The sequence below is a fragment of the Rhinatrema bivittatum genome, chromosome 1, assembly GCF_901001135.1.
Source record: "Rhinatrema bivittatum chromosome 1, aRhiBiv1.1, whole genome shotgun sequence".
Taxonomy (NCBI): Eukaryota; Metazoa; Chordata; class Amphibia; order Gymnophiona; family Rhinatrematidae; genus Rhinatrema; species Rhinatrema bivittatum.
Genome location: NC_042615.1, coordinates 822791568 through 822913463, shown reverse-complemented (window position 1 = coordinate 822913463; position 121896 = coordinate 822791568). Strand labels below are relative to the sequence as shown.

Sequence of the window (121896 nt, the reverse complement as noted above, 5' to 3'; positions counted from 1 at the left end):
TTACAAAGAACTCAGATGGGCGATACAAGTACACATTAGCCGATCATGATCAAAAAATAAATTAAATTAAGCCGTAGGGGGAATGTTGTTTCTTCTAGGGTATCCATGTTCTTATGTTCTTATTGTGCGTTGAGTGAAAAAGAATTTTCTATAATTAGTCTTAAATGTGCCACATGCTAACTTCATGGAGTGTCCCCTATTCCTTCTATTATTCGAAAGTGTAAATAACCGAGTCACATCTACTCGTTCAAGACCTCTCATGATCTTAAAGACCTCTATCATATCCCCCCTCAGCTGTCTCTTCTCCAAGCTGAACAGCCCTAACCTCCAGCCTTTCCTCATAGGGAAGCTGTTCCATCCCCTTTATCATTTTGGTTGTCCTTCTCTGTACCTTCTCCTTTGCAACTATATCTTTTTTGAGATGCGGTGACCAGAACTGTACAAAGTGTTATCCATCTATATTAACACAATGCTAAGTGAAATACAAACATATAAAACAACAGCAAAACAATAAAGCATTATCATCATACATTAAACATTATCTACCATAAAATCATCCATCAAATATTATCAGTCATAAAAGCTTCTAATAGGATCACTTTTAATTTTTTTTTGAAGACTCTAGGGTCAGAAATAATCCTAAATTCCATTGGTAGTGCATTCCATAATATTTATTTATTTATTTATTTATTTATTTATTTATTTAAATTCTTTTACTATACCGATACTCAAGACGCGATCTTATCGTACCGGTTTATAGGACCAATTGATGAAATACATTGATTAGGAACTTCATGTAAATGTATATCATGCATACTGGGAATCTCAAGCAAGCATTATGAGGCAGACGTCTGAAAGGGGATTGGTCTTTTCACTGACATGTGATTTTGAATAGACCAATCAGGAACAGCCCTACTAGAGGAGGGTCCCTGGCAGGGATCCCTGGATGGAGGGGGAGATTTGGAGTCTGGCAAAGGCTGTTTACCACAGCGACCTCACATGCACCATTTCAGGAAATCAGGAAATGGTGCATGTGACCAAGACTGCTTGGCCAATCGGGCCACACCTTGGGGATGCTGCTTTCTGTGGCTCCTCCTAGGAGAAATCACAGAAAGCAGGATTTTTTGTTTGTTACGGTGAACTCTTGAGCTTGGCATGCTTTAATACCAGCTCCCGGGCGGACGTTAAATCTGCCATGTAAAAATATGCGCCTTGGCTGCGCGGTAATTTTTAGCATTGAGGGGTAATAGCTAATAGCCTCATCTACATGGAATTTGCATGTGATGATCACTATTAGCTATATGCTCGATTGGATGCACGTTTTGGACGCATTAATCCTTGTATTGATTTGGCAGTTACTTTGGCACTTCCAAAACTCGCATCCAATAGGGTGTTACCCAGTGCGCTAGCCTGAGCGCACGATATTGCATTGGCCTAAATATTTGGATTTATTATGGCTCGCGTAGGTGTTGACAAGGATATAGATGCAAATGTCTGGCCAGGAAGGAAGAAGCCATTTTGTTAGGGGCATCAGTTGTTTGTAAATTCTTGCATGCATTATCTGTTGTGAGCTATGTGTTCTGTGAATTGTCTCAGTTGTGTGTCTTTTTTTTTTTTTTTTAAGAATCCTCTGGGAAACAAAGATTAGATGGTTTTGGAAGGGGCGGATATTAAAAGAATAGAATTGTAAAGTGGGTGCTACAGTTTTTGTTAGTTTTCTTTTTTCTTTTTGCATTGTTATTATTAGTTTTCAAGTTTCTTCACTTGGCTTCCTCCTTGCTGTGATTCCGCTCGTGGGACAAGGCAACAAGTGGCTCACTCACCTCCTGACTCCATGGATGCCGCTGACTTCCGATGCCTGTGGGCGCTGCTTCTGTCCTTTGCGGCCATGAGTTGCTGCCAGCATCGTTAATGCAGCCGTCCAGCAGGAGCAATGCCTTTGCACAACCCAATGCCACCTCTGCTTTCTTCGTGGCCTGAGGGCCGCCAACTTCTGCCTCACCATCTCTCTTGCCCCGGCGTTCTCTCTAGGTGCACACGCCTCTGCTGTTAATTTAAAGGGCCCGTGGCAGGAAAGGCCACAGTGCCTCCCAATGATGTCATCGCCAGTCATCCCTATAAAAGGGCTCTTCAGTCTTTGCTTCTGGCCTTCGCAAAAGTCTGCTAGCACTTTCAAGGTCTTCCATGTTATTTGTTCCATGGTCTCTCTTCGGTTCTTGCTTCCTGTCTTCAGCATTTTACCCCTGGTCCAAATCTTCATTCCTGCATTCCATGTCTTGGTCCTGGTTCCAAGTCTTCATTCTGTCCAGAATCTTCAGAGTCTTCATTTGCTGGTCCAAGTCTCCGGAAGTCCCTTGACTTTAAAGCCTTGTTTCAAGTTCCTGATTTCCAGGATTCCGTCCCTCATCCAGAGTTCCTGATTCAGAGTTCAAGTTGCTGAGTCTGAGTTCCAAGTTCCTGCATCTTGTCCAAATCTTCAGAGTTCTTGTTCCGTTTTCCGCCTTGTTCCTGAGCCTAGAGCCTGTACGGCTATTTTTGTGGTCTGTGACCAGCCCACAAATTGTGTAGGGTGGGCAGCAGTCCTGGACCTTCTCAGAGTCTTCATCATTTATTTATTTATTTATTTATAATTTTTATATACCGGAATTCCTGTATGCAATACAAATCAATCCGGTTTACAAGTAACGAAAAGGTTGCCCTGGTCTGGGAGGTTAGACCGGGGTTTTTTACATAGAACATTGAACAGTAACAATCAACCATTGAACATTATTACATTATTACAAGGAACATTGCAAGTAACTATAAATATTTAACAAATGACAAATAACCTTATTCGTGTTTTGAATAGTACGTGTGTGTTCACCTTTTTTACAAGGAACTTTAGTAGCGTTTATGGTCTGCAGTAAGTGGTTATATAAAGGTGCATGATGACTGTTAAATAGACATGTGATTAAGCAAGTACAGGTATGAAATTAAGTGTCAAGGTGTTAGTGACACCCTGCAATGGTTGGATCTGAAAGTCAGGAGGAGGTGCCTAGTTACACTCTGAGAGTTGGAACGCTTGCCTGAAGAGCCAGGTTTTTAACCTTTTTTTGGACTCTGTTAGATTTGATTCGAGTCGTAGGTCTGGTGGGAGCGCGTTCCATTGGTGAGGTCCCGCCGTGGAGAGTGCTCTTTTTCTTAGTGTTGATTTGGCAGGAGTTGCGACTAATGTGCCTTTGTAGGCGCTTCTGATGGGTCTGGAAGATAAGTGTGGACGAAGTTGAGTTTGTAGAGATATAGGTGCGACGTTATGAATTGCTTTATGAATGATGGTTAAGGTTTTATATAGGATTCTCTGTTTGATGGGTAGCCAGTGGAGGTAGCTCAAAATGGGGGTAATATGGTCTCTTCTATTAGTGTTGGTAAGGATTCTGGCTGCGGCATTTTGTACCATCTGTAGGGGTTTGATGCTGTTGGAGGGGAGGCCAAGTAAGATTGAGTTGCAGTAATCAAGTTTCGAAAAAATAATTGATTGAAGAACAAAGCGAAAGTCATTAAAGTGAAGAAGTGGCTTTAGTTTCTTTAGGACCAAGTTCTGATGCCATGTTCCAAGTTCTGATGCCAAGTCCTCATTAAGTTCCAAGCAGACTCTGTGCTGCCATCGGCATGGTCTGCAGCCAACCTATGGGCTGTGCAGGGCTCTCCAAGTGCTTCTCCATGTTTCCAAGTCTTCAGTGCCTTTATCTAGTTCCAATTCTTCAGAGTTTTCATCTTATCTAAGTCCTCAGAGACTTTGTCTTGTCCAAGTCTTCAGAGCCTTCATCTAGTTCCAATTCTTCAGGGCTTTTGTCTAGGTCCAAGACAAGTGTATTCCCAGTCCAGTTAGCCCATGCCCAGATGTGTTTGCCTGCCTGTGGCATGGACCATGACCATCTGAGGGATTTTGCAGCTCATGCCGTGGCACACAGCCCCAGTCTCCTTTCTCCAGTTCTCCATTACTCCAGTTCCATAACCTCAACTATTTATCCCTCACACTACTTAACTCACCTATAGCCATCTCTGGTAAACCCCAACTATGTTTCATTGGCACTTCAATTTGCTGCAACAGCTAATGCCTTTAACTGTCGTACAGTTGTGTAAATATATTATGTAATATAGTTTGCTATCGCAACAAAGTCTTAAGTTTTTTGTTCCTCTATGCTTCCTGCTAACACTTTGTCTTGGCCCCTTAGACCATTCCACCCTCTCTCCCAGTTCCTTATGATTCCCTGTTAATTGTAACTTTTTTACTCTTCCTTCCTCTCTTTTAGTTTTTGACTCCCCAGTTGTATGTGAACCGATGTGATAGTCATTTGAATGTCGGTATATAAAAGTTATAAATAAACAAATAAATAAATAAATACTCTTGAGCATCTGTCTGTACATGCAACAGATTACAAAGGATTTGAGCTTGGGGAATGTGTCCCTGTGATGGGCCTTCCGTGTTTCGAATCCTGTAATATCCTGAGGGTTTTCTTTTCCCTACAACCCAAAAGGTACCTGCGTTCAGATTTTTGCTCTAGTTCTTCAGCCTTGATTCAAGTCATGTCTCAATCCAAGAATTGCAGTATGTTTTTCTCCAGTTTGTCCTGTATGGTTCCTCACTTCATTTTCTGGAATCAGGTATCCCTGGATCCTGTGTCTGCCTCCCCACCTTAGCCAAAGAGAAGAGGCTGGAGGGAGGGGCTTTGAGAGGTGGTACTGTTGTGATTCCGCTCACAGACAGAGTTGCGATTGGCTCACTCACCTCTCAACTCCATGGACTCCACTTACCTCCGATGCTGGCGGGTACCACTTCTGTCCTGTGTGGCCTTGAGCGGCTGCCAGCACCACCGTCACAGCTGCTCTGGCAGGAGGAACACTGTTGCACCACCCGACCCACCTCTGCTTTCTTCACAGCCTGAGGGCTACTCACTTCTGCCACACCATCGCTCCTGTTCTGAAGTTCTCCCTAGGCACATGCACCTCTGCTGCTAATTTAAAGGGCCCGCAGCAGGAAATGCCGCAGCACTTCCTGATGATGTAATCTCCAATCAGCCCTAAAAAAAGGCTCTTCAGTCTTTGCTCCTGGCCTTCACAAACATCTGCTAGCACTTTCATGGTCTTCCATGTTGCCTGTTCCATAATCCTGGTCTCTCATCACTTCCTGGTTCCTGTCTTCACCGTTTTGTTCCTGAGTCCAAATCTTCATTCCTGCATTCCACTTATTGTTCCTGGTTCCGTCTTCATTCTGTCCAGAATCTTCAGAGACTTGATTTGCTGGGCCAAGTCTCTGGAAGTCCCTTGATTTTAAAGCCCTGTTCTGAGTTCCTGAATTCTGGAGTCCTGTCCCTGGTCCAGAGTTCCTGATTCTGAGTCTGAGATCCTGAGTTCCAAGTTCTTGAGTCCTGTCCTAGTCTTCAGAGTTCTTGATCCAGTTTCCGCCTTGTTCCTGAATCCATTGCCTGCACCGCTATTGTTGTGGTCCGCAACCAGCCCACTGGTTGTGTAGGGCATGCAGCCATGCTGGACTTCCTCAGAGCCTTTGTCATGTTCCAAGTTCTGATGCCAAGTCCTTGTTAAATTCCAAGTCAGTGTCTGTGCTGCCATCGGCATGGTCCATGGCCAGCCCATGGGCTGTGCAGGGCACACTGTGGTGCAGGGCTCTCCCAGAGTGTCTCCATGTTTCCAAGTCTTAAGTGTCTTTTTCTAGTTCCAAGTCTTCAGTGCCTTCATCTAGTTCCAAGTCTTCAGAGCTTTTCTCTTGTCCAAGACTTTGTTACATCTTGTCTTGAGTCTTCTGCCTCCATCTGACCCAACACACAAGTCGTGCCAAAGTTGAAAGTCTGAAAGGGCTTTTGAGTGGCTGGAGGCCTACCCCAGAGACCAGCATTGTGTTGCTGGGTCTCCCTTCCTGGTACGCGCTGGACATCCAAAAGTTCCTGGTTCCAAGTCCGAGTGTTCTGTTCCAAGCCAAGTGCATTCCTAGGTCCAAGACAAGCGTATTCCCAGTCTATTCAACCCATGTCCAATGCGTTCACCCATCAGCGGCATGGATCATGGCCAGTTCCAAGGTTCTTCAGGTCATCCTGTCCAGAGTCTTCAGAGTCTTCATTTACTGGTCTAAGTCTCTGGAAGTCCCTTTATTTTAAAGCCTTGTTCTAAGTTCTTGAATTTTGGGATCCCATCCCTGGTCCTGAATTCCTGAGTCTGAGTATGAGTTACTGAGTCTGAGTTCCTGAGTCCTGCCCCAGTCTTCAGAGTTCTTATTTCAGCTTCTGCCTTCTTCTTGAGTTCAGTGCCTACATCGCTATTGTCATGGCACATGACTAGCACACATCATGTTCCAAGTACTGATGCCAAGCCCTCGTTAATTTCCAAGCCCAGAGTCTTCCACCATCAGTGTTATCCACGGCCAGCCTATGAAATATGCAGGGCATGCTGTGGCACAGGAATCTCCCAGAAGTTCTCCATGTTTCCAAGTCTTCAGTGTTTTTGTCTAGTTCCAAGTCTTCAGTGCCTTTGTCTAGTTCCACGTCTTTAGAGCTTATGTCTTGTCCAAGTCTTCAGAGCCTTTGTGTGGTCCAAGTCTTCAGTGCCTTCATCTTGTCCAAGCCTTTGTCATGTCTTGTCTTGAGTTCTCCGTCTCCATCTATCCCGATGCACAAGTCATCCCCAAGTGACAAGTTCAAAAGGGCTTTCAAATGGCCAGAGGGCTATCCTAGAGACCAGCATTGTGTTGCTGGGTCTCCCTTCCTGGTGCATGCCGGGCATCCAAGAATTCCTGGTTCTAAGTCCGAGTGTTCTGTTCCAAGCCAAGTCCATTCCTAGTTCCAAGACAAGCGTATTCCCGGTCCAGTCAGCCCATGCCTGGATGCGTTCACCCACCAGTGGCAAGGACAATGGCCAGCCCTGGCTTTGTGCAGGGCATGCCACAGCACAGGGGCTCATGCTCTCAAGCATCCATCCATGCTCACAACACTCCTTCCTTCTAGTGTACTTATATTGAAGTACATATTAATTTTGTCCAAGATGTGACAAACTTGTTGCATTCAGCAGTCCACAGGCCAACCCAGAGAACTGCCACTCTTACCTCCAGGCCAGGGCCAGCCACGCTGCTTCCCAATGTGGCAAAATGCCACCAACTCAGAAGACCATTTCCTAATGCAGCGAAAATGTTGCTAGCTCTCCATGCAGCAGGACACCTCCAGCAGCAACTCACTGCAGCTCTCCTACACGCCCATGTGCACTAGTCCCTTTGGTCCCTAGTGATGACATCACTCCTACTGCCCTATATAAGGGCAGCTCCCCAGAAGCAACTCGCCAGAGAAACAGATCCACCTACTTTGAGTAGTGTGTTTTGCTTCTCTGCCTGATACTGCTTTGACCCAGCTTGTTCCAGTCTTCCTGCCTTTGATCCATTTTGTTCCATTCTTTGTTTCAGCCTGATTCTTCCCTTGACCCAGTTTGCTCCAGTCTTCATCTCAGCCTGTTCCTGCCTCCTTGCCCAGCTGTTCTAGTCCTCTCCTGTGCCACCTGCCTATCCTGCCTGCCTCAGCCTGTCCATCCCTCCTCCTCTTCCTCAGATAGAGACCTTGCTTAACCTCTGCCTGGACCTTTAATATGCCTGGCTGTCACCTGCCTTGCCCTTCACCTGGACTCTGGATATGCCTGATTGCTGTCTGCCCTTGAACTTTGCCTGGACCTTCAACTTGTCTATTCGCTGCCAGCCTATGACCCTAGCTAGGCCTTGGACCACCTCTACAGTCATCAGCTAAGTCCTGCCGGCTCTGGTACCCACATGCTCAATCCATGGGGAATGTGGGCTGGTAAAGGTGAAATTCCTGACCGATCTCTGCTTCAACTGGGTCTGGCTGCTGACAGTGAGAACCTGCAGGGCTCCACCCTGCAGGTAGCGTCAATCTTGCCTCAACTCAAGGGTCCACGAACACAAGAATACATATTCTATAGTTGTGTACATTACTTTTTCTTTCAAGTTATATTTGATGTGTTTGTACATTGATAAAGCTTAATTTAAAAGAAAATTAAAAATAAATAATCTGGAAATTCATTGTTGCTATGTTGCAGGCACTTGGAAAACCAAATGGATCACAACTGAAAAAAGGTGGCCTGCCAGTAGCAGAATCTACTACAGAATCCCGTTGATAGGCAGAGGGATTTAAACTGGAATGAGTGAGTACTCCAGTCATGTCGGGAAAGGAGGCCTGGAAAATCATAGTAAAGATGAACTGGCTGAGATCTGGGTGGTGGCTGGTCATGACTGCACTGAAGACAAGGGTCATTTTTGGCACCCCCTTGCTCCATTCCTTCCCTTTCAGGTTCACATGCTTGCAGGATCACAAGACTCAACAGGACAGCATGGTGCCCCCTTCCCCCATGGCCTGGCATCCAGGACCGTGTGACATGCTTGCCCACCACTTGCAAGGGCTCCTGGCTAAGATGGACCCTCCAGAAGATCTTGAATCACTTATGTCCTCTGCATTTGAATTCATCACCACCCTCAATGAACGTTACTAAGACAAGAATTTAGAATGTGGATGCGGGTTCCTATAGGACCAGAAACTGAACCCATGTCAGTAGGTAAGCCCGGGAGTCATGCTCAGCAAAGGCTGTTTTCATAGGCATTTCTGCAGGTAAAAACAGTAATGTGCATTCATTTTAAACAAATGTCTTGTTAGGAACAAGAAATGTCCATTTTTGGTTCATTCTGAATGGAAAAAAACGAAAATAGGCTTCCCCAAAATATCCCAAATTTTTCAGATATGTTCATTTCATTGCCTTATAAAGGGGGGGGGCCTCCCTGAAATGCCTACACTCCCTTGGTTCTTTTCACTAGCCAAAGCCACCCAGAAGTTAAGCTAAAGGTGAAACTGGACCGCTCCTGCAGAAACCAAAGATCCTTCAGCGGCCGCGCCAGAACCTCTCTCAGCTCCTGGCAGGGTCGAGCCCCCAGGCAGCCAGGCCTTCCTGCTATGAATTGTCCTGCCTCTATGAGCAGAGAAGGAGGAGCTCATTGTCCCTAGTAAGGGGGGGCGGGTTTCAATGTGGTGAGCAATCATGGCAAGGTTTCTAAAGTGTCAGTTCTCATCCTCTTGGGCCTGAGAGGGGCAGCATTGCACATGCACACAAGACAAGAGTCGTGGCAGGGCTTACATTTTTTTTTTTAATTGATTTTCCTCTCCAAGAAAAAACCTCAGTACATTTTGCAATGATTTACACAGGGTTAAAATTATCAACCAATGACAGAACCTTTGAATTTTTTATTAACCAGCTTTAGAAGGATTTCCTGAAGAGTTCACAGATTTCATTAGAAAGGAAAACTCCAATTGTCCCTCCCAGCGTTCCGATGAAACTTAACCCTGCGTAGTCACTTTTATTGCAGACATCCTTCCTCGCCGCCAGCCTGGGATGCTCTTGATATCTTCAGTAACTGATTCTGACCTTTGCGGAAAGTTCATCCCTGTCACTTTGAGGAAGCCACGTAACCGTCCTCTGCTTAAACATTAATTTCTATGAGCTGAGGCAGCACCGTGTGGAATATCATGCAGAGCACGGAATAAAAGGATGCGTCCCTAACAGAACGAAATACTAAGATGTTTTATTAATCATAAAAGCACTCTCTGTGGGATATATTGACAAGATTGTCTCCAATTTAGAGTTGGCAACTTATAGTGTAAAGAAAATAGAACATGAATACATGTAATAAAAAAGGATTCATTAACACTACAAATGCAACAGCAAGATGGAGTGGAATGTTGTACTGTAAAATTTCATATTATGATACTTTGCATTTCCTGCTTCAGAAGAATAGACGTCCATTCCCCAGTTGAAGGCAGCTAGCTACCCTTCATTGATGTGACTGGCTTCTTGCAGAGAAACAATTTAGAGACTGGCTGCCCTCAATCCTGACTCATGCGTTTATTTCAAACTCTCATGATGTTTTCAAAGGGATGCTGAGTGAATTTCACCAAGCTGACAGCAAGGTGATGTGCTGCTCTGGGTTATATGGAAGGCTCGCCTGATGCAGACAGCTGTCGAAACGTGGTCCACATTGGGTGTTGATTGGTGGCTAATTTTCTTGGCCACGGGAGTGTCCAGTCACTGAGCCAGCTGGGAAGTATACGCTGTCATATGAATTCCAATTTGGCACTGTTTGACATATATTTTTCAATAAACAGATTTTGTTAATTGTTTGAATCGATGCTTTGCACATCATCATTTTTTAAACTTTTTGGAATATATGCTAATTATTTATGAAATAATTACTGATAGCGCATTCCTTTTCAACATTTATTGATTTGAATTGCATTGTATAGTCCTTCTCTTTTGACATGCATAGGCTGATTGTTTTGATTATATAAAAATGATCCAATGTCATATGATCCTTATTATTCTTGATACAATTCCTGCTTTATGCTAATTAAACAAATATTTTCTTCTACATCGAAGATTCATCTTTGCTCAACTCTCCACTTTTTTTTCCTTCCTCATGTCCTAAAAGAAAAAATAATGATTTGTTGGTTATTTTTTAATTTAAATCTTTTTATGCTGCTCATCCATATGTTCCAACAAAGAAAATCTTGACACTCATAGAATATACTAGTAAAAATATGCACCATTTTGCTGCTTTAATTAGGTTACATTGACAATGTTCTAAAACTTCTCCCCAGCCCTTTTATAATGCACTAAAGCATATGTAACATTAATTCCTAAAAAGGGAACAAAGACATCTACCGGGACATTTCAGTAACAATGAACAGATGAAGAATATAACTAATGTAGAATTAGAAAGGATCTCATTTATAGGGATGCGCATTTGTTTTGAACGAATGCGCAATCCGCAATGTATAGGTCCCTATTCGTTGCATTTGTGGGTCCGCGAAATGTATTGCGATCCCCCACGAATGCAACATATCATACGTTTCCATTCTTTTGGTTCGCGCCGCGGTGTTTGAGAAATAGAAGGCCATGTGATAATGTAAGGGCAGATTGCCCTATCGGGGGATCGGGCTTCCCCCAGTGGGCTGGACTAGCTGATCACGTGGCCTCCTCTGCTCCGGGCCATTGAGGACGCCGGGTCAAAGAAATGAAGAGACCAGGCCGGCGGAGCCCAAGAAAAGAAGATGGCCGCTGCCAGCCACCGCCGGAGAAATGAAGACCGGCGCAGTAGGCTGCCAATGGAGAGCAGGCCGGCGGGGCCAAAGAAAACAAGATCGGCGCAGCTCGAGACCAGGCCGAAGAAAATAAGATGGCCGCTGCCAGCCGCCGCTGGAGAAATGAAGACCAGCGCAGCCCGAGACTAGGCTGAAGAAATGAAGATGGCCGCTGCCAGCCGCCGCAAGAGATGAGCTGTTCAGCTGGGGGCCTTTGTGTGTATATGTATTTGAGATTGGAAGTGTGCTTCTGTGTATGTGTATGTTAGAAAGGAATGGTGCTTCTGTGTGTGTGTATATGTGAGAAAGGAATGGTGCTTCTGGTGTGAGATAGGGAGGGGCTTCTGTGTGTGTATATGTGGTGTGTATGTGAGAAAGGAATGGTGCTTCTGTGTGTGAGACAGGGAAGGTGCTTTATGTATGTGAAATAGGGAGGGTGCTTCTGTATGTGTGTAGTATATATGTGAGTCAGGTGCTTGTGTGTCAATGTGTGTGTGCGAGAGAGAGATGGAGCATGTTTTTGGCTGGCTTGTGGCTGTGAGAAAGGGCATGTGTGTGATTGGGCCTGTTTATAAGTGAGATAGAACATGTGTGTGATTGACAGCTTGTGTGTAAGAGAGAGCGAGAACATTGTGTGATTGTAAACTGTTGTGATCTTAATATGAACGACAGCATGCCTAAATAAGTAAATAAACCCCAAGACGGGGAAGAGCTAACCATAGGGAGGGTGCCATAAAATGCAAAAATCCCAAAAGATGTTACTAGGGAAATTTTAGTGAGGGTATGGAGCGACCGTCACATGGAAATGCTAGCCCAATGAGATCCTTTCTAATCCTACCATGGTTATTCTCTTCATCTGCTCATTGTTAGTGAAATGACTCAGTAGATGTCTTTGTTCCCTATTTAGGAATTAATGTTGCATATGCTTTAGTGGATTACAAAGGTGGTGGGGAAAAGTTTTAGAACATTCTCAATGTATCCTAATTAATGCAGAAAACAGGCGAAAGAGGAGAATTTACTCACCCATTAAGGGGAGGGCATACTGGACATTGATTCAGACCAGAGGAGGTGCACTGTGGGCAAAGAAACTTCATCCTTGGAAATTGTTGTTTTACTGTTTATGTGGGTGATATTTTTCTATATCGGCATGGATCCTTTTCTTTTAAGTTAACGTAAACCATTTTTTTCTGTTGAACATCACAACTGGACTGTGGCTGTGTTTTTTCCAAGTGAGTCCACTCATTGATATTGATCGTCCTATGTGCATACCCTCTTGAGCTAAGATTGGAAGAGGTTGACAGTGTGGATCCCACCACTACCTCCTCCCCGCTAGTGGAACCCCGGAGCCCAGGGCTGGAAGTCTGACATATGAAGGGCAATAAGAGGTCCGGGATGGTGAATTGAAGCCCTTGGACTTTGCTGTGACTCTTCGATTAGATGGTCTGAAACCAAGAAGGGGGAGGAGTCACATTCATAAATCAAGGCTTTAAGTAATTGGAAATATATTTCCTAGTTTTTGGCTGTAGGGAACAAATACATGAATCTTATATTAGATGACACAATCCAGTAGTCACATTTTCCTTCTCTTTAGCTGAAGTCTTTTTCAAAACCACCTGGGTGCATCTAGATTTCCCACAATTTTTATCGGGCAGCAAGGTTTCCAACCAATTGATCGATATGAATTTTCTGATCATGGGACACATCTTCTGAAGAAACAAAGCCGATGTGCACCAACCAGGAGAGAGACCTCTTTTGATGGTCTCAAGTAGTGAAACAGTGTGATAAGATGGTGGCCAGTGCCTGAGGGATCTCAGAGATACATAGGGTTAGGCATAACCAGTAGGGAAAGAAAGAGGTGATACTTCTGTACTGGTCATTAGGAAGATCTCACCTAGCATACTGTGTTCAGGTCTGGACAGGCCTGGATTTAAGATAATGTTGCCCATGGGCAGAGGACCTGGTGTTTGGGTGCTTTCAGAACTTGGCATCCTAGGAAAATGTCCAAAATAGTATGGGATCTATACCAAAAGTCTTAAGAACATAATTATACCTTACAAGAGAATTATGAAACATTTAAATAACTAAGCAGGATTAATAACACAAAATAATCCCCTCTACCTTATCACTAGGCATTGTGCCAGGCCTGAGCAGTTTGCTTTTTGTGTGAATGTGTGACTTGAATGCAGAGGGGAAGTTTATGACTCTGGTCAAGGAACATACAGGAAAAATAGGAGTCACCTTGGAATTTTGTTCATGTTTTATGAAACTTTTTTCCAATGTTATTCTTTTGTACAAACATTGTTACACTTGTAGGTCTGTTGTTGATGTTGTCCACGGTTATTCTAATAAAGAGAATTTAAAAAATTAAAAACTGCACACAAAACCAATCCTTGTTGAATGGAAAAGACATTGTAGAACTTTGGGTCATGACAGGAAGTGCCAAGGAGGTAGACTCAGGAAAATTGCCATGGAAAAACTGCTGGATGCCTGGAATGCCCTCCCTGAGAAGGTGGTGAAGACAAAAATCGTAAAGGAATTAAAACCGTGGGATAAAAACACAGGATCCCTAATGGCAAAAGAGAAGAGTAATGAAGCACTGGGATAGCCTACAAGGAGCAGCAGTTACAACCCTAAAGAACAATAGTGCTAAGGCACTGAGCTTCCAAGAAGGTTGGCGTGCCCTGCACGGAGGGACCATGGTTAAAATGCAAACTTGAGCGAGCAGAGGGAGGCTTGCTCCTTTGTTTTATAGCAGCCTCACTAACCTTAGTGACTGTGGGGATTATTACAACTTGGTAATAAGACATAGACAAGGGCCTAGGTGTTGGCTTAAGAATTGGTCATGTAAGAAGCAAAGCTGAAGATGGCAAGATCTGAAAACGCTTACTAAGGATGTGGAGGCCATTACTGTAAGAGATTCGGGGCATGCTTGGGACAGATATGGAGGGCAGTGAGTGGAAAACGAGTGAGAGATCAGGTGGAAGACATGTTCCTGAGATACATATGGGAATTTGTAAGTGCGAGTCCCTACAGTGCACGTAGCATAGTTGGATGGACTAGATGGGCCATTTTGATCTTAACCTCTTCTCATTTAGGGAATTTTGAGAAAACCTGTGGTGCTTGCCGGTTCAAGGGGTCATTATCACTAAGGGCCTGCAAGTCCATTTTTCAAAGAGAAAATCCACATGAGGTTTCCCTGTGAAAATCAGTCCAGCTGCAGGAACGGAGCGCCTTTCCCAGCATTGCACGTTTGCACCTGCTTTGCAGAGGCTGCAGATATCCTGAACGAAATTACATATAGGGTTTCCAAACTGAAAATCCTGTGCATACTCATCCTCCCTTGAGCTAACAGTGATCATAGGTAAAACGTTTCTCTGCACCGAAGAGGGGAGGGGATTTTCAGCGGCTCTTTTTTCCATGGGTAGACACTCAGCTGTTTACCAGAAGGGGAAAGCTTTGAAGCTTCCCTCGTTACTCTACGCTCCATATTCAAAGGAGTTTCACCGGCTAAGTCGGGACTTACCCCAGGGCTTTTAATTTCCTGCCAGTCTGAAGGCCACTTGTTTATCCAGTTACCGGACTGGCTGGATAAAGTAGGCATTCCTGGGCATACCAAACTTATCCAGACGTTAACTGGATATATTCAACTAAGTTTAGAACTACCTCAGTACGTCTACCTGGATAACTTTACCCTTTATTGGCTATGTTTAGCATACAGCTGGTAAGGTAAAAATAAGGGTGATCCCCCACCCCAAAATGAGTTCAACAATGTTCTGGCTAGTGCCCGATCCTTCTGCAAACGCCCAACACATGGAGCAGCCTGAGGCACTCCCTCAGCCCCGAGATACTTAGATTCCAAACAGGATGTGGGCCCCCTCCTCCCAAAACCTATCCACCCCTACCTCCCCCCTCCGAAGGCCAGCTAGAGCAGAGCTTAGTCAGGGTCTATGCAGGGAATCTGTACGCATTTACATGCATACATGCCCGCTGACGGCTTCACCACTGGGAGATGTACTAACTCCAGTTCTATCAGTAATCCTGTTTCAGGTTGACTTATTTTTCCTTGCAGAAATATTTATCAGTCTTTGTTTATATTTTATTATTTTTATTGTCTTTTTTTTAAATAATTTTATAGGTATTATTTACTTATTTGATCTTTTTATGTTCCAAAGGATGATCACAACAGTGTACAAAGGCAATGATCATATTAAGGATCAACATTGCGCTATGTATCTACGTATTGCTTTCTGCCGAGATCATGAGATCATGTGGTGTAAACATTTTTTTTTAATAAATAAACTTTGACCACTGTTCTTGTCTAGGACTGGTCCATATGGGATTATATTTCTTCTGCAGAAAAGAAAGCAAGATCTCTTACCAGAGCAGACGACTCCAGCATCCTGGCTGTGCTCACATGGATAATGTTCTGTCATCACCGATCCACATTGAGAAAAATTAGTTTCATTTCCTCTGCAGAAAACTGCCTTCAGCCAAACCGGACCAGAGCCAGAATTGAAATGAGCACCACGTGGTGCCTCCACAGCATATCCACACCCCAGCTCTCTACAAACCACTGCAGCATCTTCCATGTCCCATCTGTAGTCACAGACAGTGCCCCAGGTGTTCCTGTAATTAACCTCTACTCTGCCAGCACAGGAGCTGCCTCCATCCACCAGCCTCACTCCGGAAATACCTGAAAAAGACAAGACATAACAAGAAGTCTGATATCCTACTCATCACAATTCATTGTAACTGCAGTATTGCCAGCCTCACTCCGATAATACCTGATAAAGACATGACATGACAAGAAGTCTGATATCCTACTCATCACAATTCATTGTAACTGCAGTATTGCCAGCCTCACTCCGGAAACACCTGAAAAAGAGAAGACATGACAAGACGTCTGATATCCTACTCATCACAATTCATTGTAACTGCAGTATTGCCAGCCTCACTCCGGAAACACCTGATAAAGACAAGACATGACAAGGTCTGATATCCTACTCATCACAATTCATTGTAACTGCAGTATTGCCAGCCTCACTCTGGAAATACCTGAAAAAGACAAGACATGACAAGAAGTCTGATATCCTACTCATCACAATTCATTGTAACTGCAGTATTGCCAGCCTCACTCATATAATACCTGAAAAAGACAAGACATAACAAGAAGTCTGATATTCTACTCATTATAATTCATTGTAACTGCAGTATTGCCAGCCTCACTCCAGAAACACCTGAAAAAGAGAAGACATGACAAGAAGTCTGATATCCTACTCATCACAATTCATTGTAACTGCAGAATTGCCAGCCTCACTCCGGAAACACCTGAAAAAGAGAAGACATGACAAGACGTCTGATATCCTACTCATCACAATTCATTGTAACTGCAGTATTGCCAGCCTCACTCCGGAAATACCTGATAAAGACAAGACATGACAAGAAGTCTGATATCCTACTCATCACAATTCATTGTAACTGCAGTATTGCCAGCCTCACTCCGGAAACACCTGATAAGGACAAGACATGACAAGGTCTGATATCCTACTCATCACAATTCATTGTAACTGCAGTATTGCCAGCCTCACTCTGGAAATACCTGAAAAAGATAAGACATCACAAGAAGTCTGATATCCTACTCATCACAATTCATTGTAACTGCAGTATTGCCAGCCTCACTCATATAACACCTGATAAAGACAAGACATGACAAGGTCTGATATCCTACTCATCACAATTCATTGTAACTGCAGTATTGTCAGCCTCACTCCGATAACACCTGATAAAGACAAGACATGACAAGAAGTCTGATATCCTACTCATCACAATTCATTGTAACTGCAGTATTGCCAGCCTCACTCCGATAATACCTGATAAAGACAAGACATGACAAGAAGTCTGATATCCTACTCATCACAATTCATTGTAACTGCAGTATTGCCAGCCTTACTCCGATAACACCTGATAAAGACAAGACATGACGAGAAGTCTGATATCCTACTCATCACAATTAATTGTAACTGCAGTATTGCCAGCCTCACTCTGATAACACCTGATAAAGACAAGACATGACAAGAAGTCTGATATCCTACTCATCACAATTCATTGTAACTGCAGTATTGCCAGCCTCACTCCGATAACACTTGATAAAGACAAGACATGACAAGAAGTCTGATATCCTACTCATCACAATTCATTGTCACTATACTTTCAGTACTGAAGCAACAAAGCTGCATGACGCAAAAGGACACAGACCTTTGATCCTGTATTGACCTAATGCCTCAGGATGGTGTTGGAAGAGACTCTCCCCTCTGAGCCAGTACTGATTCAATGTCCTTGCATGGTAAAAGAGGGTGCTCTGCCTGCTTAGCCTCTATTCAGATAATACTTATCCATGTCCCAGCATGTTGTTATTGGGCAAACTGAATCAAAGCCTCATCATAAGGGAACAACCTTCTCTCTGACCTCACATGATGCTATCAGATAATCTTCTTAGTGAGCTAATTTTGTCCAAATATCCCATTTTTATCTCAACCTGATTTCAGCTGCTCACGATTCATACTGCTGAGGGAGCTGTGTAACACAGTCACCCTGCATAGTGCTACAGGGCCTGTGCTGCTGAGGGAACTGTATAACCCCGACACCCTGCATAGTGGTATAGGGCCTGTGCTGCTGAGGGAGCTGTATAACTTCAGCTATAGGGCCTGTGCTGCTGAGGGAACTGTATAACTTCAGCTACTCCAAAACGCCGCAGCCAGATCCCTCACAAACACCAACCGAGCATCACACATCACCCCCACTCTAAAAGCCTTACACTGGCTCCCCATCCCACACAGATCCCAATACAAAACCCTCACCATATTACACAAAACCATCAACAACCAAAAAACCAAATGGACAAAAAACCCTCCCCAACTTCATCATAGCCAGAAATGCCTACGTTCCCAAAACACAGGTCTCCTGGCCATCCCACACACAAAACTTGCTCACCTTACTTCCACTAGACAATGCTCCTTCTCAGTAGCCGGTCCAACCCTTTGGAACCAGCCACCCTCTCACCTCAGACTGGAACCCTCTCCCCAAACTTTCAAAAAAAACCCCTGAAAACATGGCTATTCCAGAAAGCCTACCAACTAGCGACCTAGCACCTCTCCCCCCCTTCCCCTCCCCGCTCTCCCTCCCACCGTAATCCCCCCCGTACTTAATCTTAAATCACTGTCTTCAACTTACCTTTTAAAGGTTGCGATGTATATAAGCAAGGCATAACTAGCCACCATATATATGGTTACGATGTATATAAGCAAGGCATAACTAGCCACCATATATAAGGTTACGATGTATATAAGCAAGGCATAACTAGCCACCATATATAAGGTTACGATGTATATAAGCAAGGCATAACTAGCCACCATATATAAGGTTGCGATGTATATAAGCAAGGCATAACTAGCCACCATATATAAGGTTACGATGTATATAAGCAAGGCATAACTAGCCACCATATATAAGGTTGCGATGTATATAAGCAAGGCATAACTAGCCACCATATATAAGGTTGCGATGTATATAAGCAAGGCATAACTAGCCACCATATATAAGGTTGCGATGTATATAAGCAAGGCATAACTAGCCACCATATATAAGGTTGCGATGTATATAAGCAAGGCATAACTAGCCACCATATATAAGGTTACGATGTATATAAGCAAGGCATAACTAGCCACCATATATAAGGTTACGATGTATATAAGCAAGGCATAACTAGCCACCATATATATGGTTACGATGTATATAAGCAAGGCATAACTAGCCACCATATATAAGGTTACGATGTATATAAGCAAGGCATAACTAGCCACCATATATAAGGTTGCGATGTATATAAGCAAGGCATAACTAGCCACCATATATAGGTTGCGATGTATATAAGCAAGGCATAACTAGCCACCATATATAAGGTTGCGATGTATATAAGCAAGGCATAACTAGCCACCATATATAAGGTTGCGATGTATATAAGACAGGCGTAATAAGCCACAATATATAAGTTCCAATCAATTTGATTCCTTACTGCTACTATATATTATTTCTGCCTCTATGTTTCACTGTATTTCCCTGCTAATCTGTTCCTACGCATATATTCATGTTTCCATGCTTTATGTTTTAATGTTTCTATGTTCTTAATGTTACAATGTAAAATAGCTTGACCTTTCACGCTATTATCCTGTTATAATGCGAACCAATGTGATGTACCCAAACGAATGTCGGTATATAAAAGCAAATAAATAAAATAAAATAAAATATAACCCCGACATCCTGCATAGTGGTATAGGGCATGTGCTGCTGAGGGAGCTGTATAACCCTGACACCCTGCATATTACTATAGAGCATGTGCTGCTGAGGGAGCTGTATAACTCAGTCCCCCTGCATAGTGCTATAGTGACTGTGCTGCTGACAAACTGTATAACCCAGTCACCCTGCATAGTGCTATAATGCATGTGGTGCTGAGGGAGTTCTCCAATTCAGTCCCCCTGCATAGTGCTACAGGGCATGTGCTGCTGAGGGAGCTGTATAACCCAGACACCCTGCATAGTGCTATAGGGCATGTGCTGCTGAGGGACTGTAAAACCCAGTCTCCCTGCATAGTGCTATAATGCATTTGGTGCTGAGGGAGTTCTCCAATTCAGTCCCCCTGCATAGTGCTACAGGGCATGTGCTGCTGAGGGAGCTGTATAACCCAGACACCCTGCATAGTGCTATAGGGCCTATGCTGCTGAGGGAGCTGTATAACCCAGTCTCCCTGCATAGTGCTACAGGGCCTATGCTGCTGAGGATGAGATGTGTATAACCCAGACACCCTGCATAGTGCTTTGGGCATGTGCTGCTGAGGGACTGTAAAACCCAGTCTCCCTGCATAGTGCTATAAGACATGTGCTGCTGAGGGACTGTATAACCCAGACACCCTGCATAGTGCTATAAGGCATGTGCTGCTGCAGTGCGGTCTTTTTGAATGAGACTTTGGACTGAGATCTATTCTCTGCTACGTACATTAACAATATACAAGGTGCATGTGATGGAAGAGTGTGTGTGTGTGTGTGTGTGTGTGTGTGTGTGTGTGTGTTAATCTGTTGGAAGAACGATTCTGATATAGTCCCCCAGAGCAGGCAGCCAGGGTGTTCACGTTTCCTTGTTGTGTCCCCTGCCTCTGATTGTGAAGGGGTGGGACTGTAAGATTTACCTACATAGCAGGTAACCTGTACTAGTGACTGCAGTCTCCATCTTCCTGGATGCCTGTGTGCAGGTCCCGCCAGCACAGTCCCCATGGAGTGACCCATTTGACCTTACAGGTAATGTTCATTATTCTTCTGGCCCCGTTTCTCTGCTCGCTGCCTGAGAAGAGCCCTGACTCTTCTGCTCCACAGTAACTCTTTCTCCCACAGGTGAATGGGGTCCCTGCTGCACACACCCGCTTTCCACCCTGAAAGAGCTGCATGAGCCAGACTGGTGCAAAAAAAAACAAAACAAGAAATAAGTCTGTCAAATCTCACTGATGGGACTAAATTCAGAACTTTCCTAAAATTCCCACCGTACAAGGAAAGTGACCAACCCAGGGCTGAAATCCTGCTTCTCCCACGGACCCTCCTCGTGACCTTGGAAAGTCACTCTACCCAGCACTGCACCAGGTACCAACGGAGCGCCCTGCTTACTAATCATTTTTCCCAGAGACCCAATGTCACAGGTCAGCGGGCCGGAGTCAGGGAGCAGCCCCGCAGGAGTGGTACAGGACAGAGCTTGCCTCCTTCCTAACCAGCACCCCCCCCCCCCCCCACAGGTTCAGCCCTTGGATTCTGGGGGCTGGTAGGACTCGTCTTCTGGGGAACCTCATGGCGCTTCAGCTCCTGCCTGGAAGCTGGAGACACAGCAAGCTGGAATGGAGCAGGACTCAGGCTGGGAGCTGGGTCTAGGTACAGACTGGGAGCTGGGACTAGGTACAGACTGGGAGCTGGGTCTAGGTACAGACTGGGTGCTGGGACTAGGTACAGACTGGGAGCTGGGTCTAGGTACAGGCGGGGAGCTGGGTCTAGGTACAGACTGGGAGCTGGGACTAGGTACAGACTGGGAGCTGGGTCTAGGTACAGACTGGGAGCTGGGACTAGGTACAGACTGGATGCTGGGACTAGGTACAGACTGGGAGCTGGGTCTAGGTACAGACGGGGAGCTGGGACTAGGTACAGACTGGGAGCTGGGTCTAGGTACAGACTGGGAGCTGGGACTAGGTACAGACTGGGTGCTGGGACTAGGTACAGACTGGGAGCTGGGTCTAGGTACAGACGGGGAGCTGGGACTAGGTACAGACTGGGAGCTGGGTCTAGGTACAGACGGGGAGCTGGGTCTAGGTACAGACTGGGAGCTGGGTCTAGGTACAGACTGGGTGCTGGGACTAGGTACAGACTGGGTGCTGGGACTAGGTAAAGACTGGGAGCTGGGTCTAGGTACAGACTGGGTGCTGGGACTAGGTACAGGCTGGGAGCTGGGTCTAGGTACAGACTGGGTGCTGGGACTAGGTACAGACTGGGAGCTGGGTCTAGGTACAGACGGGGAGCTGGGTCTAGGTACAGACTGGGAGCTGGGTCTAGGTAGAGACGGGGAGCTGGGTCTAGGTACAGACTGGGTGATGGGACTAGGTACAGACTGGGAGCTGGGACTAGGTACAGACTGGGAGCTGGGTCTAGGTACAGACGGGGAGCTGGGTCTAGGTACAGACTGGGAGCTGGGTCTAGGTACAGACTGGGTGCTGGGACTAGGTACAGACTGGGAGCTGGGTCTAGGTACAGACTGGGAGCTGGGACTAGGTACAGACTGGGAGCTGGGTCTAGGTACAGACTGGGAGCTGGGACTAGGTACAGGCGGGGAGCTGGGTCTAGGTACAGACTGGGAGCTGGGACTAGGTACAGACAGGGAGCTGGGACTAGGTACAGACTGGGAGCTGGGACTAGGTACAGGCGGGGAGCTGGGACTAGGTACAGACTGGGAGCTGGGTCTAGGTACAGTGGGAGCTGGGACTAGGTACAGGCTGGGAGCTGGGACTAGGTACAGACTGGGAGCTGGGACTAGGTACAGGCGGGGAGCTGGGTCTAGGTACAGACTGGGAGCTGGGACTAGGTACAGACTGGGAGCTGGGTCTAGGTACAGACTGGGAGCTGGGACTAGGTACAGACGGGGAGCTGGGACTAGGTACAGGCGGGGAGCTGGGACTAGGTACATGCGGGGAGCTGGGTCTAGGTACAGGCTGGGAGCTGGGACTAGGTACAGACGGGGAGCTGGGACTAGGTACAGACTGGGAGCTGGGACTAGGTACAGACTGGGTGCTGGGACTAGGTACAGACAGGGAGCTGGGACTAGGTACAGACTGGGTGCTGGGACTAGGTACAGACGGGGAGCTGGGACTAGGTACAGGTGGGGAGCTGGGACTAGGTACAGACTGGGAGCTGGGTCTAGGTACAGACTGGGAGCTGGGACTAGGTACAGACTGGGAGCTGGATCTAGGTACAGACTGGGTGCTGGGACTAGGTACAGACAGGGACCTGGGACTAGGTACAGACTGGGAGCTGGGTCTAGGTACAGACTGGGAGCTGGGACTAGGTACAGGCGGGGAGCTGGGACTAGGTACGGACTGGGAGCTGGGACTAGGTACAGGCGGGGAGCTGGGACTAGGTACAGACTGGGAGCTGGGACTAGGTACAGACTGGGAGCTGGGTCTAGGTACAGACTGGGAGCTGGGACTAGGTACAGACTGGGAGCTGGGACTAGGTACAGGCGGGGAGCTGGGACTAGGTACAGACTGGGAGCTGGGACTAGGTACAGACTGGGAGCTGGGTCTAGGTACAGACTGGGAGCTAGGACTAGGCACAGGCGGGGAGCTGGGACTAGGCACAGGCGGGGAGCTGGGACTAGGTACAGACAGGGAGCTGGGACTAGGTACAGACTGGGAGCTGGGACTAGGTACAGGCGGGGAGCTGGGACTAGGTACAGACTGGGAGCTGGGTCTAGGTACAGACTGGGAGCTGGGACTAGGTACAGACTGGGTGCTGGGACTAGGTACAGGCGGGGAGCTGGGACAAGGTACAGACTGGGAGCTGGGTCTAGGTACAGACTGGGAGCTGGGACTAGGTACAGGCGGGGAGCTGGGACTAGGTACAGACTGGTAGCTGGGTCTAGGTACAGACTGAGAGCTGGGACTAGGTACAGGCGGGGAGCTGGGACTAGTTACAGACTGGGAGCTGGGTCTAGGTACAGACTGGGAGCTGGGACTAGGTACAGACTGGGTGCTGGGACTAGGTACAGGCGGGGAGCTGGGACTAGGTACAGACTGGGAGCTGGGACTAGGTACAGACTGGGAGCTGGGACTAGGTACAGGCGGGGAGCTGGGACTAGGTACAGACTGGGAGCTGGGTCTAGGTACAGGCTGGGAGCTGGGACTAGGTACAGACTGGGAGCTGGGACTAGGTACAGGCAGGGAGCTGGGTCTAGGTACAGACTGGGAGCTGGGACTAGGTACAGGCGGGGAGCTGGGTCTAGGTACAGACCGGGAGCTGGGACTAGGTACAGGCGGGGAGCTGGGACTAGGTACAGACTGGGAGCTGGGACTAGGTACAGACTGGGAGCTGGGACTGGGTACAGGCGGGGAGCTGGGACTAGGTACAGACAGGGAGCTGGGACTAGGTACAGACTGGGAGCTGGGACTAGGTACAGACTGGGAGCTGGGACTAGGTACAGGCGGGGAGCTGGGACTAGGTACAGACTGGGAGCTGGGACTAGGTACAGGCGGGGAGCTGGGACTAGGTACAGACTGGGAGCTGGGACTAGGTACAGACTGGGAGCTGGGTCTAGGTACAGACTGGGAGCTGGGACTAGGCACAGGCGGGGAGCTGGGACTAGGTACAGACGGGGAGCTGGGACTAGGTACAGACTGGGAGCTGGGTCTACGTACAGACTGGGAGCTGGGACTAGGTACAGGCGGGGAGCTGGGACTAGGTAGAGACTGGGAGCTGGGTCTAGGTACAGACTGGGAGCTGGGACTAGGTACAGACTGGGAGCTGGGTCTAGGTACAGACTGGGAGCTGGGACTAGGTACAGGCGGGGAGCTGGGACTAGGTACAGACTGGGAGCTGGGACTAGGTACAGACTGGGTGCTGGGACTAGTTACAGGCGGGGAGCTGGGACTAGGTACAGACAGGGAGCTGGGACTAGGTACAGACTGGAAGCTGGGACTAGGTACAGACTGGGAGCTGGGACTAGGTACAGACTGGGTGCTGGGACTAGGTACAGGCGGGGAGCTGGGACTAGGTACAGACTGGGAGCTGGGTCTAGGTACATGCTGGGAGCTGGGACTAGGTACAGACTGGGAGCTGGGACTAGGTACAGGCGGGGAGCTGGGTCTAGGTACAGACTGGGAGCTGGGACTAGGTACAGACTGGGAGCTGGGTCTACGTACAGACTGGGAGCTGGGACTAGGTACAGGCGGGGAGCTGGGACTAGGTACAGGCGGGGAGCTGGGTCTAGGTACAGGCTGGGAGCTGGGACTAGGTACAGACGGGGAGCTGGGACTAGGTACAGACTGGGAGCTGCGACTAGGTACAGACTGGGTGCTGGGACTAGGTACAGACTGGGAGCTGGGACTAGGTACAGACGGGGAGCTGGGACTAGGTACAGACTGGGAGCTGGGACTAGGTACAGGCGAGGAGCTGGGACTAGGTACAGACTGGGAGCTGGGACTAGGTACAGACTGGGAGCTGGGTCTAGGTACAGACTGGGTGCTGGGACTAGGTACAGACAGGGAGCTGGGACTAGGTACAGACTGGGAGCTGGGACTAGGTACAGGCGGGGAGCTGGGACTAGGTACAGACTGGGAGCTGGGACTAGGTACAGGCGGGGAGCTGGGACTAGGTACAGACTGGGAGCTGGGACTAGGTACAGGCGGGGAGCTGGGACTAGGTACAGACTGGGAGCTGGGACTACGTACAGGCGGGGAGCTGGGACTAGGTACAGACTGGGAGCTGGGACTAGCTACAGACTGGGAGCTGGGTCTAGGTACAGACTGGGAGCTGGGACTAGGTACAGACTGGGAGCTGGGACTAGGTACAGGTGGGGAGCTGGGACTAGGTACAGACGGGGAGCTGGGACTAGGTACAGACTGGGAGCTGGGTCTAGGTACAGACTGGGAGCTGGGACTAGGTACAGGCGGGGAGCTGGGACTAGGTACAGACTGGGAGCTGGGACTAGGTACAGACTGGGAGCTGGGACTAGGTACAGGCGGGGAGCTGGGACTAGGTACAGACTGGGAGCTGGGACTAGGTACAGACTGGGTGCTGGGACTAGTTACAGGCGGGGAGCTGGGACTAGGTACAGACTGGGAGCTGGGACTAGGTACAGGCGGGGAGCTGGGACTAGGTACAGACTGGGAGCTGGGACTAGGTACAGCCGAGGAGCTGGGACTAGGTACAGACTGGGAGCTGGGTCTAGGTACAGACTGGGAGCTGGGACTAGGTACAGACTGGGAGCTGGGACTAGGTACAGGCGGGGAGCTGGGACTAGGTACAGACTGGGAGCTGGGTCTAGGTACAGACTGGGAGCTGGGACTAGGTACAGGCGGGGAGCTGGGACTAGGTACAGACTGGGAGCTGGGTCTAGGTACAGACTGAGAGCTGGGACTAGGTACAGGCAGGGAGCTGGGACTAGGTACAGACTGGGAGCTGGGTCTAGGTACAGACTGGGAGCTGGGACTAGGTACAGACTGGGTGCTGGGACTAGGTACAGGCGGGGAGCTGGGACTAGGTACAGACTGGGAGCTGGGTCTAGGTACAGACTGGGAGCTGGGACTAGGTACAGGCGGGGAGCTGGGACTAGGTACAGACTGGGAGCTGGGTCTAGGTACAGACTGGGAGCTGGGACTAGGTACAGACGGGGAGCTGGGACTAGGTACAGACTGGGAGCTGGGTCTAGGTACAGACTGGGAGCTGGGACTAAGTACAGGCTGGGAGCTGGGACTAGGTACAGACTGGGAGCTGGGTCTAGGTACAGACTGGGAGCTGGGACTAGGTACAGACTGGGAGCGGGGACTAGGTACAGGCGGGGAGCTGGGACTAGGTACAGACTGGGAGCTGGGACTAGGTACAGGCGGGGAGCTGGGACTAGGTACAGACTGGGTGCTGGGTCTAGGTACAGACTGGGAGCTGGGACTAGGTACAGGCGGGGAGCTGGGACTAGGTACAGACTGGGTGCTGGGACTAGGTACAGACTGGGAGCTGGGACTAGGTACAGGCGGGGAGCTGGGACTAGGTACAGACTGGGAGCTGGGACTAGGTACAGGCGGGGAGCTGGGACTAGGTACAGACTGGGTGCTGGGACTAGGTACAGGCGGGGAGCTGGACTAGGTACAGACTGGGAGCTGGGTCTAGGTACAGACTGGGAGCTGGGACTAGGTACAGGCGGGGAGCTGGGACTAGGTACAGACTGGGAGCTGGGTCTAGGTACAGACTGGGAGCTGGGACTAGGTACAGACGGGGAGCTGGGACTAGGTACAGACTGGGAGCTGGGTCTAGGTACAGACTGGGAGCTGGGACTAAGTACAGGCTGGGAGCTGGGACTAGGTACAGACTGGGAGCTGGGTCTAGGTACAGACTGGGAGCTGGGACTAGGTACAGACTGGGAGCGGGGACTAGGTACAGGCGGGGAGCTGGGACTAGGTACAGACTGGGAGCTGGGACTAGGTACAGGCGGGGAGCTGGGACTAGGTACAGACTGGGTGCTGGGTCTAGGTACAGACTGGGAGCTGGGACTAGGTACAGACTGGGAGCTGGGACTAGGTACAGGCGGGGAGCTGGGACTAGGTACAGACAGGGAGCTGGGACTAGGTACAGACTGGGAGCTGGGTCTAGGTACAGACTGTGAGCTGGGACTAGGTACAGACTGGGAGCTGGGACTAGGTACAGGCGGGGAGCTGGGACTAGGTACAGGCGGGGAGCTGGGACTAGGTACAGACTGGGAGCTGGGACTAGGTACAGGCGGGGACCTGGGACTAGGTACAGACTGGGAGCTGGGACTAGGTACAGACTGGGTGCTGGGACTAGGTACAGACTGGGAGCTGGGTCTAGGTACAGACTGGGAGCTGGGACTAGGTACAGACTGGGAGCTGGGACTAGGTACAGGCGGGGAGCTGGGACTAGGTACAGACTGGGAGCTGGGTCTAGGTACAGACTGGGAGCTGGGACTAGGTACAGGCGGGGAGCTGGGACTAGGTACAGACTGGGAGCTGGGTCTAGGTACAGACTGAGAGCTGGGACTAGGTACAGGCAGGGAGCTGGGACTAGGTACAGACTGGGAGCTGGGTCTAGGTACAGACTGGGAGCTGGGACTAGGTACAGACTGGGTGCTGGGACTAGGTACAGGCGGGGAGCTGGGACTAGGTACAGACTGGGAGCTGGGTCTAGGTACAGACTGGGAGCTGGGACTAGGTACAGGCGGGGAGCTGGGACTAGGTACAGACTGGGAGCTGGGTCTAGGTACAGACTGGGAGCTGGGACTAGGTACAGACTGGGAGCTGGGTCTAGGTACAGACTGGGAGCTGGGACTAAGTACAGGCTGGGAGCTGGGACTAGGTACAGACTGGGAGCTGGGTCTAGGTACAGACTGGGAGCTGGGACTAGGTACAGACTGGGAGCTGGGACTAGGTACAGGCGGGGAGCTGGGACTAGGTACAGACTGGGTGCTGGGTCTAGGTACAGACTGGGAGCTGGGACTAGGTACAGACTGGGAGCTGGGACTAGGTACAGGCGGGGAGCTGGGACTAGGTACAGACAGGGAGCTGGGACTAGGTACAGACTGGGAGCTGGGTCTAGGTACAGACTGTGAGCTGGGACTAGGTACAGACTGGGAGCTGGGACTAGGTACAGGCGGGGAGCTGGGACTAGGTACAGACTGGGAGCTGGGACTAGGTACAGGCGGGGACCTGGGACTAGGTACAGACTGGGAGCTGGGACTAGGTACAGACTGGGTGCTGGGACTAGGTACAGACTGGGAGCTGGGTCTAGGTACAGACTGGGAGCTGGGACTAGGTACAGACTGGGAGCTGGGACTAGGTACAGGCGGGGCTGGAGTTGAGGGCAAGGTCTGGACCAGAGGCAAGGCCTGGGAAGGCACACAAAGGGACTGGGCAGGACAAGGACAGGACTAGACAGGCAACAGGAAACAGGAAACAAGAAAGCTCATAAGGGTGCAAGGCTGGCTAGGCTACCCTAAAATGCCCTAAGGCTGCAAGGTAAGACAGGAAACCCAAAGAGGGCACTGAGCGTGGCAGAGAGGCCTGAGAGGCTGTGGAACATGGTCAGAAGCCTGGAAAGGCCCAGAGCAAGGCAGGTAGGCCACAAGGAAAGGGAGAAGACTTGGATAGGCCACAAGGCAAGGTAGAAGGCCGAGGTAGGTCAATAGGTAAAGTAGAATAGCAAGGCATGGCTGGCCAGGTCGGAGAGCATTGAGGGACTGGACAGGCTGGTTTAAGTAGGGCAGGGCTGAGGAGGTAACTTGCACAGCTGGGAGCAGGGCTCGCTGAGGACCCCTGGTGGCAGAACCGTAACACACAAAAATGGGATACATCCTTCAGTAACTAGGCCCCTTGAACATACGGTGGCTGAGAAAGTAAGGGGCGAAAGGATTAGCACCGAAAAGGTGGGAAGGATCTGAGAAAGGGGAGGACTGCAATATAGTAACACAGCAGATAAGGGAGGGGGAAAGAAGGGATGGCTGGCAAAGGCCAGCACTGCAAATCTATGTCCCAGGTGCCAGCGGTGGAAATGTGACCACACATGGGAGACCTCAGCTCTTACCCGAGGAAGCTTTTGCTTTCATCCTCATTTGCTCTCTAATCGCTACAAGATTCCAGACTTAATGAAGTATCCGCTGCCCTCCACCCCACCTCACCCCACCCCACCATAGTATCTCACCACTAAAGCTCTGCAATAATCTAAACAGCTAGCGAACCAAGAGGCCCTCCTTACTAAGCTGCGATAGGAGGGGGGGGGGGGGGGGGGGAGAGCGCACGTTAATATCCCCATTACCGTGCGATGTCGGCAACGCTCACATGAGCGTCGCTGGTATCACCAAAAAAACGGTAGGCCCAATGCGAGGAAAATGTTAATGAGCTGCACTGCCTGTAACTAAATGCAAGCGGAGCAGCTCATTAATATTAAAATGCTACACGCATTCAGATCCGTGTTAATCGCTTTATAGCGCTCAGCTTGTTGCATCGGCCCCTTACCGAGCGGGCCCCAAAATATCTCGGCTGTGCATTTCTGTCCCCCGTGAGCATGGGCGCCGCTGAAACGTTACGTCCAGGGCTCTGGATGCAGAAAACGGTGAGAAGCGGGTGAACTCCTCTCTCAAGCACAGCCGTCTCTCCAGCAAGGGCTCCCTCCCTTCCCTCTCTCTTCTGCTCCCATTTTTTTGTCCCAGCTTCTGCTCGTAGGCTGATGGCTCGGAAATGCTTTGCCGCCACTTGAATTACCTTGCTCAGAGCACTTAAATGCTATTACAGGATCTTATTTCTAAAAGAGCAGAACTTATGAGCATTCGGGTACCTGGTTCTGAGCACTCAATATTGATGTGTTCATAAGGCTGAAGGGTCATCCTCTTGGTTCCACACTGGGAGACAGAGCTCTCTGTGCCGCTGCAGAAAACACCCCAAGGTGAATATATGTCTGCTTTTACAGGTGGCGGACTTTCTGCAAAGTGCATAGGTACAATGCTTTCTTCAAAATGCTTCAAGTTAAGGTTATTCTTTTCATGTGGATCTTGCTTTAGGCTCACTTCCAGAACAGGCCCACATCCCAGCTGTTTGCACACTACGGCAGCATCTGGAAGCTTCCATAGCTCTTGATCATACAGATCAGAATGTGCTCTCTCCCATGTGCTATTGGAATAAACCTCGAGTTTCCCATTACACCGGCTGCTTCCATCAACCAAACGCACATCGGCAATACCTACAGAGAAAAGAGCAAGAATGTGATACACAGACATACACTGCATTCACTTGACCTTCTCATCTTCCACATTTTCTCTCATTTATGTAGCCTCTCTCCTTTGCATCTGGCTCTCATCAGGAGGTGGAGACTGCTGCCTTTAGAGTTATTTTCGATTCTGTTTTTCAATTGGCTAATGGGTACATTCATAAGAACTGCTGCTGTTTAGCCACTAGAGATCACCATAGCACCTGCCTCACCATTATCTGATGTACACATGTCACCATGGGACCTGCCAAATCATCATCTGATGGACACATCACCATGGGATCTGCCAAACCATTATTTGATGGACACATCACCATGGGATCTGCCGCACCATTATCTGGTGGACACGTCACCATGGGATCTGCCACACCATTATCTGATGGACACATGTCACCATGGGACCTGCCAAACCATCATCTGATGGACACGTCACCATGGGACCTGCCAAACCATTATCTGATGGACACATGTCACCATGGGATCTGCCACACCATTATATGATGGACACGTCACCATGCGACCTGCCACACCATTATCTAATGGACACATCACCATGGGATCTGCCACACCATTATATGATGGACACATGTCACCATGGGATCTGCCACACCATTATCTGATGGACACATCACCATGGGACCTGCCAAACCATCATCTGATGGACACATGTCACCATGGGATCTTCCGCACCATTATCTGATGGACACGTCACCATGGGTTCTGCCGTACCATTATCTGATGGACACATGTCACCATGGGACCTGCCAAACCATTATTTGATGGACATATGTCACCATGCTGGCAAGGTTTGGATCTTAAATATTTAGGAGCTATGTCTCTGACATGACACTCATTGCTTGCCCCCTACTGAGCTCATGTAGGGCAGGGGTCCCCAAACTACAGCCCATGGACCACATACGGCCCGCAGAGCAACATTTTACTGCCTGCCATACTTTCTCTGCCTGTGCCTATATTGGTTCACTTTTTTTTTTTTTGCTCATGGCAGCGGTGGGAAAGGCTTCAAAGCTGCGGTGATTCCCAACCTTTACCATCAGAAGAAAAAGCCTTGGTGAGGTGAGGAGAAGAAGAGGGGAGTGAGAAGAGAGAAAAAGAAAGACGAGTGGACAGGAAGAGACTGTGAGTAGAGGGGGAAGGAGGCAATGTATCTGAGGCAGAGTAGGGAGGAGGATGAGAAGAAGAGAAGGGTGTATGAGGAAGGAAAGCCTGAGAGAAAGACACAGTGTGTGTTTGAGGAGGGGAGGGAGAGGAAAGAGAGTGGGAGGGTAAAGCTGGGCAGGAGGTGTGGATGGGCTGTATGGTCTGTAGCTGCCGTCGTGTTTCTATATTTTTAAACAGCACTGCAGGACCAGGCTTAACTGCTAGTCTACTCGAGCTTCCCCAGCTAATTCGTTTAAACAAAAACTGAAAGTCATTGCAAAATCACATTTTCAAGGCCCAAAAGCCAACACACAAAATTTACCAGCCAGCGCCTGAGTGTCCTTGTAAACAAATAGTTAAAAATAGAAAAAAAAACCCCTCCCTGCTACTCACTCCACAGCACTTCCTCTCTTAGGGCCCAATGCAATACAGTGTGTTCACACTAATCCATCTCTAATGCAGTAGGGGGATTAGCGCCTATTTAACCCGCATCCGACGCGGAGTGAATGGGATAGCGCTCAACACATGCAAATGCCTGTGAACGAGCCTATTACTCATTCACTCCGCACACAAAAAGATAAATATGCGTCTCGGATGCACATTTATCGCTCAGCTATTAACGCCTGCCTGGAGCAGGCGTTAATAGCTGAGCGCAGGTAAAAAGAAGTACAGAAAAGCCGAAAAAACTGCTTTTCTGTACTTCTTTTTTAAAGTAAAAAAACAAATAAATAAATAACTCGGCAGACCGCCGAGTTATGAAGACCGACGCCAGTAAACTCGGCCTCGATTTTCATAACCTGCCTGTTTGCCATTAATGAAAACGGCCGCCAAGTTTATCGGCAGCCGTTTTCATTACTGGCAGGCGGAATTGAAGGGAAGGGTACATGGGGGTAACCTGCATGGTGCGGCAGTTACTGCCCCTAACAGAAGGCATGAGGAGGATTATTACCTTTAACCAATAAGCCTTGATACTGTTGATTCAAACTGCAACATTGCTCTCTGCTTCAATGGTGGGGGCAGGGGTGGGGGAGGGGGGGAAGGGGAATTGGATTTGTACGACAACCAACGTGAGCCCCGACTTCTGTGGTCTGAGGTACTGATAGGCAGACATTAGGGAAAAAGCACAGCCCATAAGCAAAGCGTGTTCAAGCAGCATTGTTTGAATTTTCAAGAAGGATCCTCACCCATAAAATGTTGCTAGCAGTAATTTTTTATGGGTTTGACAGTTGCTTGGTTTTGATTGTAATATTACTTCCCTTATCATATGGCTCGGAGATAAGTACATGGAGTGGCAGTTACTACCCTTAAGGGAAACATGGGGATAACCTGCATAGCACGGCAGATACTACCATAAGAAGCTTGCAGGGCAGACTGGAGGACTATGTGGTCTTTTTCTGCCGTCATTACTGTGGTTCTATGTTATCATAATACACACACACACACACACACACACACACTCTCTCTAATTCACCTGAACACATATATACAACACTCTTCATTCATAAAATTCACACCTTTTACATACACACAACATCACTTATTCTGTCCATTACCCTCACACATACACCCTCTCAACACAATTCAACCCTTCCAAACCCTCTCACATAAATACAACCCTCGTCATTCTGACCATCACCCGCCACCCACACACATCTCATCCATATTTACTCACACATACAACCCTCTCTGTAACACACCCCAAGATGCTGCTGACCTGCCCAGATGCTATGCTTCTGTTGGAGCTATCAGATATTTCACTATTGTACGCAACCAAATATAAATATTGACTCTGCAAGAAGGATTCTGACTTTATATAAGGGACGCTGATACGTATGTTTCAACAGACAAACAAAATGAGGAACTTTTGACCAGAATAAAACTACTTGCTCAGGTTATCTGATTTGCCTGTTAACTTAAGGGCTATAGCTTCTTTCCAAAAATAATGAAGTAAGGTCAGAGATGCACAAACAACCCAAATCTACCCAGAGATGAAAGACAGCTTTTCCAAAGGGTGAGTTTATTCGAAGGTCAGCGCACAGAAAAGTGCTGACACAGCAGGGCAGTGCTGGTCAAAAGGTTTCAGCAGTGTTGACCAGACCCATGTTTGTTCTGGGTCACCATGCATCAGGAGCAGTGACACCCACCCCCCTATGAGAAAGGGGGGATCAGCAGTATAAAATGGAGAAATGATTCTGCAGCTTGACCATGCATGAACTTCTTACATATTCATGTTTTTCCTATTAAAATCAGCTGAGGGCTCAAAAGTGGGAGGGGCAGCTGGCAGAATAATTCCATACTCACCGGCAGAAGATGATGCCTAAGGCATCATCCTTTTCCCTCCCTGTGGCGAAGCAGAAGAGCTCCTGTGTCCTAGAAGTCTGCCCTTGAGAGAGTCCTGCCTGTTAGCTGGCTGCTCTTCTCCAAGTCTGAGACAAGCCTCCTTAACCCAACAAGCAACAGGAACCAAAAACGCAAGCTCTGAGACCTTCAGCTTGAGACTGCTCCAGGGTGAAACAGAAGGTAATGTCCTAAAGTTATGGGGGTAGTTAGCTAACTACATTCATTAATATACCCAATGCAAGTTTAAGTCTCTGATATGTTTATGTTTACTAAAGATGCAGAGCTTTACTCTATATAACCAAAACACTCCAGCAAGGACTTTAGAGATATTCAGTGGTCCATATTCAAAAGCATTTAGCCGGATAACTCAGAAGTTAGCCAGCTAAATGATGATTTGAGCACTTATCCGGTTAAATTCTAGCCAGCTAATAAGATAGAATTTAGCAGGCTAAGTTAGAGGCGTTCTAAGGGCATAACTGGGAGGAGTTGAGTTAGTTGGTTAAGTTAGTCAGCTAACTCCGATATTCAGAGTTAGCCAGATGACTTAGCAGGCTAAGTCTGGTCGGGCCAAAGAGCTGCCCTAAAGTTAGGAGGCTATAGTTAGCTGGCTAATTGTAACATAGCTGGCTATATTAATAGTGCACTTTCACTATTGAATACACCTCCAAAGTTAGCCGGATAAGTTTATCCAGCTAACATTTTTAGCTGGACTGTGTCTGAATATGGTCTTCGTAGAGTTTATTTTGTTCTAACTGCTAAACCTGAAAAGTCTGACAAATAAAAGTCTGATTCTGTGGAAAGATCCCGTGGACTTTTCTGAGCTGTTTGGGATGCATAGGTGTAGGAGGTGATAGAGGTGCCTGCAGCACCGCCCATCCTGATATGGGCGGGGGAGAGGGGAAAAAAGCGTGCGGCATCAGACAGGTTACAGAACACCCTTACATTGCTTAAACCTCTCGGCACGAATGCCGCCGCTCCAGTGTGTGTGCCTTCGCCAGCTTTAAGGAACCTGCAGTGGGTAAAGCCTCTCAGCGCCTCCTGATGACATCAGGCCCTCCGGGCTGCTTCCTGTTCCTCGTCTTGCTATTCCAATAATCGTCTTCATGTTCCTGCTGTCTTGCCTTGTCTTGTCCGTTCAGCCCTGTCTTACCCCTCAGTGGCTCGTCTCTGTTCATCTTGTCTATCTTGGCCTGATTCCCTCTGGATCTGACCTCTGCCTTGGATTCTGCCGCTGCCTGCCCTGACCCTTGGCCCGGACCCAGATATCATCTGCTCGCTGCCTGCCCTGACCACTGCACATACCAGGATTCTTTCTGACCATTCCTTAAGGCAGTGATTTTCAACCTTTTTTGAGCCGCGGCACACTTTTTACACTTAAAAAATCCCGGGGCACACCACCAACCAAAATGGCACAAAATGACACTAAAACAGTACATATTATACATATGTTTAAAAATATAGATTCTAAATGTATCTATACTCATTCAGTGTGAAACCTGGGCCTGTTTCGATGAACACAAAAGGGATATCCTGGCAGGAATGGTGGAAAGACACACACGAAGCTCTTCCTCAACAGTTCTCAGTCTCTCCCTGTTTTTAGTTTTTATGGCAGTCAAGCTTGAGAAGCCCAGCTCACATAGATATGTGCTTGAAAATGGGAGCAATGTCAAAATAGCTTTGTTGGCCAGAATGGGGAACTCCTTGGCAACAGATAACCAAAAACTGTCTAAAGGAAGATCAGCAAACTTTAGCTTTAAACCGCGATCTTGCTTCAGTTCAATGAGTTCCTCTTGCTCCTTTAAAGTCATGTCCTTTCCAGCAACGGATAATGAACTGTATGGGTCCCTAACCCAGTCAAGGCATTCTGTGAAGGCTGAAGAGAAATAAAACGACAATTTCTCCTCAAGAGTTTTCAAATGTCTGCCAATCACCTCGCACATTGCAGCAGTGTTGCCATCATGCAGTTTCTCGGTGAGCGGGAACATCTGAAGGTTGCCACCCTGAACATGTTGTTGCCAGAGCTGCACCTTTAAACGGAATCCGTTCATTTTATCAGTGCTTGTAAGCAGGTTTTCATTTCGGCCTTGCATCCGTGTGTTCAGTTCATTCAGATATTGAAATATATCAGCCAGGTATGCCAGCTTTGTACACCACTCATCACTTGCAAGCAGCTTTGAAAAATCGGACCTCTCGTTTGTCAGAAATATTTTAAGTTCCTCTCGCAACTCATACACACGGGCCAGCACTTTGCCGCGTGACAGCCACCGGACCTCCGTGTGGAGCAATAAGATTTTATGTTCCGCTTCCATTTCTGTACACAAAGACGCAAATAAGCGACATCGCAAAGGTCGCATCTTCACAAAGTTCACTATGCGCACAACATCATCCAACACAGGAACTAGATCTGCTGGTAAGGTCTTTGCAACGAGGGCCTCACGGTGCAAGAAACAGTGGGTAACAAGAACATCTGGGTTTCTTTCTTTAACCCTACTTACAAAGCCTTTGATGCGCCCGACCATGGCTGCGGCTCCATCAGTGCAGACACCTGTGCAGTTTTCCCATGTAAGCCCACTTTTATCAAGATATTCCGATGTGACCTGGAATATTACCTCTCCTGTTGATTTTTCTGGCAGTGCCTTGCAAAATAGGAAGTTTTCTCTAATGGCTTCTCCATCCACAAAACGCACATTGGCCAACAGCTGACAATGTCCACTGATATCCGTCGACTCATCAAGTTGCAAGGCAAATTTCTTACTGATGCGCACCTTTTCCAAAACAACTGTTTCAATGTCAGCAGACATGTCATCAATCCGTCTGGAAATTGTGTTATCAGAGAGAGGCACTTTAGCTATCTCTTTGGCTGCGTCAGGGCCAAGCATCTCATTTACAATAGCTTTACAAGCTGGTAGTATTAATGTTTCTGCCACAGTGTGAGACTTTTTTGATTTAGCTATGAGTTCAGCAACAAGGTAGCTAGCTTTGAGGGCTCTCTCATTTACCTGTGTGCTTTTTCTCAAAAAAGTTGCTTCTTTCTCATTGTTTGTACGTAAGCGTACAAAATACTCCATCGGCTTGTTTTGAATGGAAGAGTGTTTTGTTTGGAGATGGCGTTTAAGCTTGCTTGGCACCATGGCGCTATTGGATAGCTTCTCACCACACACCAAGCACAGTGGTGTTGGTGCTGTCGCATCCCCAGTGAAAGTAAATCCAAATGAAAGATAGCTTTCACTGTATTGCCTTGAGCTCACCGTCTTGTCTTTTTTCTTTTGTCGACCTCTCATACTAGGGCCTTCATCTAGGTCAGAATTGTGTCCAGGGTCCTGTTCGGCATTTGCCTTTTCCATTCTCAAATACTTCTCCATCACTGCTGAGATAGTGTGCGCAGCCACACACTAAAATAGAAGAGTATTACATTATCTGCCACACTTAAAGGACCTCTGCCAAGCATATACTGCAATATAAAGGGGTACAATGAGAAATACTATGGTCATGAGGCCAGAGTACAAGTACCAGCTCGGTGATGTCATTAAGTCGCGCGAGCGTTCAAAGCTCGCGCATGTGTTATTGTACACGGCTCCTACACTGTAGGAAGCGTGACTGCGCATCGTAGGGCAGGGGTCAGGAACCTTTTTGGCTGAGAGAGCCATAAACGCCACATATTTTAAAATGTAATTCCATGAGAGCCATATAATATGTTTAAAACTAAATATAAGTAAATGTGTGCATTTTATGTAAGATCACACTTTTAAAGTACAATAAGTCTCTGAAAATATTACACCAGGCCTTAAGACACCAATACATCTCCTATTAGGAAAACGGACCAAGTCAGGCTGCTATAGAGTCCTACACAGAAACTACACGCCAGCAGAAAACCTCACCTGAATCCCATGTGCTGACCCTCACCTAACATAGAATAAAGAGACCAAAACGCATAACAAGAAGCATGCAGACAAAAACTGAATTGGAAACTGCAACAAGCCAGAGTCTCTGTATGCAGTGTAACAAAGGAAAAAAGAAACATCACACATCCTTATAAAACAAATCAAGAAATATAAAATCATCAGCAGTAAAACTGTACTAACAAAAAGAACATATTTCGAAACAGCTGATGAGTGGAATATCCAATAATTAAAAACTCATATAAAACATTTCCAGATACCAACAAAATATTTCAAAATAGCAGACACAAAGACCCAGTAATGAAAAATAATAAGGATACAAAAATTTTTTTGCTCTGCATACCTGGGAACGTTTGATATCCAGGTGTCCTGAGATTGTTCTGAATTAGCAGGAGGTGGGGTGGTTTGCTTGGAACTTTCTCCTCTCTCAGTCACATACCAGCGCTCTCTCTCACACTGGCTCTCAATGACACACCTATACACACATGCTCTCAGTACTCACATATACACATGTTTTTTCTCACTCACTTATATAGGCTCTTAATTACACATTTACACACATGCTGTCTATCTTTTCACGCTTACACACACACACAGGCTTTCAATCACATATTTATGTGATTGAAAGCCTGTGTGTGAAGAGGTGAGCGTTGGGAGGAGGCTGCTGCTGAGGGAGAGGCTGCTGCTGAGGGAGAGAGAGAGTGAATGAGCGAGTTCACTCTCTCTCTCCCTCACCCCGGAAACTCGCGAGCAGCAGCAGCAGCCTCCTCCCAACGCTCACCTCTTCATTTTCAGCCCTCGCGGAGGCGGAGTCCCATCGGCCGCGGTTGAACCTCTTCATTTTCCTCCGAGCCGCGCTGCAGTCTTCTTTTCTTCGGGCCGATGCCGAGCGCACTAGCGTGGCCTCTTCTTGCCGCGCAGGCACCCGATACTCTTCACTTCCTCTTCCGGGCCGGGAGGGGGGGGCGAAGAGAGCACGCCGGTGCCGCTGACTCCAGCTGTCCTGCCGCGTTCCGCCCAGGCTGACAGCATTTTAAGCCCGGGCGGAGGAGGACCGGGGAGCAGCTGGGTCAGTGGGAAAGTGTGACGACTGTCTGCGAGCCAGATGCAGCCCTCAAAAGAGCCATGGGTTCCCGACCCCTGTCGTAGGGGAACAAAACACAGGGGGCACTATAGTTTGGGGAACTTTCCCCGCGGCACACCCGACCATGTGTCGCGGCACACTAGTGTACCGCGGCACACTGGTTGAAAATCACTGCCTTAAGGGACACTCGCCTAAGCCCCACTGGCCCCTAGAACCCAAAGGCTCGACCCGCAGGGAACGGGGCTGATATAGGTGACGCTCTAGCTCCAGTCCCTGTAAGGGCGGCCTAGTCGATTCACCTACCACTAGGGCTGCGTCAACGATGCCACAGCCTAAGGGCTCAGATCTGTGACAATTTAATTCACACAACACCCTCCCACACACATTGTGAACCCCCTTAACACTCCCCCCCCCCCCAGGAAGTGCTGTTGTTTGATCTGAAGACTGATTTTATGAGGGGAGGGAGTTATCTTCTAGTTTTCTTTCTCTCCGAGTTAGACGGGGCTCCCAGCTCCCTAAGGGATGGAGAGGAAGACTCATTCAGTACCGATTCCTCCAGCAGCGTCACTATCTTATTGCTGCCGTTTACCTTGTAGAGGCAGCGATCCTCCTCCTTATCCCACACGAAGCAGCATCACCCGAGCGATGTTCCTACTCCGTACTGGCTCCTACCGAGGAGAGACTGAGGCCCAGGACTGACCTGCACTTTCTCTTCCCCGTGGTGCAATTTTCAAACTGCTGCAAGGGATCGCCGTGCTTACTTATTGAGCTGCCCACAGACTCATGCATCTGCGTTCTGCGAGGGGAGGAGTTTTGTGCATAGGTGTGAAGGTGCAATCCTAACCTCCGCGCGTACACGTCCGCCCACAGGAACGCCGTCGCCCAGCGAGGGTAAAAGCACTCAGGTCATGGGAAGGCCACGCGCGCTTTTGGACAGGCCGGGCAATTACCAAGCAAGCGTCCCTTTCACCCCGGGAAATCGGCATTTGCAAATCGTCGACTATAAAACCCGATCTAGAGGTGCCTCGCAAAATCAGCATCATGGGGGCAACTTGAGCCCATAAGGGCCGCATCGGGGGTCAGGGATGCTGCTCAGTGCCGGAAAGAGATTTTGCTCCCCCTGGAAAAGCGGTCTCTGCAGTTTCGTCTTTTCGAGAAGCTCGGTTAAAGGATATCCATGCAAAAAACGTTTCCATCGCTGGGCCTGCGTGGTGGAATTCCCTCTTGCATGATTGATTGAGTTTTAGGGAGAAAATCCAAAGGTTATTGTTTCCCTAGGGCTTTCAGCTGGAGCCTTGCTTTTTTCCTTTGCTCGTTTGGAGTTCTTTGGACTTTATTTATTTATTTTATTTATTAAAGGCTTTTATATACCGAATTTCTTGATACAAATCAAATCAACTCGGTTTACATCGAACAAGTAGAAACTATAACCAACCAAACAGTAGAGACGATTTGAAGGAGAATAAAGTTACATTATAACAAGGATGTGTAAACTTGGAGTAGCAAATAAGAAGATCTTTGGAGTTTTTCTTTTGGGTTTGTGGTCCTTTAAAACGTCTTTGTCCTTTTGATGGTGCACCTTCCATTGCAAAGAGCTATGAACGGGACACTGGACAAAGCAAGCCGTAAGGACCTTGTAAATAAAGGTGGAAAGAAAACGTTCGACATGCCACATGTTACATACTGTAACGATCCTTCTGTTCAGTTATCTCCCCCTTTCTAGATCCAAGTTAACTCTCCCTGTTTTATTGTAACTTTCCCACATACATACTATTGTTTTCGATGTTTAAACTTTGTATAGTGTTACTTGTTATTCTCTGCCTTACCCACATTGTTAATTGTAAACCGGGTTGATGTGATTATTATCATGAAAGTCGGTATAACAAAATAATAAATAAATAAATAAAATAAATGCGACAGCAGCTTTGCATACGTTTTGCAGCACGTTTCAATTTCCCTTAGAAATGAGCTGTAAGTGCGCAGGCGCTAAAAGTGTGCATGTCCCTTATTTTACTATATTTCTCTTCCAGCTTTCGGCGCTTCACAGTGGATCGCATTCAGGTCCTGGTGGTACTGTGCACCTGGTGGTACCGTGCAGGAGGCCAGCGAGGGTTAAATAGCACCCACACATGTGACAATCAAGTGCATGGGCACTGTTTTACTCCCCCACCCCTGATATCATCAAGCCCCGCCCCCAGGAACACCTCTTTTCAATCTATAAATGATTTTCCTGCTGTGTTGAAAGCTGAAAAAAACCTTCTCCTTAGATTCGCTGATACCCACCAATGTCTGTTCCTGAGCAGGTGACTCCAACATCGTGGCTGTGACTGCAGGCAAACTGCTGTGACACCCAGGATCCACACTGGGAGAGGTGCGACTCCGACCCACCGCAGAAAACTCTTTTCAACGACACCGGACCAGAACCAGGGCCAAAAGGATTTTGCTGTGTGCTTTCGATGGCAGATCCACATCCCAACTGCTTGCACACCACGGCGGCATCTCGGGCATCCCAGTCATCATCGCACACCGTGCCCCAGGTGTCTTTATAATGAACTTCCAGCCGCCCAGCACAGCGACTGCCTCCATTCACCAGCCGCACATCAGAGATACCTGGGAGATAAAAGGGAAGCAGAGGGTGAGACACAATCACCTTCAGCATTTCTCCTTTCTAGCAGAGCCGTACACCCTGAGCATGGGACCTTCTTACAGTGATCCCACTGAGCTGTGACCTCTGTCCTGCCCTGACCCATCATCTGCCCTCTCTCATTCACATCTGGCTTTCTTCAGAGTGCCAGCATGCATAGTCTCTCTCTTTACTCCTTCCGACCCACCTCCAGTACTTATTAATGGATTATTTATTTCTTTAAAATATTTTAAATAAGACAAATCCCTGGTGGCACCGAAAAACCCAAGAATGTTTGAGATATTCATTTCGGCAAATAGAACACTCTATTCCTGGATAGTGCGCTACTAGGAAAATAGCATGCACTATTCAGAATTAATATGTCCTGTTTTCCCATAATGAATAAAAGCTATAAATCTAAACTAAACAAAACTCTACGCCAACAAAATAAAATTTGGCTGAAACCATTCCTCCACCCCACCCCCATGGAACAATAATGCACACACCCGTGCCAAACACTTTCACTGTAAGCACAATTTTCCCTTTACACACAGAGCTGCAAGGTCCACGTATTCTTTTCTCCCGCAGGCTCCGCGCCATTTCTCCCAGGGAAAGCAGCCGCATGCTTTCACTTTCAAAACTGTCCAAGGGGGAAAAACGAGGCTGCAGAGATCTGCACCTGCTGTTTCGCTTGATAACTTCTTCTGACCGAAACGATGGCCGCGCTTTTGGGAGTCCAGAACTGTGTGTAGTGCTGCCGCCCCTGACCTATCACCACCCCGGAAACGCCTCCACTAGACGGAGCGTAAAAGCAAGCACCTCCTGTACTTTTACCTGCATTCAGGGCGCGCAATTTTAAGGAAGCTTAATTTCATGGGTAAAACGCTAGGGATGTGCATTCGTTTTGAACGAATGCGCAATCCACAACGTATAGGTCCCTATTTGTTGCATTCGTGGGGTTCTGAAACGTATGGCGAACCCCCACGAATGCAACATATCATTAACGAATAAACCCCCCACCCTCCTGACCCCCCCAAGACTTGCCAAAAGCCCCTGGTGGTCCAGTGGGGGTCCTGGAGCATTCTCCTGCACTTAGGCCATCGGCTGCCGGAATTCAAAATGGCACTGATAGCCTTTGCCCTTACTATGTCACAGGGGCTACCGGTGCCATTGGTTGGCCCCTGTCACATGGTAGGAGCAATGGACGGCCGGCACCATCTTGTGCTCCTACCATGTGACAGGGGCTGACCATTAGCACCGGTAGCCCCTGTGACATAGTAAGGGCAAAGGCTATCGGCACCATTTTGAATACTGGCAGTCGATGGCCCAATTGGAAGAGATCGCGCCAGGACCCCCGCTGGACCACCAGGGACTTTTGGCAAGTCCTGGTGGGGGGTTAGGAGGATGGGGGGTTGTAGTTAATTAAATTTAAGGGGTTGGGATGGGTTTTTTTTTTTTAACTTTAATGGGAAACGAATACCATATGTAACTAATGAATGAATCGGGGTCCCCCAAAAACGGATGTAATGGATTTGGGTCCTGACAAATATGAATTCCGAATCGAACACATCCGTCCCTGTTGCACATCCCTATAAAACGCTGCATTTCCCATGGAAACAGATTTTAAAATCGCCCTCCCCTTCTACACTTGGTGAGGATCTTTCTGTTTCGCAGGTGTTAAATGAGGTGAGGGATTTGGCTCATGTGTAGGTTCCGTGCAAGGATCAATAAGTAGTCCAGGCTGCTCTGTCCTGAAATCTGTACCTCCCAATAGGAGGGATATTGGGGTTCTAGGACATAGGGTAATTTTTGCAGTGTCACCTTTTCAGTCTAGTAACAAAACAAAAAAAACCTAAGGTGCCATCCAACTAATGATTTATCAACAATCTAACTGAAACATAAATCAGAAAATTAGACTCAACAAGCATGTGGCCCAGGTGCTAATTGGAGCCAGGCCTCTCTGGTAATTTTTCTGGATGGTGTGCAGCTGCCCTCTGCCTGCAGGTGCTACAGGGAGTGAATTCTGCAGCGCAGGGACCGCAGCTCTGTAACCTTTCCATTAAGATGGAAGCGGAAACCTGGAATGGTGACCTGACCCTGAGTTTCCCCGGGGAAGGCGTTCTGAAGTGTTCCTGGTCCAGGTCCCAGCTTCATGGGTAGGGGCTGCAGGGGCAGACGTCTTCCCGCAGAGAGAGCTGTTGCTCTGAGCAGGGGGGGGCTCCCGTGCGGAAGGGCTGAACCCAGGGAATTGTCAAAGCAGAGCTACGCGCACGGGTCCACTTGGAAAATCTGGGCTGAAGAAAGTCTGTGGGAGGAAAGCAAACGCAGACGTTAGCCCCACACACAGACTGCTTGAAAAACGACCCTTTCTGAGGGGGAACTTTCAATAGCCAAGGGCAGGGGTAAAGAGGTTCCCTGAAATTCTCCCACCCTTCGTCAGGGTAAAAGTGCATGCAGGGATCACCAATGTGCATACGTTTCCCCCCTCCCTGGAAAAAGGAGGCAGGGGGAGGGAGGTAAACAACGGGGGTAGTTTTGCAGGTAAAATAAGTTGCTGCAGAAAATGCAGGCGCGGACCTCTGCAGGTGCAGTTCCTGGGCAATTTTGAAAGGGAAAGTGTGCCTGCAGAACGGGAGCCCATGGACCTTTATGGCTCCCCATGAGATTGGCTTCCAAAGGGATTTAGCCAGGGAAACTCCTACAGCAGGAAACTGCCACCCTGGGTGGACAAATCGAGCCACCGAATTTCACCAGGCAGCTCGATTTAGCAGCAGGAAAGAGAAGGGGAGCTTGGGAGGAGGAAACGTTTGATTTTCTAATCCCCAAACATACTTTGCCACATGGAGCTGCTCGGCGTGTAATGCAGGTAGAAAGTTTGCCGGTGCTCGTGGACTCGTGGACCTTGCTGCCCCACAGAGAGGTGGCCTTCAAAAACCAGCTTGGAGGTCCCCCAGGGACAAACGTGGACCAAAAGTGAAGCATTACAGACTGCGACGGTTTACCTGAGGATGAGCACCTGACTCCTGCCCTTTGACCTGAGCTGCACTGATTCTTCAACATCTTGGACCCACAGAGAGAGAGATCCGACTCGGTGCCAGAACAGAAAACACCGTCCAGCCAAACTGGTCCTGAATCAGGGCTGTCACCGGCTTCAGCTGTGGCTTCCAAGGCAGGTCCACATCCCGCCTGCCTGCAGACCACGGCAGCGTCACGTATGTCCCAGTCATGATCACAGACTGTGCCCCAGGTGTTATTGTAATAAACTTCCACTCTCCCCTCACAAGAATGTTGTCCATTCACCAGCCTCACCCGAGAAACAGAGGAGCCTGAAATAGAGACAGAATGAGACATGATTATCATCTCACACCACCAGCAGTATACCCAGAGACCTCAATATATCACCCTGCCTCACCCGAGAAACAGAGGAGTCTGAAATAGAGACAGAATGTGACATGATTATCATCTCACACCACCAGCAGTATACCCAGAGTCCTCAATATATCACCCTGCCTCACCCGAGAACCAGAGGAGTCTGAAATAGAGACAGAATGTGACATGATTATCATCTCACACCACCAGCAGTATACCCAGAGTCCTCAATATATCACCCTGCCTCACCCGAGAAACAGAGGAGCCTGAAATAGAGACAGAATGTGACATGATTATCATCTCACACCACCAGCAGTATACCCAGAGTCCTCAATATATCACCCTGCCTCACCCGAGAAACAGAGGAGCCTGAAATAGAGACAGAATGAGACATGATTATCATCTCTCACCACCAGCAGTATACCCAGAGTCCTCAATATATCACCCTGCCTCACCCGAGAAACACAGGAGCCTGAAATAGAGACAGAATGTGACATGATTATCATCTCACACCACCAGCAGTATACCCAGAGTCCTCAATATATCACCCTGCCTCACCCAAGAAACAGAGGAGCCTGAAATAGAGACAGAATGTGACATGATTATCATCTCACACCACCAGCAGTATACCCAGAGTCCTCAATATATCACCCTGCCTCACCCAAAAACAGAGGAGCCTGAAATAGAGACAGAATGTGACATGATTATCATCTCACACCACCAGCAGTATACCCAGTCCTCAATATATCACACTGCCTTTATTTAACCTTTTCTGATCTCTAGTGCTCTTATTCTGAAGTCTCCTTTCTTTTTGGCCACAGAGATGTTTGTATTTCTTTGGAATATATGTGTGCCTCCTTTATTAATGCCACATGCATTTTATATTGAAATCTTTCCTCAGGTCCCCTTCTTTTATTTACAGGACTGCAGTGGGAACCATGATTTTCTTAGATGTAATGAGCTCCCTCCAGTGGTGAGAGAAAACACTTTCAGGTGATGAAAAAGAATAATTTGTGCTGCTAGACTAGAAGGAGGCACTTTCCCTATGGCGGATGGGCATAAGAACATAAGAACACGCCATACTGGGTCAGACCAAGGGTCCATCAAGCCCAGCATCCTGTTTCCAACAGTGGCCAATCCAGGCCATAAGAACCTGGCAAGTACCCAAAAATTAAGTCTATTCCATGTTACCATTGCTAATGGCAGTGGCTATTCTCTAGGTGAACTTAATAGCAGGTAATTGACTTCTCCTCCAAGAACTTATCCAATCCTTTTTTAAACACAGCTATACTAACTGCACTAACCACATCCTCTGGCATCAAATTCCAGAGTTTAATTGTGCGTTGAGTAAAAAAGAACGTTCTCCGATTAGTTTTAAATGTGCCACATGCTTACTTCATGGAGTGCCCCCTAGCCTTTCTATTATCCAAAAGAGTAAATAACTGATTTACATCTACCCGTTCTAGACCTCTCATGATTTTAAACACCTCTATCATATCCCCCCTCAGTCGTCTCTTCTCCAAGCTGAAAAGGTCTAACCTCTTTAGTCTTTCCTCATAGGGGAGTTGTTCCATTCCCCTTATCATTTTGGTAGCCCTTCTCTGTACCTTCTCCATCGCAATTATATCTTTTTTGAGATGCGGCGACGAGAACTGCTTTCCCCTGCCTAGCAGAAGGCTGCTGCCTCTAGTCCCACCTGAGCAATGTTGCCTCACAGTTAGAGCACCCCTAAAGCTGCATGTCAAACAGAGGCTCCACTAGTCTCTGCATGCTTGGAAATTGAGTTCTGATTCTTCTAAAGATAAATGTAAAACAAATTACATTTCTATGTATGCACATATAGAATTACATGGTTGCCTAACTCACACTGGCACCCAAATGTATAATTTGAATTTCAAGCGCCTTCAGATTTATTTTTGTCTTATCAATTGTAATAAGTAAATAAAAGCAGATTTTGAATTGCCTTTCATTATGCTGTTTAGATGGAGCACTTGTTAAGGAAGGAGAAATAGGTAAAAAGCATCCTCTAGTCGTGAAAAGGAAAAATATTGCCACTTTCTTTAGAAATGATTGGTAAAGAGGCTAGAGACTTCTACTCCCAAGCTAAGCATTCTGGGATGTGTAGTTTTTTCATTCTGTATTGACAAAGCTGGAAGAGGTCCATATTCAGTCATTGTCCTGGTAGTAAATTACTTATCTGGCTAACTTTGGAAGTACATTTAATAGTGAATATAGCCAGCTATCTTAAAGTCAGCTGGCTAACTTTAGGACAGCTCTTTGGCCCAGTCATATTTAACTGGTTAACTTATCCATATAAATCTGAATATTGGAGTTAGCAGGATAACTTAAATGGCTAACTCAACTCCTCCCTGTTACGGCCCGAGAATGCCCTTAACTTATCCTACTAAAGCTAGCCTCCTAACTTATTAGTGAGTTAGCAATTAACCAGATAAGTTCCCAAATCTTCATTTAACCCGATAACTTCCGAGCTTTTTGGAGAAATGCTTTTGGATATGAACCCTGATGACAACCAAGACATTAAATTCCATAAAAGGATTAATTTGTCAAACCCATGAAACAGGTATAAAGGCCATTTTTACCCATTGTGCCAAGCCTTGGATTGAGTTTTGTCTCCCCGTTCTCTTTTCCCAGGTTTACATTGCTCTCAGTATTATTTTGGCTGTTCCCTCCCGGCTATCAATGCTAAGCCCCGCCCCTGCTCCACACGCCTAAGTCATGCATACGAAGGAGCACAACTAAGGAACCTGCTCTTTTGTGCATGCCTTCGTGTGCATGGTAATGCTCAGAAAAATTATACCGGGTTTATTACTGAGTTTTTTGTTAGGGTCTTGGTATTGGTTTTAGTTTGATTTTATAAGTTTGCAATGCTGTTTGTTATTTTAATAGACTATTCTAATTTGGTTTTCTTCTTTTTGTTTTTGTGTAGGCTGTTTGAGTTATTTTGGATTTTTATGGAGGATTTTTCTCTTCAAGGAAAGTTCCACTCCAATGATTGTAGGGAATGGATGTCATGGTTGCCATTCTAGGTACAAGTCCAACACATTAAGATCACATGACGGGTTCTCAACTTTAATACTGGTCAAACGTGACCCTCTAATTGCTTTGACAGGGCTTACATTCTGCAAGTTTTTTTCAATATCTGGTGAATCATCAAGTTATTCGCCATTAGATCCCTGTCTTAGTAGACCTACTTAAGGATCAAGCTCCAGATTTGTTATGTGTAACTGAATCATGGCTTTTACCATCAGATATTGCACTTATTAATCAACTGAGTCTGCCTGAATACATAGCTTTTTTCTCAATCTAGAGCCAAGAAATGTAGAGGAGACTTGTTGGCTGTGGCAAAAGCAAATCTCGATTTATCTTTAATTCAGGTGGAGGTTTTGCCTCCTATAGAATTAACATATTTGTTTTCTACTCTAAACTGGAGAATTTGTCTTACATATTGCCCTCCGGGCTATATATCTAATTATTCTGCCATATTCTTGGACTGTATAGTAGCAGCTAAGTTTGACAAAAAGAATGTTATTGTGCGTGGAGATTTTAACCTCTGTATTGATGCTGCTCTGTCTTCAAGCACAGACTGTTCTTTTATCATCTCTATGGGCTTTGGGTTGGTCCCAGTTAGTTTGTGGGCCAACCCACCAACTAGGGCACACTTTAGATCTTGTCATTGTGAATAAGAACATAAGAAATTGCCATGCTGGGTCATACCACGGGTCCATCAAGCCCAGCATCCTGTTTCCAACAGAGACCAAACCGGGCCACAAGAACCTGGCAATTACCCAAACACTAAGAAGATCCCATGCTACTGATGCAATTAATAGCAGTGGCTATTCCCTAAGTAAACTTGATTAATAGCCGTTAATGGACTTCTCCTCCAAGAACTTATCCAAACCTTTTTTGAACCCAGCTACACTAACTGCACTAACAACATCCTCTGGCAACAAATTCCAGAGCTTTATTGTGTGTTGAGTGAAAAAGATTTTTCTCCGATTAGTCTTAAATGTGCTACTTGCTAACTTCATGGAATGCCCCCTAGTCCTTCTATTTTTCGAAAGTGTAAATAACCAAGTCACATCTACTTGTTCAAGACCTCTCATGATCTTAAAGACCTCTAGTAATTGCTAAAGGAATATTCTTCTTCTCAATTGACTACCCCTGTTCCTTGGTCTGACCATTATTTCCTTCAGTGTAGCCTGAAGATCCCTAGTCAGATATTTCAGGCAGTAGTAGTGCCAGTTTGTGTTCAATGTAGGCTTCATGCCCTTTGACTGCCCAACCTTGTTCTTACTAATCTTGAAGTTCGAGGTCTTATAGACCATTGCCAGACTTCCCTTCATATAGCATTGGACATTCTAGCTCCTACTGTATGTCATTATTTCAGTTGCAGTACCAAAATTAAGTTCCTTGGTTTTCAGCAACTCTTAAGGCGGCATAAAGAGAAGTTCAGAAAACCAAACAACACTGGCGAAAGTATAGGACTAATGAGTTATATCGTTCTAAACCTTTGGCATATTCAAACTCATTAATTATGGCTGAGAGAATACTTTTCTAAACACAATACCACTGCTTCTTCGTGACTACATGTTTTATTTCATGTAATTCATTCTCTGGTGAAGATGACTCATGTTGTGTGATTGCCTTGTTCTGTATCAATCTGTGAACAATTTGCTAGTTCTTTTCATGCTAAGTTTAGTAAACTAACTGTGAATCTGAAGACTGATTTACCTTTGCATTTAATATTATGTTCCACAACTACTGTTTGGAGTGGGGTTATCCTCTGTTCTGTTCTTTCATAGACGAAGGACAATTTTTGTGCTTTCAATTTGTGCTCCAATGCCCTGATTAAAGTTATGCGCTCTGAGGTTGGGCACATTGTTACAGTTATAATTCATTCTTCACTAGTGAATGGTGTGTGTTGGGAAGCACTAGAAGAGCGGTTCCGCTTTCCAGGGGATTGTGTTTTCTTGGACCACAGCTCGACCCCAGAGGAACTCTGAAGAGGTGCCGTGGTAGGCGAGGCATGCCCAAGCTTGGGCTGGACAGGAGCAAGGCTGGACTGAAGCCATATGACTGAAGATACTGACCCTCCTCCCGACCTGCACGCTTCGGAAAGACCAGCAGTGCAATGGTGGTCTTATGAATAGTCCTCTGACCGTTCCAAGCCCTTTCGGACCTGCCACTGGGTTTGGCATGAAGCGGCAGGCTGGATGGAGGCCAGGGCAGCGAAGACCGGAACATGGAGATTCAGACGAAGACTCAGGAACGAGGTACTAGGATGCACAGGAACGAGGTACATGGAAGCACAGTCGAGGACTCAGTAATGAGGTACTTGGATGCACAGATGAGGACTCAGGAATGAGGTACTTGGATGCACAGATGAGGACTCAAACAAGGTTCAAGGTATTCAGAAGACTCAGGCAAGGTTCAAGGTATTCAGAAGAGTCAAGCAAAGTACTGGATTGAGACTGCGATGCAGCGCGCCCTACACAGCCCACCCGCAGGACTGGTTCCGGACCATGCTGGACTCGAAGTAGCCTCTAGACGAGATGTGGAGTAATGAAAAGACCATGTCTCAGAAGATGTAGATGCCTGCACTGTGGAGCGCCCTACACAGCCGCCAGTGGCTGGTCATGGACCACGCTGGAATGGCACAGGTACTAGCAGAGTCTTTGGCATGGATGGAGCAAGCACATGGGACTCCGTACACCAGGGACGACAGAAATGGAAGTCTCCTGGAGGCTAGTGTTGCAGGAGTGAGGAAGGCATTGCACCACGAGGTGCCCTACACAGCCCGCCCATGGGGCTGGTCACAGACCACGATGTGGCACACCAGGAAGGGTGGCAACGAGGAACCAGGAGTTCAGGACATCTAGACTGGATCATGGACATGAGGAACAGCAGGCGGACATCTGGACTGGAACACGGAGTACAGGATCAGGAGACAGACCTCAGGACTGGATCACGGACATCAGGAACAGCAGGCGGACATCTGGACTGGAACATGGACAACAGGAACTGGATCACGAACATCTGGAACAGCAGGCGGACATCTGGACTGGAACACGGACATCAGGGCAAGACGAGGAGCTCCAACGAAGAACAGGAAACACAGGACCTTGAAGAAGAGCTGGAACAGTGAGACAACTCCTGGAGCGAAGGACAAAAGGATCCCAGGAGTGTCTAACTCCTTTCGAAGGCAAAGCTGGAATGAACACTGGGCCCTTTTGTAGGGGACAACACCCAGGGAGGATCTAGTAGAGTGCCACACCTGGCTGGCCCTTGAAAAGCAGGAAAGAGGTGCATGCCCACGCCTTAGGAAGCTGGAGGAGAAGAACAGGAAGCTGGTGGCGTCCTCAGCCACGTGGAAGGCCCGAGGAAGCAAGGTAGGCAACGGGGCAGCCCTGCCATGAAGGTGGAGAGATGACAGGCTGCAGGAAGAGCAGGAAGCTGCAGGCACCAGCAGGGAAGCTGTCCCTGCTGGGCAAGGACACAGGCAGCAGCAGGCACTGGCAGGGACAGCTTCCCTGATGGCTGAAGACCCTGGCATGGCAAGGATGGCTCCCCACCATGCTTGGACCCCGGGAGCAGCAGCGGCAATCCAGCCATGTTGGAGCCAGGCTCCCGGCATTGAGCCCTGCCACGCAGGGCAGGGGAGACATGCGGCTTCTGGGCTGCTGAGGACGGCGTTTTTGGGCGCCGGGGAGACAGCGTCAGTGGCCCAACTGGCTGCGAAGAGGTAGGGAGCCTGCCTGCGCTCATCACGGGCAGGTTCACAACAGTGTGCTGCTGGATAGTTTAAAAACTGCAGTACTGAGACCTATTCTTAAGAAAGCTGACAGTAATCCCTGGGACCTTATAATTACTGCCCAATTTCATCCCTTCCTTTCCTTTCAAAGGTCATCGAAAAAGTTGTGTTGCAACAACTTCAGCATTTCTTTGGACAAGAATGCATGTATCCATGATTCTCAGTTTGGATTTTCTCCTCATCTCAATACAGAGGTATTGCTCCTTTTTTGCTTTGATCAGATCCATCTACAGTTTGATGGTGGGACTAGATATCTTCCTGTCTTTTTTGATCTATCTGTGGCTTTTGATACCCTCAACCATACTATTCTGTTAGGTCGTCTTCAATCTTTGGGCTTACTCCCTCGGTTCTAGTATGATTCTCATCCTTCTTAAGTGGATGTTCTTATAAGGTTGCCATGGGTGCTGCATTATCGGCAGCATTTCCATTGGGCATGGGTGTCCCACAGGGGACATATCTTCGACCCCTGTGTAACATTATTCTCAGCTGGATGTTTCATTAAAAAAAAAATACATACAGATGACCTACAGCTTTTTCCCTTTTTACCTCCTCTTTTCAGGGGGCATTAGATAAACTTACTGTATGTTTCTTTAAAATTTAAAATTGGTTAGTTGTGAACCATTTAATACTGAATGTCAAGAAAACTGAGGTTCTTGTTCTGTCTTGCTCTGTAAGTGTTGATGTTCCAACTTATTGGTCTTTTGAGAGGGCCTACTATGCCTATTATGCATCAAGTAAGCAACTCGGGAGTGGTGGTAGATTCTGCCCTTTCTCTGCACCCTCACATACAATATTTAGTGAGAGGTTGTTATTTTAAGATGCAGCTTTGGTGCTCAGTGAAAGCCTTCCGGCGTACTGAGGATTTTCATACCATTGTACAATCTCATATCTGCTCTTCATTAGATTATTGTAGTTCCTTATTACTTGGCTTCCCTCAGACCTCATTCCTATCGTTACAACTGATACAAAATTCTGCAGCTTGTCTAGTTTCCAGAAGTTCATTATCTGCCTACATGACTCCAGAGTTAGTTAAGTTGCATTAGTTACCCATCCCATGGTGCATTACTTTTAGAATCCTTATCTTTATCTTTAAATATTTTCATGGTTTTCTAACAAACAGTCTGACAGTTAATGTTCTTCCTGAGAATAGCCTGGATTAAATAATAAAATAAAAGAACAGCTCAGCACAACTCAGCAGAAGTAAAAGAAGGCATTTCTGTTAATATGAGCAAGTAACCTTGAGCAAGAAACTGAGACAGCTGGTGTAGAAAATTTGCCCACGTCTCAAGGCCTTAACTACTGAACAGAGGAGAAGGGAGTATACTAGATATGACACCTGGCAAGCCTTAGCTTTAGCCATAGTTTTAGAAAGTTTCAGTAACTTTCCATTCCAAATAAGGAATAGTCCCGGAAAAAAAAAAAAAAAAAAAAAGTAAATCATTGCCAGCAATACATGTATATAACAAAGCAATGTATTATATAGAAACTTGAGTAGACTTTGAAGCACGTCACTGTCTATTCTTTCTTGCATTCTTCTCTGACATTTATTTTCCTATTTTTCTTAATAAAGATTGTTGCTTAGAGATATAAGGCTGAGATATTTCTTTGGTTGCCAGCCATATAACCCGAGAGGTATGGTCTTCGGGATGTAAACATGGGAGATAAGGACCCTGGATGAACGTATACCTGGGAGATAAGGTCCCCAGCTGAACATTCCTCAAAGCAGTTGCTAGTTGTTCCTTCTTTTAAAAAGTCAGATTACGGAATCCCACATGAATTTTCAACATGGTTGATTCAGTACTCTGGAATGACCTCCTGGAATCCCTAAGAATGGAGGGGGGCTTGCTATGTTTCCACAAATCGTTAAAAGCACACTTATTTGCATCAGCTTTTCCTAGTAGTCATTTGTTTCCCTGAGTTTTGCTAGAGGTGTAGGATGTTTTTAGTGTATTGCAACAGTTTGTGAACAGATGCAGGATGGGTGGCTTTGCTGCCTTATTTTATTTTATTTGTACTTTTTTGTTGTATTTTGCATTTTATTTATTTATTTATTTAGGGTTTTTTTATACCGACATTCTCGATATACATATCAAATCAAGTCGGTTTCCATAGAACAAAACTGTCGCCGGTGAGGCGTTACATTAAACAATAAACAGAGTATTTAACAAAAAAACGTGCGGCGTTACATTAAACAATAATTAGAGTATTGAACAAAAGGACATAAATCAATAAATATTAAATGTTGAAAATAAAACTATAGAAATATAAAATATAAAAATATACAATAAAGTTTGTCAAATAACATGGGTAAATGATACGATTAATTGCAATTACTTGTTAGGTAAGGATGGGGTGTACAATATGGGCGGTCGTGGACTTTATATTGAACTATTTTGCTCTTTGACCGGTGTCAAAGTGATCCTGCAATTCCGGAAAGGCTTGCCGGAATAGCCACGTTTTTAGGTTTTTCTTGAAAGTTAGATGGCAGGTTTCTAGTCGAAGATCTGGCGGTAATGAGTTCCAAAGGGTGGGCCCAGCTGTGGAGAGTGCCCGTTTAGCTAGAGAGGTTTTAATCGGGGGAGCATATAAAGTACCTATGTAATTATATCTGATATGTCTTTTTGATGTGTGAAGGCGGAGTTGCGAGGTAAGATTTAGATGTGCGCTGCCCATAATATCCTTGTGGATCATTGATAATGTCTTGAAGGTGATTCTAGTTTTTATAGGAAGCCAATGGAGGTAGAGCAGAATTGGTGTGATGTGGGCTCTTTTGTTGGTGTTGGTGAGTAACCTCGCCGCAGCGTTTTGTACCATCTGTAAGGGTTTTGTGGATGAGATCGGAAGACCTAGCAGAAGAGAATTGCAGTAGTCTAACTTGGACAGAATTATAGACTGAACTACTAAACGGAAGTCACTGAAGTGAAGGAGTGGTTTCAGATTTTTGAGCACTTGAAGTTTGAAGTCACATTCTTTGGTTGTGTTGTGAATGAAGGATTTAAGGTTCAATTGATTGTCGAGGCGCACCCCTAAGTCTCTGACAGAAGGTGAGTGGTTGATGGGTGGTATTGTGGATTGTGTTGAGCTTTGGACGTTGAGGCGAGTGTGGTTTTTGTCTGGCGAGATGATGAGGATTTCTGTTTTGTTTGTGTTAAGTATAAGGTTGAGGCTGGATAACAGGGAATTGATGGATAGTATGATTTTAATGATTTTAATGATTTTATTGTGCTGTTTTTTATGTATTATGTTGACTTACTTTATCTTTGTTAATATTGTTATCCACTGAGATTTGTAGACCTGCAGAATACAAATTTGTATAAATAAATAAATAATAGGGCCGTTATAGGCAGAATCCACAGCAGTTGCCTGGTCTTTACGTGACAATTCCACACAAAACCTGCTCTGGATCTCAGTAGATCCTCAGATCACCATGACTTCATTGTGAATTTGCATATTTATTTATTTGAGATGCAAAAGATTTTTTTTGCACAGATCATGGGCACAGACTGAAATCTCAGAGGGTTATGGAATGGGAGTTTAAATAAAGAAGACTGGTTCCACTGGTCCATGAAGGACTGGGATTAGTTGAAGAACAGTTAGACTCAATGATCAGTTTTAAAATGGAGAAAGGTTGTTAGTGGAGTTGTATCACAGGGATCAGTAATGGGAGCTGTGATGTTTAGCATATTCATAAATGATCTGGAAAATGGGATGACGAGTGAGGTGATCAAACTTGCAGATGACACAAAATTATTCAAAGTTGTTAAAACCACAAAGGATTGTGAGGAACTGCAGAAGGATTTTGTAAGACTATGAGACTGGACAACTTAGAAACATAGAAACATAGAAATGACGGCTGAAGAAGACCAATCAGCCCATCCAGTCTGCCCAGCAAGCTTCACACTTCTTTCCTTACTCTTGGCTCTTAGCAACCCTTGGTTCTATTTCCCTTTCACCCCCACCCTTAATGCAGAGAGCAGTGATGGAGCTGCATCTAAGTGAAATATCAAGCTTGATTAGTTAGGGGTAGTAACCGCCGCAACAAGCAAGCTACACCCATACTTATTGTTTACCCAGACTATGTTATTCAGCCCTTATTGGTTATTTTTCTTCTCCCCTGCTGTTGAAGCAGAGAGCTATGCTGGATATGCATGAAGTATCAGTTTTCTTCTCCCTTGCCGTTGAAGCAATGCTGGATATGCGTGAAGTATTAGTTTTTCTTCTCCCCTGCCGTTGAAGCAGAGAGCTATGCTGGATATGTGTGAAGTATTAGTTTTTCTTCTCCCCTGCCGTTGAAGCAGAGAGCTATGCTGGATATGTGTGAAGTATCAGTTTTTCTTCTCCCCTGCTGTTGAAGCAGAGAGCTATGCTGGATATGTGTGAAGTATTAGTTTTTCTTCTCCCCTGCCGTTGAAGCAGAGAGCTATGCTGGATATGCGTGAAGTATTAGTTTTTCTTCTCCCCTGCTGTTGAAGCAGAGAGCTATGCTGGATATGCATTGAAAGTGAAGTATGCATTGAAAGCCACATTAACTAATCAACAAATATCGAATAAGCCTAATAATTGGTAATACCTATAGCCTATGAACTCTCTGTTAATTTTACATACTCTTACCCACCCATGTTTGTTTGTTTTTTAATTTGGAGATGGCAGCCCTCCATCCTTCCGCTCCGTGAAGGTGGAACACCAACCACTGGCATCCCACTCCGTGAATGCCTCTGTGGCTACTGCCGCTCTGTGCAGTGTTTTTCTGCCTCCTCTTTATACACTTCCTCTAGACCTGATGGATCCACAGTGTTTATCCCACGCCCCTTTGAAGTCCTTCACAGTTTTGGACTTCACCAACTGAATGGCAGATGAGATTTAATGTGGACAAGTGCAAAGTGATGCACTCAGAGAAAAGTCATTCCAACTACAGGTACACGATACTGGGTTCTGCATTAGGAGTTACCACCCAGGAAAGAACCTTGGAGTCATTGTGGACACAATACGCTCAGTGCATAGTGGTGAAAAAAATAAACAGAATGTAAGGAATGATCCAAAAAGGAATGGAGAATAAAACAGAGACTATCATATTGCCTCTATATTGACCTGAGGTGCCACTACACCTTGAGTATTGTTTGCAGTTCTGGTTGCCCCACCTCAAAAAAGACATAGTGGAACTAGAAAATGTGCAGAGGAGGGTGACAGAATGATAAAGGGGATGGACATCTCTCCTACGATGAGAGTCTATGCAGGCCAGGGCTCTTCAGCTTCAAAAAGAGACAGCTGAGAGGAGACAGTAAAGAAGTTCATAAAATCACAAGTGGCTTGGAGTACTTTCAAATAATAATAAAAGAAGGGGATGCTCCATGCAACTAACACCCAGCAGATTTAAAACAGATCATAGAAAGTGCACTGTCAAGCTGTGGAATCTGTTGCCAGAGGATGTGTTGAAGGCAAGTAGCATAGGGGATGTTAAAAGAGGTTTTGGACAATTCCTGGAGCAAAAGTCCATAACACAGTATTGGCCAGATAGACTAGAGAAAGCTATTGATATCCCTGGGAGTAATGTACGTAACAGGAATTAGATCTACTTTTTGGGATCTGTGGGGTATTTGTGACCTGGCTTGGTCACTGTTGGACAGGATGCTGGGCTCCCTGGATCTTGGTGTGACTCAGAATGGTGCTTCATATGTTCCTACGAGAGTCTTGGCAGATATATACACTCAGTCTGTCTTCAAAGTAAGGACACAGAAAGAAGCGGGAATCTGCCTCTTGTCAGACAAATCTGATCAATTTCTTTGATTCCATGACCAGAAAGTTGGATCAGGGTGAGTGTTAGATATAGTACATTTGGATTTCAGTAAGGCCTTTGACACAGTTCCACAGAGGTGACTTGTAGAAAAATAAACTGAGTTCCCTAGGCAGAAAAGCCTGTGATAAGACAGTAAAAAAATGCACGATGGCAACCCACTTCACCCAGGGCCGCCATCGCGTTAAAGGGCTATGCAACTCCAAACCCCCCACTTCACTGTTCAAAATCACGCCCTCCCCACATGGTCTTGTGAGACCCTGCCCGCCCTGACCCCCCTCTCTGCCTCTAGTTTTAAGAAAATAGATTTAATTTTGTGCAGTGAGGCCCCCGCCTCTTCCCAAACCCCACCTATTCCCAAGTAAATGACTCCAGATTCCAAAACCAAGCCCCCCTGGTTCAACCCTCCCCCCAAGGGCATTCAAATCCCCAATTATTAAGTCAAATTTGAAATAACTAGAAAAAATGTGGTACATGGAATTAGAAACTCACCTGAACATGTGACTCCAAACTTGTCCTTCTGTTCTTCACAGTAACGCCAATTTCGCCCATGTTGTGCACACTCGGATAATTGGGACTCATGACCTTGGCAGTCAATAGCCGTGTGCCACACTGGTCCTGATGTATTCCAGAGACTGGATCCTCTTATCACATCAAGAACAGGCCCATATCCCAGCTCTTTACACACCACGGCAGCTTGCTGGATATCATGACTTTCAGAACAAATCATCTTCCAGGCATCGTCTACAAAAACTTCCACCTTTCCTGCATAGGGATTCTCACCTTCCACAAGCCTGGTTTTAAAAGAGAGCGCTGAAAGAGACCAAAACAGCAGTGGGAAGGGGTGAAAGTGCGACAATCTGTTACCTAGCCTCTGAATACCTTATATATCTTAGATGTAGCACCTGCAATACATTGGTATGTCCCAGAGCGTGTGTGAGCGCCTGTGTTTTGAGCCCTAGTGTAGTGTCCATCAGAGATGTTGTGGACATGCTCTACAAGGAGTGCGTTGGACTTTAGTTGGAGCTCAGTGTGTGTTGAGCAGTATGTGTGAGCAGCTGCAGTGAAGGGAGACGAGAGAGAGAAGGTCTGCAGGAGTCATCATGGCTGGTGAGGGAATGCCGGTCTCTTGGTGAAGGCCTGAGTTTCCATGAGGAGTAGGAAGCTCCACCTCAAAAGAGCTTCTCATCAGTGAGAATGTGGAGCAGTGAGGAATAGGGGATTCTCCTAACACCAAAAGTTATCTGGTGTCTCTGTGTAGGGCTGGAGACCTCAGTGTACTTCAATGTTTAGGATGGCTCCTGCAAAGGGGAGGTCCAAGGAGTAAGTGGCTAGTTAGGAGTGGCAGGAGGATCTGTCCCCTGAAGGGTGGGTCAATATCATGGAAGTATAAATGGTGACTCCATAAGTCATTAGAGGAAGTAGGTTGTCTAGAGTTCTTTGTACTTTTAGACAAGCATTGCCCAAGGAGCAGCCAAGGGCTTGTGGCTCTCACTGGGCTCATGGTGGTGAGTGGGCTGGTTGCCTCTTTTTCCTTTTTCCAAGGTGACAAATGATTCGGTTCAAGACTGAAGGAAGTAAGAAGTGCCTGGTCAAGGAGCTCACAAATCCAACAGGAAGAGTCCAACAGCTCTCCTTCCTTGGGCTGAGAAGATGATTTTCCAAGTCTAAAGGTTTCAAAGGGAGAAGATACTTTTTGGGAGAATTGAGAGGGATCCCTCCATCCTACACCAGCGCTCAAATGGTTTGAGGAATTTTTTTATGTCTCTTGGGAATGTGCTGAATTAACCATGAGAGGAAGACTGATTTTCTATTATGTACGTGGCAGTTTTTTTCTATTTTTGCGTTTCAGTTTTCTTCAGTGAACTTTCTTTTTGTTTCAAACACAACACTTGGGCGTACATGTGCGCGTGCAAGTTGTAAAATCGGGGGTCGGCATGCGCAAGGAGGTGCACCTGCAGCCAGGTGTGTATCTCCTGGTACATGCCAAAGAATGGGTTTAGGAAAAAGGGGTGGGCAGGGGGCGGGGCAGCGCCATTAGCATTTTCCATTGCTTCCCCCAAAACTTGGAACACCCTACCCATAGAACTGAGGACCCAGCACATCCAAAAAACATTTTAAAAAGACCTAAAAAGATTTTTATTCCGCAAACTCTATTCTAACTATCTGACACCTGATCATCCCAGCACTCAACAGAACTCGCAAGCATAATCCTCCTCCTTCATGCTCTCCTGATGTACCCTCCTTTTCTACCCCTCCCTGCTCACTCCCTTGATCCGTTAAGTTCTTTGAAAATGTTCTCCGCAATATTCTGTTATTCAACGACTAAGAAAATATGTTGATTGTTCACAAAACCCTACTGTTCCCAACTACTATGTTAACTCCATTTGATTGTAAGATAATTGCATATGTTGGATGATAATTGCAGATTTGTAAACCGTTATGATGGCTCTACCGAATAACGGTATATAAAACCCTACAAATAAATAAAATAAATAAATACATTAGGCACTGTCCCAATCAAGTGTGCACCGGGAGCCAACCAGCCCACCCAAGTTACTGCTGCTCCAGAGAGCAGGTAAGTAATTCAACAAAATAGGAAGGGTAGTTAGCAGGGTTTTAGGGGTTGGGGCAGATAGGGGAAAAGGGAGGCAGGTTAGCTAGGGGGTTTTAAAACTTAAGCTTGTCCCCATCTCAGAAGCCATGTCCCCAGCCCTGCAACGAGAGGAGCAGCGTGGCCCCATTCGTTAACAGAAGGAGCCACTGGGCAGACCCCGATAGACGGAGGAGAATTCAGTAGGAAGACCATTTGAAGTTTGAAGGAGATGAATCAATGATTCTCCTATTGAATTGGAATCCATGATCCTAAAGCTGCAAGGCAAGTCACTAACAGGAGAAAGGCTGCAAGGAGGCGGCATTGGTAAGGGAAGGTTGACGTGGAGCCCACTCGCCTACTCAGATATCTAAACTGAGCCTGCAGAGCTGCTTGTAAACCTTCTCGTCTGTACATACGAGTCTCACAAGTTTGGAAGCACAGCTGCTGCGGTCATTACAGGGCTGAAATTTCAAAGCCACTTTACGTGCAGAAAACCCGGCTTTTATGAGCATAAAATAGCTGAATTAAAACAGGCCCGGGTTCGGTTCGTGTAAATGTAAGCGCATGACGCAGTTTTGTGCATAATTTTATGTACATTGCAGAGATGGCTTTCCAAGGTCCAGAGCTGGGATTTGCACGCATATTGTTTTTTTATTTTTAAAATATGCGTGCATAAAATTAGATCGCACGAGTCGCACCTTCCAAAGAGAGGAGCAGGTGTGCCTACTTGGCCAATTGCACAAGTGTTTTCAAAGCAAACTTATGTGTGCCAGTTTGCTTTGAAAATCCTTGGTAAAGTCTGCCCGTGCAATGTACCAAGCACCTCTGAAGCCCCTTCTGCTGTCCAGCTGTGATCAAATCACCCTCTGCATGTCTTGACCAGCACTAAGCAGGTCACAGCTTGCTATTGAGTGCCTCCATCCGCAGCCCACCACCACTGCAGCTAACTGACCCGGAGACCCCGGGACCAAACCCTCTCAGTGCCGATTGCTGGGTGACAGTGCCACAAGCTTTCCTTCACAACGACCCCAGGGATTTACCTTCTGCTCTATTTAGTTACCTTCCCCCCGCAGCTCAGCCCAGCCTTCGCAGTGAGAGTCCTCCGAGAGCCTGACTAACCTGGACCCTGAGTCCACAGCTTCCCCAGGCCCGGGAGGAAAAGCCTGGCCCTCTAATTGAACCCGGGGCATGACCCCCCCTGACCCCGTGCACCGCTGCCTCCCAACCACCAGGCCGGTATAAAACTCGCTGGGGTGCAAATAGTGGTAAGACAGGTACACGCTATTCTGTAAATGTAGGGATGACGCACGCATATGAGGGTTAAGGGGGTGATTTAGGGGCGTTCTGGGTCGGAGTTCAGATGTACCAGGACAGACAGGTTTAGTTTTGTGTAAGTGGTGTACGTATCACTTCCGCGCATGCGTGTACAAGGGCTGATTCCCTCGCGAGCGCCCTGCTTGGGACAGATGTAGTGAGGGCAGAAGTGGGAGCAGGGTGGAGGGCTTGGGTGAAAGACATTGCCGTTGTACGGGACCTGGTGTTGGTTTGGTTGTGGGAATGGTGGAGGGCTGGGAGGGAGGGGGAGAGGCAGGTAAACTGTATCTGCATTTTGGGTCTTTATCTGTCATGATTTGATTTGCTACTTCTCTATTGGTCTTTCTCGATGGCTGGCAGCTGGGAACAGCACCTGCAGTGTGGATAGGAATAACTGTGCAGACCCGATGGTCTTTCTCCTCCGTCATTTGCTGTACTGGTAAGTTACTAATTCACATTCATTCCCTGTGTATTCATCCTACAAGTAATAATGTTCTCACAAAAATTCTTGACGAGGTATTTGTCGAGATATAAACTGGTAAAAAGGAAGGCTCAAATACCTCTACTTTGCAATAATATTAACCCAGGACAAAACACATTTTTGTTGTTTAATGACCTCATACCGGGCTTAGAGGTGCATATTCGCACGGTCATTTGCCACTGTGTGCGGGATAAGCATATTTTAATCGCTTCCACCACGCTGTATTTAATCATTGGTCATTAAATGGTTTTCTTTCTCCTCGTTGTGTCAAAATTATTTAGTGACTTGTGACGTTAACACCATTCATGTGAATAAAGTCATTTGGTTATCATTTTGCATTTTACATTTTGCATTGATATTTACACATTTTCCAGCTACTTAGCTTTGAAATGGAGAAACACTTTTAGACCCAGTGTCTAGAGGTATTGACAAGCTGCCCGACCGGATGTCGGAGATAACGGACGCTGAACCCAGTCAATCAAGGCCCCATGAAGAAGGTTTCAGCCGAAACACGGACCGTGCCGGGCAGCTTGTCAATACCTCTAGACACTGGGTCTAAAAGTGTTTCTCCATTTCAAAGCTAAGTAGCTGGAAAATGTGTAAATAACAATGCAAAATGTAAAAGGGTAACCAAATAACTTTATTCACATGAATGGTGTTAACGTCACAAGTCACTAAATAATTTTGACACAACGAGCAGAAAGAAAACCATTTAATGACCAATGATTAAATACAGCGTGGTGGAAGCGATTAAAATATGCTTATCCCACACATAGTGGCGAATGACCGTGCGAATATGCACCTCTAAGCCCGGTATGAGCTCATTAAATAACAAAAATGTGTTTTGTCCTGGGTTAATATTATTGCAAAGTAGAGGTATTTGAGCCTTCCTTTTTACCAGTTCGTCCTACAAGTGCCATCGCCCTCCAGCTCCTCCCACTAGACCCCTCATCCTGATCTCTGATCATTAGCGCAGGCTGCTCTTATCTGTGCCCTTCTCCTCTGCCAACTGCTGACACTGCGCTTTCCGCCTTGCTGTGTCACGTCCCCCTCTCCAGCCATGTTCAAGCCGCAGCTAAAAATCCCACCTTTCTAAAAAGGATTAAAATCTTCAACCCTGCCTCTCTCTGAGGTTAGTCCTGTTGACTGTAAGGAATATATTTCCTGAAGCCTATTCTTTGTCTTTCCTGTTTGTCTTGACCAGATGGAAGCCTCCTCTGTCCCTCCTGTGTGTGTCTGACTGCACAGTGCTGCACAGGGCTAGCAGGGCTCTGGAAATAGGTAGGTGCAGTGTCATAGCAGTACAGCGATGCGTGACTGGGCAGGTCGCAGGGCTGGAGCACTCCTCATTGGCAATGCTATGCACAAGTTTCAGCTCCCTTGTTAGCATGTGCCCCATGTATTGTGTATACGTATTGTTCTGTGCAATACCTGGGGAGGAACATATCACTCCAGCAGGGTGAGATGTAGATTCGGACGAAGGTTCAGAAAAGGAGAGGCACTCAGACAGATACTCCTCCCCACCAGTGCATGCAATGGTCAGAGAAGGATGACTGTCAGAAGGTAAACGTAGCAGGCGTTGGTAATGACGACATCCAAGATGTCTGCATGCTACTTCAGTCTCTGTATAATCATATCTTGAAGACACTCTCTGCCACTGCTGATTGATGTAGACCTCCAAGACTCCGTCGCATGAGCTGTTTCCATCTACAAGTCTCACATCAGAGATGGCTGAGCAGAAGAGAGAGAGAAAGTGAATTAATGCAAAATAAATCTTTCCTTTCTTAGTGTACTGATAGGTGAATCCAGAACCAGTGGGTTATGCACCTCTACCAGCAGATGGAGTCAGAGTAAAGCTAACATCACGGTATATATATACCCCTGCAGTGACATCAGCCCACCAATATTCTTTGTTTCCAGCAGATGGTGAACGTGCATCTCCTTACTGGGTATTGCTTAAAAAAAAGAGGGATTTTTCAAAGTACAAGGGAAGGATTATTCACCCCACTCTCCTGTGGTGGTACCATATGGTCCCTCCCTCAGCTGAGAATTCCTAAGATGATTTTCTTGGTCCCTCAGACGAGTGCCTTGGTCAGGTAGCTAGTTTTTGCAACTGACATGGACTTAGGTATAAAAAAAATAAGATAGCTGAAAGGCTAGCAGGTACAGGACGCCGAGCGCCCTTTCCCCTCACAGCCAGTGACCGACCATGTACTCAGTCCGGGTGGGCTGAACTCAGGAAAAGGATGATTTAGAAAAAAAAAAGAGAGAGGTTCACCTCCTTCTGGTCTCCGTGCTTGGCACAGGATCCGATGGTCGTCCCATCTCTGGGGAAGTTCAGGGGTCTTGGGCAGTTTGGTGGGTTGAGCAGCTTTTTTGGCTAGGCCCCACTCTTAGGCTCATCTTGTTCACTGCATGGTATGTTAAGACATCGTTTTCACGCATGTTTGTGCACTCAAGACTGCAAGACTGCCCTCTTCAGTTCCATCGGATTGTACTTGCAGGCACAACCGTGCATCCCGTTGTGCGCTTAGTTGTGTGCCTGATTGGGCGCCTACCAGGGCACCCAGCTGTGCATGCACAGTGCTTTTTTGCACGCCCTATCTCAGCGTCCAGGGAAGCTCAGTTTTGTGGGCACTTATCAAGGCACAGTGTTGAGAGCCTAAGTTTTGGGTCCCTAAAATTTGAATGTAGTTTTCAAATGCCGGCTGGGCATATTGACAGACTGATGGCTCCCATAGCGAAGAAGCCTAAGTGCCTTGCTCTTTGTGTTGCTTGTCGTATTCAGGCATCTCAGCCTGGCATTCCCTCTCTTTATTTATGTATTTATTTATTGGTGTTTTATATACCATCGTTCCATGTGAGAAACACTAGATCACCACAATTTACAGGTTAAACTTTCATAATTGTGGGAAACATTACATAGAAAGACATACAAACATGGGAAAACATATCAGTAGGGGGTTGAGAGGGCAGAGCCAAGTTCATGACACCCTCTCCGGCTCCGCAAAAAAATGGCTCCCATGGATGCTCGCGTAGGCAGGAGTAATTTGCCACTAAAGGACAGTGAGGGAGACTCATTGGATGCCTCCCTAAGTCCTGGCACGGGACCTATGCCTCTACAGCCCCCAGGAGGAATATCAGGAGGAATCTCCATCGAAAGAGAAGCTGCAAACGTAAGTGGCTATGGAATTTTTTCCGAGTCACCGAAAATTTCCAACACCTCCCTGCTTGGAGCTAGAACAGCAGGAAGCAAGTGAAGGAACTCTGATTAAAATAGATAGTGCACGGGTTAATAGCGTGGACGAATCCAATGTAACCCTGGGTGATCTTTGGAGGATGCTGATAAAGTTAGATTCAAATATGTCACAGATGAACTCTCCCTTTAGTGCAATTGCAAATGGGAATAGGTCTGACATCCCATAGGCATTTTTAAACAGCCAAGTTTTCAATTCATTTTTAGATTTCCTGTTGTCTGTTATTGTTCGTAGTTCATCTGGCAGGGATTTCCTGACCGCTCGCTTCTTCCTCTTCCATGTTCGGGCATCTCAGCCTGGCGTTCCATCTTACTTGTGTCAGCGCTGCTTGGAGGCGCAGGGAGAATTGCCTTCATCTGATTTTACTAATCCCAGTTGTTCCCAGCCTGGTGCGGGACTGGAAAAAGAGCTGCCAGAAGGCTCGCCGGACCTTGGAGCTCCCCTAACTGGTTTGTCAGCGGGGGAAGGTAGTTCAGTGGGCACAGGACAGAGGCCGCCATTTCTTTTTGGCATGGATCCCTCTGCCTTTTCTTGGGTAGAATGTTTTCAGGGACTGCAGTATTTTCTTCAAATGCAGTCCTCGGCCTCAGCCAATCTTACCAGGTCAGAATCGCAGGCGGTGAAATCCTGCGGTGAGGGTTGAAGTATGCCTAGACCTGCTGCCGGTCTACTTGATAGAGACCCAGATGGCACAGATGATGAAGCCAATCTTTACTCCCTGCAGGATGAGGAAATTCCTCTGGGATTGGAGTCGAATAGAACTATGTTGTGGTTCTTTCATAGAGAAGAGTACCAGCTCTGATTTCCCAGACATTGAAGATGCTGGAAGTCCCTAGGACTGAATTCATGATTGAGCGAAAGAAAGATCACATTTTGATTTCTTTATGTAAAGCCTCATTCTTTTTCCCTATTATGGAGGCCATTCAAGAATGAATTGATCTTGAGTGGGGGGCTCCAGAAGCTAATTTCAAAGGGGGATGAGTCTTGGAAGGACTGTACCCCCTGAACCCAACTGCATGAGAGCAATTGTGTTTTCCAAAAGTGGATGCGCTTATGTGTGTTGTTACCAAGTGAACAACTATTCCCATAGAAGGGGGAGTGGCCTTGAAGATGTTGCATGTGCCGGCCGCGGAAGGCCCGCAGCCAGGCCCTCTTACTCTCTTTTGCCTGCTCCACCGTCTGGCTCCACTTCTCTCACAGCCATGGGCCGCCACCTGTGACTTCGGGCCAACCCGGTGCTCCTACCTCTGCGACGGACGTCTGTGCTCCGCGGCAGGCCTCCCCTTGTAGTCCACGGGGAGACGCCGCAGTCCCGCGCTGCGTTCCTCCCTAGGCGCGTGCACATCTCTTCTTTTAAAGGGGCCGCGGCGGGAAGCTAACCCGCGGCCCCGGATGATGACGTCACTGGGTTCCGGTATATAAGGCCGGGCCCAGGCCTTTGGAACAGGTCTCCATGCTGGTCGTGTACTTTGTTGCTTCCCCTGGTCACTCCTTTGTGTTCCAGGTTGCTGTCTTGTTTGTGTTCCTGATCCTAGTTTCCGTATTCTCCTTGTTGCTGTGTTCCTGTATTACTCTACTTGTTCTACGGACTGACTCCTGGACCCGACCTCTGCTTTGATCGACCACACTACTGATCATCTCCTGGACCCATCCTCTGCTTTGCCTGACTATGCTACTGATTATCTCCCGTACCTGACTCTGCTTTGTCTGACTACGCCATTGATTATTCCCCGGACTTGACTATTGCCTTGCCTCACCGCTTTACCTTGCCTGCCACCTGCCATGACTTCAGCTTGTTCAACGACGCCTCTGCTATACTCATCCTGGACTTGGCTTGTCAGGCTTCGGCCTGTTCTTACTCGGGTGCCCCCTGTCTACCTCCCATTCCACTTGGTGCCCGGGTCTCTGGGACTCCACCTCATCCAGATCATAACTGCTACTCTTACTACTGCTATTCCCTGGCTGACCTCCACCTCATCCGTCATAAGACCTTGGATGGAGGCCCACCTAACTCCATCCAGCCCCAGCATCCAAGGGCTCAACCTGCGGGGAATAAGGGCTGGTATTGGCAAAGCTCCATCTGGCCTCTGTCAGTCAGCCAGCTCCACCTACCGACGGTGGGAACCTGTAGGGTTTGCCCTGCGGGTAGTGCCAACACCACCTTGGCTCAAAGGTCCACCTCCTGCACAGCAGGGCGCAACAGAAGAATGCTCAGGATAGCAGAATTGAGGCCATCCTTAAGCAGGCTTTTGAAGTGGTGGCAATGAGTTTGTAGGTAGCTTCTTGTTCTTTCCTGGTAGCTCACTCTTGTTTGCTTCTTTCTCAGGAGGTCAATGAATCTGATGTGAATGCCAGGGCAGTGATGGAACCAGCAACCATCTTTTTGGCAGATGTGGGCTGAAATTTGGTCTGCACTTCAGCCAGAGGGATGGCTTTGGTAGTAGTAGTGGTCAGGCGTCAATTATGGTGAAAAATTGGTTGGCCGATGCAACCTCCAAATCTAGCCATACAAAGCTGCCCTTTAAAGGCTTACTCTTGTTTGAGAGCAAGCTGGAGAAAATGGCTAATAAATGGGGTAAGTCTCCGGTTCCTCACTTGCCAGAAGATAAGAAACAGATGCCGTGATCCTTCAACATGAGGGGTCATTCTAGGGGATCCAAATGTTTTCGACTCTACAGAGAAGTGTCCGTTCAGAGAACTCAACCTTTCAGTAGGTCTCAGTCCTTTTATCCCAGGCAACCCAGATGGGGCACAGGCTCAGGTAGTGGAGTTCCCCAAGCCTCCAATTAAGGTGTGCTGACCCACCCCGGGGAACAGGAGATACCAGGTCGCCTCTCTCTGTTTTATCGGAGTTGGGTCGAAATCACGTCAGATTAGTGGATTCTGGAGGTGATACGAGATGGCTTTGTGCTGAAGTTTTTTTGTGTTCCTTGGAATGTGTTCATGGTGTCTCCCTGCAACTCTCTGCAGAAGAGGAGTGAACCTTGTTAAGACCCCTCAGTTTGCGGATTGTGGTTCCAGTGCCCACATCTCAAGAATATACAGGCTGATATTTCATTTATTTTGTTGTGCCCAAAAAAAGAGGGCTCTTTTTGCCCCATCCTGGATCTCAAGTGGGTCAACCGTCATTTGCATGTGACTCATTTTCACATGGAAACCTTGTGTTCAGTGATCATGGCAGTCCAGTTGGGGGAGTTTCTGACAACCCTGGATTTGTCTGAGGCGTACCTACATATTTCCATCTGGTTAGAGCATCAACAGTGTCTGCATTTCGCGGATTTGTAATGCCATTATCATTTTCTAGCACTGCCTTGTGGATTGGCCACCATGCCCAGAACCTTTTCCAAGGTTATGGTATTGGTGGTAGCAAAACTGAGTAAGGATGAGATCCTAGTATACCCATACTTGGATGACTGGCTGATTTGGGCCAAGAATCAAGAAGAGAGCTCCAGGTGTCACGCAAGGTGATTTCTTGTTGCAGGAACTAGGTTAGAAACATATAGAAACATAGAAATGACAGCAGAAGAAGACCAAACGGCCCATCCAGTCTGCCCAGCAAGCTTCACATTTTTTTCTCATACTTATCTGTTTCTCTTAGCTCTTTGGTTCTATTTGTCTTCCACCCCCACCATGAATGTAGAGAGCAGTGATGGAGCTGCAACCAAGTGAAATATCAAGCTTGATTAGTTAGGGGTAGTAGGGGTAGTAACCGCCGCAATAAGCAAGCTACACCCATGTTTATTTGTTTTACCCAGACTGTGTTATTCAGCCCTTATTGGTTGTTTTTCTTCTCCCCTGCCGTTGAAGCAGGGAGCTATGCTGGATATGCGTGTAGTATCAGTTTTTCTTCTCCCCTGCCGTTGAAGCAGAGAGCTATGCTGGATATGCGTGAAGTATCAGTTTTTCTTCTCCCCTGCGGTTGAAGCAGGATATGCATTGAAAGTGAAGTATCAGGCTTATTTGGTTTGGGGTAGTAACCGCCGTAACAAGCCAGCTACTCCCCGCTTTGTGAGTGCGAATCCTTTTTTCTTCTCCCCTGCCGTTGAAGCAGAGAGCTATGCTGGATATGCGTGAAGTATCAGTTTTTCTTCTCCCCTGCCGTTGAAGCAGAGAGCTATGCGTGAAGTATCAGTTTTTCTTCTCCCCTACCGTTGAAGCAGAGAGCTATGCTGGATATGCATTGAAAGTGAAGTATCAGGCTTATTTGGTTTGGGGTAGTAACCGCCGTAACAAGCCAGCTACTCCCCACTTTGTGAGTGCGAATCCTTTTTTCCACATTTCCTCTTGCTGTTGTAGCTTAGAGTGATGTTGGAGTCACAGTAACCATGTGTATGTTTATTGAATAAGGGTATTATCTCCAGGCAGTAGCCGTCATTCTGGCGAGCCACCCACTCTTTATTGACGGCCTCTTGATTTTATGGATCCACAGTGTTTATCCCACGCCCCTTTGAAGTCCTTCACAGTTCTGGTCTTCACCACTTCCTTCGGAAGGGCATTCCAGGCATCCACCACCCTCTCCGTGAAGAAATACTTCCTGACATTGGTTCTGAATCTTCCTCCCTGGAGCTTCAAATCGTGACCCCTGGTTCTGCTGATTTTTTTCCTATGGAAAAGGTTTGTCGTTGTCATTGGATCATTAAAACCTTTCAAGTATCTGAAAGTCTGTATCATATCACCTCTGCTCCTCCTTTCCTCCAGGGTGTACATATTTAGATTCTTCAATCTCTCCTCATAAGTCATTTGATGAAGACCTTCCACCTTTTTGGTCACCCTTCTCTGGACCGCCTCCATCTTGTCTCTGTCTCTTCGGAGATACGGTCTCCAGAACTGAACACAATACTCCAGGTGAGGTCTCACCAAGGACCTGTACAAGGGGATAATCACTTCCCTTTTCTTACTCGATATTCCTCTCTCTATGCAGCCCAGCATTAGGTGATGAAACTGGCCAAGAGCAACCTTTAGCCATCTCAGACACTAAAGTATCTTGGTGTTTGGTTCAACATGAAGCAGGGCAGGTTGTTCCTGCTGGAGGAACGCATTCAGAAGCTGATGGTGCAGGTATGTCTGTTGACGAACACAGTATGTCCCACTGGCTTTACCTGCCAATGGAAATCTGAACTCACCTGCAGTGGTGGCTGTAAATGGATCATCTAAGAATGGGGGTTTCCCTAAAATCACCAGACTGGCTAGTATTCACCACAGATGTGAGCCTCCAGAGTTGGTGAGCTCACTGTCAGGAGCTATCAATGCAAGGGCACTGGAGTATAGAAGAGTCTTTCTGGAGCATCAATCGGCTGGAAGCCTGTGCCATCCAGTTGGCATGCTTGTGGTTCAGCAACTGATTGCAGGGTCAAGACGTTTGAATAATGTCAGACAATGTGACGACAGTGACTTACATCAATTGGCAGGGAGGAATCAAGAGCAAGCAAGTGTCACAGGGAATAGAATGGAATGAGTGGAAGTGCATCTTTATGAGATCTCAGCATCACACATTGCAGAAAAAGATAATGTAAGAGCAGACTTTCTCAGCAGACAGAGTTTGGATCCAGGAGAATTGGAATTGTCAAATGAGGTGTTTCACTGAATAGTGGATCACTGGAGCCTTCCATTCTGGTTCTTCTGGTGACCTCACAATGCAAAGGTTCCTCGATTCTTCAGTTGCAGGAGAGATCCAAAGTCCATGTGTATTGATGCCCTTGTGCAGGAGGGGCTGGAGGGCAAGCTGCTGTATGCTTTTTCCCTGTAGCCCATGTTGGGCAGAATGCTTCAGAAGATCGAGAGTCACAGGGGGATTGTGCGCCTGGTGGCACCAGATTGGCTCAGGAGACCATGGTATGCAGATCTGTGAAGGCTCCTGGTGGACTGTTCCCTCCGGTTTCTGTCACACAAGAATCTGCTGCGGCAGGGGCCAGTTCACAAAGATCGGACTCAATTTTGTCTTATGGTATGGTCCTTGAGAGGGCTTGGTTGCTAAAGTGTGGATATTCTACTGCGGTGATTGCTATCTTGTTGTAAGTGAGAAAGTTCTCCACTTTCTTACCCTATGTACGGGTTTGGCAAGAATGTGAGTCTTGGTGTGCAGATCAAGGAGTTCTTCCTTGTTCAGTTAAGATCCTGCTCATTTTGAAATTTTTGCAGGATGGATTGAGTAAAGGATTGCCCCGTAATTCCTTAAAGGTACAGGTAGTGGTTCTTGCCTGTTTCAGTGGTCAAGTGAATGGTGGAACCTTGTTGGCTCATCCAGTTGTGGCCCATTTCTTGAAAGGAGTGATGCATCTTTGGCTTCCCTTATGGTTACCGATGCCATTTTTTGATTTTTTAGTGGGCCCTACCTTTCGACCCATGTGTACTCTTTCCTTGAAGTTACTTTCCTTGAAAGTGGTGTTTCTTGTGACAATTTGTTCAGTGCATAGGGTCTCCAAACTGCAGGCCTTGTCTTGTCGGAAGCCATTTCTATGGGTGACTCCGAGGTCGATACAGTCTAATGCTGTTCCTTCTTTTCTGCCAAAAGTAGTCTCAGATTTTCACTTGAATCAGTCTATTTCTCTGCTATTTCCAGACAGGGAAGGAGATGTGGAGGAATATCACCTGTTATGGCCCTTGGATGTCAGAGGCATATATTGAGGTATACAGAGCTTTCTAAACCTCTCAGAAAGATGGATCGCCTGTTTGTTCTTCACAGTGGAAGTAAGCAAGGTGAACAGGCGTTGTGGGCTACAGTACCCCGTTGGATTAAGGAGGTGGTCATGGTCACATATGTGGATGCTGAGTGACCATTGCCTAGTCAAGTTAGGGTTCATTCCACTAGGGCTCAGGCAGTGTCAAGGGTGGAGGTTAGATTGTTGTCTCCTATCAACATTTGCCAAGCTGCAATGTGGTCCTCCTTACACACCTTTTCACGGTATTACCGCCTGGATTTGCAGGCCCGGAATGATGCAGCCTTCACACATGTGGTTTTCACTGGACTGCAGGTTGATAACAAACTGCCCCCCCCCCCCCATCTCCAGCCTTCCAGAGCAGGGCCCTGTTCGGAAGTAGGTTTGGTACATCCTACTGGTTCTGGATTCACCTATCTGAACTCTAAGAAAGGAGAAATTACTACTTGCTTGATAATTTCCTTTTCTTTAGTACAGACAGGTGGATCCACCTTCCCACCCTTGTCTGCCGAATGGTTGTGCTATGGTCCTCCTGCGTGGCTGCATGTTCCAGGGAGTACTGGTAAGCGTTACTCCAGTCCCTAGACTAGTTTTAATATATCCTTTGTCTGAACTCAGTGTTTTCCTGTTGGCTGAGTGCTGGAATGGTTATCTGTTAATAATCAAGTTATGTTAGTTTGTGCCCACACTTGGCTTTTGCAGAGAATACTGGCGGGCTGATGTCACTGACCATGACGTCAGTTTGCTCCGTCTCCATCCACTGGTAGAGGTGCATAACCCACTTGTTCTGGATTCATCTGACTGTCCTAAAGAAAAGGAAATTATCAGGTAAGTAGTAATTTCTCCTTATCTGACTTAGGTAACTTGAGTCAAAATAGAAGCATTAACAAGACTCGGGGAATCCAGCTGCATACAAAGGACTCAAAAGCCTTCAGATCCCCCTTTATACTCCTAGTTGCTCAACTCTTTATTTCCTTACTCAGAAAATATTAGCACGTAGAGGTTATGAGAGCTACTTCTGCTGAGTCAATCTAAAAATTATTTTTCTAAGTAAAGAGAGCAGAGGAGACTGATGTACTGATTGCCACCAGAGGTGCATCCAGGTGCCACACAAATACATGTAAAGCATGAACACAGCACAGACAGCTGAAGAGCAAATCTTCACAGCCCCATGAAGGCATTACACTGATACACATAAAGTATGAATACCCAACAGACAGCTGCAGAATGGCTCTTCATCAGAGCTCCATCCAGGTGGTACATAAAGCATGAATACAGCACAGACAGCTGAAGAGTGAATCTTCATCAGAACTCCATGCAGATTCACAGTGAAGTTCGTAAAGCATGAACACAGCACAGAGAGCTGAAGAGTGAATCTTCATCAGAACTCCATGCAGATTCACAGTGATGTATGTAAAGCATGAACACAGCACAGACAGCTGAAGCATGAATCTTCATCAAAGCCCCATGCAGATTAACAGTGATGTATGTAAATCATGAACACAGCACAGAGAGCTGGATTGGATCTTCATCAGAGCCTATTGCAGGTGTGACACTGAGATGTATAAAGTATGAATACAGCACTGACAACTGATAACTAGGACTCAAAAGCAATTTTAAAAAAACCTGTTCCTCTTCAATGTCATATTCTGTTATATAATAAGAAGCCCTCAAACCCTTAACAGCTTTATACTTAACCATATTATTATTACTATTAATATTACTAATATTATTGTTATTATTATTATTATTATTATTATTATTATTAAGAGTACCTGAACGTAACAGTGTGATTGTAACATATTTCATTGATTCACAGCTGTCTGAGGTTCTGATTTTGTGGTTACATCTCGTCCTGCCTGGTACTCCAGCACACGTCGTCTCGAATTCTATGAAAGTCAGTGGATTCTGTTTGGAGGGAACCTCAGGGATCACTTGCAGGACAGTTCCACAGCCCAGGCGCCTCAGATCTTCACCACTGATCGGGAGATCCAGATGCAGAGGACGATAACAAACTGCCCCCCAGGCGTTATTGTGATAAATCTCCAGCCTTCCGGAGCATGGCCCGTCTCCATCCATCAGTCTTATGCTGAGCGCACCTGGGAAAAGAGACTTGGAGAGTCAGCTGTAGGAGCACTCACATCCCCGAGATTTGCTTATATAGAGGGGAGATACCCAGAGCTCAAATAACAAGGCTAAGTAATAGCTAAAGTGGTTATTTTCAAGCTCAGAAAACATTCACAAAATTTTATGTTTGCAAAAACATCTGAGATTGGAAAAGTTCCAAAGGTTTAGTGATAATAGTGAATTGATTTTAAAAACATAAGAACATAAGAATTTGCCATGTTGGGTCAGACCAAGGGTCCATCAAGCCCAGCATCCTGTTTCCAACAGAGGCCAAAACCAGGCCACAAGAACCTGGCAATTACCCAAACACTAAGTAGATCCCATGCTACTGATGCACTCAATAGCAGTGGCTATTCCCTAAGTAAAATTGATTAATAGCCATTAATGGACTTCTCCTCCAAGAACTTATCCAAACCTTTTTTGAACCCAGCTACACTAACTGCACTAACCACATCCTCTGGCAACAAATTCCAGAGCCTTATTGTGCGTTGAGTGAAAAAGAATTTTCTCCGATTAGTCTTAAATGTGCCCCATGCTAACTTCATGGAATGCCCCCTAGTCCTTTTATTATTCGAAAGTGTAAATAACCGAGTCACATCTACTCGTTAAAGACCTCTATCATATCCCCCCTCAGCCGTCTCTTCTCCAAGCTGAACAGCCCTAACCTCTTCAGCCTTTCCTCATATTGGAAATTTTTTAATTTCCTATTTTTTTTAAATATGTGTTTTTCTTCATTGCAGCAGAGAGAGATATTCCTGAGTTTCATCTTTCGAATCTCGGCCGCGTCCTTTTATTAGAGTTCTAACATGCATGTGATATGCAGAGGAGCGTGCCTCCTTATGAAAACTGAGTCTCTCTGGCCAAGGTTTCTCTTCCACTTAAAGGAGGAGACGACAAGAACAATCACCAATAGGAGATCTCTTTTTTTGATTTTTAGGCCTTTTTGGGTGACGCGAGGCAATTCCCCGAGCCAGGAGCCAACACAAACCCATAAAAATGGGTAGGAAGTTGGGGGGCTGCAAACGGGTCTTGCATCCTGACAGAAACGATATCCCCACAGTAATGACCAGTGAACGTGTGGCTTGCCGGATCTCCGTGTCGGTTCGGCAGGTCTCTCCACGGACACGGCCTTTAGAATGGCAGCTGACGTGGCCACGTGTCTGTCTCACCTCAGACCCGCCATGCAATCAGCGACCCTCTGTGGGAGAATCGTGAAGAGCTGCCCTCTCAGACAGAATCGACAGGAAAACATCTTTCTTGAAGCTGAGCAAAACAGGGAGCTTGTAACTAAGAGAGGTGATGTCATTAATGAACAGACGGGAGGCTCTGAAACCTTTAGGAGGTGTTTTGAAAAGGGTCAGAGTTTTGTTTTGGTTTGCTTAGACATCTCTGCAGCATTTGATACTGTGAATCATGCCATTTTGCTATCTCACCTTAGAGAATTTGGTACTAGGGAGAGGGCACTGGATTGGTTTACCTCCTACTTGTCTGATCATAGCTTTAGAGAGTCCATTGTTGGGGAACACTCCAGTTTTCATCTGCTAGAGACCGGTGTTCTGCAGGGTTCAGCTCTTTCTGCTATTCATTTTAATCTGTATTTTGTGCCGGCTTGCAAATTACTGTTAAATGGCATCAGTTTTAACCAAGTACCAATTTGATGCTTGTAATTGATCTGTGCACTTCCTTGCCAGCCTCTTACGTTTCCTTTGATGCATACTGATGTCATGGTCACATGACTTAAAAAGTAAGAGCTGCTTAAAGAACGCTGTCATTTCCTTAAACAATCGGGATGGTGGAGTCCACAGTTCTAGGCATAGATCGGGCTGAAAGGTAACCTTTACTAATGCAGTATGCAGAGCTGTAATCTTTGTTTTGTGTTCTCTTATGTATCTGTTTTTTTAAAGTTTAATTTGTGAAAATGGTCACAGCAACTTTGGCCAGACACCTTTGAAGCAGCATCAAATGAAACATGGTGCTATGTTGGGCTGAGCTCATTGTTTCATAACACAAACTCAACATGAATATTTTGCACTAAAGATAACTGTTGTGGGAATGCTGGTAGCGGGCCCTTCTCTGGTGATTTACGTGTAACCTTAGGCCTTGACACTGCCACAGAGGAGCTCCGGCAAGTGCCAAGGCAGGTGAGTGGTGCCCCAGCATGGGCAGAAAATGAAGGAATGATGGCCCTCACCACAGCCACACTGTATGCAGCAGAGAGACCCAAACAACACAATGTTGGTCTCATGAATGGTTCTCCGACTACTCCAAGCCCTTTCAGACCTGCCGCATGGAAGCAGCAACTGTGACAGGGTGGACAGTGGTCAGAGGATGAAGACATCAAATGAAGACTTGAAGTGAGACAAGACTCGGGATATGTGGAGTGGGACAACTCTCTGGATGCATAAAATGAGACGAGACATCTGGTTATGTGAAGAGATGAGACACAGGATGATCCAACGAAGGGATGCAAAGTTGTAGGCTAAGACAAGTCTTGGATAAATGGAGGACTCAGATGGAGTCATAGGAAATGAAGTCCAACATGGAGTTCTGTAGTGGTACTGCCACATCATGTGCCCTACACTACCAGCAAGGCAGGTCACATACCACACAAGAGGTCTCCCCATACAGTTTCTTGACGAGGACATGAAGACTCCAACAAGGCCTGAACTTACAGACCAGTCAGTTAAGGCAAGACACAGCCGCCAAGGACAGGATAGGCAGAGTTCATATCAAGATGGTAGCAGGTGCAAGAGATTCCGAAGATCTGGACATGATTGGGAAGAGAAGATTAAAAACTGGGTTCTGGCTCAGGAAGCCCTCAGGATCCAGGGACTTGGAGTATGGACACTGATGCTAGGAGAAATAAAGTAAGGTTCTTCTTGGAGGCTTACTCTGCCCAGAGGACATCTGAAGTGGAGGTCCGAAGAACAGAACATCAGCAGATCTCACGAGACAAGGAATGGAGACATCAGGACAACTGGAAATGACGAGACCAGATGAGGAGGTCAAGACTAGAGACCAGAGGAAGACAAAGACATGGTGTGAGGACATCACGAAGACATGGAATTCCAATGAAGAACGGAGTGCCTTGAGATGCTTGCTTGCAGAGAAGTCCTAAGAAGAACTGGCTCCTTGCGAAGGCAATGAAGCAATGAAAACAGGACCTTTTTATACTGCTGGAAGAAGGCGGCTCCCTTGATGACATCAGAAGACACCTCTCCCTTGCTGGCCCTTTAAGAGCTGAAGAGTGACATGGCCTCGCCCCCTAAGAGAAAGCAGTGCAGGACCTTGGAGAGTGGTGTCCCTGCTGAACTGCAAATGGCTCTCTACCACCGGAGAGGCCCAGGATGCAGGCCTTCACCCATGGAGGGCCTAAGTTAGGGTCGGCGGCCTCCGGGCCGCATGGGAATATTGTTGGCAGCTTCCAGGCCGCATAAGATAAGATCTCGCAGTGCAGCTCCCAGCCACAAGGGGAAGTGCCAGCGGCCTCCGGGCTGCACGGAGAATCGAGGCGCAGCTCCAGCCATGGGAAAAGCAGGTTGATGGCCTCTGGGCCGCGTCAGGTTTTGCAGCGCGGCTCCGTGCCACGTGGGACTGCATAAAAGCGGCTCCTGCCACATATGGAGCATGACAGCGGCCTCCAGGCTGCGAGAGATGATGGCCGCTGTAAAAGCTGAAGTAGCGCGGCTCCAGTTGCGCTGAAGAACGTCGGCAGCCTCCGGACTGATGAGGAAGAAGGGGCAGGGAGGTGAAGAAGCTGCCCGTGCAGCTTAAACAGGGCAGGTTCGTAACAATAGCTCTTGTGCAGAGGGAAGTGATTTCTTTTTATTTGCAATTACTTAAAAAATTAAAAAAAAAATAAGGAGCACTGTGGTGGCAGGACTAAAAGGATTAAACGTGACCCAAAGCAAGTAAGTGCTTAGGGAATGAATTCCTGGGTGTTATGAATAGTCCTGCTCTGGAAGTAATTTATTTTGGCTTTAAGTTGTTTGTAGAAGTATTTTGTGAAAAAGCAGCACCATCCCAAGTTAAAAACATCCATTTTTATATTTTACTGTGCGATTACATCAGGACGCCGGGATCTGAAAGCTCTTGTAAAAGCTAAGTTTCTGTGCATTCCTTCTTAGTGCTCATGCTAATAGTTTTAAGGAGTTTATTTTCACATTTTGCATACCGTAAAACATAAAAATGAAGTTTTTGTTTAAATTCGTAATGGTTCTTTTCGATAAAAACCATTTCAAAGGTATTTATGGCTTAAGATTTGACGTCTGAATTTTGTCCTCCAATGCCTTTATTTTGCAATTCTAGATGCTTTCTCTGGTGGTTGTGATTTCCCAAGTCTCCCAGATTTTCATGAAGACTCCCGGGCTGTTTCCCCCGCCCCCTTCCCAACCTTCAGTTAAAGCACCAGGTCACCCAGCTGCACACAGACCTGGGTGAAGAATGAAGGAAGCCACCTGGATCTCCACGGCCATCCCCTCTCGGCTGCAGTAGCGTCCCCAGAGCTGCACTTACCCTACGCTGCAGACTTCCTCCAGAAACTGGATTTCATTCACAATCACAGAAGGGAAAGAGAAGAGAGAAGACAACAGGCATAATTGCACATCGTCCACAGATATTTTGGGTCTCGAGAACTGGAAAGGGGAACCATCCCTTACCTTGCTTGGAATCGCCCAATACATCCAGACTCAGCAAGCTGAGAGCCAGGAGCAATGAGATGATCTTCATTCTCCTGTGAGGTGAAACCCTGACATTAAATTGTGAACAAATTATTAAGCCATCTGTAATACTTTTCCAGAAAACAATTTATCAACTTGGCATATAACAATGAAAGACATGCAATTAATAAGTTGGTGGCACAATATATTGTTATGTTTATGGCTAATTTACTAATTACAGAATGATAAGATGAATTCTTCTTGATTTCCATCAGATTCCTGTGTCCTTATCTTCACCTGCAGTAACTAAAGTAACCCCTTTATCAAAGTCTTTAATCGGGACTGGGAGGGACAGATTGTGAAAAGCCACATACGTTTATAGCAAACAGTTTTATACAAGCTTGTGGTTGGTTTGTGGAACTTCACCATGGAAGTGGCAGAGAGAGCCAAACACATAGGGGTAGATTTTAAAACGGTTACGCGCATAATTTATGCGTGTAACTCTTTTAAAACCCCCCTGTGTGCGCCGAGCCAATCTTGCATAGGCTTCCAGCGTGCGCAAAGCCCCGGGATGCGCGTAAGTCCCAGGGCTTTCCTGGGGGGGGCATGTCGCGATTCGCGCATCATAGGGGCGTGTCGGGGGCGTGACGTGGCTGGCGCGTCATCCGGGGGTAGTGCCGCAGGCGTGGTTTCAGCCCAGGGGCGTTCCGGGGGCATGGCCGCAGCCTCCGGACCAACCCCCGGACCGGAACATGGCATGTGGCAGCCGGCCCGGCGCGCACAAAGTTACACCTGCGCGCCGACCCCAGATTTTAAAAGATACATGTGGCTATGCATGTATCTTTTAAAATCTGGCATACTTTTGTTTGCGCCGGTTGTATGAACACAAGTACGCACGTGCATATTTTTTTAAGATCTACCCCACAATGAGTAGAACAACATATAGGAGGCAATGCTCAGTGGTGAGGAATTTGTAGAACAAGAGGTCAATATATCAAACAGGAAGCAGTGCCGGTGCAAGACTATTAGGCATTCTAACTGAACCTTCAACCTTGCACCCATCCCCCATTAACGTTCAGGCCCTTAAGCCACCCCATTTCCCATCCACCCCCAACTCCATGATTTTGATAATTAAACTCAAAATTCATGATGACCCCAATACTGCTCCTCCTGTATAATACAATCATTAGACATAGGGAGGACAATTTCCCAGAAATATTTATGTGAGTAAATGCTGAAATACCCGTGCAAAAGAACTTTTAGAAAATTGGGCACCTTAAAACTGGCTAAAACTGTGGATCGTTGAAAGGGAAAGTGCGCTTGGAATTTCCCTCCAAGAAGCGAGTGCGGAATTTGCATCAAAACATACAGTTTTGCAAATTGCCTCATGCTTTTAAGTAGTAAACTCTCTTTTATATATGTATATATATATATAATAGAAATCCAAAAAAAGGCAATGTAATACCGAACTCGTGCTTATTGTATTACACAAAACTACCCCCAAAAAAATATTTTTGGAGAATGGAAAAAAGCACTTTAATTTATCTAAACAAAACACCATAAGTCAAAAGTTTTATAGTTGTATGTAAAAATAATTTATTTATTTCAAAAGTGTTTTTTAAAACAATTTATTTTTTTCAAATTTAGATTTTTTATAAGACCATTTATGCCCAATATCTGGCTATAAATATATTGCACTTATTCCCTCAATTACAGCTCTTCCACAAGCATCAAATCTTGTGCAAACCTGCATATGATATTTTACATAGCCCTCACCTCTATGCTATTGCTAAACTCAATCTCACCCTCAAGAATAATACATTTCCTATTTAACATGCAATATTAATCACTGCTGACAAAGGACACTAGATTATGTCCTTTGTCAGTCAATTTAACATTCATCATCCTATCCACATGGCAACACTGTTACTGACATTCATCATCTATTGAAAAGAGTTTATTTTAACTTTTTTAACCCTCTTTTTATAGTCTATAACGTAGCATGTGAATATTTGAGATGTAACAAAATTCAACTCTCATCTGTAGTGTTCCCAATTGTATTGTATTCTTTCCCGACAAGGCCCTTGTTTCACCTTCCTGGCTTCTTCAGGGGAATAATTCAAAAAGGAACGATCAACAGTAAGTAAGTCACCTCAACCACTCGATTCTTGCCATCAAGGAGTGAGACAGAAAAGTCACTGGGTTCAATGGTTGCCACAGTCAACCGGGTTCACTGTGAAATAGAATATGAGCTGAAAATATTGAGCCAGAGCAGACCGGGATGGCTTATGAATAGAGCATCAGTTGCAAATATTAAGTCTCAATACTTTTCAAAAAAATTTTTTTGAAAGTTTGTCTACCCAGCATTGAGGTGTACACATGGGTTTGGGAAATATGAATACTGTTTATAATCAAAACGGAAGGATTTAGCCTTGAGGCAACCATTGAACCCAGTGACATTTCTGTCTCACTCCTTGTTGGCAAGAATCGAGTGGTTGAGGTGACAATTGGGAACACTACAGATGAGAGTTGAATTTTGTTATATCTCAAATATTCACATGCTACGTTATAGACTGTAAAAAGAGGGTTAAAAATTAAAATAAACTTTTTCAATAGATGTTGAATGTCAGTAACAGTGTTGCCATGTGGATAGGATGATGAATGTTAAATTGACTGACAAAGGACATAATCTAGTGTCCTTTGTCAGCAGTGATTAATATTGCATGTTAAATAGGAAATGTATCATTCTTGAGGGTGAGATTGAGTTTAGCAATAGCATAGAGGTGAGGGCTATGTAAAATATTATATGCAGGTTTGCACAAGATTTGATGCATGTAGAAGAGCTGTAATTGAGGGAATAAGTGCAATATATGTATAGCCAGATATTGGGCATAAATAGTCTTATAAAAAAAATCTAAATTTGAAAAAAATTAATTGTTTTAAAAAAACATTTGAAATAAATAAATTGTTACATACAACTAAAAAACTTTTGACATATGGTGTTATGTTTAGATCAATTAAAGTGTTTTTTTCCATTCTCCAAAAATATTTTTTTGGGGGTAGTTTTGTATATGTATATATATATATATATATATATATATATATATATATATATACACACATAGTACAAGTGGTTCATAAATCATATTACCGTATACAATGAATTTGTCAGCTATAATTTTGGGCATAGACAGCAAAAGAAAACACCATGAAATACATAACTGAGTTCATTTTCAGAGAGTTATGTGGAGGCTGTGCACAGAAACGGGTGGCAGAGCTCGGAGAGGAGGTGGCGAGGGTTAGAAGCGTCAGTGACAAAGAGGATTCCTTCGATGAAATACTTCTTGAAGCACCTACGACGGGAAACTCCCGCAGAGGGGAAGGAGAAAGTGGACTAAAAGATGACAGTTGGACACAGATCCCCACACTGACCCCACCTTCACTCGAGCTATGCAACCCTGGAAGTGAATAATCCATCTTAGGCTGATGAAGAGCTGAAAGTCGTGAATCCATTCATTGGAAAACTCCAATTTTAGCCCTAAACAGGAAGCATAGCTGCCCCAATTCACTTTAGTGGGAAACAAATGCATGAAATAACCATATGATTTTTTTTTTTCCATTTGAAAAAAAACGCAATGAATTTTAGGAGCATGCAAAAAAAAAAAAAAATGAATGGGCCAAAATGACATTTTTTTCTGTAAACATCCCTAACATATTTAGTAGAGTCATCCTGAAAAATAAAATGACTACTACAGGGCCAGCTTAAAAAATACTGCCTTAAACAATGTGATTCCCATCCTCTCCAGTTTGTTGCCAGAAAGGCCACAAAGATCAGCATTGTGGCAAACATGAACTGCCAGTTCCTGGCGGGTTTTCAGACACCCAATGTACAACTAGAAACATAGACATGTGATGGCAGAACATGGTCTTACGGCCGATCTTATCTTCCCATCCACCATCTACTCCCTCGGAGACCCCCAGGCTTAGCCCATGCTTTCCTGTCCTTCCCGCCACTCGCCCATGCTTTCACTATCCTTTCTGTAAAGAAATAGTCTATTAGCTTTCTCCTCATTCTACCCCTTTCATTGTCATCACCTGATCCCTCATTTTCAATTACAAGATGTTAGCTTCCTATGCACTCATACCTCAGAAGTATTTTTCAGAATACTACTGGCACGCACGCAAGCTGCTTATGCACTCGACTTCCAATTCTACGCGCCAAAACCTTTTGAATGTGCTGCTAGGGAAGGACACGTTTCAAAGCCCGGGCAAACGAACATTTATTTGGGTAACACAGCCTGAGTGAAAAGAGCTTTCCTCTGTCCAGCCGAAAGTCCGTGAGGGCTTCTGTAGCACGCTGACCTTCAAGCAAGGTTAAAAAGAGGCATTGCTGAGAGCACGCTTAGGCCTGGGGAGTCAAACAGTATGCGCGTGGGATTTTCACATCTACACCTGCTGTGTTGCCACCGCCTTAACCGCCAGCACAAATAGCAGCTGCAAAGTACGGGGATAATTTTAATGTGTGGTTACTATGTGTAGCACAGATAATTTTAGTTTGCACGCTTTGCAGCTGCTGATTTGAAAAAGGAAAGCAAATGTACACTGCCAAGAATTCAGGCTCTTCAACACTGTCCCCCCCCCCCCAATACGTTGTTATTCCCTTGCTAGCTATTTGTTATTCCCCCCCCCCCCCCCATACCATTTTTATTCCCTTGCTAGCTATTTGATCCAGGCTTGGAAATAGTCCATTTCATGGCTCTTCCTCAGAAGTGACTCATTGAACTGTCCGTTGGGTGTGTAACTTACAGTCAGCCCTTTCTCCTTCAAGTTTTGCAATTGTTTCAGCAGCTCATCACCTAAGCTGTCCGTGTGTTTGCTTTCACTCTGAGAATTGCCAGAGGGAAAGGTTCCCCGTGGAGATTTTCACCTGCAGTTCCTGCACAGGTTTAAGCAATGTTAGATGCACTGTTTTCTCCCGCCTTCAGGAACATCTCCACTACAATGTAGGAAAACGTACAAGCTTTGCGGTGCTACAAGCACGCCTCCACCTGTAAACAGGGTGTGCAGTTTTCATTCAATCAATTTCTGAGGGTGAAACACATTTTACCTGTGAAAAACTGCCTTGAACGTTGCTCGCTGTGTTCACAGAGGCTGCTGCTTTCTTTAGTAAAAGTGGAAATTCCCGTCAGCTGGGGACTGTAAGCAATGTGTTTTTCATTGTCTTGAAGATCTCCATCCAAAAATGTTTTTTTTTTTAATTTAATCTCAGGCAAATGCCAAGACACATTAAAAAGAGACCACTCAGTTTCACAAGGACGGCTCCCTTATACCGAATCGAAGTTATCAGAAGCCCAGAGGATGTGCTAGAGGAGCCATCGTGTACCAAAGATTGATTAATGTTGGTGGGACATTCAGTGTTAGGCACATAATTGCTTCTAATTTTCTTCCAAATCAAAATGTTATTCATTTTTTATTTTATTTATTTATTTAAAAACTTGTCTATACCGACATTCATATAAAATATCACATTTGGTAAACTCAACAGAGGAAATAAAGTTACAAACAACAGGGGGGTGGGGTAACTTGGAGGGGAAGAGAATTAGATATTAACAAGGTAATGCATACGCATAAGTGACACAATTAATGGACATTATAAAACCAAAATCACTATATCCTCCGATCTGCTAATGCTACACTCCAAAGCATCTGAGCATAGAGACATTTATTGCACCAGGATAGAAAAAGCAACTAAAGCAAAACTAATGCAATTACTCCTTATGGTCCAAGGTCTGGATTTTTAAACATGAACAATAAAGTGAAATCGCTTACCTCTAGTTAGGGTCTATAAGATCAACAGCTGGTTGGATTCACACTGACTTCTCATTCTGAATTTATGGAGCTCCCCAAGCTAACGGGTTAGGTAACTTGATATTTCTGAATTGGCTGCCAAGTATCCAGGCATCTTGGGGCCAGCTCCAATCCCCCATTTCCTGTTTTGCAAAACTTAAAGACAGAACTGAGTTTGTAACTCTATAAGGGGAGGTGAGCGGGTTTTATGAATCCACAGAGTTACTGTTATTAGAGAACCTTATTTACAGGTAAGTAACTAATAATAAGCAGCCTCAATGGATTCACAGGGTTTACCAATGCTGTCTGTCATAGCACAGCTAAGGCCACAGGGATGCGGAGCTACAAGGAGAGAGTCATAACCAGCAGGAAAAAGGCGGTGAAAATGCACCCTGTAAGGTCATTGGTGAGGCCTCACCTGGAGTACTGTAGTTTCTGGAGACCATGTCTAAAAAATGTTGGAGACAGGATGGAAGCAGTCCAGAGAAGGGCAACCAAAATGGTGTGGAATCTGTACCAGATGACTTCTGAGGTGAGACTCTGGAGAAGAAGAAAGACAGGAGTGATACGATGCACATTTTTAAATACCTGGAGGATATTATAATAACACAAAGGACTCCAACTCCTTCCTGCTGTAGAACTAGGGGTTATGCTGTAGAGCCGCCACAGGTTGGCCACTAGATGACCCCAGCCACCTACAAATCATCTACAAGGAATACCATGTTCAGCATCTCCTCTAGGCAGTCTGAGCGGGTGAACCTTGCAAATAACAAGGGGCTGAAGAGATGTAGGTGAGATTTTTGGTTTAGCTGCTAAGAGGAAGGAGCTCAGTTTTTGGTTCCCGCCTAAGAGCGGCAGTTAGTATGCTAAGAAAAATAAAAAAAATAAAATAAAATAAACTCACTGGGCAGGTCCTTTTCTGCTGTCATTTACTACGATACTGTGTATTTTCAGAACAGCATCCCTGCATCCTTCATAAAATACCTGCCTCTGCATTTAATTCTGGGTATTATGCAGGCATTTTTACAATTATTTTGTGTTTAAAAATATGCATATAATTTTTTTAAATGGGTAGAGAAAGTCTGCGTGTTCCTGCATTACAAATATACAGGGTTAATTGGGGACAGAAATACATGGTACTTATAAAATGTGCAGCTTCCACACACACTTTATAAAATAGTCCTATTTCCTGACAGAATAAACATTTACATTTACCTGTTCAAGTCCTTTCATAATTTTGTAGACCACTACCATATCCCCCCTCAGCCATCTCTTCTCCAAGCTGAACAGCCCTAACCTCTTCAGCCTTTCCTCAGAGGGGAGCTGTTCCATCCCCTTTATCATTTTGGTTGCCCTTCTCTGTACCTTCTCCATCGCAATTATATCTTTTTTGAGATGCGGCGACCAGAATTACACACAGTATTCAAGGTGCGGTTTTACAATGGAGTGATACAGAGGCATTATGACATCCACTGTTTCATTCGCCATTTCCTTCCTAATAATTCCTAATATTCTGTTTGTTTTTTGACTGCCACAGCACACTGAGCTAATGATTTCAATGCATTATCCATTATAATGGCTAATTTTCTTTCCTGGGTGATAACTCCTAATATGGAATCTAACATTGTGTAACTATAGCAAGGGTTATTTTTCCCTATATGCATCACCTTGCACTTGTCCACATTAAATTTCATCTGCCATTTGGATGCCCAATTTTCCAGCCTCACAAGGTCTTCCTGCAATTTATCACAATCTGCTTGAAATTTAACTACTCTGCATAATTTTTTGTCATCCACAAATTTGATCACCTCACTCATAATACCCCTTTCCAGGTCATTTATAAATATTTTAAAAGCACCAGTCCAAATACAGATCCCTGAGGCACTCCACTGTTTACCTTTTTCCACTTTGAAAACAGACCATTTAATCCTACTCTCTGTTTCCTGTCTTTTAACCAGTTTGCAGTTCCACAAAAGGACATTGCTTCCTATACCATGATGTTTTAGTTTTCTTAGAAGCCTCTCATGAGGGACTTTGACAAATGCCTTCTGAAAATCCAAAAACACCATATCTATCTGGTTCACCTTGGTCTACATATTTAGTCACCCCTTTAAAAAATATAGAAGATTTGTGAGGCAAGACTTCCCTTGGGTAAATCCATGTTGGCTGTGTTCCATTAAACCATGTATATCTAACTGTTCTATGATTCTATTCTTTATAACAATTTCCATGATTTTTCCTGGCATTGAAGTCAGGCTCATTGGTCTACAGTTTTCTGGATCACTCTTGGATCCATTTTAATTATCGAGATTAATTGGCTACCTTCCAGTCTTAAGGTACAATGGCTGATTTTATCGGTTACAAATTAATTGTAATAGGTCTGAAATTTCATTTTTGTATTATTTCAGAACTCTGGGGTATATACCATCCAGTCCAGCTGATTTACTACTCTTCAGTTTGTCAATCTGGCCTACTACATCTTCCAGATTTGGTTCAGTTCATCTGAATTGTCACCCTTGAAAACCATCTCTGGAACAGGTATCTCCCCAACATCTTCTGCAGTAAACACTGAAGCAAAGAATTTGTTTAAGCTTTCCACAATGGCCTTCTCTTCCTTATGTGACCCTTAACCCCTTGATCATTTAATAGTTCAGTCAACTCCCTCTCAGGCTTTCTGTTTCTGATATATTTTTAAAAGTTTGTATTATGACTTTTTGCCTCTATGGCTAACTTCTTTTCAAATTCTCTCTTAGTCTGTCTTATCAATGTCTTACATTTAACTTGCCAATGCTTATGATTTATCTTAGTTTCTTCTGATGGATCCTTCTTCTAATTTTTTAATGAAGATCTTTTGGCTAAAATAGCCTGTTTCATCTCACTTTTTACCCATGCTGGAAATCATTTGAACTTCCTTCCACCTTTCTTAATATTGGAATACATCTGGATTGTGCTTCTAAGATGTTTTTTGTTGTTTTTTTTAACAATATCCACACTCTTAAATTTTGTAGCTGCACCTTTCAGTTTTTTTTTAAATATTCTTCTCATTTTATCAAAGTTTCCCTTTAGAAAGTTTAGTGCTAGAGCCATGGATTTACTTACTGACCCAGTCTTTTATTTCAGAATTGATTATGTTATGATCACTATTGTTAAGCAGCCCCATCACCATTACCTCTCTCATCAGATTGAAGAAGCCACAATCCGAACACACAAGTCCTCACCTGCTGCCTGCACCAAGGGATACAGAGGTTCCCTGCCTCTTCCGATTGTCTCCCCACGGGATTCAGCCAACCGGCCCAGCAACCTGAGATGCGACCGACATGCCCCCAACTGTGTCACCGAAAATGCCCAAACCGGGGAATTTAAATCACTGACACAGGACTGGAGGCCATCGAAGAAGCCGCATCCCAAACAGGCAAGTACTCACCTGCTGCCTGTGCCGAGGGATACAGAGGCTCCCTGCCGACCGTCTCCCTACGTGAATCAGCCGACCGGCCCAGCAACTCAAGTCACGACCAACACGCCTCCCAACCGCATCACCGAAAGCACCCAGACTGGGGGATTTAAATCGCTGATGCCGGACCAGAGGCAAATGAAGAAGCTGCACCCTGAACAGGCAAGTCTTCACCTGCTGCTTGTGCTGAGGGATACAGAGGCTCCCTGCCTCTTCTGACCATCTCCCCACGTGATTCACCTGACCGGCCCAGCGACCCGAGACGCGACCGACACATCCCCCCAACCGCATCACCGAAAGTGCCTAGACCAGGGGATTTAAATCGCCGATGCCAGACCAGAAGCATCACACAACCCTTAATACATAACCAACAAAGCTACTAGTCAGCTTGAAACTACCAATGGAAATGACAACTCACAAAATCCCGACCTGCAATAACAGACCCTCCCTCAAGAAAAACAACAATACACAAGCTAAACCCATACCCCCAAAACTTTATAAAAGAAATGACCAACAGCTAATAAACATTACACACAACTCCCATAAACAATATACAAACTACATTCTTCTCTCCTTCCTATTATTCAATGCGCAATCAATAGTGAAGAAAATCCCAATAATCAATGACCTACTCACAGACGCAAAACCGGACTTCATCGCAATAAGTGAAACTTGGTTCAAAAACACTGACTCCGTACTAATCAACCAAATATACAATCCAACATACAAAACATTCTCAATACCCAGACCAAAGAAAAAAGGGAAAGGCCTAATGCTGATCACAAAAAAAAAAATCTACAGATGAAACTACGTCCAAAAAACATATGTGTTCCCTACAAATTCGCACTATTCAACTCCACAAAACTCCAAATTTGCCTGGTCTACTGTCCCCCTGGCTCACTAGACAAAAACTGCTCCCCATTAATAGAGTACCTTATGAACAATATCTCCCTAAGCAAACCTATCATCATCCTGGGAGACTTCAACATCCACATGGACACACTCCCCCACTCAAAAACCTGCCAAACCATCATTGATGCACTATCAACATTGTGACTAAACAAGTGATCAATGCCCCAACACACAATGCTGGACACACCATAGACCTCATCTTCATTAACCCCGAAGCATGTTTAGCCCATGAAACCAACATTGCCAAAATCCCCTGGTCAGATCACCACCTGATTCAAGCCAACTTGACCTATAACTACAACCTCACAACAACACAAAACACACCAAGAAAAATAATGTACCATCCTCCATTCAACATTGAAATCCTAAAAGAAACACTACAAACAGAGTTAACAAACATAGACCTATCAAACTCCAAAAATGCCACAATCTTATGGCTCAACATCACCAAAACTTTGGCTGACAACATCAACCCCACTATCACAAAAACAATAAAAAACCCACAACATCTCAATCAATGGTACAATGAAAACATTAGGGTGGCTAAATGCATGCTCCGGAAGAAAGAAACAGCATAGTGGAAGAATAAAACAACATCTATGCTAACCGCATATCAAAGCTACCTCTCCCTCTACAAAAACCTCATTAACAACGCCAAAAAAGAATTCTTCGCAAACAAAATCAATAAATTCCAACACAACCCCAGAATGCTAGTCTCCATAGTGCAAAACCTCACAAAAACCCCAGCCAACCAGAAAACACCATGCACAAAAAATGGAAGCAACGAGTTTGCAGAATTCTTTAATATGAAAATAATAAGCTTAATCAATAACAATCTCAACACCAACAGCCAAACCATCAAAATGAATCTAAAATAAATACCAAACTGGTCAAACTTCAACCCTGCCTCCTCCCTCAAAATTCAGTCAATCATCAAAAAAATGAACCCTGCCAAACACCCACTCGACAGCATCCCCATACCAACCATCAAAACTATAGAACCCACCCTAACAAAAACACTCACCGATATTGTCAACCTATCCCTGACGGAAGGAAACTACCCTAACTGTCTCAAATCAACAGTAATTAAACCATTCCTAAAAAGAACAACCTAAACCCCAACAACCCATCAAACTACCGTTCCATCTCGAACCTATCCCTCATAACCAGGATCAACGAAAAGACTGTTTACTCCCAACTCACTGACTACCTTGAAAAAAACAACATCCTACATTCAACGCAATTTGGCTTCAGGAAAAATTTAAGCACAGAAACATTCCTACTCTCACTGAATGACACAATACTAAGAGGATTTGACAATGGCCAGAAATACCTACTCATCCTCTTAGACCTATCAGCTGCATTCAACATGATAAACCATACAATTCTCCTAGAACGACTGACAGAAATTGGTCTAACCAACATAACCCTACGATGGTTCTCATCTTACCTATCTAACAGAAGCTACCAAGTATCAATTAACAACACCCTATCCAAAAAAGTTAACCTCAACATTGGAGTTCCCCAAGACTCTGCCCTGTCCGCCACTCTTTTCAACATATACCTACTTCCAATATGCCATCTTCTAAATGATCTCAGAGTCACCCAATTCCTCTTCGCGGATGACATACAAATACTATTACCTATCCAAAATACACTGGAAGAAACTTACAAGGAAACGGCCACACTACTAGATTCAATCAAACAACTACTAACACGCATGAAACTCATAATAAACATCAAAAAAACTGAAATAATAATCATGGATTGAAAACCCAGCCCTTCACCACCACCACCACCACCACTCAATCTTGGAAACCAGATGAACCCAATCTCCCCAGTCACACACACTAGAAACCTAGGAGTCATAATGGACAATGAACCACAGGAACCACTTAACAACCAAAATTAAAGAGGGATATCACAAATTATTAACTCTAAGATGTCTAAAACCTTTCCTAACCTCATACGATTTCAGAACAGAACTACAACTACTCTTCTTCTCAAACATTGACTACTTCAACTCCCTACTTCTTGGACTACCATATTCCAACCTCAAACCACTCCAAATCCTACAAAACTCAGCTGCCAGAATCCTTACAGGCCCAAAAACGAATGAACATATAACCCCTATACTTCTATCACTACACTGGCTACCAATAAAATTCTGAATAGAACACAAATCACTGACCATCGTACACAAATTAATACATAAAAAACAAACAGACCAGGCAGGAATAAACCTGTATGTGATCTCCCCCAGTCTAAAAATGCCCTCAGAAACACTTCCTCTAAATATGACATCTAGGTAAAGCTGCACCGAGAGAGGGCAAATTTTACATATGTAAATCACTAATTATATATTCATTTTTTAAACATCAATATCTCTTCTTTCCCTTTGAACTCAAAGTAAATTATAATAAAATACATTTTCAAGCAAAATATGTTTTACTTTAAGGTCCTAAGGTCAAGAATTAAGGAGAGTTTCCCAGGATCTTCTCAAGGTATGACATCGTCCAGTCTGTGTGCTCAGTGGAGTTACAGTTCTGGGTTGCTAGGTAGGGATCTGAAAGCCGGCCAGCAGTTCCCTGTGAATCTTCAGGGAGAAAGAGTCTCATACTGGCTTTCCCAGTCAATGCAATCTGGTGCCTGAATGGCACAACTGGAGGGAAAGAAGAGTTGACACCAGCCAGGAATATCAAGGAAAATAAAGGGAAATGAGACTCATCAGCTGCAACTCCCAGAACCTATCCAAAGGGAGATCCAACCTATGAAAGAGAATTAGGGGGATCCTGTATGCGTAGCTTGTGAATGTGTAAATGGATGATACAGATTCATCTCTAAGTAAATGTAGAGTATGCTGGATTTTCACAATTGAAGTTTTGTTCCTGTAAAAGATTTCGATTAGAACACCTGTCAGAGTGAAGGAACTGTTTTGTTCAAGTCCAAGTGCATAAACCCCAAGGCCCTAGAAGTGACTCATCGTTACTACTCTGGAATGAACCCCCACCTCACATTTAGATCTCAACATACTGGAGTCTTACCAGGAAAAGGGATTCAAGCAAGAACATATTAATGGCTGTAGTGTAGGGATGCAAGCAAACAAACTTTCTTTAAGTATTAAAACAGTGAGAAGCTATGATGATTAGTCACTTAGCTGCAAAATTTGACCCTCCTGCTCTTTCCATTGCAGCAACTGAATGAAATTATTCTCCTTGAAGTCATAATTTGGGGATATTAATCGATCTTTCATTGTCATTGAGGCCCCAAATAAATTCTCTTTTGAAATCAGCTTTTCATACATTGAGGAAGTTGAGGTGGCTGAAATGCATACTGCCAGTAACAATCTCCATACTGTAATTCAAACATTTGTAAGAACATCCCGAGATTATTGCAATTCCTTATATATAGGCTTGCCTGGATCACAGCTACACATTCTTCAAGTTATCCAAAATGTTGCTGTATGACTTATCACTTCATGCCCTAGATTTAATCCTATTACCTCAATGTTGAAACAGTTGCGTTGATTACTTGTGCATTACTGACTTCTGTTTAAGATATTACTTCTGGTTTACAAAGTGATTCATGACAGGAAACCAAATATTTACAAAATAGTTGACATCCCTATCATCCATATTGTGGTCTTAGGATCAGCACTTATTAGCTGTTCCATTGTTAAAGATGTAAAATTAGCCTCTACATGGCTACGGGGTTTTTCGGTGATTGGTCCTGTTTTTTGGAATGCCCGTCCTCCGCAACTACATGTTATTCCAGATGTGAAGGAATTTTGCAAACAATTAAGGCATCATCTCTCTTTGCAAGCTTTTCATTGAATTGAATTTGATTTTCATTTTATGTATAGTTTTGATTTAATTATATATATATTTTTGTATGACTTTTATTTTATGAAGAATTATTTATTTTGTTATTCACTTAGGGGCGGATTTTCAGACTCCGCGAATAGGCCTACTTTTGTTTGCGCTCCAGGCGCAAACAAAAGTAAGCTGGATTTTAGTAGATACGCACGGAGCCACGCGAATCTGCTAAAAACCTGGATCGGCGCGCGCAAGGCTATCGATTTTGTATAGCCGGCGCGCGCCGAGCCGCGCAGCCTACCCCCGCAGCCTACCCCGGCAGCCTACCCCCGCAGCCTACCCCCGTTCCCTCCAAGGCCGCTCCGAAATCGGAGCGGCCTTGGAGGGAATCCTCTAACGCCCTCCCCTCACCTTCCCCTCCCTTCATCTACCTAACCCACCCGCCCGGCCCTGTCTACACCCCCCCCTTACCTTTCTCCGAGGATTTACGCCTCCCGGAGGGAGAAGTAAATCCCCACGCGCGAGCGGGCCTCCTGCGCGCCGGGCCGCGACCTGGGGGCGGGTACGGAGGGCGCGGCCACGCCCCCGGACTGCCCCGGGCTGTAGCCACGCCCCCGTACCCGCCCCCAAAATGCTGCCGACACCCCCCCAAAACGCCGCGACGACCGGGCCCGCCCCCGACATGCCCCCGACACGCCCCCCTCGGAGAACCCCGGGACTTACGCGAGTCCCGGGGCTCTGCACGCGCCGGTAGGCCTATGTAAAATAGGCTCACCGGCACGCAGGGCCCTGCTCGCCTAAATCCGTCCGGTTTTGGGCGGATTTAGGCGAGCAGGGCTCTGAAAATCCGCCCCTTAGAATGACCATGGTTTTTACAGTTATAGAATACTGAGAAAGTGATGGTTGATGCTGTGGTGAGCAGAAGGGCTACACTATTCTCTGTCACAGAGACTGCTCAAGTGTCACATTTCACAGTGAAAATAGATGAAATAAATAGGCACACCAAAATGATAAAGGGGATGGAACAGCTCCTCTATGAGGAAAGGCTGAAGAGGTTAGGGCTGTTCAGCTTGGAGAAGAGACGGCTGATAGAGGTGTTTAAGATCATGAGAGGTCTTGAACGAGTAGATGTGACTCGGTTATTTACTCTTTCAGATAATAGAAGGACTAGGGGGCATTCCATGAAGTTAGCAAGTAGCACATTTAAGACTAATCTTCATACAGCACTAGCACATTATATGTATGTATGTCATGGTCTGTCTATTGCACCTTTTAAATTAAATGTATAATTTAACAGTCTTTATCTTAGTCATAGGTCAGATTAATCATCACTAAACTCTTAGCCATTACTATGAAACAATGTTACCGAGATCATCAGGCACCTCCATTACTAATAATAGGAACAGTTGCATATACAATTTACTATATGTGCCTATATGTGAACCGTTATGACGGTATTCTACTAAACGACGGTATAGAAAAGATTTTAAATGAATAAATAAAAATAAACTAATCGGAGAAAAATCTTTTTCACTCAACACTCAATAAAGCTCTGGAATTTGTTGCCAGAGGATGTGGTTAGTGCAGTTAGTGTAGCTGGGTTCAAAAAAGGTTTGGATAAGTTCTTGGAGGAGAAGTCCATTAATGGCTATTAATCAAGTTTACTTAGGGAATAGCCACTGCTATTAATTGCATCAGTATCATGGGTTCTTCTTAGTGTTTGGGTAATTGCCAGGTTCTTGTGGCCTGGTTTGGCCTCTGTTGGAAACAGGATGCTGGGCTTGATGGACCCTTGGTCTGACCCAGCATGGCAATTTCTTATGTTCTTATGTTCTTACACTGAGGAGTTTGTGTGTGTATATGAAAAGTGGTTTAAGCTGTTTATGTTTTTGAAGTAAGAAACTTCAAGGTAAGAAACAGAGTAGCAAAAGTTAATGATAATAAAAACTGAAAATGCAGAATTTATATTTAGCCTAGCATGATAATTTTGTGAAAGGAAACTGTTAATGAAAGTTGCTGTGACATATATACATCCTCTGACACAATACGTTTCACCAAGTGGATGCCCTTTCATTGGGGTGGAATCATAATAAATTGAGTACAGGTTCTAAAATAGGAAAACCACAGCTCTTAAGAAGAATGTGCCAATGAAAGTTATATGGAAACTGTTAGTCCCAGCACATAGATAAAAATGAAGCCCGAGCAATTTCCACTTTAAAAGCTGGAATAATTGACTAAGTTATCCATTTGATAGTTCACACAAATTTGAGGAAATATAAATTGGCAAATTTGTGAGTTGCTAGTTTCAAGGAATGTCCCTTAGTCCTAGTGTTGTTATAAGGTTAAATAACCATTCCCTACTCCACCCCACTCATGATTTTATGAATTTCAATCATATACCCTCTGTTGTCTCTTTTCCAAGTTAAAGAGCCCTAACATATCCTTTTTCCATAAGGGAGCTTTTTCATTCCCTCTATCCATCCCCTCTATCATTTTTGTTGCCCTTCTATATACCTTTTCTATGTTTGCTATGTCTTTTTTGAGATAGGTCAACCAGAACTCCACACAATACCCGAGGCATATTTGGGAACTTTAAATTTTCAGTCAACCTGAGATTGTCATAGAGTAGTGGGGAAGGGGTTGCACACAGACTCTCTCTTACATACTCATACACACACTAACATGTTCAAACACATTCATGCTCATTCTCACTCACACATCTGATCACTTACATACTCACTCCTCTCATTATCCCAGATACCCCACCCACATACATGCTCACTCACTTCTCTCTCTCTCTTCCACACACAAATGCCCACTCATTCATATATAACCACTCGCTCTCACACACGCCCATGCATACTCACTTCTCTTCCTCTCACATACACACACTCTCCCAGATGCTCACTCATTCTCTTCCTCCAACCCCAAACCACCATGCACAGCTTGCTCCTCCTCCTCCATCTTCTTTTGGCTCACAGAGTAGTGGCAGTAGCAGCCTCCTCCTCCTTTCAGCCCTTACAACAGACAGAATCCCTCCTCCTTCTTCTGGCACTGCATGTTGATGAGTAGTCACCTTCTTACCTGGTAGTGTGGTCAGATACACCTCCTCCTTCCAGCCGCACAGCCTCCTTCCCAGTTGGCGGGCTGATAAGCCACCATCCTCTTTTTCCGTTGCATGGGTCAGACATTCCTCCTCCTTCTGGCCATGCAGCTGACTTCATCTTCTTCCCACCTGCGCAGCCCAGGTGATAACGTCCAGGGCCAAACAGCCACTTCTGCAGCCCGCCTGGAGTTTTCAGTTGTTGGCCCAAGACTTGGCAATTCCTTTAGAATTCCAGAGTCTCCAGGCCAAATCCAGATAGTACCCAGATATGACACAACATCCACTTCACTATGAATCCATACAAAGACATTATGGATATTCTCAGATTTGTTCCCTATTCCTTCCCAAATAATTCCTAACACTCTATTTGCTTTTTGACCACTGCCACACACTGAGCCAAAGATTTCAAGGTATTGTCCACCAGAACGCCAAGGTCCTTTTCCTGGGTGTGACTCCTAACACAGAACCCAGCGTTGGGTACCTGTAGCTGGGAATATTTTTCCCTATGTGCATTACTTTGCACTTGTCTGTATTAAATTGTATCTGCCATTCACTCTCTTAGAGGTCCATATTCAATAGCATTTAGCCGGCTAACTCAGAAGTCAGCCAGCTAATTGAATATTTGGGCACATATTCAGGCAAAGTCTAGCCACCTAATAAATTAGGAGGCTACAAATTAGCCGGCCAAGTTAGGGGTGACCGAGGGCATAGCTGGGAGGAGTTGAGTTAGCTGGCTAAGTCAGCCAGCTAACTCCAATATTCAGAGTTAACTGGATGACTTAGCAGGCTAAGTCTGGTCTGGCCAAAGAGCTGTCCTAAAGTTAGGTGGCTATAGAATGGTTTCAGTACTGAATATACCTCCAAAGGTAGCTGGATAAGTTTACTCAGCTAACTTTGCTAGCTGCACTGTGTCTGAATATGGACCTCACAATGTCCTAATGCAGTTTTTACAATCTGTTGCTTTTTTAATGACTGAAAACAATTTTGTATCATCTTCAAATTTGTCACCTCCCTCGGCATTCCTTTCTCTAGATCATTTATGAATATGCTTAATAGCATAGGTCCTAATACAGATCCTTGAGGCACTCCACTAAATTATCCATTTGCAAAATTGACCATATTGTCCTACCCTCTGTTTTCAGTCTTTTAACTAATCCACAATTGGACACTACCTCTGATCCCATGACTTCCCAATTTCCAGAGGGGTCTTTCATGAAGGACTTTTCAAATGTCTTATGAAAATCCAAATACACTATATCAACTGGCTCACCTTTGTCTCCACGTTCATTTACACTCTCAAAAAAATCTAGTAAGTTAGAGAGGCAAAGCTTCCTTTTGCAAAAACCATGTTGACTCTCCTCCATCAAGACATGCCTATTTATGTGGTTAGAAATTTTGTTTTAAGTATAACATTGACTATTTTACCCAACACCAACATCAGGCTCACTGGTTTATAGTTTCAAGTATCACTCTGGAGCACTTTTTAAAAATTGGCATCACAATGGCTACCCTTCAGTTTTCTGATGCCATGGCTGTTTTAAATGATTGGTTGCAAAATACCAGAAACAGGTTTTCTATTTCATTTTTTAGTTTCTTCAGAACTCTAGGGAGAATACCATCTGATCATGGTGATTTGTTTTTCTTTAGTCTGTCATTATGGAGTTTTTATATCCTCCAGTTTCACAGTGATTCCATCTAGTCATTCAGAGTCATCACCAACAAAAAATGTTTATGGTGAGTGAGTATATGACCCTGATATCCTTCTTAATAAACTCAAAGGCAAAGAATTCATTTAGATTTTCTGTTATTTACTTGTCCTCCCTGACTACCCCTTTTACTCCTCCATCATCTAGCAGCTCAACTGATTCTTTCACAGGCTTTTTGCTATCTTTATCTTGCTTGGCTTTATGTATTTGACTTTTTTGTGTTATTTGTCTTTTCTGTGACTTTCCTATTGAGCTCAGTAATTTTTTACTAATCTGGCCAGACCTAGGATGTGTTTCTCAAATATGTATGCACACACTTATCTGTGGTCCTGGAGTCTTGGTCTGAGCTCTGTCTTTTGCTGTGTGCTGTGAAATGGTCTCAAGTGGGGTCACATCTCATCTGACGATGGATCCTGAGCTCTTTGGCATTGGGTCTTCCTCTGTTGGTGTCCATCTCCAGTGGGGGTACCTACTACCTGGCTATAAGAAATCAATAATAAAAACGACCTTCCTGGCAACGAATCAGCAGAACCAGGGGTCACGATTTGAAGCTCCAGGGAGGAAGACTCAGAACCAATGTCAGGAAGTATTTCTTCACGGAGAGGGTGGTAGATGCCTGGAAAGCCCTTCCAGAGGAAGTGGTGAAGACCAAAACTGTGAAGGATTTCAAAGGGGTGTGAGATAAACACTGTGGATCCATAAAATCTAGAGGATGTGAATGCAGAGAAGAGGCATGGAGTGGCTTGCGGGAATGGTGGCTACTACCTGGAGATTAATACCCTTATTCAATAAACATACACACGGTTAATGCGACTCCAACATTGCTCTATGCTTCAACGGCAAGAGGAAGTGTGGAAAAAGGGATTTGCATTCACAAAAAAGCGGGGGAGTCGTGTGCTTTTTGCGGCACTTACTACCCCAAACCAAATAAGCCTGTTACTTCACTTTCAATGCATATCCAGCACAGCTCTCTGCTTCAATGGCAGGGGGTATGGAGAAAAGAGGATTTATATTCCGACAACAACCAACAAGGACTGAATTACATAGTCTGGGTAAACAAATAAGCATGGGAGTAGCTTGCTTATTGTGGTGGTTACTACCCCTAAAAAAATAAGCTAGATACTTCACTTAGATGCAGCTCAAGCACTGTTCTCTACATCAATGGTGGGAATGGAAGGTAACTAGAACCAAAAAGTTACTTATAAGGGCCAAGAGTAACAGATAAGTATGGGAAAAAATAAGTGTGAAAGCTTGCTGGGCAGACTGGATGGGCTGTTTGGTTTTCTTCTGCAGTCATTTCCATGTTTCTATGTATGTTTCTATGAATGTATCTTCCATAAGCTAAAATACTTTAGTGCATGTGTCCAGTGGCTTGGTGGAACTGGAAACATATAGCTATGGAAAACAAAAGATAATCAAAACTTCCCTGCCTTTAAGTTTTTTAAGGGAACAGGATTCACTTTTTTCAATCTTTAAATATTCACACTCCCCTCGAACAGGTTCTATTAATTAGACCATGTTCCTATTCAACTTTATTACCATTAACTACCCTGTCCCTTTTGCCTTTACCTTTCAGAGCACAGGAGTCAGTCTGGACTCAAACTTCTTCATTTTCCTCTTCCTTCTGCTTCCAAATATCTTCAGGGAGACTGTAACTCCATTTCAGTAGTGTAACTTGTTCCTGAAGCTGTTCCCTTCTGGTATAGGCAGCTCCACCACAAATTCTTTTGGGGTCTGACAGAGCTGACGATGAGCACTTCTGCCTCCTGCAAAATCTTTCTGCCTTCTTCTTAAATCCCCATGTGGAAAATCTCTTTCTCCCAGAGCAAATTCTTGCTCCACCCATGTCACTATAAAACAGTGCCAGTTTTTAAAAACCTTTAGTTTCCCTGGTGCTGCCATGCTCAGCCTTCTTAATAGCCCAGCAGAGTTGACAGTCACCTCTAATTTATTTTTTTTTAATAGCTGTGCTTACCAAACAAGGTTCTCGGTCTAGTTCCCTTCTTTTTAGTGTTTCTGTGCAGGGCAAATCACTGACACATGCCATAAAGCTAGCCCTCCAACATTTGTGCTGCTGCAATACATATACAGGGTGCCTGCAGGAAAATCTGGACTGGATTCCTACTTAGTCTGGAGTCCCAGCACGGGGGATTTCCATGGCCACAAAAACCTGCCATAGCTCCCTTGCACATGTGATGAAGGCTAGTACCGCCCACCCCAACACTCAAACTAGCCTGAGCACTTGTTTTTAAAATGTTTTCCCCAGGGGATACTTGACTGCCGGGTTTTGTTTCTCTCCCATACTGCCAAGGCCATGCCAGCATCCTTTGCTGCTGTGCCTGCTTTTCCCTGTGCTCTGATGCACCTCTGGAACCCACGGGGCAGGGGACTGTGCCTCCTGTCACCTCGGGGACTTGCTAAGTGCCCTCTGCTGCTTCTCTTCCCCATCTTTATTTTATTTTATTTTTGTTTTCCTTTTTCTTTCTTTTCCTTTTATCTCTGCCCCTGTTCCTGGCAGAAGCCTGATCTTCCCAGAGGGAGCCTCCCCGATGTTCCCCCGACACTTCTGCACCTGTCTGCCAGCTCCTGCACTGCCTTCCAGCAGCTTCCTCTGCCCCGGCTGAGTGAAAGTGCCAAGGCAGCAGCAGCGTTAATGCTTCTGATTCCCCTCTCCTCCGCACAGCTGCCAGGACTTCTCCTCTCACTGCGGCTGGAAGAGGCCACGGCACAGCACTCACATCTGCTCTGTGCCCCCCCAGGATAGTGACAGACCACAGAAGGCAGAATAAAACCTGCCTGCTCGGAGGCCCTGACACTCTGCCAGGGGACATCTCTAGGGCATGGGTGCCCCCCACTGAAATTAAAACTTTTCTGTAGCCCCTGGAAGTGTAACCGTCTGTTTTTAATCAGTAAGGAGGTCCAGACAACTGATCCGCAAAGATAGACTTTTATTGCTAGCAAGATGCAGCTAAGACAAAGGCTCAGTACAACTGCATGCCACGCCCCCTTAGGAGCAAACTTTTATGCACTTTACAATTCTTATCTTTTGCACATGCGTTCTGGTTTTGCTGAACAATCATTTTACAAACTGCTGAACAAGCAATAGCTAGCGTGGTCTTTAGTAGGTGTAGCTTATGATCAGACTATTGTTTCGTCATTTAATTGACGGGTTAGACATTTGCGACGGCGTTCGTATTAATACAATACAAAATATGAATCCAAAATGGAGTCACGTTCACTAAACGTTAGTGCGTAAGTACGTCATTACGTGTTAGGGTTCGTTTGCGTTGCAAATGTTAGTAAATCAAGATGGCTGTGCGTTTCACTGTAGCATGATTAGACATAGTTCTTCAGATCTTCTCGTACAGCGATAGTCCATAAAATTGAACTCCTTCATTCCCCCCTTTGATACTTCAACTTCGGTAAGAAGGCGTAAGTATCACCTTCATATGTGAAGTAACTGAAATGACAAGAAAATAATTAGTACCATAATACTGAGTAAGGCCCTAAATTGTTAGCCAGGTCGATGGTGTCTTCACCGGTTTGAGACGGATGGGCCCTATTGGCTCCACCCCCCTTTGTAGCCGGACTTCACCTGAGCAAACAAGGTGGCCGTATGTTTTAAATTAAAAATTAGTGTCATAGTAAACTGAAGATTCATCTTCTGAGTCCGAAGAATCACTGAAAGGTAATGAAGAAATTGAAGCGTACTGGTTCAGCATCATAATTTGGGCTGCTGCTCGTCGATCAGCGATCTTCTCCATCATAGACGAAAGGCTCCTGAGGAAAAGAGGGAAACACATAGGGAGGAGTGCACAGGATAGTAAGAAAAATAATAAAGGGAATAAAAGTTCTCTGAACCCAGGAATCGATGTAAGCCAGGAAGGTAATGAAGCTGTCCAATCCAAGGCTCCGGACCAGGATTGTACCGGAACATGAGCCAACCGCACCATACGGTCTGTGATTTTTTCGATGACTTTACTCTTATCATCGATCTGCAAACAACAATTGGAAAGGTTAAATTTCCCACATACACCACCTTCCTGAGCAAGGAGGTAATCCAGGGCTAATCGATTCTGGTATACGGCAGTAATTAATTTGGTATTCTGTTTGGCAAGAATGTTAAGGGCTAGAGCGGAATCATTGGTGAGGAACTCGAGAACAGCTTGAAGTCTGATGATACGGTTGTTCATGTATACAGGTGTTCTGTATCCAAAAGAACCATCCTCTGCCCATGTTCCTGGACCATAATATTCGATAATTCGTTCGGGTGGCCATTCTTGATCGGACCAGTCTCCGATAGAGACCTTATGTCTTCGTCGCCTACTTGGCTTCATTGGACTATAGACAGGCACCCCTAGCGTTTCTCCTGCTGTGACTGGTAGCAAGAAGAAGCTAGGGCGGATAGTAGCTAGGAAGCAGGTACCGTACCATTGAGGAGGTAGTTGTTCATAAGCACGTCGTCCACATACGAAGTAATAGCCGTCTGGGGCTATGAACGACGTGGTTAATTGGCCAGCTTCTTTCCATGTAGCGTTTAAGGTAGGCTCAGTCCAGAATGGTGTGGGTATGGTCTGGTTTTCTGTTTGCCACCATGATTGAGTGTCGCTGGCAACTGTGAGAACTCCTGTGCATGGTGAGTTGCCGACGGGCACTTTGTACGACTTGGAGAAGTGCCGTGACAAACATTGTCTTCCGATGACATCCGTCTGTAGAGCCCATTCATAAGGATTGTGATTTCGATTATACGTGGTGGATGTGTTCATAGTGTTCAAATCAGCTTGAAAAATCTCCCTGGCCTCCCATGGCCATTGTTCTCCAATATTGGTGCCACCACAGACAAAGCAATTTTGTATTTTCAGAGATAAAGCTATGTTCTCAGCTAAATTGATGAACATATTTTTTGCTTGGTTGGAGATAGCATGCTTTTTCAACTCCTCATTGATTTGAGAAATTTCATCGAAGAAGGACTGATAGCCCACCACAGTGGTTTGATGAATGATAGGGAGCGGCTTTTCTCGTCGCTGAGTGATGGTAAGGTATGTCATGGGATCTCCTCCTGTGCCATCAATTCCAAAACCCCAAGTATCTTGCCATGGGGATCCCTCAGACCGAACTGGCCATTCTAGAGTAATGAGGTTTCCCGCTCCCTTACTTAGTCGACCCATTCCAGGGCATCCTGAATATCCTCCTCCAGTATAGTCACAGACCAGTTTCCATCCGGAAAGTTCTTTATCCCCGGCACACGGTAGCCACCGGGAGGGATTACTGGAACGGTCATAAGGGCAGAGATATTTGTGATTGAAAGTGTAGGCTCTCTTCCATGCTGGAGAACCACAATGTACTGCACTTGGATGTTTGTCGATGGCATCACAGGCATTAAAGTCAATGGAGACAATGGGTGGTCCCCCAATTAGGACCTTTGTTGAATTGATGTAGTATAGAATTCCTTTTCCAGCTGGTACGATGTCAGAAGTATAAGCTTTTGGCAATCCGGTGGTGAGTGTTATATTGTAGTACTTGGGTGTGGTAGGCGAATGACAGATGAGCTTGCCGTTAAGGATACATCGATGGAAAGACTGTTGTCCTTGAGTGGTGTTTAAGGCACAAGCAGGCTTTTTTATACATAATGGTGGTGGCTGAGATTGATGAATGATTGTGAATACCAACTGGTACCCGTCTTCAGTTGTAGTGCGGACTTGCTTGATGCATTCTGTACAGTTTTGGCTGAGCGAAGATTGAACTGATGTTGGTACTATAGCTATTAGGATCATTAGTAGCCATAGGATTCTCGGATTATGGCAAAGATGAGCCATAGTTGAGCAGAAATGATGATATAGATGATGCTGATGAACCATTTCCAATCGCTGCTAGAAGGGCATATGATAGTTAGGGCGGTTACCAGGATGGTACTGATAACCCACTTCCAGAGCATTGAGATCATATGCTTTTGATGCCTGCGAGAAAAGAAAGAAACAAACAGATTATTAGTATTTCTGTGACTGCATTAGTTTCTATAGTAGGTTGACCTTTGCTGTATTTCTAGTAAAGCGCAGGGTGCTGTCACCGGTCTTGGAGACCTGCCAAGTTTCGGTGGCTGGTTTGACTCGTGTCCAGTGGATCCAGGTGGGACAACCGGATACTTTGAGAGCGGTGGGTGTGGTTAACAGCACAGTGAATGGTCCCTTCCATCCAGGTTTAAGGAAGTCTGATTCGTCCCATTCCTTGATCCACACAGAGTCGTCCACCTGGAATCTATGGATAGGATTGATTAAGATTAATGGCTCTGTCTCACAGGTATATTTGCGAATTGCTTCCACAGTATTGTAGAGTCCTTTCATTTGGTTGCTGAGTGACATTTCCCCTTGGACTTGTAAGGATTCGGGGAAAGAGGGCAACGGTGGCGGTCTTGCGTACATCATTTCATAAGGGGTTAGTCTTGATTGTCGTGGAGTGCATCTGATGTTAAGCAATGCCAATGGTAGCATTTTGGGCCATTTGGTTCTTGTTTCTTGACATAGCTTAGCTAATTGACTTTTTAAAGTTCTGTTAGCTCGTTCAACAGTCCCACTACTTTGAGGTCTCCATGTGCAATGGAGATGCCATTTGAGGCCCAAAATTTTGGTGAGGTGTTGAGTTGCTTCGCTGGTAAAAGCTGGGCCGTTGTCTGAGTTGATCTGCCTTGGTAAGCCATATCGTGGTAAGATTTGGTTCAATAATAGGGAAACGACTTCCTTTGCAGTTTCTGTTCATGTAGGCACAGCTTCAATCCATCCGGTGTAGGTGCATACTGCTACCAACATGGCTTTGTAACCTTGTGCAGGGGTCATGTGGGTGAAATCAATTTGACAGACTTGAAATGGTATAGTTCCCCTTAGAACGTGTCCCGGTGCAGGACCAGGTCCATTACGAGGATTATTTCTTGCACACGTAACACATTGATTAATTGCATGTTTAGTCAATTGTGTGATTCGGTTTATATAGTATGTTTTTGCCAGTAGTTTTGCCAATGAATCACGTCCCAGGTGTGTATGACAGTGTGCTTCTCTTACTATTGTCCACGCAATAGTATCAGGTATCCATATCCGTCCGTCTGATATGATCCACCACCCATTCTGTTGATGGAAATTTTCAGCTTTTGCCCAGTCGTTTTCTTCGGCTGAGTAGGTGGGTACTTCAGTTGGAAACTGCAAGAGGGGACATATGGTCATTTTTGTTTGATAAGGATCTTGGGCTCCTGCTTTGGCGGCAGAATCAGCTTTCTGGTTTCCCCTTGCGATAGGATCAGATTTTCCAGTGTGTGCTTTGCAATGCATTACGGCCACTTTGTGTGGTAGCCATACGGACTTTAACAGTTCATGGATTTCTGGCGCATTTGCCAATTGTTTTCCTTCGGCATTGAGAAACCCTCGTTCCTTGTACAATGCTCCGTGTACTTGGATGGTTAAGAAGGCATATTTAGAGTCTGTATAAATATTTACAGTTTTCCCTTCTGCCAACTGAAGAGCTCGAGTAAGGGCAATTAATTCAGCTTTTTGTGCAGACGTTCCTGAAGGCAAAGGTCCAGCTTCAATGATATCATCTTCAGTTACTACTGCATAGCCAGCCACTCGTACTCCATCCTTTACCTGACTACTTCCATCTGTAAATAAGGTCCATGCGCCTTGCCAAGGCTGATCTCTTAAGTCAGGTCGACTGGAGTGTACTGTAGCCATGACTTCTTCACAATCATGGCTTACTGGTTCAGGTGCTGGCATTAGAGTGGCTGGGTTTAAGTTTTTACTGTCTTGTATTTGAATTTCAGGAGTTTCACATAGTAAGGCTTGGTACTTTACAAGACGTGAGTTGGTCATCCACTTTGGTCCATGTGTTTCGAGCAGTCCCTGAATAGTATGAGGAGTTGTTACTTGCAAAGTTTGTCCAAATGTCAACTTGACTGCTTCTGGAATTAGTATGCATGCAGCCGCGATGCTTCAAAGACAACCCGGCCATCCTCTGGCAACATTGTCCATTCCTTTTGACAGATAGGCAACAGGTCTTTCCCATGATCCGAAGATTTGAGTTAGGACCCCAATGGCCATTCCTTTTTTCTCATCTACAAACAGATGAAATGGTTTAGTTACGTCAGGTAGCCCCAGGGCAGGGGGTGAAATCAGGGCTTCTTTTAGTTGCTGTAAGTGTACCAGTTCATGTCCTTCCCACTGGAAGGGTTGAGATTCTGCTTCTTTACCCCGCAGCTTGTCGTATAGGGGCTGGGCAATAACTGCATAGTTAGCAATCCAAAGTCGGCAGTATCCAGTAGCTCCCAGAAATGCTCGCAGTTCTTTTTTGCAGGTTGGTGTAGGCTGATGTCTTATCGAATTTGTACGAGAGATTCCAAGGCATCGAGTGCCTTCACGGATTCGGAAACCCAAGTACTCTACTTCTAATTCACAGATTTGGGCTTTCTTTTTGCTTGCCCGGTACCCTTTTGAATACAATGTCTGTAACAGGTGAAGGGTAGCTTTCGCACAGTCAAGATATGTGTCTCTGAACAACAGTAAGTCATCAACGTATTGTATTACTGGCCCATATTTTTTCTGGTAAATTTTCAAATCTTTTGCCAGCTGTTCCCCGAAAAGCGTGGGAGAATGTTTGAATCCTTGAGGCAACCGAGTCCAGGTGTACTGTTGTTTTATTCCAGTGTGTGCATTTTCCCATGTGAAGGCAAAGATCTTCTGACATTCTTCTGCTACCGGAACGGAGAAGAAAGCATCTTTGAGATCAATTACACTGTACCACTTTGATGTGGGGTTGACTTGAGCTAGAATGGAGTAAGGGTTGGGTACCAGGGCCACCAAGTCCGCCACTTGGCTATTTACCTTTCGTAGGTCTTGTACAGGTCGATAGTCATTAGTACCAGGTTTCTTTACTGGTAGCAAGGGAGTGTTCCAGGCAGACCGGACTTGTCGCAGGATACCCAAGTCAAATAGTCTTTGTAGATGTACTTGTATTCCCTGCCTGGCCACGTAGGGAATAGGATATTGGGCTTGGTTAATGACTTGTGCATTCTCTTTCAGTTCTATCCAGACTGGGTCAGCCTCGGTTGCCAGTCCTCCTGGATTGTTTTCAGACCATACTGAAGGTACACTATCCATCAGGTACCTTCGTTTTACATTGAGAGGGGTATCTTCCTCATATCGGTGCTCGATGGTTCGTTCGACTATGGGAAGATGTAGTCTCCATTCCTCCTGAAGAGGGCAAATAAGGGAAACAGGGTTGTCTGCAAAGGAAGCTTTGATTTCACCATTTGATTCAAACTGTAGAGTGGCTCTTAATTTGCAAAGGAGATCTCTACCAATTAGTGGGACTGGACATCCAGGGACATAGAGGAATCGGTGGGATACTAATTGTCCTCCCACTCGAACCTGTCGATTCTGAAGAATAGGGGCTGCCAGTGGTTTCCCGGAGGCCCCTACAATGGAGATGCTTTGTGCTGTGGGAATAGCGATTGCAGTAGTCATGACAGATCGTTGTGCTCCAGAATCTAGTAATCCTTTGAAGGTTTTAGACCCAACCTTTATTTCCACCAACGGATCGGAGGGCAGGGCTTCCTTGTTTAGTCATGAGTTTCGCCCGATATCGTCACTAGACTCATCTGACAATTCGTCCAACGCCATTTGCCATTCAGTTTCTTGAGATTTTGAGGGTTTTGAACCGTTCCCTCCTTCGTCCTCCCGTGGTTTCTCAGGGCAATCAGCCTTCCAATGTCCTTCTTGTTTACAATATGCACATTGATTGACCCCTATAGGCGCTCTTCCTCCTCTGAACGATCCGCCCCTTCCTGATCTTCCTCTCTGCCATGCCTTCTGTGGTGGGTTGCCTCTTCCTCTCTGCCCAGGGTATCCTCGATACTTCCTGGCTTGCTCTCCGAAATTAGTTTCTTCCATTGCTGCCGCTAACAAGTTAACACTTTCTCTCATCCTTCTGCTACTTTCTTTTTTCTCCTTTTTCTCATCTTCCAGCTCTCTATTTCCATAGACTTTGTCTGCCATAATTTTGAGCTGGCTGATGTTCATTCCTTCAAATCCCTCTGTTTTCTGGATTTTTCGGCGTATATCGGGGCATGACTGTCCTACGAAACTCATGACTATTATGGGGTGGTTCTTTTGATCTTCTGGATCAAAAGGGCTGTATCTGCGATACGCATCCATTAATCGTTCAAGGAAGTCTCCCGGAGTTTCGTCCTTTTTTTGTACTATATCCTGGATTTTAGTCATGTTCATAATTTTCCTTTTTCCCTTCCTTAAGGCTTCTAGGAAGGCTCTCTGATAAGCCGCGATGCGGTCTCGTCCACTGGAAGTTTGGTAGTCCCAGTGAGGGTCTGTTGTCGGAGCAAGTTCCCTTGCGGCGGCATCAGGATCACCGTCTGACCCGGCTCCACTTCTGGCTGCTTCGTCCATGTTTTGTTGTATTTGTCTCCGCTGCTCAGTGGTGAACAGGAAAGAAGCCAGATGGCGGATGTCAGCCCAGTTGGGATTATGTGAGGAGAAAATTCCGTTTAAAAAATCAATCATTTGATCTGGTTTTTCAGCGTAGGAAGGGCCGAGCTGTTTCCAGTTAAAAAGATCGCTTGATGAAAAAAGGACATAGGTATATAGTCTAATAGTCTGTGCAGTTTGGAAAGCATTTTCCTCACTTGGGACCGCAGGTACGACAGTTGCAGTTTCTCTGATTGGGAGTTGGAGACTGGCAGCCGCTTGTGTTCTCCGACGAGTGTGGGCTGAGACAGGAGGTTCCGGTTCGTCCTCTGCCCTTACCGATTCTAACTCTCTTTTCGTTTCCTGTGAAGTACTAGGCAAGGGCTCAGCTTGTTCATAAGAAGGAATCGGTGGCAGATTAAGTAGCGGTGGGTAAAGTGGGATGTAAGGCGGCGGTGCTAGAACTTCTGGTTCATCAATTAATATGGTCTCCGCTGCCGGCAGTGGTTTAATTTTTTTTTCTGTAGTTTCTTCGTCCTTCTGGACTACCAATATGGCCGCCTCCGGTGACGTCATGCCGTCTGCGTCCAATATGGCCGACTTCTCCTTTCTTTTCCGGTTTGGTGACTTCCGGTGGCCCGCCTTCTGCATCTGCGCCACCATGATGAGGGCAGCTCCCTCTACTAACTTTTGTGCCCAGGACGGGGGATTGAGAATAACTTCGATCCAGGCATTAATATATGGGATATCTTCAGGAAAACCTGGCTGACCTTCTTTTGTGACTACTATTCGGACTCTAGAGGCCATTACAAAATCGAAAGTTCCTTTCGGGGGCCAGTTGACGCACAAGCTCGGCCACCGATAGGCACAGCGTTGGATCATACCAGGTTTAGTACAGGTATGTTTGTCAAACACTTCGCTAAAGTGCTCAGTCATAACTTTTAACGGGGTAGACCCTCCCCCACCCATTTAGGATAGAGGCACAGACAAAGAGGGGAAGGGATAGCAGATAGGTAAGGGGTCCGTATCTGCCAGACACAAAAGGGTCACACTTGCCCCGACTAGAACGCGGTCGCCCGGTCTAGAACTGCGAGGCCATTCACTCTCTTTCACACAACAAGAAACCTATTCCCAAGATTTCTTTCTGATTCCCAAAATTCAAAAATTTCCGAAATTCCAATTCAGGTTTTCAGTAACGAGGTCTTCGGAGGGGGAGCCCCTACTAACCACGCTGTGGGGTTTGATCAACGCCCCCTCGATCCATTTTTCAGGATCGGCTGGTAATTTAGCTGTATCTGGTTTCTAATTCAGGTTCCCACTGGTTCTTATTCCCGTGCAGATAAAAGTATACTTGCCTGAAACGTTCTCTCGATCGCGAAGAAAGCCTTCTTTTCGAATCACCAGCCCAGAGGTCTCAAGAAGTTCCTTGTGGAACGGTCCCCTCAGAAACCTGATCGCTGAACTCAGCGGTGGCCACTCACCAAGTAAGTCTGGGGGATCGCTCCGCCACCAAACCACCGGACCAGCTGGGGGGCTAAAATAGCGTCCCCGGCACCTCCTGGCTGAAGCTCGCCAAATGTAACCGTCTGTTTTTAATCAGTAAGGAGGTCCAGACAACTGATCCGCAAAGATAGACTTTTATTGCTAGCAAGATGCAGCTAAGACAAAGGCTCAGTACAACTGCATGCCACGCCCCCTTAGGAGCAAACTTTTATGCACTTTACAATTCTTATCTTTTGCACATGCGTTCTGGTTTTGCTGAACAATCATTTTACAAACTGCTGAACAAGCAATAGCTAGCGTGGTCTTTAGTAGGTGTAGCTTATGATCAGACTATTGTTTCGTCATTTAATTGACGGGTTAGACATTTGCGACGGCGTTCGTATTAATACAATACAAAATATGAATCCAAAATGGAGTCACGTTCACTAAACGTTAGTGCGTAAGTACGTCATTACGTGTTAGGGTTCGTTTGCGTTGCAAATGTTAGTAAATCAAGATGGCTGTGCGTTTCACTGTAGCATGATTAGACATAGTTCTTCAGATCTTCTCGTACAGCGATAGTCCATAAAATTGAACTCTTTCAGAAGGGGTGGAGCCTTTTTACTGGCACCCAGGAGCACAAAATTCCCCGGAGGCTCCTATTTATTGCTCTGACCTGTCCATGCTCAGGTCATCCTGCCCTTGCAGCCCCAGCATAGCCTATCCCCACCCTCACTCACATGCCAAACAAGCAATTTTGAAAAGTAGGTGGAGTGAGGGTGGTCAAAAACGATAGCTGCTGAGCCCTTATTTTCACCACTTAAACACTTATCCTAGGTTCTTAAATCTGGCCTAAATTTAGAGAGCATTTTCAGCTGAAAACCTAGGGAGCCTAAATTCAGCTGCAAATCATTTTAAATTTAAAGTTCCAAAAATGTAGGCACCCAAGCGACGCGTTGAGCATTTTTTTGGGAAACTGACCACACGTTACTGTGTAGCGCACCTGCAGAGAGGACCCAGTGACCTTCTGAACGAACGTGGCAACAGCTGTCACCCATTATTCTTACAGATTTAATCATAGCACGTAGGGTGCAAGGTGGCTGTTTGCAGCATTGCGATGATTTGGGGGGACTTTGTGTAAAAGCCGACTTATGCATGTAAACCCTACTTTATTTTTGTACCTAAAATGTATGCTGATGTATTTTTGTAACCCGGGCATCCTCTCGGGTTACCATTAAGCCCCGGCAGTTAGAGCGAGCAGTAATTAAGGGGAGGCACCATCCATACACAGCCCCTCTGTTTGAGGGGTCTAGAATGGCCATCCCCTTCTAGAGCCTATAGGGCAGCCCCCTACAGAGAGCTCAGGAGGCAGTGCCTTTCGGTTTGCTAGCAGTCAGGAGGTAGTGAGGAGTTTTCCATAACTTATTCTTCCGGGCCCAGTCAGAGGAGCCAGGCAAACACTGCTTGGTGGTCCTGACCAGGGTCGGAAGGGGATTCCTTTCCGGTCCACTCCTTGGCCGGCTAGGATTTTCCTTCTGGGTATATTTTTGGGATTTGCTTTTTTAATTGGTAGGAGCCTTGCGAGAGCCTGTAAAACACCTGGGCGCAGGGCATGGGGGAACCCTGTGGTCTGCAGGTTAGGGATGGCCTGCCCTCCATACTCTCCATAAAGAAGGAGACGTCAGTGACCTGCGGGGAGGAGGCACCCCAGCGTTAAATTCTGTTAAGGTAATAGACTTGGATTTCAAGATACAGGAAGGAGGTTTTAGCTGCCTTTCCTTCCTGTTTGAGGCAAGAAAGCTGCTTGCCTTGAGGGGATCTCTCCTACCAGGAATACAAAGAGAAGAACGAAAGAAACTGAATAAGAAGGAAAGAGATCCTGAAGATCCTACTGACGGTGAGTAAAAGAGAACTCTAAGATCACTGAGGACACCCATCCCGTGTTTTCATACCCTGGGGTGAGAGAGAAACATTACTTCTCTCTGCAGAGGCAGTAACCTTGTATTCCTGCCAGTTTGGAAGGGGTTTCCTGTTCATCTGTGGGATACCCTGCCCACCGGAGGACTCTATTTTTCCAAGCCCTGGAGGGCAGAAGTTTCCCTGGTTCTGGTGGCAGAGATTCCTGCACAGATTGAGGAAAGAGATTGGTGCTGTGGATTAAGTTGTCATGCCATACTTTACCCTCTCCAAGGGTCGAGAACCAAGACATAAAGGGTCGCCCTTAGCACTCGGGGCCTTGGAAGTAATCTTCCTCCCCACGCGACCAAGAATCTAGGTCCAGGAAGTAAGAGACTGTGTTCCAGCTAGCCTGGTGAGGCTCCAGCCCCAAAGAGTCTAAACAAATTCTTCTATGCCCCACCTGGGCTGGGTTATGGTTTTAAAATAGGTGGGTAATGTATTGCGTTTAATGCATTGGTATACACTATTTCAGTGCATTGCGTGTATTTGCACGTAAGTCTACAAAGACACGCATCAGCTGGAGTAAACACGCATATTTTATAACACACACATATGTGACATGCGTAGATCTAAGTGTGGCCATATTTGCGCATTTAGGCTCCCACACGTAGTTGTTTTAAAGTTATCCTCCCTGTGCATATATTCCTCAATCTTACCTGCCAGTTGCCTGGCCATTTGACCACTGTACATATATGCATCTGAGCTGGAATCAGGAACAGCAGAAAGGTTGGGATGTAAGAGGAAACAGGAAGTGAGGTGGCAAAGGGACACAGGCAACCATAGAGACTTGGGCAGAGTGGCAGAGAGAGAGAGAAAGAGAGATCAATAGGCATATTCCAAGTCGGTTTATAAATTGATAAAAAAGGTACATTTCCAGTATTACAGTGCCTCTGTCGATTCCTAAAGAGCTTTACCTGAATAGTATCTAAGTCCTTATGTAAAATCAGTGAGTCCTGTGGGGCATTCACAATATAACAGAGTTTGGTGTATTTGGGAAAAATGGTAATCTTGCTCTGTTTATTCCTTATTCTGGATCATTGATTAAAAATAATTACGTTAAAAGTGGTCCGGACACAGACTCCTCTATATCCCAGCATGCCACCTTTTCAAAATTAGTTAACATGCTATTAAATGTGATCTTCTGTAGCATCCTCTTCAGCTGTTTCTAACCCACTTGCAAGTGTTATTCTTAACCCCCATCTTTCTTAATCTGAAAATCAGCCTTTCATGCAGCACCACATCAAAAGGTTCCTGTATCAAGTTGGTGTCTTAACATTTTCAAAGAACCCAGTAAGGTGAGTCTGGTAGGATCTATAGCTCTTAAACTGGGCTGATTCTTGCTAATCATCCTTCTACCCCATCTCGCCATGTCTCATCTCCGAGTTTGCAGCCATCTTCTATTATGTGATGGCTTCTAGCATTTTCCTCAAGATCGATGTTAGGATAACTTCATTTTTCATAGTTTTGTTTGTACTTAATGTTCATGTGCTGTGCTACTTTTGTGTCACTGTGAAGTTAGTTACTCTCAGAAGGATTAGCTGCTAGACATCCCTATGTGTCCCATCTGCCTGGGTGGAGGCATTGCCCGGCACAATATTTCTATAGCTGAGAACTCTCTTGGTGACAAGGCACCCCCAGCTACTTGCCATGTCCAGATAAGAAAGCAAACCCAGGCCCACCCTTCAGAGGGTCCTACCATCTCCAGGCCAGGATGAGGCACCAACCTATGACCAACCAGCATGCCAGGAAAGGTATCACATTCGAAATGTTTGAGACCTGCTCTTTGAAGAGAGGCTTATTGAATGTTCTGGATAAACACCTCATTTACAGGAAACTCATCCATCTTTGATCAAAAACAGTCTTGTTTGCATTACAGAAACTCAAATTACAAAGCCATAACTGCAAAGTACACTAAACCATGTAGAAATCTTCATGTTTATGAATGAAAGCTGGAGTCCATTCCTCTGAGGTTTTCATTTCCCTTCTGTGACTATGATTTCCTCTGTAGACCTGGAAAGGAACACAAGAGTCTCACTGTCCACTTACATTAATAACTAGCAGAAATACTAACTCTATCCTTGGATTAGTGGCAAGAGCATAACATGTTTGTTTAATGCCCAGCTCCTCCTCCAAGCCCAGCCCAGAGACACCGTGAAAGGCCTACTTCCCAACCTAGCCCACAGGAGTTTCAGGGAGGCCATATTCCATCCTCACTCATATACCCAACCTCCCCCGATGAGCTGCAAGAAAGCCTTACAGAGATCCTCTGGGGTTACTGTGTGGGTCGCATACAAAGAATGGTTACTTACAAAGAACCCCCAAGGTTATTGCTACAAGCAGTAGGAGAAGACACAGGATCACCACGAAAATGGTAGTACAGCACCAGAGGGAGGCCTTCCATCCATGGGAGAAAGGGTTGACAGGAAGGGGGCAATTAAATTCTATTTGTTTTTGTTCTGCAGCCCTCCTGAAGCCTGGAAAAATAGGAAATATTTAACCCAACAATGAATAGAAAGTCCTTGGCATATTTTTATTAAACTTTTTCCAACATGGCACAATGCTGCATTCAGTAATGCAGACAAAAAAATCATTTTGCGTTATTGCATATCATGGCCAGCAACAAGCATTTATTATACTAGTAAGACCTTCATCCGTTTCAAATCTGTGCCATCTGTTGTGTTTATACAATATCACTAAAGATCTGTACCACCCACCCCCCACCTCCCCCAGGTACCCATCAGATTTTGAATGCCAGAATCATCAGCTTGATGGCATCATCATATAGAAAAGCCTGTGACGTTAACCTGATACTCTATATCTTTCCATAGCATCCTAAAGGGAACACAAGAAGGAAAGAAGAAATGTTATAAAAAATGAAATCCATTTAAGGAGTCAGGATCATAAGAACCATAGAACCTGTCAGCTGCTGTGCAGGAATGGCTCTTCTTCAGAGTATTGCGTCCATCGGTCGCAGATGGCTGCGACCGCTCTGCCTCACCTACCCTTTTCTCCCTTGGAAGGATGGCTGCCTCTGGTGCTGATTGCCAAAATCCTTGGCATCTCTGACACAGCATGGGCATCCCCGTCCGCCATGTTTCTTCCTGAGGCCTCCTAGGGCATGCGCGCGCACACTGCCTATGCCTTGAATACGTCATGGCGGGAACCTCGGGGGCGTCCACACCGCATGTCGTCAGTACCTCCGGGTATTTAAACCTCCGCTCCGCTCCATTACAACGAGTTAGCAAGGTCTTCGGTTTTGCTACTCTGACCGCTTCTAAGCTGCTCGCTTGGATTCCTCTCTACCCTCCTGGGTATCTCGCTCCTACGGAAGCTCTGGGTACCCGCTCCTCGGGGGTCTCTCACTTCTACCTGCCCTTCTGGGTTCAACTACCTAACCTAAAGGACACCTGCTCTTCGGGGGTCTTGACTACTTTCTTTCAGAATCCCTCGGTGCTCCTAGGTACTCGCCCCTCGAGGGCATATCCTGCTCAGGGTATCCTGCATCTCGGACCCCGGGTCCTTTTCTTCATTCTACTACCAAAGGAAGTTTATCAGCACTGCCACTCTGTGAGAATCACTACGCTCCAGCTCTCCATATTCCACCCTTCAGTTTCGGCTTAACCCATGCTGCGGAACACTATCCAACCTTTGCTACATCCAGTTGAGACCATCTACTACAGAGACTGAGCTTACTGTGATATCGCTGGACTAAAGTACTGTCCATTCCTTGGGCAAGATTCAACTTTAACAACAGCAGTACAATAAAGCTTTCTTTCCTCAGTGTCTGCTTACTAGAGTCTAGCCAATTGTTGTGGTTCCCCATGGGGCCCCTCCCTGTGGGAGGAGTCATCGCCACTTTGACCAAGAGTCCACAATATGCCACAAACCCAACAGATTGCTAACTCCATGGACTCGGCTCAGCTCGCAGCATTGCAGGCCATTCCTGGCCTAATCCAGCGGATCACTGAACAACAAAAGTCTCTGGAAAGCCTGGCTACTGCCTTGAAGCAGTTACATGCACAACTGAATATTTGAGCAACTCCAGTGAAAGAATTGCTGTCTCCGGTGGTGATTGTCAAGACCACCATACCGTTATCCATGCGTTATCCGCTTCACGAGCAAAGCACGGATGTGTAGAGGGTTTGTCAACCAATGCAGTATGCATTTTTCTTTACAGCCTACCCTCTTTCCCACAGAAGCTTCCAAGACCACCTATATCCTATCTCTACTTGAAGGAAGAGCCTTGGCTTGGGTTTCACCGTTATGGGAACGTGAAGATCCTATCCTGAATGACCTATCAGGATTTCTGAAACTTTTGAAGTCTGTCTTTGATGACCCGTCTCACCAGACCATCGCTGGATAAGCTCTGCTTAACCTCCAGCAAGGTAATAAGCCACTTACAGACTATGTGATCGAATTCAAGACTTTAGCATCTGAACTGCACTGGGACACTGGATGTTTATGTGCTATCTTCATAGAGGACCTCAACTCTTGAGTCTCTTATGGAGGGCCTCAACCCTTGAGTCTCTTATGGAACTGGCTGGTAGAATTGACCGCCGTATTCGAGACCAAACTCAAGAGGTTAATTAAGAGTCCTCAGAAGTCCACCATGGGAGCTAACCATCCTAAACCTGTGCCAATTGCCTCAAGCCTACCATCTGCTCCCTTAGAAGAGGATGAGCCTATGCAACTAGGACAAAGTCATTTAACTTCTTAAGAAAGACGCTTTCGCAAATGCATGGGATTATGCATGTACTGTGGCCAATCAGGCCACGCCGTCCAAACATGTCCCATCTGTCTGGGAAACTGATAGGCATAGGATCTGCAGGAGGACTCCTCTTAGGCCTCAGCACTCCAACTCCTCCATTATCTCTACCAGTCTCACTTCTCTGTAGAAGCCTTGAATTTCAGACCCTTGTGCTCATAGACTCCGGAGCTGGAGGAAATTTCATCTTAAAATGCTTAGTAGAACATCTATGGAGTCCTACCACACCAATAGCTAAGCCATTGCTATTATCTTCAATCCATGGGGAATCGCTTCCTGGAGAAGTTTCATTGATTACCCAGGCCATTGGCCTGTGCACCGGAGCTTTACACTCTGAATCCATCTCTTTCCTTGTATTGGAAAAAGCCATGCACCCAGTGGTACTTGGACTGCCTTAGCTACAAGATCATATGCCACAGTTTAATTGGGCCACGCTGGAATTATCCCGGTGGGGACCTGGCTGTCATGATTGGTGTCTCGCAGAAGTCTCGCCGCTAATATGCATGCCCACTACACCATCTTTACCTAGCTTACCTCCACAATATGCCTCCTTCCAGGATGTCTTCTCTAAACAAGGAGCAGATGTACTTCCACCGCACAGCGTTTTTGACTGCGCTATAAACCTGAAACCCATTATGGAGCCTCCAAAAGGAAGAGTTTACCCTCTTTCTGCAACTGAGACTAAGGCCATGTCTACCTATATACAAGAGAACCTTCAAAAAGGATTCATCGGACCCTCCAAATCGCCGGCTGGTTCAGGATTCTTTTTGATGGGAAAAAAAGATGGCACCTGCATCGACTACAGGGGTCTGAATGAAATTACCATCAAGGACTGCTATCCCCTGCCCTTGATTTATGAACTATTTGACAGACTCCAGGGAGCCAAGATATTTTCTAAACTGGATCTCAAAGGAGCTTGCAACTAGGTGCGCATTCATGAAGAAGAAGACAGCTTTTAACACTCACGATGGACACTTCCAATATCTCATCATGCCTTTCGGATTAAGTAATGCACCTGCAGTCTTTCAAATATGATGAATGACATCTTATGGGACTTACTATATCAATGTGTAATAGTATACCTTAATAATATTCTGATCTTCTCACAAGATCTACAAATAAATCAAGAGGATGTCAAGAAGGTTTTAAGACGCCTGCAGGAGTACCACTTATACGCAAAACTAGAGAAGTGCGAGTTGCACAAGGAGTCTGTACCCTTACTGGGCTACATTGTTTCTAAAAACAAGTTTCAGATGGACCCCAAGAAATTAGAAAGTATCCTGGATTGGCCCCAACCTAGAGGCCTGAAGGCACTGTGCCACTTCTTGGGCTTCACGAACTACTACCGTTCCTTTATCAAGAACTACTCATCATTGACAGTCCCTCTCACTGCTATGACCAGAAAGGGAGCCAATCCTGCCAACTGGTCTCCTGAAGCCATATCAGCCTTTCTGACTCTCAAAGACGCTTTTCAAAAGAAGCCGTGCCTCTGCCATCCAGACCCGCATCGTTCATTCATCGCTCCAGCTCTCCATATTCCACCCTTCAGGTTCGGCCTATTCCGCGCTGCGGAACACTACCCAACCTTTGCTACATCTGGGTTAGGCCATCTACTACAGAGACTGTCTGAGCTTACTGTGATATCATTGGACTACAGTACTGTCCATTCCTTGGGCAAGATTCAACTTTAACAGCAGTACAATAAAGCTTTCTTTCCTCAGTGCTGCTTACTAGAGTCTAGCCAATCATTGTGGTTCCCCACGGGGCCCCTCCCCATGGGAGGAGTCATCGCCACTTCGACCAAGAGTCCACAATATGCCACAAACCCAACACAAACCCACAAACTCCCTGGATCTGTAATGGTGTGATCCTTCTCTTAGGGCACTCTTGGGTGTGTGAAATGGAGTGGTCTAAGAAGGGGAACAAAGACATGCAAATCTATCTCATGCCTATTGATGGTGGATATCTTGAAAAGCAGGCTGATTAGGGGGTGCTGTAGAACCGATGTGAGAAACACTGGGCAAGTTACTACTTCATTCTCCATTACCTCTAGTATAACGTTAGGGGGCCAGTTACTAAACTGCATGAAGGGATTACTATGCAGTAAATGTCCTAATACAGAGAGAACACACAGTATTTCAAGTACCACATGTTATCTTCTTCCTTGTAAAACTGGTGCAGCATGGATATTTTAATGAGCTGATTTGCATGCAAATCTGCTCTTTACTATTCCCTCTAATGCAAATAGCATAAGTAACTTGCATCAAAATTCACAAGCGGCATTATTTTAAAGAAGTTTATTATTCTCCAAGAGATATAGCCAACTTTCTGTGGAAGCATCAGGACACTAATGCTTGACCCGATGCTTCCAGGACTGTCCTTCAACAGCACAAACACGTAGTCTTAAACCTCTGGGGGTCTTCAGAGACACCCTGTCTGTCCCCATCCTGCTGTTTCTTGAGGCAGCCAATGTACTGAAAGAAAGAAAAAATCCTGCTGATCCAGCACAGGCCCTGTCCCCTCTCTCCCTCCCAAATGCTATCCTGTTTCTTGGAAAAGATAATATCCTCACCCTGGATCTCCTTTCCCTTCCTAACCCGGCCCACTGTTCCCTCTGTAGCCATTATCTAGAATGTCCTGGTAGTCCAATGGGAACCAGAGCATCCGCTAGGACTCCGGGCCCTACTTACGTTAATTCCGAGATGTTGTTGAGACAAGAAGCCAGTTTCTTGGTAAGGTTGTCTTTGGTTATGTGAAAACGAACATGAGTTAATACTAAAATATTTTACCATTGCGGATCTTTTATCGGGTGGTATGCAAGTATTTCCATGACCCAGGAATCGTGAATGATCAGATAAGTTCAAAAACTGAAACTACTCATGCAACTTCATTCTTTATGATCAATACATCTCTCGTGATGAAGCCAGAGAGGTGAAACTAAGACCTTTTTTGGGACATTGGAATGTTGATTTCTGAGTAGTCAATGTAACTCATATTGATTAGGATTGACATTAGTTTATACTGCACAGCACAATAAGATGGCTATTTCTGGTCACACATTTACACATTAAAACAATACAACATAAAAAAGTAATGCTCAAGTGTTTTATATTTCGGCAATGATTATAATAGTGCAACTGCTTATCACAGGCTTTTATGGAACTCTCATTTCCACTTGTATAAAATCAACCTTAATATACACCAAGACTCAGAAAATCATTTAAGCATAGGGTGTTATTTGTTGTATGTATTTATTTTTTGATAATGTGTTTCATGGGGCTTTGGCAGTCACTAGAATTAATCTCATGATAATATTTTTCTATCATGAGGACATGGGAAGAGTTTTTGCAGATTGTTGAATCCTCTCATAACCAAAACCCTACCTTTTAGGGGAAAGAATTAGAGATAAGCGATGATTAGAGATATCTCCAGGATCTCAAGCAAAGGGTTTGCAGAGCTGGTGATTCCCTCAGGATCTCGACAATTCAAGCATTCAAGCAGGTGTTTCTAGAGGAGAAAGAGATTTGAGAAGATTTTGGGAAGAAGACTGATTGACCAGTGCCTGAGGGAAGGGCATGCCCCTGGGATCCCAAAGGCCTGGATCACAGATCTTTTTGCTCAGGCGACTAGAAATAGCTTGAGTGAAGAGAATACACATTGAGTGTTCTAGGCTGGTCAGAAGTGGACCCTTGGACTGAAGGAAGGTGATCCAGCTCGTGAGATGGAATCCTTCCTTCAGGAAGCGAGACTGGACAAAAACTGAAACCCCACTAAACTTCACCAATACCAACCCACGTTCCCCTTAGGTTGAGCCCTCGGGTGCTGGGGTCGGCTGGACTTACGTGGGGTATCAGATAGAGATCCGGGCATAGCACAAGACTAACGGTGAAATTCTGGATAGTCAGTGAAAATCAAAGGATGTCAGCCAAAAAATCAAAGGATTTATTAATAAAAAAATTACTGGTATCTTAACATCTTGAATTAGAAAACAGGGAAATATCTGAAAACACAAGAAAACCAAAGAAATCTCAGGAAAACCAAAACCTCAGGAGCCACAGAAGACTAAAAAGCAAAAGAACCAGGCACTTTAAAAAAACGTTGCCAAAGCACTGTGATGTCACCTTTAAATTTAAAAATAAACTAATGGAGACCCGACGTCAGGGGAAACCAACCAAGGAAGACAACCAAGCCTAGATCACTCATGTCGCCCCGGTTGCACACCCAGCAGCACCTCAACCACCAGCCAATCCCAGAACAAAGCCCCTGCCTTCGGCCCGAGGACCGGCACATTCCTCAAAGCCACGCCGCAAACGAATTGCCAGTGAGTCCCACGCGCGCCGACATGAAACCGCCGCGACCAGGCCCAACCTGACCGCCACGACCAGGCCAACCCAACCGCCAACGGTAACAACCCGACCGCCGCCAGTAAGCAGAAGCGCAACATAGAGACAACAAAGAAAACAATATAAGCTCGCAGTTACTATTCATACCCTCATTCCTAATATTCCTTCACCGTGGATTACAGTAACACTAAAAAAAAAATTCATACTCGATCCAGAACTTTACACTCCTCCAGTCAGTGCCTTCTAGAACCTCCCTCTCCTTGGGCAGTCCATCCTGAAAAGACTAGGGAACATGCTTTCTCCATTACTGGCCCTTTTTATGGAACTCCCTCTCAAAAGAGATAAGAACAAAAGCAGAACCAAAGTTTTTCAGGAAAGTTCTTAAAACCCATTAATTTCAAAATGCATATTCCATCTGAGCACTATAAAGTTTTCTATATTGTCAATAGTTGGGTCTATCAAGACTGTCAATGTCTGTGATTGTGTTTGATTTATGTCATTGTTGATTGATTCTTATGTAATTTTATGTAATCTTATTATGTGTGGTTTCTTATTTATTACCCACCCTGGATGTAGGAAAGGTGATTAATATATATTTTTAAATAAATAAATCAATAATTAAGTTGTACTCTTGTATTAGAGACAACTGAACAAATTTTCATTTGGATTCAAGTTGAGAGTTTTTGATCCATGGTGGTATTTGCTTTATGTTTTTGTATGTAGTAGTTGTGATTTTCCAGTTTTTGTGCTTGGGGATATTTTACTACCTTTTTCTAGATACGGGCCGGGACCCTATTCCAGCTTCCCAACCCTCCAAGCAGGAGAGTTCTTTCCTATGGATAATGGTGCAAGAAAGCCTAGAGAGAAGTAACACCTAGCATGGACAAACTATCTGGTATCTTCATAGCTGTAATCTTGTTTATGCTGTTTTTGATGTTTGGAAAACTGGATAGGACTGTTTTATTTAATTTTCAGTAAAGACTTTGATTTGAATGCCAACTTGGACTCCAGCTTTATTTTTGCCTATCAATCCCAGTGCTCTGATTGAATGGAGGGACCCTGGGTTTGAGTATTGGCTACCCCCTGTTATTCCTTTGCTCTCTTTTGAGACAATCCATGTATCACCTGGAGGTGTTAGCCTTGGAGAGTGATCCTTAGTGATAGTGGAACAAAGCCCTGATATAGAAAATATACTTCCTGATAGAGGGAGGGGTCTTCGGGTCATACATAACTCTAAGAGAAGCCTCCTCAAATACTATACTGCACAATTATCCAAAAACATTGTACATGAGCTTTGAGATTACTTAGTTCTGTTCTGTCGCTAGCTCAGACTCAATAACAATACTAGCACTCTGACAAGATTATTAATAAAGTCAAAACCATACAGTTCTTACCTGAAACCTAATAACATAAGGAATACATTTTTTATTTTACCTGTTTCTGATCTCCCTTCCTTATTAGGCATGCCTCAACTGTAGAATATGATTATCATTGGTTTAATAGTTTTGTTTTATGTGGTATTTATAATGTCTCCTCTTAATTTCATTTAATTGTAAAGCCTGTTGCTGATTTATTGTTCATTGTAAACCGAGGTGATGTTTTTAACGTGCCGCGGTATATAAAAAATCAC

General features: G+C 45.5%; 2 protein-coding genes across 3 annotated transcripts; both read right to left on the bottom strand.

Annotated features, from left to right (window-relative positions):
* Window positions 1–9166: 9166 nt before the first annotated feature.
* On the bottom strand, window positions 9167–84339 carry LOC115079074 (deleted in malignant brain tumors 1 protein-like). 2 transcript variants are annotated; one of them, XM_029582102.1, is made up of 10 exons: window positions 84250–84339; window positions 78421–78509; window positions 73411–73734; window positions 63154–63453; window positions 57824–58144; window positions 44342–44665; window positions 41000–41326; window positions 29807–30208; window positions 15553–15867; window positions 9167–10515 (listed from the first exon to the last, which is right to left on the bottom strand). In XM_029582102.1, the coding sequence occupies exons 2-10, from the start codon at window positions 78488–78490 to the stop codon at window positions 10460–10462; spliced, it is 2439 nt and encodes an 812-aa protein (XP_029437962.1). In that variant the 5' UTR covers window positions 78491–78509; window positions 84250–84339; the 3' UTR covers window positions 9167–10459. The 2 variants fall into 2 exon arrangements, with proteins under 2 accessions (XP_029437962.1, XP_029437969.1); XM_029582109.1 differs by having other exon boundaries at window positions 78421–78494; window positions 84250–84322.
* A 19667-nt stretch (window positions 84340–104006) lies between these two features.
* On the bottom strand, window positions 104007–106760 carry LOC115073489. Its single transcript, XM_029571941.1, is given in 1 exon segment — window positions 104007–106760. A coding segment is annotated over 1 exon segment (2754 nt).
* Between the last annotated feature and the right edge of the window lie 15136 nt (window positions 106761–121896).

What these genes read in the sequence shown, in the direction of transcription:
- LOC115079074 (XM_029582102.1), bottom strand. Translation starts at nt 78,490, where the DNA reads ATGAAGATCATCTCATTGCTCCTGGCTCTCAGCTTGCTGAGTCTGGAT. An exon ending in AGTCAGGTGCTCATCCTCAG is followed by an intron (nt 41,327 to 44,341) that starts GTAAACCGTCGC and finishes TTTATCTCCCAG; the next exon opens with GTATCTCTGATGTGCGGCTG. An exon ending in TATTGAGTGCTCAGAACCAG is followed by an intron (nt 15,868 to 29,806) that starts GTACCCGAATGC and finishes TGTCTTTTTCAG; the next exon opens with GTATTTCCGGAGTGAGGCTG.